General features: G+C 47.5%; 1 protein-coding gene across 4 annotated transcripts; it reads left to right on the forward strand.

Moving 5' to 3' along the window:
* Nucleotides 1–323: 323 nt before the first annotated feature.
* Nucleotides 324–99,986, forward strand: GPR107 (G protein-coupled receptor 107). 4 transcript variants are annotated; one of them, XM_077284762.1, is made up of 18 exons: nt 324–577; nt 3,168–3,278; nt 4,053–4,103; nt 4,373–4,461; nt 4,566–4,714; nt 12,407–12,651; nt 13,550–13,591; nt 13,682–13,783; nt 15,085–15,218; nt 15,676–15,748; nt 15,857–15,930; nt 56,293–56,410; nt 57,183–57,313; nt 73,740–73,783; nt 82,990–83,039; nt 83,798–83,881; nt 84,300–84,427; nt 98,388–99,986. In XM_077284762.1, the coding sequence occupies exons 1-18, from the start codon at nt 506–508 to the stop codon at nt 98,482–98,484; spliced, it is 1,794 nt and encodes a 597-aa protein (XP_077140877.1). In that variant the 5' UTR covers nt 324–505; the 3' UTR covers nt 98,485–99,986. The 4 variants fall into 4 exon arrangements, with proteins under 4 accessions (XP_077140877.1, XP_077140874.1, XP_077140875.1 ...); XM_077284759.1 differs by having other exon boundaries at nt 420–577; nt 3,168–3,293; nt 15,673–15,748; XM_077284760.1 differs by having other exon boundaries at nt 420–577; nt 3,168–3,293.
* The last annotated feature ends 24,031 nt before the right edge of the window (nt 99,987–124,017 follow it).

The following is a 124,017-nucleotide window of genomic DNA, read 5'->3' on the forward strand; positions in this document are numbered from 1 at the left end:
AAGCGTTCCAGAGTTATAACCTCATAAAGGGACAGTGGTCAGAATTGTAAAAATTGGCCCGGTCATTAACGTGCAAACCACCCTTGGGGGTGAAGGGGTTAAGGATGAGCCGCTACGCATGGGCCACTGCTGTGTGCTTGGAAAAAGGAGCGGCACGTGAGGTATGAGAGGCAGTGGACATCTTTCATGCTGTTCTGCTCTCAGGACATCCGCATCTTCTCCTCTGTCCGCGGTCACGCTCACATTGTGCCATATCTGGTCACTGGTGGCTGCGGTTTGCATTCGTCCCCAAGACACATGAGGCGAATGGTGGAGACAGCCTCGCCCCCGAGGACAGCTGTACACCAATCTACACTACAAGTCCCAGCATGCTTTCCGGTTCTGCCTGTCATGGCGCACGAGGCTGACGTCACTTTCCGGATTAGTGTCAGGAGGAAGCGGAGGGACACGTGATAGGGGCGGGGCCAACTCCCGGAAGTGAGAGGATGCTGATGCTGGAATAAACATGGCGCTGCTGGTCCTGTGCCTCCTGCTGCTGCCGCTGTGCTCGGCGCGGGTCCATCACCTCGTCCTCAAGGTACCGAGGGCAACGCCCGGAGCAGTGACCCCGGGGAACAGGGGCGAGGACGGGGTAGGGAGGAGGGCAGAAAGTGAAAGGGGAAGAGAGAGGCAGAGAGTAAGTGAGGAAGGGAGTGACAGGAAGGGGAAGAGAATGACAAGGGGGGAGGAAAGTGACGGGAGGGAGGAGAGAGTGACAGGAGGAAGGAGAGAGTGACAGGAGGGAGGAGAGAGGGACAGGAGGGAGGAGAGAGGGACAGGGAGGAGAGAGGGACAGGAGGGAGGAGAGAGGGACAGGAAGGTGGAGAGAGGGACAGGAAGGAGAGAGTGACAGGAGGGAGGAGAGAGTGACAGGAGGGAGGAGAGAGTGACAGGAGGGAGGAGAGAGTGACAGGAGGGAGGAGAGAGTGACAGGAGGGAGGAGAAAGACAGGAGGGAGGAGAAAGACAGGAGGGAGGAGAGAGTGACAGGAGGGAGGAGAAAGAGACAGGAGGGAGGAGAGAGTGACAGGAGGGAGGAGAGAGTGACAGGAGGGAGGAGAGAGTGACAGGAGGGAGGAGAGAGTGACAGGAGGGAGGAGAGAGTGACAGGAGGGAGGAGAGAGTGACAGGAGGGAGGAGAGAGTGACAGGAGGGAGGAGAGAGTGACAGGAGGGAGGAGAGAGTGACAGGAGGGAGGAGAGAGTGACAGGAGGGAGGAGAGAGTGACAGGAGGGAGGAGAGAGTGACAGGAGGGAGGAGAGAGACAGGAGGGAGGAGAGAGTGACAGGAGGGAGGAGAGAGTGACAGGAGGGAGGAGAGAGTGACAGGAGGGAGGAGAGAGTGACAGGAGGGAGGAGAGAGTGACAGGAGGGAGGAGAGAGTGACAGGAGGGAGGAGAAAGAGACAGGAAGGAGAGTGACGGGAGGGAGGAGAGAGTGACGGGAGGGAGGAGAGAGTGACGGGAGGGAGGAGAGAGTGACGGGAGGGAGGAGAGAGTGACGGGAGGGAGGAGAGAGTGACGGGAGGGAGGAGAGAGTGACGGGAGGGAGGAGAGAGTGACGGGAGGGAGGAGAGAGTGACGGGAGGGAGGAGAGAGTGACGGGAGGGAGGAGAGAGTGACGGGAGGGAGGAGAGAGTGACGGGAGGGAGGAGAGAGTGACGGGAGGGAGGAGAGAGTGACGGGAGGGAGGAGAGAGTGACGGGAGGGAGGAGAGAGTGACGGGAGGGAGGAGAAAGAGACAGGAAGGAGAGGGACGGGAGGGAGGAGAGAGGGACGGGAGGGAGGAGAGAGGGACGGGAGGGAGGAGAGAGGGACGGGAGGGAGGAGAGAGGGACGGGAGGGAGGAGAGAGGGACGGGAGGGAGGAGAGAGGGACGGGAGGGAGGAGAGAGGGACGGGAGGGAGGAGAGAGTGACGGGAGGGAGGAGAGAGGGACGGGAGGGAGGAGAGAGGGACGGGAGGGAGGAGAGAGGGACGGGAGGGAGGAGAGAGGGACGGGAGGGAGGAGAGAGGGACGGGAGGGAGGAGAGAGGGACGGGAGGGAGGAGAGAGGGACGGGAGGGAGGAGAGAGGGACGGGAGGGAGGAGAGAGGGACGGGAGGGAGGAGAGAGGGACAGGGGGGAGGAGAGAGTGACAGGGGGGAGGAGAGAGGGACAGGAAGGAGGAGAGAGTAAAAGGAAGGGGAAGAGAGGCAGAGGGTAAGTGAGAAAAGGAGTGATAGGGGAGTCCTATTTATCCAGCTAATAGGACCGAAACTTTTTTTGCTACTAAGCGTGGATACAATATAACCACTTATAAAGCCAAGTTTGAGTGCCGAGTTTTTTGCTACACTTCATGGTATTGGAACCTACTCTGGCACCTTATATAAGGCTGTGCACGCGCTTATCTTTCTAATAAGGAGGGGGAGGAGAGAGTGTCAGGAGGGTGGAGAGAGGGACAGGTTTGGAAGGAGAGGGACAGTGGATAGAGGAGAGTGATGGTAAGTAGTCGCAGTAGGAGAGTGACAAGTAGGAGGAGGAGAGGGAAGAATGTGATAGGAAGCGGGAGAGAGTGACCGGAGGAAGAAGAGAGGGAGGGTGGGGGGAATGACAGAAGGGAAAAAAGAGAGAGAGCAATAGGAGTAGAGTGACAGGAAGGAGACAAGAGGGTGAGGAGGGACAGGAGGAAGGAGAGAGTGACAGTAGTAGGAGGACAGTGACAGATGGAAGTAGAGAGGGACAGTAGTGGTGGGAGACGAGAAAGACAGGATTGAGAGGAGAGCATCATGTTGGCAATGAAAATAAAACGAAACGTGAGGTGTCAGGTTGTGAGGAAATTGGACAACGGGTGATAAAAAGTGCGATAGAGAAGAGGATGGGTGAGAACAGTGATGGTAGAGTGAGGAGAAGAGATGGAATAAAGGAGGTCACGACAGGAGGGAGGGATGAGCAGGTGAGGGCGAGGGGCTGGAGGAGAGAGGAGCATGTGAAGGGTTCAGGGTGATGTGGGGGCTACACCTGAGGGGTGACGGGAGGTTGAGGAGAGTACGAGGTGGTAACTGGAGTACAGGGGGTGTCTGGTGATGCAGGGCCATGTTGGGGCTCTCTGGTGGCCAGACCCCTGACCCTGTGTTTCTCACCTTTGCACAGGATGACCCGCGGCAGAAGGTTCGTCTGAACACGTTCGGCTTCTTCAGTAATGGCTACATGAATGTGACAGTCTCCAGCCTCTCTATAAAGGGCTTCAGCAACCTCCAAGAAGTGAGCAACTGGGTGGTACGTGACGGGCATGCTGTGTGGGTGTTGTGCTGAACGCTGGGTTACAACTGATGCGGCCACTGTTGGCTTCCTTTGATGGGTAGAGGTTGTTGCCCAGGAATATTAAACTCCAGGTTTATCCTTCTCACATTGCTTTTCTTGCTATCAGTCACAATCTGTTGAATTTTGAAAAAAATGAATCCGGTGACTGATGCGGCCGGATCCGTTTTTTTGTCATAGACTTGTATTAGTGACAGATTGTTACGAATGGCCTTGCGTTTCATCCGTCGTTCTTCGGATCCGATGAAAATTGTTTGTCTGGCGGCCGGAGACAACGGACAAAGTAACGTTTTTTGTGTATGTTGAAAAATCAGGCAGTGGCGGATCCATCACAGTCCGTCGTTTGCTCGAATGGAAGCCTATGGGCGCCAGATCCGTCAAATAATGGAATCCGACGACGGATTCCGTTTTTTTAACTGAGCATGCTCCGATTTATTTAGGATCCAATTAGCCAGATCCACTAGTTGGATCCGTCGAAAAAACGAATCCGTTGAATCAGTTTTTCACAATCCGTCGAGCCAACGGATTGTGACTGATGGCAAAAAACTGATGTGTGAAAGGGGCCTACTGGACCTGTTTTCCAATCCACACTCTGGTAAATCTGGGTTATTGTCCCCGTGGGCTCTTCATTGTTTTCCTGATATATTTTTTTTTCTTTTGGGTGGGGGGGGGGAGCGTCTCGGCCTTTCTTCTCACCTTCATTCTGTTCTTCTGCAGTTCGGATTCAGCTTGGACCGAACCAAAAATGACGGCTTCTCTACATATCTGGTAAGAGGCTCGGCTTATGCCATAATGGACAGGCAGTAACACTCTGCCCCCTTCTCCTTGTACAGTCTGGTTCCCCTGCTGTAGTCCAATCCCTATTTATCTGTTTAGGTTCTGATCTCTTCTTAAAAAGTTCCATATTGGAGCATGAATTCTCCTACCTGGCCCTTTAGTTCTTGTTCTGTCACTTCTCCTGCTTTACACTGCGGCCCTGATCACTTTCTCCAGCTTAGTTACTTTTTATAGATGATTTTGTGCCTTTTCTTGACCAGGACCAGGAAATCCATGACTGCATTCTAAAAAAGATGGACAGTCGCCCCAAAGATGCCGCCCTCCTGCAGCTCAACTTCTCTGATAGAAGGTGTACTTTTTTGCTTTTTTCTGCAATCTTCTGTCATTGTATCTTTTATACAATCATCATCATCTCTGCCGCCTCCCCTCGTCTTCCTCTTCCCTCCCTCGCAGCATTTGTGTGAGCACTGCTGACGACAACCTTCTACCTCACCTCGTCTTCACCATCCCGAAGGAGGGCGACAAAAGTTCTGCCACTCCGAGCTCTGCAGAGAAGACGGAGCCCAAAGCCCCAGCCGGAAAGAAGGAGCGCAGAGATGCAGGTAAACCAAAGCCTGACCTGCCTGCGAAACACTGCTGCCAATCCGTGAGCTCTCAGGCTTCAGATCTGCATGTTCAGGGTCTGTGCGGGGTAAAGGCCGATATGCTGCATTAATAGCGATGTTCTGGATCACTCGTGGTTGTTGTAAACTTTACCTCCATCTCCCACAATGCACCCCGACAGGCAGTGTAATACAGACTACATCTCCCGCAATGCACCCCGACAGGCAGTGTAATACAGACTACATCTCCCACAATGCACCCCGACAGGCAGTGTAATACAGACTACATCTCCCGCAATGCACCCCGACATGCAGTGTAATACAGACTACATCTCTCACAATGCACCCCGATAGGCAGTGGGGTAGTGATCTCTCAGACCACTGGGTGGCACTGGCAGCAGGGTCAGGTGACTGTTCATGTCCTGTTCACCAGCCGTCCAGCCCTTCAGTTGCTCAGTGGTCGGGGTGCTGATTCATGGATGGGATGTCCTTACTTCCAGTTCCGATGGAATGCATCAGAGCAGTGAGGGATTTAAAGGGAATCTGTCACCTCATCACCCCTCCCCCCCCCTATAGCATTACAGAATGCTGTAGATAAGCCCCTAATGGCGGTGGCCGCAGTATATAGCGGCAAAATGAGGTGACAGATTCCCTTTAAAGGGTCTTCAACTAAAACCTTTTTAACTGTTAAATACTACCGTCCCATCCACTCGGTTAAAGACTGTCATGTCTTCAATCCTGGCTCTTTTCTGTCATTTGTTTACATTCCTAAACCCGTCCTTCCGCTGAGCGCAGCAAACATCCCCCTCTCTTTTCACCAGGCGGATAGCGAGCCTGTAGAGGAGAAAGACAAGCGAGGAGATGGCACTATTATGGGCACAGGATACTGTGATGTGCCAACGCTGGGGATGTTCACTAGAGTTGAGCAAATTTGTTAGTTCCCTCTTATTCGGCAAGCTATAGCGCAGAGGGACCCCGGATTCCTGGATCGCGCCGGCTCATAAGCTGATCGACACCGCAGCTGCATGTGTTGTGGCTGTGTCACAGCACATGCATGGAGAACCCAACATGCAGGCTCTCTATGCATGTGCTGTGACTGACACAGCAGCAACATATGCAGCTGCGGTGTCGATCAGCTGATGAGCCGGCGCAATCCAGGAATCCGGGGTCTCTCTGCACTATAGCGTGCCGAATAAGAGGGAACCCGAACAAATTCGCTCAACTCTAGTGTTCTCCACTGTGACACGAGGGACAGGGGTTCTTACTGATGTTACTCTGTCGCCTCATTGGGGGACACAGGACCATGGGTGTTATGCTGCTGTCCACTAGGAGGCGACACTATGCATAATCTGAAAAAGATTAACTGTGGCTCCTCCTGTGCAGTATACACCCCTGGACGGCATCAGCCTTCTCCAGTTTTTGCTTAGTGTCGCAAAGGAGGCACACCTAAAGATTTTTACTCCGTTTCCCGTTTTCCGACGGGATTACAGATGAAGAAAAGAGGGTCTCCTGTGAGACCCCCGGCATGGCTCCTTCCTCGGCCCCCTATTATGGGGTGCCCAGTTGAAGTAGAGATGGCTATTCCCCATGCTGCTCCTTCCCCAACCCCTCGGGTGTTGGTTCGAAGTCGAGACCCCCCTCCTTCCCCAATTCCTTTTGGTTTCTGGGTTGAGGTCGAGGCGAGGATAAAGGCCCCTGACGGTGTAACAACAGCACCCTCCCTAATCCCCCTCTGGGGGTATTAGGTTGAGACACCTCAGGTAAGGCCTGTACAGGCAGCACCCTACAGCTCCCAGCAATGGGCCAGCACACTGCGCCTGCATCCAGGGACCCCAGCCCAGCTGCGGGCTCCTGTTGGGGCCGGGGGGAGTGCAGGCAGGCATGGCACATACAGACACAGGGCTCCCAGCGTCCCTGTCTCTGCGGCAGCACCAGCTCTCTACTGCCTCAGGGGGACCCCTCACCGGGCTCCCCCTTCCGCTTATAGCCCCACCGCCATCCTGCCTTCAAATCCGGAGGGGTCCGGTTCAGATCCGACCCCCTCCCGGACTTTCGCGCCGGCCTGGAGCCCTTCTGGGCCTCAGGCATCTAATTTAGGCCCCGGCTTCGGCCTAGCTGAAGCAGCAGCCTCCTCTCCGCCCCCCCCGGCCCGCCCCCCGGATGACAAATATGACACTCTACAGTGTCATACAAGGGGCGGATCGAGACAGAAAGGGCGGGTTTTTTATAGCCTTGCCGCCTTTTTCCAGCTCTCCGCCCCCTTCTCCTCCTCTCTCCTCTGTCTCTGCAGCCATTTTCGGCTGCAGATTAACCCTGCATCTCCCGGTCTGCAGGACCAGGACCAGGCAGCCAGTCTCCGGGGGGCACAGGACTGTGGATTTTCGGCGCTGGACCTAGGGGTACACTGGTGGGGTAAGATCACAGCTGGGTTATCTTTACTCAGCTGTGAATCCATAGTACCTATAAGGCTCCCCTGTAGGTTCTCTACCCCTGTAAGGTCCATCTGCTGGCAGCACTTCTGCACTCTGTGCACTATGCCGGGCTCAAGGTCTAAGAGAACCAGGCAGAACTGCTATTATGCATTCTGCACAGCCTGCGGGACCGCTCTCCCCAGTAGTAGCACGTACCCGCATTGTCAGAACTGTATACAAACTACTGTGTCACAGCCTCAAGAAGCCCCTGCCAATGCCTCGGTGTCTAATGCCACACCGGAATGGGCTACTCAGATATCGCAATCTATGACGCAGTCTATAGATAACCTAACTTCCACATTGCTTCAGGCTCTGCAGGGTCATGCCCCGGCTATGACCGTTACCCAGCAAAGGGAGAGCTTGATTCAGGAACAAGATGACCCTGGCACATCCACGTCTAAGTCACGACGCAAGCGGATCCATACATCAAGTCCATCTGCGTCATCCCATAGCACACGGTCATCCCCCTTTAGGGAGAGACACCGTTGCTCCAGGTTATCTAGACCGTCCCATTCCAGGGACAGACAATGCAGATCTCCGCAATCCCCAACCAGAGAAGGCCTCCTCCCCAGCTCACCCAGCAGGGGACGCCTCAGTGATACACAGGATTCGGAAGGCATCTGCGACTCTGACTCAGACAGAGAAACGGAGGGGTCCCTGATCCCAATCCCTCCTAGCAATACAGCGCTAGTTGAGGACATAATATCGTCCATCCATCGGGTGCTGGACATTTCTGATCCGCCACCAGAGGCCCCGGAACATCAGACTTCCTTTGAAGGACCTCTGAAGCCGCCTAAGGTTTTCTCTAACCACCAGAGTTTAAGGCGATCCTTAAAAAACAGCTCTCACAGCCTGAGAAAAAATTCGCTAATCGCAAATATCTGGAGGCGAGGTGCCCCTTCCCACAGAAGGACACCAAGGAATGGACAGATCCACCTGAAGTGGATCCCCCAGTCTCTAGGCTGGCAGCGCAGACCCTCCTTACACCGCCAGATAGCTCAACCCTCAGGGACGCAGCAGACTGGCAGGTAGAACGCATGGCTCGTTCAATTTTCAAGGCAGCAAGGGCATCCATGGCTCCTGCGTTCGCCTCAGCTTGGGCTGCCAAGGCCATCCTGGCCTGGGCAAAGAATCTACAAGCCTTCCAAGCATCCGCTCCTCAACTGTTGGACCAAGCGGTTCAATTGCAGTTGTAGCAGATTCCATGCTCCATGCAGCTCTGGTTTCAGCAAGGGGAGTCGCGGGGATAGCATCAAACCCCATCACGATTTGGCGTATCCTCTGGCTGCGGGAATGGAAAGCGGACGCAGCCGCAAAGAAGTCCCTCACGCATCTCCCCTACCTCAGTGGGAGACTTTTCGGTGAACAGTTGGATACTATGATATCCAACGCCACAGGGGGTAAGAGTACTTCTCTTCCCCAACTGAAACCTAAACGCACTTACAAGAAGCGTAACCAAACTCGATTCCGATCCTTTCGGAGTTCCTCCGGCTGGTCCATCTCACGTCCAGTACAAAATCGTAACCGTTCCCCACGCAGGGACAACTCACGATCGACGCAAAGGTCGGACAAGACCTGGCAGTCAAAAGCAGGCCAGTCTAAGCCCAGAGTAGGAAAATCTCAGACTTTCTCTTCCTCATGACTCACGGACTCCGGAAGACACCACACCGGTAGGCGGCCGACTTTTGCTCTTTCATCAAGTATGGCTGCCTATTACAGAAGACAGGTGGGTCATGGAACTAGTGTCTTCCGGATACAAAATAGACTTCACCTCCAACCCACCGGACAGGTTCTTCCTCTCTGTCCCCCCAAAACCGCCAGCCAAGGCTCGAGCCTACCACCAAGCGGTCTCCTCGCTTTATTAATCAGGAGTCATAGTACCGGTACCCACGACCGACCGCTTCCGAGGGTTCTACTCCAATCTGTTTGTAGTTCCCAAGAAAGGAGGCAGCGTACGGCCCATACTAAAACTAAAACAGCTCAACAAATATGTACGGGTCCGTCACTTCCGCATGGAGTCCCTTCGGTCCATCACTGCGTCCATGGAGAAGGGAGAATATCTCGCCTCCATAGACATACAAGACGCATGCCTGCATATACCCATTGCACCTGCCCATCAGAGGTTTCTCAGGTTCGCAATAGGCCAGGACCACTACCAATTCGTGGCTCTCCCCTTTGGACTCGCCACGGCTCCCAGAGTGTCACCAAGGTCATGGCAGCAACCATGGACGTCCTGCATTCCAGAGGCATAGTAGTCGTTCCATACCTGGACGATCTACTCATCAAGGCTCCCACCTTCAAGGTTTGCGAGCTCAGCGTCTCAATCACAACCGATACTCTCAGTCGTATGGGCTGGTTAATCAACCTACAAAGTCATCACCAACTCCGAGTCAGTCCCTGACCTTCCTGGGAATGTTATTCAACACTTCCAGGGGTCTAGTGCTCCTTCCCAAGGACAAGGCACTGGCCCTCCGACTAGCAGATGAAGAAAAGAGGGTCTCTTGTGAGACTCCCGGCATGGCTCCTTCCTCGGCCCCCTATTATGGGGTGCCCAGTTGAAGTTGAGATGGCTATTCCCCATGCTGCTCCTTCCCCAGTCCCTCGGGTGCTGGTTCGAAGTCGAGACTCCCTTCCCCAATTCCTTTTGGTTTCTGGGTTGAGGTCGAGGCGAGGATAAAGGCCCCTGAAGGTGACAATAGCACCTTCCCTATCCCTCTCTGGGGGTATAGGTTGAGACTCCTCAGGTAGGGCCTGTACAGGCAGCATCCTACACCTCCAAGCAATAGGCCAGCACACTGCGCCTGCATCCAGGGACACCGGCTCAGCTGTGGGCTCCTGTTGGGCAAGTGGTCCTCAGCGGAAGCGTCCATGCCCATCAACATCCTGAAAATTCGTGCCATCCTTCTGGCATTGAGGGCTTTTCATCACTTACTGGCAGCCTCTTACATCAGGATACAGTCGGACAATACCACGACTGTGGCATATGTGACTCATCAAGGGGGGGACCCGCAGTACCCAAGCGACGCGGGAAGTGCCATATGTCCTCCGCTGGGCGGAGGACACAGGGTCGGTCCTTCGGCGGTCCACGTTCGGGTGTGGACAACTGGGAAGCAGACTTCCTCAGCCGACAAGGAATAGACTCGGGAGAGTGGTCTCTCCATCCCGAAATTTTTCAACAGATCTGTCTCCGCTGGGGGACCCCGGATGTGGACCTAATGGCATCTCATTTCAATGCCAAGGTCTCCAACTTCATTGCCTGAACTCACGATCCGCGGTCGCTCGGAGCAGTCGCTCTGGTTCAGGACTGGACTCAGTTCCAGCTTCTGTATATTTTTTCCACCTCTCCCCCTGATATTCAGAGGGTGAGGAAGATCAAACAAGGGGGAGTTTCAACTATCCTCATTGCACCGGACTGGCCCAGCCGCACATGGTACGCCGACATCGGTCTCTCCGACCGCCACGATCTTCTATCACAAGGGCCGTTCTACCACCAGAACTCAAGGGCTCTCAACTTGATGGCGTGGCCCTTGAGACCTGGGTTCTAACCCAGGCAGGGTTCTCGACAGAGGTCATTGCAACCATGATCAGAGCACGGAATTCAGCCTCTGCCAAGATGTATTACCGTACCTGAAAAGTTTTCTTTACCTGGTGCGAATCTCGTGGCTAGGTTCCACTCCCTTATTCCCTACCCAAAGCTCTTGGTTTTTCTCCAAGCGGGTCTGGAGGCCAGTCTGTCATTGGGCTCGCCTAAAGCCAGGTGTCAGCCCTCTCAGTGCTTTTTCCAAAAGCGCATTGCTACCAAGCCGCAAGTAAGGCCTTTTCCTTCAGGGGGTTCCCCGATTGGTTCCCCCCTACAGACGACCACTAGAAACGTGGGACCTCATCCTGGTCCTGACAGCATTGCAGGAACCACCCTTCGAACCCCTTAAGGAGGTCCCGCTCCGCCTTCTTTCCCAGAAGGTGTTTTTTTTCCTGGTGGCACTCACCTCGCTACGCAAGGTGTCTGAACCGACAGCACTCTCGTGCAGACGGTCTTTCCTGGCTTGTCACCAGGCCAAGGTAGTTCTTCGTACGGTCCCATCCTTCCTTCCGAAGGTTGTGTCAGACTTCCACCTCCATGAGGAAATTTCACTACCATCCCTTTGTCCGGTTCCGGTTCATAGAGTGGAGAAGGCTCTGCATACGCTTGACCTTGTCAGGCCTTTGCGTATATACGTGTCTAGGACTGCGTCCTTCCGGAGGTCTGATTCTCCTTTCCTCCTTCCGGAAGGCGGCCACAAGGGTAGGCCAGCTTCCAATAGCTACTCTTGCCAGGTGGATCAAATCCACCATACAAGAGGCGTACCGCCTTAAGAATCCTCCTCTTCCAGCCGGTATTACGGCACACTCTACACGGGCGGTAGAGGCCTCCTGGGCCATTCGGCACCAGGCTTCGGCACAACAAGTGTGTAAGGCGGCCACTTGGACTAGCTTACACACATTTACTAAACACTACAGGGTTCATACCCAGTCCTCAGCGAGCCTGGGTAGATGTGTCCTGCAGGCGGCGGTGCCCTAAGTGTACGGGCCTGTCTGCACAATATTCGTCCATTGCTTCCCACCCAGGGACTGCTTTAGGACGTCCCATGGTCCTGTGTCCCCCAATGAGGCGACAGAGTAAAGGAGATTTTTGTGTACTCACCGTAAAATCTCTTTCTCTTAGCCTCTAATTGGGGGACACAGCTCCCACCCTGTTGCCCTTTCCGGGCTGTTGTAACTGTTGAGTTCTCATATTGTTTCTTGAGCTCGTACATAGTTGCCTTCTTACAGGCATAATTATGTTATTCATGTTACGTTCCTCCTACTGCTTTGGCACAAAACTGGAGAAGGCTGATGCCGTCCAGGGGTGTATACTGCACAGGAGGAGCCACAGTTAATCTTTTTCAGATTATGCATAGTGTCGCCTCCTAGTGGACAGCAGCATAACACCCATGGTCCTGTGTCCCCCAATTAGAGGCTAAGAGAAAGAGATTTTACGGTGAGTACACAAAAATCTCCTTTTTTGTGCTTCTGGAGTCGCATGAATAGTCGGGGGCTGAGGAGGAAATAACAGTTTTTTGGGGTAAACCCCTTTAAGTGGTAATCTTTTTATTTTTTGGGGGGATATTGTAACGCTCATCTAGATATTGGTCGGTTCTGGAGAATCCCTCTAATCCAACCACATAAACTTCTTTTGATACAGATGAAAAACAACAAAATAAAAATATGGAGGAAGAGATTGAATCCAAAACCAAGGCGGAGAGCAAGCTGGGAGATGAGGGGGACATGAAGGAGGGCCCCAAGGCCAAGGAGGGCCCCAAGGCCAAGGAGGACCCCAAGGCCAAGGAGGACCCCAAGGCCAAGGAGGACCCCAAGGCCAAGGAGGACCCCAAGGCCAAGGAGGACCCCAAGGCTGTGAAAAATGACAAAGAACAGAAAAAAAACACTGTAAGTTTCTTGTGATAGAAAACTATAGTGACTGTGATATTTCTAAATTTTGCCTTTTAAGGAATCCTTGAAGTTACAGGCCCAGTGCTTGATGTGGCGCTAGTGAGAGATTCACATTCCCTCCTGATCCCTCACAGGTATATTGGTCCTTATTAGTGATGAGCGAGTATGCTCGTTGCTCGAGATTTCCCGAGCATGCTCGGGTGGTCTCCGAGTATTTGTTAGTGCTCAGAGATTTTGTCGACTACAGCTGCATGATTTACGGCTGCTAGCCAGCCTGAATACATGTGGGGGTTGCCTGGTTGCTAGGGAATCCCCACATGTATTCAAGCTGTCTAGCAGCCATAAATCATGCAGCTGCGCTAAAAAAAGCTAAATCTCCAAGCACTCACAAATACTCAAGTGACCACCCGAGTGTGCAACGAGTATACTCGCTCATCACTAGTCCTTATGTTGGTAATTTCTTTGCCCCTCCATCAGTGGTGCTTCTGTTCGCCCCTCCATCAGTCAGGCGCCTGCCAATCTTCACATGGTGTAGTAATGCCAGACTGAATCTGCTTGTAAAACCTGATCTGTCAGCGGCCCAATGTTTATTTTCCTTCTGAAATGTGTAGCTCAGACCAGAATTAGAATCGATACATGATCCATTTCTATAGGAATTGCTTATTCTCCCTTCATTGTATACGAGGCATAGCGCTGCATGTTGGGTTATGGCCGTGCCAGGTACTGCGGCTCCTTCACATTGTCTGGAAACTGTTCTAACAATTATAAATACAAGGCATGATTGGGCTGTAGTCTGGGGAAATGTCAGTGAGGGAAGAAGTAGTCTGTGATTTAGACTGTGATGTATGATGGGGTATAGGACTGTTCCCTTTCCTAATGTCACCTGTCATTGCAGTGTTACAATATGCTGGTGAAGGACGGGGTGGCCTCATTTCAGGTAAGTCATGAATATGATGTGCTCTTACTGCTATTACCTGGCACTGGTCAATATCAGCATCTTCTGTTCATCCATCTCCTCCTTCCTTAGTTCTCATTTAATGTGACCAAGCCAGAGATGGAGGGGCAGTACAGCCTTTATTTCCACAGCTGCATCAGTGACAACCGGCAGCAGAACCCCTTCAGTCTGGATGTAAGTGTACTGTTGTGTCGTCTCTGGACCCTTGTGGTCAGACGTAATGATGTGCCATAATCGTACAGCCGGTCTTTTGCCAAAACCTGCCGCTATCAGCAGCTCCGAATACGGACAGTTGACTACTTAGATGCCATTGACAATTTTTGACAGCCACAAGTAAATTGTTGCGATCAACCTGCAACAAGAACGTGGGTTCCAATGGGTCAGCCCGTTTCACACCAGCATATTTAATGGTCTTTATAGGAGCGGTAATGCCCAAACTGTCCACTTATCTCCCAGGCCGAAATTGCAGCTTCATATGTGTCCTCAAGTTTGGGTCAGGAGACCCATAGTCAGTCTGGGAATTGGAGTCCGTATGCCGACCATGAAATACCCTGGTGTGAACCCACCCGTACCGAAGGGCCCAGTCACTGCTATCTTCATGCTCCCATGAAGCTTAATCATAGATCGTCCTTTTTGCTATATATTGCGATGCTTGGGTATTACAGTATATAGTCCAAGAGATCAAATAATCGCAGGCTCCAGTCCCCTCAGAACTAAGAGAATGTCAGTAAAATAAAAGTAACAAGAAATATAGAAATTATTTAAGATATTGCTGTAGTTCATTCACCACTGATGTAATTTTAAAAATAAGTAAAAAATAATTCCTTTATTAGGTAAAAGTCCAATAAAATTAATAAAGCCATAGTGCCAATGCTGTAAAGAAAGAAAAAAAAGTTGGACTAGACTTAAATGTAATGTTTAGCACATCTCACATCCCCAAGAAATGGAATGAATAACCCAAAATGACGTACATACCCCGAAATGGTACAATAAAAAGCTACAGCTCGACAGATAAAAAAACAAGCCCTCACACAACTGTCTACATAACAGTAAAAAAATGCGGCTTTAAGAAAATAGCAAAACAAATAAACCACTTTTTTTCTACAAAGTTCTGAAATTTTTTACCACTAAAATATGAGAAAAAAAAACAACCACGTTGAATGATGCCTTAATCGCACTGATTGGGGAGAATCATGAAAGTGCCGGGTCATTGCAATTTTCGTTTAATTAGTTCACCCCACTTTGGAATTTATTTATCCGTTTTTTTTTAGCATATTATATGGTTAAAGGGTAAACCGTGAACAGTGATCTCATCCCACAAAAATAGCAAGGCTTCCTACAGCCGTATAGATGGGGGGGAATGGTAACGGCTCTTGCAAAAAGAAGGGAAATATAAAGACAAGCTCAAAAATGATAGTTGACACCGCAAGGGGTTAAAAGTGGCTTCCCGTTACTTCTGTTTGCTCGTCTTCTAGATCTCCATCACCGAGAGAAATCCTGAGAGCTTCTTGTCTGCAGATGAGATCCCTCTGCCTAAACTGTACATCTCCATGGCTCTGTTCTTCTTCCTCTCCGGCCTCATCTGGGTTCACATCCTCCGGAAGCGCAGGTGCAGCATTGCCTCCTTCTTGCATTGATCTTCTTGCAGCGTCCTCTGTGCTTGCGTCCGTCTGACTGTGTGCCGGACACTTTTCTGATAAATCCTTTTCACATAAACATGCGGTGAAATGACTGGTGCATCCAGTAATCCACTGAGACTTCTCAGGCTCCATCTGATTACTGCAGTGTCATTTACCCGATATGGGACATTCTGCTTCCCGTGCACAGGAAATATGGCTGCCACTGCGTAAGCCCCATGATAATGACAGTGTAAGGAGCTGTGTATATCAGAGGGGGCGCATAATGTCCAACTCCTTTCACATCGGGTCCTGCAGTCTCTGCGGTGAGGATCTGACGTTTGGGTTCAATTTTACTTGCTCCTTGCTGGATTTGCCGCTGTTGATAAATGCACAGCAATGGCTCCAGTGTGGAAAAGGTTAATAATCTGTGCCCCTCTTTTCTAGAAGTGATGTATTCAAGATCCACTGGTTGATGGCTGCGCTGCCCTTCACCAAGTCACTTTCATTGGTGTTCCACACGGTAGGTACCTGACTCCCTGGTATACCAGGGCTCGGTGCTGGGTGGCTGCATAGGAGACTCTTAGTACACGAGTCTGCCAGTCACTAATTCTGGCTTTTGTACCTCCAGATCGATTATCACTATATCGCAACTCAGGGTTATCCGATCGAGGGCTGGGCCGTGGTGTACTACATCACCCACCTGTAAGTAACCAGGTATCGCTCTGTCCTCCACCTCTTCACAAAGTGTCCATCACATATCTACATAGAGGGTGATATATGTCCTCGATGGCACGTTATATACGAATGAATGAAAAAGAAAGGTTGTCAGCTCACCGATTAAGTACGGAGCACGGAAAACCAGCAGTGCCGCAGGAGACAAATCTATAGAATAAAAGAGTGGATCCAGCTTCGGAAGTTCCATATAAAACGTGGAAAATTTATTGAAATGGTTTTAAAAAGGAAAATAGAACAGCAGCATTAGAGTCACAACCCCATCGGGGAATGTACTGGGCAGACGTGTCATTGCAAGCTTAATGATTAAAGGCTTGATGGTCTGAAACGCTTCTGCCCAGTACCTTCCCCGATGGAGCTGTGACTCTTATGCTGCTGTTCTATTTTTCCCTTCACTATGACAGCACCGTACGTGAGAGATAACATCCGTCCCCAGGAACAGGAAACCTGCAGCAGAGATAAAAGAATGGGGCGGCCCCTCTCTCCTCAGTTTGGTTTCCTGTTCCTGCAGGTGGATGCCTGTCGCAGAGCTCCTACCTCCGGAGGGATCTCCCTCTGATGATACTGGTCCGGAGGCCGAGGTCCGCGGGGGGGCCAGCCATACTCTGCGACATTGCGTGCGGTGCTGTCCAGGTGAAGAGGCTGATGTGTCTGTGCCTTTTCCCCCTCGCTGGACTCCCCGGCGTCCGCTCTGTGCAGGAGGCTGGTCCGGGGATAAGGGGCGTGTCCTTCACTGATGCTGGCGCCGAAGTGAAGGATGACGACTTCCGGTCGCGCAGAAGTGACGTCACACGCCGAGGGAGCCGGTGTGCTGGACGCTTCCTGGCGGAAGTTTGTTCCAGAGGCGCGCACACCGCTCCTGATATATAATAGAGCAACCAAGGGAATCGCTGGTCCTTTACAGCAAGCAATCTGACTGCTAAGATGACCGAACCAGCGATGGATCTGGACACACCGATGATGCCTGCGCCCAAAATGTCTGAGGAGGCACAAGCTACCGCGGTATCTGGGGTCCTGGAGGGGTGAGTGCCTTTGTAAGGCGAACCACACATACTGATACCCTGTACACTATGTGTTTTTTTAGGGGAAGAAAACCACCTCCAAACAGAAAAATAGAGCCTGTGCACTATGCAAAGACACACTCCCTAGACTATATAGCAAGAAAATCTGCCAGCCTTGTATTGACAAAACGGTTGCAGAAGAATCTTCTTACTTATTACAAAATATTAAAACGATTATACGGGAGGAAGTCAAATCAAAGGTGTTGGAGCAGCTGAAACATCATACAGCAAAGGGAACCCCACCTCCCCCAACAAGTGAACAAGGGTCGGACGTAGATTCAGGGGATGAACCGGGAGTATTAACCCCCTCTGATGCCTCAGACCTAGACTCCTCGGATGAGGAGTATGGCCACCCTTATTTTCAGTCAGAAGATATTGGGAAACTGCTCAAACTCGTTAGAGCGACTATGGGGGTAGAGACCCCTAAGGAGCCGCGGTCAATTCAGGACACCATGTTCAGTAACTTGGAGGGAAAAAAGCGTACATTTTTTCCCTTCCATGATAATATAGTCAATTTAATTAAAAGAGAGTGGAAAAAGCCCAATAAAAAGATATCCATCCCTCAGGCCTTAAAGCGCAAGTACCCCTTTGATGAAGAGATCTGTGAAAAGTGGGAAAAGGCTCCTAAGTTAGATGCTGCCATTGCCAGCACCTCTAAAGGGGTAGCATTGCCATTTGAGGACATGGGAGCCCTAAAAGACCCCCTCGACATGAAAGCAGATGCCTTTCTAAAATCGGCTTGGGAAGCAGCGACATGGTCATTTAAACGGGGTTGCTGCCACTTGCACAGCACGTGCTATGGTCAAGTGGTTAGAGGAGCTAAGTGACCAGATCAAAAACAAGTGCCCGAGAGAAAGACTACTGAAAGCATTACCCTCTCTACAGGGCGCCGCAAGATTCCTGGCAGATGCTTCAATTGATTCTGTCCGAAGTGCCGCACGTGCATGTGCTTTATCCAACTCTGGTCGTAGAGCATTGTGGCTGAAAAATTGGACGGCTGACTTCCAATCGAAGGTCAAACTCTGTGGGGTACCCTGTGAAGGGCAATATCTTTTTGGTATGGCTCTAGACGAGAACCTTGAGAAGGCATCGGACAAGAAGGAGCATTTTCCACCTCCTTCCTTTCCTAGGTGCCGATGGGAAACCTCTCGTTCGTCCTTTCGTGGATCTGGATATAGAGGGACCCGCGGCCGGTCAGATGACAGGTCTGGTCGGGGCAGACCCTGGAAAGATCGAAAAGAAAGGATATTCCTTTCCAATCAGCCTCCCCCCAAGTCTGATCCCAAACATCAATGATGCCAAAATCCCAGTGGGGGGAAGACTCCGATGGTTTGTCCACTACTGGGCAGCACTGCCGGCTTCTCAATGGATAACCAACTTGTTGTCAGAAGGTCTAAGACAAGTTCTCCAGCCTCCCGCCAAATCGTGTAATAATGACCCAAGTGGCCGAAAAAAATCAAGCCACACTAGAAAGAGAAGTTCATCTCCTCATACAAAAGGAAGTGCTAATAAGAGTACCTCATCAAGAGATAGGGAAAGGGTTCTACAGCACCTTGTTTCTAACGCCAAAACCAGACGGCTCGCTGAGAGTGATATTCAACCTGAAGGCTCTAAACCATTATATTCAAGTAGAGAGATTCAAAATGGAGACCCTAAGAACGGCAATAAAAGTACTCGACCCAAACTGTTTCATGGCAGTGATCGATCTTACAGATGCTTACTACCATGTGCCAATCGCTGTCCAACACCAACAATACCTGAGATTAGTGGTAAACTTTGCAAAGACCCCCACCCATCTACAATATCAATATCTTCCCTTCGGGGTGGCTATAGTGCCCTGCGTGTTTACAAAAATCATTTCCGAAGTGGCGTCCTTCATCAGGAAAGAAGACATAATGCTGGTACCTTATTCGGACGATTTTTTGGTAATAGCAAACAACAAAGAAAATTGCGAGAAAACAGTCGCAAGAGTACTGGAGGTGCTGACCAAGTTAGGATGGATTATAAACCTGAAAAAATCAAGACTTATCCCAACACAGACTCAAGAATTCCTCTGGATCCTATTGGTTTCAGTCAAACAGGAGTGTGTCCTCCCACAGAGAAAAATTCAAACTATTCAACAGAAAGTACAACTGTTCCAGCTACAACAGACCATCTCATTAAGGAATGCAATGTCGCTCTTAGGAGTTCTAACGGCAACAATTCTAGCAACACGGTGGGCACAAAGCCATACACGAGAATTACAATGGCAGATACTAACCGAACAAATGAGGAATCCATACAATCTGAATCGGAAAATTCTTCTATCTCCAAGAGTTCAGGACTCACTAGAATGGTGGCTGAGAACAAAAAATGTAAGCATTGCAGTGCCGTGGTCAGTGCAGAATCCAGTAGTCCTTACTACCGATGCGAGCCCATGGGGGTGGGGAGCACACTTGGAGGATCAGGTCCTACAGGGTCAATGGGGGGCCTCAATGACAGCAGCGTCCTCCAATCTAAAAGAATTGTCGGCGGTAAGGCAAGCACTTCTTCATATAGGAGAAGGGATACGAGGAAGACATGTGGTGGTGTTGTCCGACAACAACACAACGATAGCCTATATAAATCGTCAAGGGGGCACAAGATCACCATCCCTTATGGCAGAAGCCAAAGAACTTTTCATATGGGCCGAGAACAACCTTCTTTCCTTAATCGGAACATACTTAAAAGGGTCAGAGAATCAAGTAGCCGACTTCTTAAGCCGTCACATATTACATCAAGGGGAGTGGTCCCTGAACCAGGGAATATTTGGGAAAATATGTGCCAGCTGGGGCGTTCCAGAAATAGACTTGTTCGCCACAAAAGAAAATCGGAAGGTGAGGAAGTTCTATTCTCTGAACCCAAGAGAACACCCGGAGGGAGTGGACGCGTTTCTATACCGATGGAACTTTCATCTAGCGTACGCATTTCCCCCGATACCATTAATCCCAACAGTCCTCAAGAAAATTCGGGAAGACAAGGCACGAGTGATCCTCATAGCCCCCTTTTGGCCGAAAAGGGCATTGTTCACGTGGCTCAGACGCATGTCTATCTCGGACCCGTGGATCCTCCCGGATGCCTCGGATCTCCTACACCAGGGACCAGTTCAACATCCCCAAGTACACAGGCTACATCTCACCACCTGGAACTTGAGAGGGGGCTTCTATTAGCAAAAGGATTCTCGAACCCTTTGGTGACCACGTTGCTCGCTAGCAAAAAAAAGGTCACCCCAGAGAAATACCCAAAAATTTGGCAAAAATTCCTGGAATTCTCGGGGCGACAGTTGTCCGAGACAAGCCAAGAAGTTCCGGTAAAAGAAATTCTAGAATTTCTCCAAAAAGGGTTAGAGAGGGGGCTATGTACTAGCACCTTAAAGGTGCAAGTCTCCGCCCTGGGTGCGCTGTTTGATCAGAAACTTGCTGACCACCCTTGGGTCTATAGGTTCATCCGAGCCTCCTTTACATCTAGACCCTCAAAATTATTACCTAAGGTGGCTCCCTGGGATCTAAATTTAGTTTTAAATGCTCTAACTGTTCCCCCCTTTGGGCCTCTCGATTCCATTTCAATAAAATCCTTAACCCTAAAAACTGTCCTCCTGGTTGCCTTAACTTCAGCCCGTCGTACCTGCGAGCTGCAAGCTATTTCGGTGAACCCCCCTTACACTACCTTCCAGGATGACAAAGTAGTTATCAAAACCGACCCGGCCTTCCTACCAAAGGTCAACTCAAAATTTCATAGGGACCAGGAAATTATTTTGCCCTCGTTTTGTCCTCAACCAAAACCCCAGGGAGAGCAAACCTTCCATTGTCTTGATGTCAGACGCTGCCTGCTTCAATATATATAAACCAAACAATGCTCAGCAAGAGCAAAACTACATTTGGGTACATGTCGTAGTTATGTTGTGCAAAAGTAATGCACCACAGTATAATTATATACTGTCTATCTTAGGATACCCAAAGAAAGCAAGGAGGGGTTAATGTAATGAAACAGTATATTTTTATTAGACATATATCAAAGATAAAACAAGTGTACAAAAAAAGCGGGTATAATTGGTCAAGTACAGCTAAAAGATAATTGACACCATAAAGATGGAAAAATGTGGTGCCAAAAAGAGTGAGAAAAACACAAGTCTCAGTAGACACAGCCACATAAAATATCCAGAGGAATAGACCAAGTAGTCAGCTCCAATTGGAGATCTGGCATTCTATAGTTGTTAACATAGTCAGCTGGATTGTATCTGGGAATGACCCGTTGTATAATGAAAGCAGTAGTTGTAACCTAACAAATATAACGATCTAAAGCTCTTGGACAAGGTAATAAGCTACAATAACATACCTTGGGACATGGTGCTCCTTATGTGCTGCTGTGTCTGTGAGACGCGCTAGCCTCGATGTGCGTTTCACCACCTACGGCTTCGTCAATCAATATATAGAAGCCACAAAACCTTGGCGTCAGTCATCAGCCCTTTTTGTCACCTTCCAGGGAACAAACGGGAAAAAAGGCCTCAAAGGCAACTATTGCACGGTGGTTGTGTACGGCTATTTCACTTTCATATTCCTCTTCTGGCCAAGTTCCCCCACGGTGTTATGGCCCACTCCACGCGTGCTATTGCCACATCCTGGGCGGAAAGGGCAAACGCTTCGGTGGAACAGATTTGTAGAGCGGCAGTATGGTCCTCACCCTCTACCTTCTTCCGACATTATAGGCTAGACTTAGGTCTATCAAACTTGTCTTTCGGGAGAAAGGTACTATCTGCTGTTGTCCCACCCTAGGAGTCTTCTATTTCTTCATGGTGAAGGGAATAAATGATAATTACTTACGGGTAATTTGATTTTTCAGAACCATGACAGCACCGCATTAATTCCCGCCCTATCTTGGTGATGGTTGTGTGATTCACAAAAAAAAAAGTTTTATTATATATAAGTATATATGTATGTGTGTGTGTATGTGTATGTATATATATATGTGTGTGTGTATATATATATATATATATATATATATATATATATATATATATATATATATATATATATATATATATATATATATATATATATATATATATATATACATATATATACATACACCCACCGTATTTTCCGGCGTATAAGTCGACTTTTTAAAAATCTTCTTAAAAGTCGGGGGTCGTCTTATACGCCGGGTACAGACAAATGTGCATATGGTGGGTGGGGGGGGAGTGGTCCCGATGACGAAGAGAGGGGGCGTCTCACAGGAAAGTGTGAGTGGAGTAGCCCCCTGTTACCTCATTGCGGCAGCGTGGGGGTCTCTGTGCTGGGGAGCGGCGGCTCCTCATTGTGGTAGCATAGAGTTCCTGTGCTGGGAGCGGCAGCTCCTCTTCGTGCCGTGGGGGCTCTGTGCTGTGGGGCGGGGCATCTTCTTGCAGCGTCGGGGCTCCTCCGGCATCTCCGCAAGGCCCGGAGGCACCGGCAGCTCCATTGCTCGGATGTGGTGGCCTCTGGGAAAATGGCCGCTGGGGGCGGCGCATGCTCAGATTCAGATCTCGTCTCCCGAGATCTCGGGACGAGATCTGAATCTGAGCATGCGCCGCCCCCAGCGGCCATTTTCCCAGAGGCCACCGCATCCGAGCAATGGAGCTGCCAGTGCCTCCGGGCCTTGCGGAGATGCCGGAGGAGCCCCGACACTGCAAGAAGATGCACTGCCCCACAGCACCCACGGCACGAAGAGGAGCTGCCGCTCCCAGCACAGGAACACTATGCTACCACAATGAGGAGCTGCCGCTCCCCAGCACAGAGACCCCCACGCTGCCGCAATGTGGTAACGGGGCTACTCCACTCACACTTTCCTGTGAGACGCCCCCTCTCTTCGTCATCGGGACCACTCCCCACCCCAAAAGGCACATTAGTCACCGGCCCTATAAGACGACATACGGCATATAAGAAGACCCCCGACTTTTAAGAAGATTTCATATTTTAACTGGAAAAGTTAGGGGGTCGTCTTATACGCCCAGTCGTCTTATATGCCGGAAAATACGGTATATATATATAGATAGAAACTAATAAAGAGCTATACAATGTAAATGTAATATATGAGTGTGTACTAGCAAAGCGGTCATCTTCCATACTCTGAAACAAACTGAGCAGAGAGGGGCCGCCCCATTCTTTTATCTCTGCTGCAGGTTTCCTGTTCCTGGGGGAGGATGCTATCTCTCACGTACGGTGCTGTCATGGTTCTGGAAAATCAAATTACCCCGTAAGTAATTATCATTTTTCCTTTTTAAAACCATTTCAATAAATTTTCTACGTTTTATATGGAACTTTCGAAGCTGGATCCACTCTTTTCTACAATGGATTGTGATATACGAGACTGATGATTGGGCCTAGAAAACATTGTTGACCTCTGTCCTGTGAATATGGGTCCAATCATATAGATAAACACGCTAGGAGCTTTCTAGGTACAATCCACTGGGAAGATAATGTGTCATTAATGTTTTATTTAAAAAAATATATATATATCTTGCGGAATGTTTTTTTTTAACCCCTTTCTGCCCTCTGACGTACTATCCCGTCCAGGTGACCTGGGACTTAATTCCCAGGGACGGGATAGTACGTCATCACCAATCAGCCGCGCTCACGGGGGAGCGCGGCCGGGTGTTAGCTGATTATTACAGCTGACATCCGGCACTATGTGCCAGGAACGCTCCCGGCCCATTAACCCCCGGAACACTGCAATCAAACATGATCGCAGCGTTCCGGCGGCATAGGGAAGCATCGCGCAGGAAGGGGGCTCCCTGCGTGCTTCCCTGAGATGTGATCGCGTTGTTCCGAGCTTGTCCTCCATCCTACTCACTGCAGGCCCCGGATCCAAGATGGCTGCGGGGGTCTTCCGGGTCCTGCAGGGAGGTGGCTTGCAAGCGCCTGCTAAGAGCAGGCACCGGCAAGCCTCCTGCACTGCCTGTCAGATCGCTGATCTGACACTGTGCTTGGCAAAGTGTCAGATCAGCGATCTGACAATATATAGTGATGTCTGCCCCCCGGGGCAATGTTATAAAGTAAAAGAAAAAATATTAACCCCTTCCCGACATTTGACGTACTATCCCGTCGAGGTGGGGTGGGCCCGTATGACCGCCGACGGGATAGTACGTCATCACCGATCAGCGGCGCTCACGGGGGGAGCGCGGCCGATCGCGGCCGGGTGTCAGCTGCATATCGCAGCTGACATCCGGCACTATGTGCCAGGAGCGGTCACGGACCGCCCCCGGCACATTAACCCCCGGCACACCGCGATCAAACATGATCGCAGTGTACCGGCGGTATAGGGAAGCATCGCGCAGGGAGGGGGCTCCCTGCGGGCTTCCCTGAGACCCCCGGAGCAACGCGATGTGATCGCGTTGCTGCGAGGGTCTCCTACCTCCTTCCTGGCTGCAGGTCCCGGATCCAAGATGGCCGCGGCATCCGGGTCCTGCAGGGAAGGAGGTGGCTTACCGAGTGTCTGCTCAGAGCAGACACTTGGTAAGCCTGCAGCCCTGCACAGCAGATCGTCGATCTGGCAGAGTGCTGTGCACACTGCCAGATCAATGATCTGTGATGTCCCCCCCTGGGACAAAGTAAAAAGGTTAAAAAAAATTTTTTCCACATGTGTAAAAAAAAAAAAAAAAAAAATCCTAAATAAATAATAATAAAAAAATATATATTATTCCCATAAATACATTTCTTTATCTAAATAAAAAAAACAAAACAATAAAAGTACACATATTTAGTATCGCCGCGTCCGTAACGACCCAACCTATAAAACTGCCCCACTAGTTAACCCCTTCAGTAAACACCGTAAGAAAAAAAAAAAAAAAACGAGGCAAAAAACAACGCTTTATTACCATACCGCCGAACAAAAAGTGGAATAACACGCGATCAAAAAGACTGATATAAATATCCATGGTACCGCTGAAAACGTCATCTTGTCCCGCAAAAAACAAGCCGCCATACAACATTATCAGCAAAAAAATAAAAAAGTTATAGTCCTGAGAATAAAGCGATACGAAAATAATTATTTTTTCTATATTTTAGTTTTTATCGTATAAAAGCGCCAAAACATAAAAAAATGATATAAATGAGGTATCGCTGTAATCGTACTGACCCGAAGAATAAAACTGCTTTATCAATTTTACCAAACGCGGAACGGTATAAACGCCTCCCCCAAAAGAAATTCATGAATAGCTGGTTTTTGGTCATTCTGCCTCACAAAAATCGGAATAAAAAGCGATCAAAAACGGTCACGTGTCCGAAAATGTTACCAATAAAAACGTCAACTCGTCCCGCAAAAAACAAGACCTCACATGACTCTGTGGAGCAAAATGTGGAAAAATTATAGGTCTCAAAATGTGGAGACGCAAAAACTTTTTTGCTATAAAAAGCGTCGCTGGTTTCACACTTGCGTTTTTGTCTGCAGCGTTTTTTGCACAAAAAACGCATGCATTTTTTCCCTATATTTAACATTGAAAACGCATGCGGTTTTTTTGTACGCGTTTGGTCGCGTTTTCAAACGCATGCGTTTTTTTTCTGCATGCGTTCATTTTCAGAAATACAACCTGCAGTATTTTCTTGCGTTTTTAAGCACATGCGTTTGTTTGCGTTAAAAACGCATGCATTTAAACACACTGAAAAGCCACCCACCACCATCAAGGTGATAAAGGGATCCAAACCCTAACCCTAACTCTACCCCTAACCTCACCCCTAACCGTTTAATGAACATTTTCTGACAGTCATAGTGCCACGTATTTCAGTGCCACGTATTTCAGTGCCACGTATTTCAGTGCCACGTGTTTCAGTGCCACGTATCACATATTTCAGTGCCACGTATCACGTATTTCAGTGCCACGTATCACGTATTTCAGTGCCACATATTTTAGTACCACGTATTTCAGTGCCACGTATTTCAGTGCCACGTATTTCAGTGCCACGTATTTCAGTGCCACGTATTTCAGTGCCACGTATTTCAGTGCCACGTATCACGTATTTCAGTGCCACGTGTTTCAGTGCCACGTATTTAAGTGCCACGTATCACGTATTTCAGTGCCACGTATTTCAGTGCCACGTATTTCAGTGCCACGTGCCACGTATTTCAGTGCCACGTATTTCAGTGCCACGTATTTCAGTGCCACGTATTTCAGTGCCACGTATTTCAGTGCCACGTATCAGTGCCACGTATCAGTGCCACGTATCACATATTTCAGTGCCACGTATTTCAGTGCCACGTATTTCAGTGCCACGTATTTCAGTGCCACGTATTTCAGTGCCACGTATTTCAGTGCCACGTATTTCAGTGCCACGTATCACGTATTTCAGTGCCACGTGTTTCAGTGCCACGTATTTAAGTGCCACGTATCACGTATTTCAGTGCCACGTATTTCAGTGCCACGTATTTCAGTGCCACGTATTTCAGTGCCACGTATTTCAGTGCCACGTATTTCAGTCACGTTTAGGGTTAGGGTTAGGGGTAGGGTTAGGGTTAGGGCTAGGGTTGGAGGTAAAGTTAGGGTTGGGGCTAAAGTTAGGGTTGGGGCTAAAGTTAGGGTTAGGGTTTGGATTACATTTACGTTTGGATTAGGGTTGGGATTAGAATTATGGGTGTGTCAGGGCTAGGGGTGTGGTTAGGGTTACCGTTGGGATTAGGGTTAGGGGTGTGTTTGGGTTAGGGTTTCAGGTAGAATTGGGGAGTTTCCACTGTCCAGGCACATCAGGGGCTCTACAAGCGCGACATGGCGTCCAATCTCAATTCCAGCCAATTCTGTGTTGAAAAAGTAAAACAGTGCTCCTTCCCTTCCGAGCTCTCCCGTGCGCCCAAAAAGGGGTTTACCCCAACATATGTGTTATCAGCGTACTCGGGACAAATTGAACAACAACTTCTGGGGTCCAAGTTCTCTTGTTATCCTTAGGAAAATAAAAATTTGGGGGGCTAAAAATCATTTTTGTGGGAAAAAAAAGATGTTTTATTTTCACGGCTCTGCGTTATAAACTGTAGTGAAACACTTGGGGGTTCAAAGTTCTCACAACACATCTAGATAAGTTCCTTGGGAGGTCTAGTTTCCAATATGGGGTCACTTGTGGGGGGTTTGTACTGTTTGGGTACATCAGGGGCTCTGCAAATGCAACGTGACGGCTGCTGACCAATCCATTTAAGTCTGCATTCCAAATGGCGCTCCTTCCCTTCCGAGCTCTGTCATGCGCCCAAACAGTGGTTCCCCCCCACATATGGGGTATCAGCGTACTCAGGACAAATTGGAAAACAAATTTTGGGGTCCAATTTATTCTGTTACCCTTGTAAAAATACAAAGCTGGGTGCTAAAAAATCATTTTTGAGAAAAAAAATAAAAATTATTTTCACGGCTCTGCGTTATAATCTGTAGTGAAACACTTGGGGGTTCAAAGCTCTCAAAACACATCTAGATAAGTTCCTTAGGGGGTCTACTTTCCAAAATGGTGTCACTTGTAGGGAGTTTCAATGTTTAGGCACATCAGGGGCTCTCCAAACGCAACATGGCGTCCCATCTCAATTCCAGTCAATTTTGCATTGAAAAGTCAAATGGCGCTCCTTCCCTTCCAAGCTCTGCCATGCGCCCAAACAATGGTTTACACCCACATATGGGGTATCAGCGTACTCAGGACAAATTGCACAACATTTTTTGGGGTCCAATTTCTTCTCTTACCCTTGGGAAAATAAAAAATTGGGGGCGAAAAGATCATTTTTGTGAAAAAATATGATTTTTTATTTTTACGGCTCTGCATTATAAACTTCTGTGAAGCACTTGGTGGGTCAAAGTGCTCACCACACATCAAGATAAGTTCCTTAGGGGGTCTACTTTCCAAAATGGTGTCACTTGTAGGGGGTTTCAGTGTTTAGGCACATCAGGGGCTCTCCAAACGCAACATGGCGTCCCATCTCAATTCCAGTCAATTTTGCATTGAAAAGTCAAATGGCGCTCCTTCCCTTCCAAGCTCTGCCATGCGCCCAAACAATGGTTTACACCCACATATGGGGTATCAGCGTACTCAGGACAAATTGCACAACATTTTTTGGGGTCCAATTTCTTCTCTTACCCTTGGGAAAATAAAAAATTGGGGGCAAAAAGATCATTTTTGTGAAAAAATATGATTTTTTATTTTTACGGCTCTGCATTATAAACTTCTGTGAAGCACTTGGTGGGTCAAAGTGCTCACCACACATCTAGATAAGTTCCTTAGGGGGTCTACTTTCCAAAATGGTGTCACTTGTAGGGAGTTTCAATGTTTAGGCACATCAGGGGCTCTCCAAACGCAACATGGCGTCCCATCTCAATTCCAGTCAATTTTGCATTGAAAAGTCAAATGGCGCTCCTTCCCTTCCAAGCTCTGCCATGCGCCCAAACAATGGTTTACACCCACATATGGGGTATCAGCGTACTCAGGACAAATTGCACAACATTTTTTGGGGTCCAATTTCTTCTCTTACCCTTGGGAAAATAAAAAATTGGGGGCGAAAAGATCATTTTTGTGAAAAAATATGATTTTTTATTTTTACGGCTCTGCATTATAAACTTCTGTGAAGCACTTGGTGGGTCAAAGTGCTCACCACACATCTAGATAAGTTCCTTAGGGGGTCTACTTTCCAAAATGGTGTCACTTGTAGGGAGTTTCAATGTTTAGGCACATCAGGGGCTCTCCAAACGCAACATGGCGTCCCATCTCAATTCCAGTCAATTTTGCATTGAAAAGTCAAATGGCGCTCCTTCCCTTCCAAGCTCTGCCATGCGCCCAAACAATGGTTTACACCCACATATGGGGTATCAGCGTACTCAGGACAAATTGCACAACATTTTTTGGGGTCCAATTTCTTCTCTTACCCTTGGGAAAATAAAAAATTGGGGGCGAAAAGATCATTTTTGTGAAAAAATATGATTTTTTATTTTTACGGCTCTGCATTATAAACTTCTGTGAAGCACTTGGTGGGTCAAAGTGCTCACCACACATCAAGATAAGTTCCTTAGGGGGTCTACTTTCCAAAATGGTGTCACTTGTAGGGGGTTTCAGTGTTTAGGCACATCAGGGGCTCTCCAAACGCAACATGGCGTCCCATCTCAATTCCAGTCAATTTTGCATTGAAAAGTCAAATGGCGCTCCTTCCCTTCCAAGCTCTGCCATGCGCCCAAACAATGGTTTACACCCACATATGGGGTATCAGCGTACTCAGGACAAATTGCACAACATTTTTTGGGGTCCAATTTCTTCTCTTACCCTTGGGAAAATAAAAAATTGGGGGCGAAAAGATCATTTTTGTGAAAAAATATGATTTTTTATTTTTACGGCTCTGCATTATAAACTTCTGTGAAGCACTTGGTGGGTCAAAGTGCTCACCACACATCTAGATAAGTTCCTTAGGGGGTCTACTTTCCAAAATGGTGTCACTTGTAGGGAGTTTCAATGTTTAGGCACATCAGGGGCTCTCCAAACGCAACATGGCGTCCCATCTCAATTCCAGTCAATTTTGCATTGAAAAGTCAAATGGCGCTCCTTCCCTTCCAAGCTCTGCCATGCGCCCAAACAATGGTTTACACCCACATATGGGGTATCATCGTACTCAGGACAAATTGCACAACATTTTTTGGGGTCCAATTTCTTCTCTTACCCTTGGGAAAATAAAAAATTGGGGGCAAAAAGATCATTTTTGTGAAAAAATATGATTTTTTATTTTTACGGCTCTGCATTATAAACTTCTGTGAAGCACTTGGTGGGTCAAAGTGCTCACCACACATCAAGATAAGTTCCTTAGGGGGTCTACTTTCCAAAATGGTGTCACTTGTAGGGGGTTTCAGTGTTTAGGCACATCAGGGGCTCTCCAAACGCAACATGGCGTCCCATCTCAATTCCAGTCAATTTTGCATTGAAAAGTCAAATGGCGCTCCTTTCCTTCCGAGCTCTGCCATACGCCCAAACAGTGGTTTACCCTCACATATGGGGTATCAGCGTACTCAGGACAAATTGTACAACAACTTTGGGGGTCCATTTTCTCCTGTTACCCTTGGTAAAATAAAACAAATTGGAGCTGAAATAAATTGTGTGTGAAAAAAAGTTAAATGCTCATTTTTATTTAAACATTCAAAAAATTCCTGTGAAACACCTGAAGGGTTAATAAACTTCTTGAATGTGGTTTTGAGCACCTTGAGGGGTGCAGTTTTTAGAATGGTGTCACACTTGAGTATTTTCTATCATATAGACCCCTCAAAATGACTTCAAATGAGATGTGGTCCCTAAAAAAAATGGTGTTGTAAAAATGAGAAATTGCTGGTCAACTTTTAACCCTTATAACTCCGTCACAAAAAAAAATTTTGGTTCCAAAATTGTACTGATGTAAAGTAGACATGTGGGAAATGTTACTTATTAAGTATTTTGCGTGACATATGTCTGTGATTTAAGGGCATAAAAATTCAAAGTTGGAAAATTGCGAAATTTTCAAAATTTTCGCCAAATATTCGTTTTTTTCACAAATAAATGCAAGTTATATCGAATAAATTTTACCACTAACATGAAGTACAATATGTCACGAGAAAACAATGTCAGAATCGCCAAGATCCGTCAAAGCGTTCCAGAGTTATAGCCTCATAAAGGGACAGTGGTCAGAATTGTAAAAATTGGCCCGGTCATTAACGTGCAAACCACCCTTGGGGGTGAAGGGGTTAACGTGTAAAAAAAAAAAAAATAAAAAAAAAAATTCCTAAATAAAGAAAAAAATATATATATTGTTCCAATAAATACATTTCTTTATGTAAATAAAAAAGCAATAAAAGGCCACATATTTAGTATCGCCGTGTCCGTAACAACCCGACCTATAAAACTGTCCCACTAGTTAACCCCTTCAGTGAACACTGTAAAAAAATTAAAAAAACGAGGCAAAAACAATGCTTTATCATACCGCCGAACAAAAAGTGGAATAACGCGATCAAAAAGATGGATATAAATAAACATGGTACCGCTGAAAGTCATCTTGTCCCACAAAAATTGAGCCGCCATACAGCATCAACAGCGAAAAAATAGTTATAGCCCTCAGAATAAAGCGATGCCAAACTAATTATTTTTTTCTATAAAAGAGTTTTTATTGTATAAAATCGCCAAAACATAAAAAAATGATATAAGTAAGGTATCGCTGTAATCGTACTGAGCCGAAGAATAAAAATAGTTTTTGCGTTACCACATTTTGAGAGCTATAATTTTTCCATATTTTGGTCCACAGAGTCATGTGAGGTCTTGTTTTTTGCTGGACGAGTTGACGTTTTTATTGGTACCACTTTTGGGCGCATAAAATTTTTTGATCAATTTTTATTTCGATTTTTTGTTTGGCAGAATAAACAAAAACCAGCAATTTATGAATTTCTTTGGAGGGGGGGGGGGCGTTTATACCGTTCCTCTTTTGGTAAAATTGATAAAGCAGTTTTTGCAATAAAAAGCGTCTTTTAGTGTGTGACAGCTGCCAAATATAAAAACCCACTATAAATAGTAAATCAAACCCCCCTTTATCATCGCCTTAGGGAAAAATAATGAAAGAAAAAAAAATGTATTTCTATTTTTCCATTAGGGTTAGGGCTTAAGTTAGGGTTTGGATTGCATTTACGGTTGGGATTAGGGTTAGGGGTGTTTCAGGGTTAGGGGTGTGGTTAGGGTTATGGTTGAGATTAGGGTTGTAGGTGTGTTGGAGTTAGGGCTGTGTAGGGGTTAGGAGTGTGGTTAGGGTTGGGATTAGGTTTAGGGGCGTGTTTGGGTTATGGTTATGGTTAGGGTTGGGATTAGGGTTAGGGGTGTGTTGGGGTTAGGGTTGGAGTTAGAATTGGGGGTTTCCATTGTTTACGCACATCAGGGGCTCTCCAAACGCGACATGGCGTCCGATCTCAATTCCAGCCAATTCTGCTTTGAAAAAGTGAAACAGTTCTCGTTCCCTTCCGAGCTCTGCCATGTGCCCCAACATATGGAGTATCAGCGTACTCAGGACAAATTGGACAACAACTTTTGGGGTCCAATTTCTCCTGTTACCCTTGGGAAAATACAAAACTGGGGGCTAAAAAAAATCATTTTTTGTGGGGAAAAAAAAGATTTTCTATTTTCACGGCTCTGCGTTATAAACTGTAGTGAAACACTTTGGGGTTCAAAGTTTTCACAACACATCTAGATAAGTTCCTTAGGGGATCTAGTTTCCAATATGGTGTCACTTGTGGGGGGTTTCTACTGTTTAGGCACATCAGGGGCTCTGCAAACGCGACATGGCGTCCCGATCTCAATTCCAGTCAATGTTGCATTGGAAAGTTAAACGGCGCTCTTTGCCTTCCGAGCTCTGCCATGCACCCAAACAGTGGTTTACCCCCACATATGGAGTATCAGCGTACTCAGGACAAATTGCACAACAACTTTTGGTGTCCAATTTCTCCTGTTACTCTTGGTAAAATAAAACAAATTGGATCTGAAGTCAATTTTTTGTGAAAAAAAGTTAAATGTTTTTTTTTGTTTTTTTTTTAAACATTCCAAAAATTCCTGTGACACACCTGAAGGGTTAATAAACTTCTTGAATGGGGTTTTGAGCACCTTGAGGGGTGCAGTTTTTAGAATGGTGTCACACTTGGGTATTTTCTATCATATAGACCCCTCAAAATGACTTCAAATGTGATGTGGTCCCTAGAAAAAAATGTTGTAAAAATGAGAAATCACTGGTCAACTTTTAACCCTTATAACTCCCTAACAAAAAAAAATGTTGGTTCCAAAATTGTGCTGATGTAAAGTAGACATGTGGGAAATGTTACGTACCGTATATACTCGAGTATAAGCCGACCCCCCTAATTTTGCCACAAAAAACTGGGAAAACTTATTGACTCGAGTATAAGCCTAGGGTGGAAAATACAGCAGCTACCGGTGAATTTCAAAAATAAAAATAGATGCTCCATACCGTTCATTATTGCCCCAAAGGAGGTTCCATATAAAGCTGTGCCATATATAATGCTCCATACCGTTGATTATTGCCCCATAGATGCTCCATATATAGCTGTGCCATATAGAATGCTCTGCACCGTTCATTATGGCCCCATAGATGCTCCTTATAAAGCTGTGCCATTGCTCTGCACCATTCATTATGGCCCCATAGATGCCCCATATACAATGCTCTGCACCGTTCATTATGGCCCCATAGATGCTCCTTATTAAGCTGTGCCTTATATGCTCTGCACTGTTCATTATGGCCCCATAGATGCTCCTTATTAAGCTGTGCCATTGCTCTGCACCATTCATTATGGCCCCATAGATGCCCCATATACAATGCTCTGCACCGTTCATTATGGCCCCATAGATGCTCCTTATTAAGCTGTGCCTTATATGCTCTGCACTGTTCATTATGGCCCCATAGATGCTCCTTATAAAGCAGTGCCATATATGCTCTGCACTGTTCATTATTGCCCCATAGATGCTCCTTATAAAGCAGTGCCATATATAGTGCTCTGCACTGTTCATTGTTGCCCCATAGATGTGCCATATAAATCTGTGCCATATATAATGCTCTGCACCGTTGCCCCATAGATGTGCCATATAAATCTGTGCCATATATAACGCTGGTGCTGCTGCTGCAATAAAAAAAAAAAACACATACTCACCTCTCTTGCTTGCAGCTCCTCAGCGTCCCATCCCGGCGTCTCTCCGCACTGACTGTTCAGGCAGAGGGCGGCGCGCACACTATATGCGTCATCGCGCCCTCTGACCTGAACAGTCAGAGCCAGAGGACGGGAAGACTGAGCGGCGCCCAGCGTGTGGAACGTGGACAGGTGAATATAAAATACTCACCTAGTCCCGGCGCTCCTGGCGCTCCCCCTGCCTGTCACACTGTCTTCGGTGCCGCAGCCTCTTCCTCTGTCAGCGGTCACCGGCACCGCTGATTAGAGAAATGAATTTGCGGCTCCACCCCTATGGGAGTGGAGTCCATATTAATTTCTCTAATGAGCGGTCCCACGTGACCGCTGAACAGGGGAAGAGCTGCGGCACCGAAGACAGTGTGACAGGCAGGGGGAGCGCCAGGAGCGCCGGGACTAGGTGAGTATGCGACCCGCTCTCTCCCCCGCACCCGCCGACCCCACCGCCGACTGTGACTCGAGTATAAGCCGAGAGGGGCACTTTCAGCCCAAAAATTTGGGCTGAAAATCTCGGCTTATACTCGAGTATAATACGGTATTAAGTATTTTGTGTGACATATCTCTGTGATTTAAGGGCATAAAAGTTCAAAGTTGGAAAATTGCGAAATGTTCAAAATTTTCGCCAAATTTCCATTTTTTTCACAAATAAATGCAAGTAATGTGAAGGAAATTTTACCACTAACATGAAGTACAATATGTCACGAGAAAACAATGTCAGAATCACCGGGATCCATGCAAGCATTCCAGAGTTGTAACCTCATAAAGGGACAGTGGTCAGAATTGTAAAAATTGGTCCGGTCATTAACGTGCAAACCACCCTCGGGGGTAAAGGGGTTAATGGTATAAAATATGAAAAATAATTTAAAAATGTTTTTCCACTTTTAAACACTAGGGGGAGCATCTGCTGAAATTTGCCATGAAAACCTAGTGAAGTGCTAGCCTGCATTATGACTGTAGTAAAAGTGGGCGGAGTCTGCTCACGTGTGTGTCGTCACTTTTCTCCTCACCTTCTGGGCGCTTGCAAAAGGATAAGGGGGGGATGACGTTTAGGATCACAGTACGGAGAGATTACTGGAGGCTGCAAAGTGAGAGTGAGATGTGGATAGTTTCACCGAGGACGGCTGGAAGCTCCAATTCCATTAGTTGGTGCTGCTCACTGTCACATGCTGGGGTTTAACTATACTGAGCCCTGTATCTATCACACATGATGGTTTTAGATACGTGGCACTGCAGGCTGTATCACACATGATGGTATTAGATACTTGGTGCTGCAGGCAGTCTCACATGATGGTATTAGATTCGTGGTGCTGCAGGCAGTATCACACATGATGGTATTAGATACGTGGTACTGCAGGCTGTATCACACATGATGGTATTAGATACGTGGTACTGCAGGCTGTCTCACATGATGGTGATAGATACGTGGTGCTGCAGGCTGTCTCACATGATGGTATTAGATACGTGGTACTGCAGGCTGTCTCACATGATGGTATTAGATACGTGGTACTGCAGGCTGTCTCACATGATGGTATTTAGATACGTGGTGCTTCAGGCTGTCTCACATGATGGTATTAGATACGTGGTGCTTCAGGCTGTATCACACATGATGGTATTAGATACCTGGTGCTGCAGGCTGTCTCACATGATGGTATTAGATACGTGGTGCTGCAGGCTGTATCGCATGATGGTATTAGATACGTGGTGCTGCAGGCTGTCTCACATGATGGTGTTAGATACACAGGCTGTCTCACATGATGGTATTAGATACGTGGTACTGCAGGCTGTCTCACATGATGGTATTAGATGCGTGGTACTGCAGGCTGTCTCACATGATGGTATTAGATACGTGGTACTGCAGGCTGTCTCACATGATGATATTAGATACGTGGTGCTGCAGGCTGTCTCACATGATGGTATTAGATACGTGGTGCTGCAGGCTGTCTCACATGATGATATTAGATACGTGGTGCTGCAGGCTGTCTCACATGATGGTATTAGATACGTGGTGCTGCAGGCTGTCTCACATGATGGTATTAGATACGTGGTGCTGCAGGCTGTCTCTCATGATGGGATTAGATACGTGGTGCTGCAGGCTGTCTCACATGATGGTATTAGATACGTGGTACTGCAGGCTCTCACATGATGGTATTAGATATGTGGTGCTGCAGGCTGTCTCTCATGATGGGATTAGATACGTGGTGCTGCAGGCTGTCACATGATGGTATTAGATACGTGGTACTGCAGGCTGTCTCACACGATGGTATTGGATATGTGGTGCTGCAGGCTGTCTCTCATGATGGGATTAGATACGTGGTGCTGCAGGCTGTCTCACATGATGGTATTAGATACATGGTACTGCAGGCTGTCTCACGTGATGGTATTAGATATGTGGTGCTGCAGGCTGTCTCTCATGATGGGATTAGATACGTGGTGCTGCAGGCTGTCTCACATGATGGTATTAGATATGTGGTGCTGCAGGCTGTCTCTCATGATGGGATTAGATACGTGGTACTGCAGGCTGTCTCACATGATGGTATTAGATACGTGGTGCTGCAGGCTGTCTCTCATGATGGTATTAGATATGTGGTGCTGCAGGCTGTCTCACATGATGGTATTAGATACATGGTACTGCAGGCTGTCCCACATGATGGTATTAGATACGTGGTGCTGCAGGCTGTCTCTCATGATGGTATTAGATACGTGGTGCTGCAGGCTGTCTCACATGATGGTATTAGATACATGGTACTGCAGGCTGTCTCACGTGATGGTATTAGATATGTGGTGCTGCAGGCTGTCTCTCATGATGGGATTAGATACGTGGTGCTGCAGGCTGTCTCACATGATGGTATTAGATATGTGGTGCTGCAGGCTGTCTCTCATGATGGGATTAGATACGTGGTACTGCAGGCTGTCTCACATGATGGTATTAGATACGTGGTGCTGCAGGCTGTCTCTCATGATGGTATTAGATACGTGGTGCTGCAGGCTGTCTCACATGATGGTATTAGATACATGGTACTGCAGGCTGTCCCACATGATGGTATTAGATACGTGGTGCTGCAGGCTGTCTCTCATGATGGTATTAGATACGTGGTGCTGCAGGCTGTCTCACATGATGGTATTAGATACATGGTACTGCAGGCTGTCCCACATGATGGTATTAGATACGTGGTGCTGCAGGCTGTCTCTCATGATGGGATTAGATACGTGGTGCTGCAGGCTGTCTCACATGATGGTATTAGATATGTGGTGCTGCAGGCTCTCTCATATGATGGGATTAGATACGTGGTACTGCAGGCTGTCTCACATGATGGTATTAGATACGTGGTGCTGCAGGCTGTCTCTCATGATGGTATTAGATACGTGGTGCTGCAGGCTGTCTCACATGATGGTATTAGATACATGGTACTGCAGGCTGTCCCACATGATGGTATTAGATACGTGGTGCTGCAGGCTGTCTCTCATGATGGTATTAGATACGTGGTGCTGCAGGCTGTCTCTCATGATGGTATTAGATACGTGGTGCTTCAGGCTGTATCACACATGATGGTATTAGATACCTGGTGCTGCAGGCTGTCTCACATGATGGTATTAGATACGTGGTGCTGCAGGCTGTATCGCATGATGGTATTAGATACGTGGTGCTGCAGGCTGTCTCACATGATGGTGTTAGATACACAGGCTGTCTCACATGATGGTATTAGATACGTGGTACTGCAGGCTGTCTCACATGATGGTATTAGATGCGTGGTACTGCAGGCTGTCTCACATGATGGTATTAGATACGTGGTACTGCAGGCTGTCTCACATGATGATATTAGATACGTGGTGCTGCAGGCTGTCTCACATGATGGTATTAGATACGTGGTGCTGCAGGCTGTCTCACATGATGATATTAGATACGTGGTGCTGCAGGCTGTCTCACATGATGGTATTAGATACGTGGTGCTGCAGGCTGTCTCACATGATGGTATTAGATACGTGGTGCTGCAGGCTGTCTCTCATGATGGGATTAGATACGTGGTGCTGCAGGCTGTCTCACATGATGGTATTAGATACGTGGTACTGCAGGCTGTCTCACATGATGGTATTAGATGCGTGGTACTGCAGGCTGTCTCACATGATGGTATTAGATACGTGGTACTGCAGGCTGTCTCACATGATGATATTAGATACGTGGTGCTGCAGGCTGTCTCACATGATGGTATTAGATACGTGGTGCTGCAGGCTGTATCACACATGATGGTATTAGATACGTGGTGCTGCAGGCTGTATCGCATGATGGAATTAGATACGTGGTGCTGCAGGCTGTCTCACATGATGGTATTAGATACGTGATGCTGCAGGCTGTATCGCATGATGGAATTAGATACGTGGTACTGCAGGCTGTATTATCACACATGATGGTATTAGATACGTGGTGCTGCAGGCTGTATCACACATGATGGTATTAGATACGTGGTGCTGCAGGCTGTATCGCATGATGGAATTAGATACGTGGTGCTGCAGGCAGTCTCACATGATGGTATTAGATTTGTGGTGCTGCAGGCTGTATCGCATGATGGTATTAGATACGTGGTACTGCAAGCTGTCTCACATGATGGCATTAGATACGTGGTGCTGCAGGCTGTTTCACATGATGGTATTAGTTACGTGGTACTGCAGGCTGTCTCACATGATGGTATTAGATACATGGTGCTGCAGGCTGTCTCATGATGGGATTAGATACGTGGTACTGCAGGCTGTCTCACACAATGGTATTAGATACGTGGTGCTGCAGGCTGTCTCACATGATGGTATTAGATACGTGGTGCTGCAGGCTGTCTCACATGATGGTATTAGATACGTGGTGCTGCAGGCTGTCTCATGATGGTATTAGATACGTGGTGCTGCAGGCTGTCTCTCATGATGGGATTAGATACGTGGTGCTGCAGGCTGTCTCATGATGGGATTAGATACGTGGTGCTGCAGGCTGTCTCACATGGTATTAGATACGTGGTGCTGCAGGCTGTCTCTCATGATGGGATTAGATACGTGGTGCTGCAGGCTGTCTCACATGATGGTATTAGATACGTGGTGCTGCAGGCTGTATCTCATGATGGGATTAGATACGTGGTGCTGCAGGCTGTCTCACATGATGGTATTAGATACGTGGTACTGCAGGCTCTCACATGATGGTATTAGATACGTGGTGCTGCAGGCTGTCTCTCATGATGGGATTAGATACGTGGTGCTGCAGGCTGTCTCACATGATGGTATTAGATACATGGTACTGCAGGCTGTCTCACATGATGGTATTAGATATGTGGTGCTGCAGGCTGTCTCTCATGATGGGATTAGATACGTGGTGCTGCAGGCAGTCTCATGATGGTATTAGATACGTGGTGCTGCAGGCTGTCTCTCATGATGGGATTAGATACGTGGTGCTGCAGGCTGTCTCACATGATGGTATTAGATACGTGGTGCTGCAGGCTGTCTCTCATGATGGGATTAGATACGTGGTGCTGCAGGCTGTCTCACATGATGGTATTAGATACGTGGTACTGCAGGCTGTCTCACATGATGGTATTAGATATGTGGTGCTGCAGGCTGTCTCATGATGGGATTAGATACGTGGTGCTGCAGGCTGTCTCACATGATGGTATTAGATACATGGTACTGCAGGCTATCTCACATGATGGTATTAGATATGTGGTGCTGCAGGCTGTCTCACATGATGGTATTAGATACGTGGTGCTGCAGGCTGTCTCACATGATGGTATTAGATACGTGGTGCTGCAGGCTGTCTCACATGATGGTATTAGATACGTGGTGCTGCAGGCTGTCTCACATGATGGTATTAGATATGTGGTACTGCAGGCTGTCTCACATGATGGTATTAGATACGTGGTGCTGCAGGCTGTCTCACATGATGGTATTAGATACGTGGTGCTGCAGGCTGTCTCTCATGATGGGATTAGATACGTGGTGCTGCAGGCTGTCTCACATGATGGTATTAGATACGTGGTACTGCAGGCTCTCACATGATGGTATTAGATATGTGGTGCTGCAGGCTGTCTCTCATGATGGGATTAGATACGTGGTGCTGCAGGCTGTCACATGATGGTATTAGATACGTGGTACTGCAGGCTGTCTCACACGATGGTATTGGATATGTGGTGCTGCAGGCTGTCTCTCATGATGGGATTAGATACGTGGTGCTGCAGGCTGTCTCACATGATGGTATTAGATACATGGTACTGCAGGCTGTCTCACGTGATGGTATTAGATATGTGGTGCTGCAGGCTGTCTCTCATGATGGGATTAGATACGTGGTGCTGCAGGCTGTCTCACATGATGGTATTAGATATGTGGTGCTGCAGGCTGTCTCTCATGATGGGATTAGATACGTGGTACTGCAGGCTGTCTCACATGATGGTATTAGATACGTGGTGCTGCAGGCTGTCTCTCATGATGGTATTAGATATGTGGTGCTGCAGGCTGTCTCACATGATGGTATTAGATACATGGTACTGCAGGCTGTCCCACATGATGGTATTAGATACGTGGTGCTGCAGGCTGTCTCTCATGATGGTATTAGATACGTGGTGCTGCAGGCTGTCTCACATGATGGTATTAGATACATGGTACTGCAGGCTGTCTCACGTGATGGTATTAGATATGTGGTGCTGCAGGCTGTCTCTCATGATGGGATTAGATACGTGGTGCTGCAGGCTGTCTCACATGATGGTATTAGATATGTGGTGCTGCAGGCTGTCTCTCATGATGGGATTAGATACGTGGTACTGCAGGCTGTCTCACATGATGGTATTAGATACGTGGTGCTGCAGGCTGTCTCTCATGATGGTATTAGATACGTGGTGCTGCAGGCTGTCTCACATGATGGTATTAGATACATGGTACTGCAGGCTGTCCCACATGATGGTATTAGATACGTGGTGCTGCAGGCTGTCTCTCATGATGGTATTAGATACGTGGTGCTGCAGGCTGTCTCACATGATGGTATTAGATACATGGTACTGCAGGCTGTCCCACATGATGGTATTAGATACGTGGTGCTGCAGGCTGTCTCTCATGATGGGATTAGATACGTGGTGCTGCAGGCTGTCTCACATGATGGTATTAGATATGTGGTGCTGCAGGCTCTCTCATATGATGGGATTAGATACGTGGTACTGCAGGCTGTCTCACATGATGGTATTAGATACGTGGTGCTGCAGGCTGTCTCTCATGATGGTATTAGATACGTGGTGCTGCAGGCTGTCTCACATGATGGTATTAGATACATGGTACTGCAGGCTGTCCCACATGATGGTATTAGATACGTGGTGCTGCAGGCTGTCTCTCATGATGGTATTAGATACGTGGTGCTGCAGGCTGTCTCTCATGATGGTATTAGATACGTGGTGCTTCAGGCTGTATCACACATGATGGTATTAGATACCTGGTGCTGCAGGCTGTCTCACATGATGGTATTAGATACGTGGTGCTGCAGGCTGTATCGCATGATGGTATTAGATACGTGGTGCTGCAGGCTGTCTCACATGATGGTGTTAGATACACAGGCTGTCTCACATGATGGTATTAGATACGTGGTACTGCAGGCTGTCTCACATGATGGTATTAGATGCGTGGTACTGCAGGCTGTCTCACATGATGGTATTAGATACGTGGTACTGCAGGCTGTCTCACATGATGATATTAGATACGTGGTGCTGCAGGCTGTCTCACATGATGGTATTAGATACGTGGTGCTGCAGGCTGTCTCACATGATGATATTAGATACGTGGTGCTGCAGGCTGTCTCACATGATGGTATTAGATACGTGGTGCTGCAGGCTGTCTCACATGATGGTATTAGATACGTGGTGCTGCAGGCTGTCTCTCATGATGGGATTAGATACGTGGTGCTGCAGGCTGTCTCACATGATGGTATTAGATACGTGGTACTGCAGGCTGTCTCACATGATGGTATTAGATGCGTGGTACTGCAGGCTGTCTCACATGATGGTATTAGATACGTGGTACTGCAGGCTGTCTCACATGATGATATTAGATACGTGGTGCTGCAGGCTGTCTCACATGATGGTATTAGATACGTGGTGCTGCAGGCTGTATCACACATGATGGTATTAGATACGTGGTGCTGCAGGCTGTATCGCATGATGGAATTAGATACGTGGTGCTGCAGGCTGTCTCACATGATGGTATTAGATACGTGATGCTGCAGGCTGTATCGCATGATGGAATTAGATACGTGGTACTGCAGGCTGTATTATCACACATGATGGTATTAGATACGTGGTGCTGCAGGCTGTATCACACATGATGGTATTAGATACGTGGTGCTGCAGGCTGTATCGCATGATGGAATTAGATACGTGGTGCTGCAGGCAGTCTCACATGATGGTATTAGATTTGTGGTGCTGCAGGCTGTATCGCATGATGGTATTAGATACGTGGTACTGCAAGCTGTCTCACATGATGGCATTAGATACGTGGTGCTGCAGGCTGTTTCACATGATGGTATTAGTTACGTGGTACTGCAGGCTGTCTCACATGATGGTATTAGATACATGGTGCTGCAGGCTGTCTCATGATGGGATTAGATACGTGGTACTGCAGGCTGTCTCACACAATGGTATTAGATACGTGGTGCTGCAGGCTGTCTCACATGATGGTATTAGATACGTGGTGCTGCAGGCTGTCTCACATGATGGTATTAGATACGTGGTGCTGCAGGCTGTCTCATGATGGTATTAGATACGTGGTGCTGCAGGCTGTCTCTCATGATGGGATTAGATACGTGGTGCTGCAGGCTGTCTCATGATGGGATTAGATACGTGGTGCTGCAGGCTGTCTCACATGGTATTAGATACGTGGTGCTGCAGGCTGTCTCTCATGATGGGATTAGATACGTGGTGCTGCAGGCTGTCTCACATGATGGTATTAGATACGTGGTGCTGCAGGCTGTCTCTCATGATGGGATTAGATACGTGGTGCTGCAGGCTGTCTCACATGATGGTATTAGATACGTGGTACTGCAGGCTCTCACATGATGGTATTAGATACGTGGTGCTGCAGGCTGTCTCTCATGATGGGATTAGATACGTGGTGCTGCAGGCTGTCTCACATGATGGTATTAGATACATGGTACTGCAGGCTGTCTCACATGATGGTATTAGATATGTGGTGCTGCAGGCTGTCTCTCATGATGGGATTAGATACGTGGTGCTGCAGGCAGTCTCATGATGGTATTAGATACGTGGTGCTGCAGGCTGTCTCTCATGATGGGATTAGATACGTGGTGCTGCAGGCTGTCTCACATGATGGTATTAGATACGTGGTGCTGCAGGCTGTCTCTCATGATGGGATTAGATACGTGGTGCTGCAGGCTGTCTCACATGATGGTATTAGATACGTGGTACTGCAGGCTGTCTCACATGATGGTATTAGATATGTGGTGCTGCAGGCTGTCTCATGATGGGATTAGATACGTGGTGCTGCAGGCTGTCTCACATGATGGTATTAGATACATGGTACTGCAGGCTATCTCACATGATGGTATTAGATATGTGGTGCTGCAGGCTGTCTCACATGATGGTATTAGATACGTGGTGCTGCAGGCTGTCTCACATGATGGTATTAGATACGTGGTGCTGCAGGCTGTCTCACATGATGGTATTAGATACGTGGTGCTGCAGGCTGTCTCACATGATGGTATTAGATATGTGGTACTGCAGGCTGTCTCACATGATGGTATTAGATACGTGGTGCTGCAGGCTGTCTCACATGATGGTATTAGATACGTGGTGCTGCAGGCTGTCTCTCATGATGGGATTAGATACGTGGTGCTGCAGGCTGTCTCACATGATGGTATTAGATACGTGGTACTGCAGGCTCTCACATGATGGTATTAGATATGTGGTGCTGCAGGCTGTCTCTCATGATGGGATTAGATACGTGGTGCTGCAGGCTGTCACATGATGGTATTAGATACGTGGTACTGCAGGCTGTCTCACACGATGGTATTGGATATGTGGTGCTGCAGGCTGTCTCTCATGATGGGATTAGATACGTGGTGCTGCAGGCTGTCTCACATGATGGTATTAGATACATGGTACTGCAGGCTGTCTCACGTGATGGTATTAGATATGTGGTGCTGCAGGCTGTCTCTCATGATGGGATTAGATACGTGGTGCTGCAGGCTGTCTCACATGATGGTATTAGATATGTGGTGCTGCAGGCTGTCTCTCATGATGGGATTAGATACGTGGTACTGCAGGCTGTCTCACATGATGGTATTAGATACGTGGTGCTGCAGGCTGTCTCTCATGATGGTATTAGATATGTGGTGCTGCAGGCTGTCTCACATGATGGTATTAGATACATGGTACTGCAGGCTGTCCCACATGATGGTATTAGATACGTGGTGCTGCAGGCTGTCTCTCATGATGGTATTAGATACGTGGTGCTGCAGGCTGTCTCACATGATGGTATTAGATACATGGTACTGCAGGCTGTCTCACGTGATGGTATTAGATATGTGGTGCTGCAGGCTGTCTCTCATGATGGGATTAGATACGTGGTGCTGCAGGCTGTCTCACATGATGGTATTAGATATGTGGTGCTGCAGGCTGTCTCTCATGATGGGATTAGATACGTGGTACTGCAGGCTGTCTCACATGATGGTATTAGATACGTGGTGCTGCAGGCTGTCTCTCATGATGGTATTAGATACGTGGTGCTGCAGGCTGTCTCACATGATGGTATTAGATACATGGTACTGCAGGCTGTCCCACATGATGGTATTAGATACGTGGTGCTGCAGGCTGTCTCTCATGATGGTATTAGATACGTGGTGCTGCAGGCTGTCTCACATGATGGTATTAGATACATGGTACTGCAGGCTGTCCCACATGATGGTATTAGATACGTGGTGCTGCAGGCTGTCTCTCATGATGGGATTAGATACGTGGTGCTGCAGGCTGTCTCACATGATGGTATTAGATATGTGGTGCTGCAGGCTGTCTCTCATGATGGGATTAGATACGTGGTACTGCAGGCTGTCTCACATGATGGTATTAGATACGTGGTGCTGCAGGCTGTCTCTCATGATGGTATTAGATACGTGGTGCTGCAGGCTGTCTCACATGATGGTATTAGATACATGGTACTGCAGGCTGTCCCACATGATGGTATTAGATACGTGGTGCTGCAGGCTGTCTCTCATGATGGTATTAGATACGTGGTGCTGCAGGCTGTCTCTCATGATGGTATTAGATACGTGGTGCTTCAGGCTGTATCACACATGATGGTATTAGATACCTGGTGCTGCAGGCTGTCTCACATGATGGTATTAGATACGTGGTGCTGCAGGCTGTATCGCATGATGGTATTAGTTACGTGGTACTGCAGGCTGTCTCACATGATGGTATTAGATACATGGTGCTGCAGGCTGTCTCATGATGGGATTAGATACGTGGTACTGCAGGCTGTCTCACACAATGGTATTAGATACGTGGTGCTGCAGGCTGTCTCACATGATGGTATTAGATACGTGGTACTGCAGGCTGTCTCACATGATGATATTAGATACGTGGTGCTGCAGGCTGTCTCACATGATGGTATTAGATACGTGGTGCTGCAGGCTGTCTCACATGATGATATTAGATACGTGGTGCTGCAGGCTGTCTCACATGATGGTATTAGATACGTGGTGCTGCAGGCTGTCTCACATGATGGTATTAGATACGTGGTGCTGCAGGCTGTCTCTCATGATGGGATTAGATACGTGGTGCTGCAGGCTGTCTCACATGATGGTATTAGATACGTGGTACTGCAGGCTGTCTCACATGATGGTATTAGATGCGTGGTACTGCAGGCTGTCTCACATGATGGTATTAGATACGTGGTACTGCAGGCTGTCTCACATGATGATATTAGATACGTGGTGCTGCAGGCTGTCTCACATGATGGTATTAGATACGTGGTGCTGCAGGCTGTATCACACATGATGGTATTAGATACGTGGTGCTGCAGGCTGTATCGCATGATGGAATTAGATACGTGGTGCTGCAGGCTGTCTCACATGATGGTATTAGATACGTGATGCTGCAGGCTGTATCGCATGATGGAATTAGATACGTGGTACTGCAGGCTGTATTATCACACATGATGGTATTAGATACGTGGTGCTGCAGGCTGTATCACACATGATGGTATTAGATACGTGGTGCTGCAGGCTGTATCGCATGATGGAATTAGATACGTGGTGCTGCAGGCAGTCTCACATGATGGTATTAGATTTGTGGTGCTGCAGGCTGTATCGCATGATGGTATTAGATACGTGGTACTGCAAGCTGTCTCACATGATGGCATTAGATACGTGGTGCTGCAGGCTGTTTCACATGATGGTATTAGTTACGTGGTACTGCAGGCTGTCTCACATGATGGTATTAGATACATGGTGCTGCAGGCTGTCTCATGATGGGATTAGATACGTGGTACTGCAGGCTGTCTCACACAATGGTATTAGATACGTGGTGCTGCAGGCTGTCTCACATGATGGTATTAGATACGTGGTGCTGCAGGCTGTCTCACATGATGGTATTAGATACGTGGTGCTGCAGGCTGTCTCATGATGGTATTAGATACGTGGTGCTGCAGGCTGTCTCTCATGATGGGATTAGATACGTGGTGCTGCAGGCTGTCTCATGATGGGATTAGATACGTGGTGCTGCAGGCTGTCTCACATGGTATTAGATACGTGGTGCTGCAGGCTGTCTCTCATGATGGGATTAGATACGTGGTGCTGCAGGCTGTCTCACATGATGGTATTAGATACGTGGTGCTGCAGGCTGTCTCTCATGATGGGATTAGATACGTGGTGCTGCAGGCTGTCTCACATGATGGTATTAGATACGTGGTACTGCAGGCTCTCACATGATGGTATTAGATACGTGGTGCTGCAGGCTGTCTCTCATGATGGGATTAGATACGTGGTGCTGCAGGCTGTCTCACATGATGGTATTAGATACATGGTACTGCAGGCTGTCTCACATGATGGTATTAGATATGTGGTGCTGCAGGCTGTCTCTCATGATGGGATTAGATACGTGGTGCTGCAGGCAGTCTCATGATGGTATTAGATACGTGGTGCTGCAGGCTGTCTCTCATGATGGGATTAGATACGTGGTGCTGCAGGCTGTCTCACATGATGGTATTAGATACGTGGTGCTGCAGGCTGTCTCTCATGATGGGATTAGATACGTGGTGCTGCAGGCTGTCTCACATGATGGTATTAGATACGTGGTACTGCAGGCTGTCTCACATGATGGTATTAGATATGTGGTACTGCAGGCTGTCTCATGATGGGATTAGATACGTGGTGCTGCAGGCTGTCTCACATGATGGTATTAGATACATGGTACTGCAGGCTATCTCACATGATGGTATTAGATATGTGGTGCTGCAGGCTGTCTCACATGATGGTATTAGATACGTGGTGCTGCAGGCTGTCTCACATGATGGTATTAGATACGTGGTGCTGCAGGCTGTCTCACATGATGGTATTAGATACGTGGTGCTGCAGGCTGTCTCACATGATGGTATTAGATATGTGGTACTGCAGGCTGTCTCACATGATGGTATTAGATACGTGGTGCTGCAGGCTGTCTCACATGATGGTATTAGATACGTGGTGCTGCAGGCTGTCTCTCATGATGGGATTAGATACGTGGTGCTGCAGGCTGTCTCACATGATGGTATTAGATACGTGGTACTGCAGGCTCTCACATGATGGTATTAGATATGTGGTGCTGCAGGCTGTCTCTCATGATGGGATTAGATACGTGGTGCTGCAGGCTGTCACATGATGGTATTAGATACGTGGTACTGCAGGCTGTCTCACACGATGGTATTGGATATGTGGTGCTGCAGGCTGTCTCTCATGATGGGATTAGATACGTGGTGCTGCAGGCTGTCTCACATGATGGTATTAGATACATGGTACTGCAGGCTGTCTCACGTGATGGTATTAGATATGTGGTGCTGCAGGCTGTCTCTCATGATGGGATTAGATACGTGGTGCTGCAGGCTGTCTCACATGATGGTATTAGATATGTGGTGCTGCAGGCTGTCTCTCATGATGGGATTAGATACGTGGTACTGCAGGCTGTCTCACATGATGGTATTAGATACGTGGTGCTGCAGGCTGTCTCTCATGATGGTATTAGATACGTGGTGCTGCAGGCTGTCTCACATGATGGTATTAGATACATGGTACTGCAGGCTGTCCCACATGATGGTATTAGATACGTGGTGCTGCAGGCTGTCTCTCATGATGGTATTAGATACGTGGTGCTGCAGGCTGTCTCACATGATGGTATTAGATACATGGTACTGCAGGCTGTCTCACGTGATGGTATTAGATATGTGGTGCTGCAGGCTGTCTCTCATGATGGGATTAGATACGTGGTGCTGCAGGCTGTCTCACATGATGGTATTAGATATGTGGTGCTGCAGGCTGTCTCTCATGATGGGATTAGATACGTGGTACTGCAGGCTGTCTCACATGATGGTATTAGATACGTGGTGCTGCAGGCTGTCTCTCATGATGGTATTAGATACGTGGTGCTGCAGGCTGTCTCACATGATGGTATTAGATACATGGTACTGCAGGCTGTCCCACATGATGGTATTAGATACGTGGTGCTGCAGGCTGTCTCTCATGATGGTATTAGATACGTGGTGCTGCAGGCTGTCTCACATGATGGTATTAGATACATGGTACTGCAGGCTGTCCCACATGATGGTATTAGATACGTGGTGCTGCAGGCTGTCTCTCATGATGGGATTAGATACGTGGTGCTGCAGGCTGTCTCACATGATGGTATTAGATATGTGGTGCTGCAGGCTGTCTCTCATGATGGGATTAGATACGTGGTACTGCAGGCTGTCTCACATGATGGTATTAGATACGTGGTGCTGCAGGCTGTCTCTCATGATGGTATTAGATACGTGGTGCTGCAGGCTGTCTCACATGATGGTATTAGATACATGGTACTGCAGGCTGTCCCACATGATGGTATTAGATACGTGGTGCTGCAGGCTGTCTCTCATGATGGTATTAGATACGTGGTGCTGCAGGCTGTCTCTCATGATGGTATTAGATACGTGGTGCTGCAGGCTGTCTCACATGATGGTATTAGATACATGGTACTGCAGGCTGTCCCACATGATGGTATTAGATACGTGGTGCTGCAGGCTGTCTCTCATGATGGGATTAGATACGTGGTGCTGCAGGCTGTCTCACATGATGGTATTAGATATGTGGTGCTGCAGGCTGTCTCTCATGATGGGATTAGATACGTGGTACTGCAGGCTGTCTCACATGATGGTATTAGATACGTGGTGCTGCAGGCTGTCTCTCATGATGGTATTAGATACGTGGTGCTGCAGGCTGTCTCACATGATGGTATTAGATACATGGTACTGCAGGCTGTCCCACATGATGGTATTAGATACGTGGTGCTGCAGGCTGTCTCACATGCAAACAAAACACTCAGTTGCATTTTATATGCCAATGGGGGTACCACACAGTGGTGGTTCACCCCAAATTAACGAACACCAACTGTAGCAGAATGCACAATATACAGGAGGACACATAGTATATAGGTGCATAAAAAATATATAATCTTTATTCATCTACTTCATAAAATATGAATGTATAGTACAAGAGGCACTTTCAGGAATCGACAGAAACATAGGGGTCACTGCTTGAAAATATACCAACATTGCACGTATCCCACAATATCCAAATCTTGTAAACTAAATGCTGTAATACAAATGCTTATATCCAGGTAAGGGATCACTGGGTGAAGAAGTATTCCAGCAATGTAGCCCTATTTAAACGGCGTACTGTCCTGAACCTGGTACAGATTGTCATCGCATAATGGTCTACACAGTGTTAAAGTCAATACTCCTAAACAGAATTATATATGCCCCACATTATACCTAAGGAAAGTGCGATCGTGCAATATAACAAAGGAAGGTACCGTTCAGTAATATACCATCATGGTATTGGGGAAGCAATCATTATACCCCTATCTAGCAGGTGCTTACCGAAGGCAAAACAGTGACAGCCCAAGTCAGGTGAAGCAATCCCGACGTATGTTTCATAGGTTTCTCAAGGGAATGTGCTCTATTGTGCTGACAGGACCTTGTTAAGCCCCAGACTGCTGGTCACATGACCAGAAATCACCAATCATCGTGGCGCATGCGCAGTGCGCCTGAAAGGTCCCGGTAAGTGCTGCATAGATGTCCAGCCCCCCCGGTGGCCACTATTGTTATTGCAGTGCATTGCTGCTGGGTCAGCTGATGTTGGTGGTGCGGTAGCACTAACGTTCTATATTACACTACGTATGGGTGCCCTAAGATCTATATTGGCCTCACCTCCAGAGAGTTGAGGGTGAGAGTGCGGGACATTTGCGCGGCCAAGAGAGTGGCCGATCCCTCTGACCAGAAGACTTCCTTGTTGCTTTTTACAATATCATAATGGTGATGCTAGGACCTTTAGGGTCAGGGGGATTGATGTATTACACTTAGGTATCGGGGGTGCAATAATAATAAGATCCTGGCCAAAATGGGTAGTGACCACTTACATTCGCCTCCTTTTAATGAGGAGGTGCTTTATATATAATAATTAACTGTGTGCACTCATTGCTGTGTCATTACACCCTACTAGTCTGGCTTTCTATTTTTTGTTTTTATATTATGTTTTTAGTTATATATTGCTTGTTGTTTTTTGTTTTTCAGTTTACATGATCTTCTATATTGTGTATCTATTGGATTTTATCGTCACATACTATATAATGGACTCTCCTCTAGATGTTACCCTGGATAGATTCTTTGTACAGAAAACCCACTATTTTGTCATCTAATGTTCTCACCTTAAAGGGAATCTGTCACCCCAATTTTCGCCTATAAGATACGGCCATCACCATTAGGGGCTTATCTACAGGATTCTGTAATGCTGTAGATAAGCCCAAGATGTAACCTGCAAGATAAAAACAGGTTAGATTATACTCACCCAGGGGCGGTCCCGGTTCGGTACGGTCCGATGAGCGTCGCGGTCCGGGGCCTCTCATCTTCATACGATGACGTCCTCTTCTTTGCTTCCTGCCGCTGCTCCTGCTCCGGCGTACTTTATCTGCCCTGTTGAGGGCAGAGCAAAGTACTGCAGAGCGCAGGCGCTGAGCCTCTCTGACCTTTCCCGGCGCCTGCGCACTGCAGTACTTAACACTGCCCTCAACAGGGCAGACAAAGTACGCCTGTGCCGGAGCCGCAGCAGGAAGCAAAGAGGAGGACATCATCGTATGAAGTTGATTGGCCCCATCCCGTTCCTGGTATGATTGATTGGCCCCATCCCGTTCCTGGTATGATTGATTGGCCCCATCCAGTTCCTGGTATGATTGATTGGCCCCATCCAGTTCCTGGTATGATTCACTGGCCCCATCCAGTTCCTGGTATGATTGGCCTCATCCCAGTCCTGGTATCCATGGCCCCATCAGAAAAGATGAAAAAAAACAAAAAACAAACCCTTTACTCTTACTTTCCTCCGCTCTCTCGCAGTCGCAGCGTCCTTCTCCGGTGCCAGCAGTTGCAGCGTCCTTCTCCGGTGCCAGCAGTTGCTTACTGCTTGTAAGCAGCACATGGCAGGGACATCATGCGCTGCTCACAAGCAGAGCACAGCTGCCAGAATACTCACCGGGTGTTCATCGGAGATCGCAGTGAGTATCCATTCCTCTTCAGTAGTGCGCACTGTCAGCCACCTGCTTCCTGCTACTGCCGGCGGTCACGTGTGCCGATACTTAAGAGAAAATGAATATTCATTTCTCTTAAGTATCGACACACGTGACCGCTGGCAGCTAACCGTACGCACTACTGAAGAGGAATGGATACTCGCCGCGATCTCCGATGAACACCCGGTGAGTATTCTGGCAGCTGTGCTCTGCTTGTGAGCAGCGCGTGATGTCCCTGCCATGTGCTGCTTACAAGCATTAAGCAGGTGCTGGCAGCGGAGAAGGACGCTGCGACTGCGAGAGAGCGGAGGAAGGTAAGAGTAAAGGGTTTTTTTTTTAATCTTTTCTGATGGGGCCTTGGATACCAGGTCTGGGATGGGGCCAATCATACCAACAAGGGGATGGGGCCAATCAATCATACCAGGATGCAATGAATATTCATTGCCCTCCACGCCCATGGGTGTGGAATGCAGTGCATATTCATTTCTCTTTAGCAGTGGGCAAAGGAGTCAGCTGGAGCCGCCGGCTCCTGCCACTGTGACCCGCTGCTCCTGACCTAGCAGACCTTGAGTCAGTGATCAGAATACTGGCGTGTGACTGCTGTGCTCTCAACACTGCGGTGACAGTGGTGCTGGTTGGCAACATGATATTGTACTACTAATCCCAGGCCACTGAGCTGTTCTCACCGCTGTAAGATGTCACCTCTGCAATCCTTGTCTTACCGCTCAGAGCAGCCCTGCGGCGGGAACTTCTCCAGCCATGAGAACAGCTCCATAGCCTGACTGTAGAACAATGTCAGGCTGCTGATCACAGCCCCGATCTTCACCGCATCCCACGACCTCATCTCAGTGTTTGCTTTATCCCTGAACCTCCTGTCATCGATCGCTCTGAACACTGAGAGCGATGACATGGGGACATAGTTAAGAGAGTACTGCTGTGGACTACAATAAAATGGCACCTCGCCCCCTTCCTCACAGCTGTGACCTGGACAGCCCAAGGGAAGTGCGCAGTTCACGGCTGGAGGCAGCTGCAGTGTAGGAGATGTGGTCAGACAACAGCTGCAATCTCTGATGCAGGCTCCCATATTTGAGTTTTTTTGGTTTTAAATCATGTATTTTTTATTAAAGCATATGACACGCCATTAACACAGTCCGATACAATTTCCAGACAAATACCGTACATTAGATACATGACCTGATATATTTTTATTTTACTAAACAACACCCTTACCCCCCAACCAACCCCCCTCTCCCTCCCCCCAATCTCTTGCCCATTATCCAATAAAACCATCTGACAGCATCACCTCTTGAGAAAAGATAACAAGCTTTACAAAAACACGCCTGTACATGTAGGAGTCCCCCCAGAATCAACTACACGACACCCATTCTACTTTGCAGTAACTCAGCAGACGCCACACCTGGGTAATCCATCCATCCACCCCACACATTTTCAAATTTTGTATTCTGATCTCTCTTACTGTATATATTTCTTTCCATAAGGACAATAAAATTTATCTTGTTGATAAATTCCTTTTTCCCTGGTGGTTTTTCATCCAACCAGTGCATTGCGATAAACTTTCTCGCAGCATACAACAATCTTGCGATAGTCAGCCTTCCACATTCATCCGTAGCCCATATTTGAGGTTTAGAAGTCTCGTGGTCAGACACTTCCACACCAGCAAATAAAAATGGCAGCCACCATCTTTGAAAACATGACATTTCATTTTGCATTAAAAATAATTGATTATATAATCAATATTTATCAATATAAAAATGGTGGCACATTCCCTTTAGTCGTATGACCGGGTGAGAATGCTCGGACCAGAGGGGACGACACAGCAGAAAAGAACAGCAAGTGGATTAGTGAAGATCAGTACAACAGGGTATGCAGGACACAGATGGGAAGCGAAGCTATAAGAACTAAGTGCAGCTGGGAGAGAAGTCGCATACAGGAACAGCAGAGAATGATGTGCACTCCAGAAGTATGGTTAATAGCGGAGCATACAGTACTGCACAAGGTTTTAGGCAGGTGTGGAAAGAATGCTGCGTAGTAAGAGACTACCAAAAATAGGAGTGTTAATAGATAACTGCATCAGGTCTTCTCGTCACTTGCACACTGGTTTTGAAGGAAGGAGGTTGTTCCAAACTTCTTGGAGAATTGACCCCAGATCTTCTGTGTATGAGGCTTGTGTAGATCCTTCTGTCTCTTCATGTGACCCCAGACTCGCTTCCATGGCTTCTGGAAATGCAGTGTGTCCTGGAAGAGATGCTATTGCCCCACAGAGCCCTGATCTCGCATCATCCGGCCTGTCTGGGATCACATGAAGACACCGAAGGATCTGTACAAGCCTCATACACAGAAGATCTGGGGTCAGTTCTCCAAGATGTTTGGAACAACCTGCTGAGTTCCTTCATAACCTGTGTGCAAGTGACGAGAAGAAGTGACGCAGTTATTTTTCACTGACTGAAAAATGTATTTATAATTTTTGGAGAAATTACAAATATTAATTTTCTGTGAATTTTTTTTTTGAAGCGATGCAGTTATCTATTAACACTTCTATATATGAAAGCTTCTAACTCTGCATCATTTTTTCCACACCTGCCTACAGCTTTTTCACAGTACGATATATGCAATCAAGAACTTGCAGCAGAGATGATGTTAATAGCAGAGACGGGAGTTGGTTCAAATCGATTCGTATGACCGGTCCAGGGGCCACGTCAGTAACCTGAGGGCCCTGGCCTCCGCAGCTCTTTTTTATTAGTCTGTCTGGTATGACGTTGTGACGCACATGTGGTGTCGTGCCAGTGTGACAGCTCAGAAGAAGAGCCTTAGATGCCAGGAGGTAGGGGGCGGCTCTCAAGGCTTCAGTACAGCAGCCAGAGATTACTGCCCTGTGAATTGATTCACATTAATTCTATCCATTTATGTAATCACTAGATGGTGGCCCGATTCTAACGCATCGGGTATTCTATTACGTAGTATATGGCTCAGTTACGTAGTATATGGCCCAGTTACGTAGTATATGGCCCAGTTACGTAGTATATGGCCCAGTTACGTAGTATATGGCCCAGTTACGTAGTATATGGCCCAGTTACGTAGTATATGGCCCAGTGACGTTGTATATGGCCCAGTGACGTAGTATATGGCCCAGTGACGTAGTATATGGCCCAGTGACGTAGTATATGGCCCAGTGACGTAGTATATGGCCCAGTGACGTAGTATATGGCCCAGTGACGTAGTATATGGCCCAGTGACGTAGTATATGGCCCAGTGACGTAGTATATGGCCCAGTGACGTAGTATATGGCCCAGTGACGTAGTATATGGCCCAGTGACGTAGTATATGGCCCAGTGACGTAGTATATTGCCCAGCCACGTAGTATATTGCCCCGTGACGTAGTATACAGCACAGAGCCACGTAGTATATTGCCCAGCCACGTATGTCACAGGTTAAAAAATAAACATATACTCACCTTCCGAGGGGCCCCTTGTAGTTCTGTCGCCTGTGTTGGGTTCAGGCGGCAGCTTCCGGTCCGAGGGTGTGATGACGTCGCAGTCACATGACCGTGACGTCATGGCAGGTCCTTCTCGTGCAGGGCCTGCGATGATGTCGCGGTCACATGACTGTGACGTCATGGCAGGTCCTTGTCGCACACCAACCTTAGCACCGGAACCTGCCGCTTGCATGGACCGGTCACCGGAGCGTCGGAAAGGCAGCGGACGGTGAGTATATAATGATTTGGGGTTTTTTTTATTATTATTTTTAACATTAGATGTTTTTACTATAGAGGCTGCATAGGCAGCCTCAATAGTAAAACTTGGTCACACAGGGTTAATAGCGGCGATAACCGAGTGAGTTCCCCGCGGCATAACGCGGTCCGTTACCGCTGGCATTAACTCTGTGAGCCGTGACTGCAGGGAGTGGTTGCGGCAGCCATGACAGGTAGCTGGTGAGACCAATCAGCGAATGAATATCCATGACGGAAGTTGCCGACAGAAAGACGGAAGTACCCCTTAGACAAATATATATATGTATGTATGTATATATATATATGTATATGTATATATATATATATATATATATATATATATATATATATATATATATATATATATATATATATAACTTTCAGCAGGGATGAGGTTAATAGCAGAGACATGTATGCAGTCAGTACCGTGGTAGCAGCAGTGAGCTTGTTACTTGTCGTTTGACTCAGCAAAGCTGAGAGGGAATTTATGGGTCGGGGAATTGGAGGTAGAAGTAGATGCTGGGGAGCAGAGTTGTAGGGAGGATAATTATCCATATGGCTGGAGCAGAGTTTGGAGGAAGAAACATGTGTTAGCTAGGTGCTATACTCCTGAATACTCAGGCAACTCATAGCTGCCTGAGCCAGCCTTAAAAGGTTTTGGGTGATGAAATCTGAGATGCTTTTTGGGTTACCAGAGTCACCTAGGACAGCCTAGTACAGAAAGAGCCGGCCACAGGAGAAGGAGCCGTGGCCCAGCACTGGAGCCAGGTCAGGCTAGTAATGGACAATTCGGTGCTCAGATATAAAGTCTATTCGTACAGTTTCCAGAGCGGTGTTCACCATTCTTCTCTGGCTGATACAGACAGTGATAATACATTACTATCCCTGACATTTGCACAGGACTTCTCTTCCTGGTGTCTGTGTCCGCCAGTGATTTGCAGCTGACGGATGTGGAGTGGATGGCTTGCTGCTGGATAGTGTGTGATAACATTTCCTGCCCAATCTGGTACTAACCCTGGGATTGTTACCTGACAGGCTGAAAGGTGCGCTGCTTTTCATTACCATCGCTCTGATCGGAACCGGCTGGGCCTTCGTCAAGCACATTCTGTCTGATAAGGATAAGAAGATCTTCATGATTGTGATCCCGCTGCAGGTAGGGATAGGACGCAGTGCACATTTGTGCCGCCTTCACCCTTGGGTCATACACATCCGTGCCTTTTATATGGAGGATGTCCATACATAACTCCTGTAGTGATTGCAGCTCGCTCTAGTTGTAGGTTTTCAGGTTTCCAGCAATATAACCGTATGAGTCGCCATCTACATACCTAGTTGTGATGGGCTGCAGCATCTAAGTGGTGGGACAACGGCTCATAAAGCATTATCATTGGGAAAGTGGAAAAGGTATTGTGCCCCGTAACATTACATAAATGCTGAACCCATAACTGTAGTGTCCAGACCTCTCTGATATTACCATCAGCACAAACATTGCATCCCCGCCGGGAGCTTTTTGGGTGAGCAGCTGCATGCAGCCATACATCACCAAGCACAGTGCCAAGTGTCTGATTTAGTGGTGTAAAGCTGCCCGCCACTGGTTTCCAGAGGAGACGTGTTCTGTGCAGTGATGGATCGCACTTCTCTATCTTACGTCTGGTGGATGAGTCTGGGTTTAGTGAATGCCAGGAGAACATCATCCTCCTGATTGCATTGTGCTCACTCTACAGTTTGGTGGAGGAGGTTAATGCCATGGCCTTATCAGGGCTCAGCTTCGGCCTTTTAGTTCCAGTGATGGAGAATCTTAATCTTCAGCACAAGACATTGTGAACAATTGTATCTTCAGCTTTGTGGGAACCTGTTTGCGCATACTTTTCTCCATATAGTGTGTCTTCTGTGTGATTTAGGGGTTAACATCTCGCTTTTACTCTTAGGTTTTGGCCAATGTGGCTTATATCATCATAGAGTCGACAGAGGAGGGCACCACGGATTCCGGGCTGTGGAAAGAGATCCTGTTCCTTGTGGACCTCATGTGTTGTGGCGCCATCTTGTTCCCTGTTATATGGTAATATATGGCAGCAGTCACCCTATTATTTTATGTAACAAGCCACTGTTGAATATGAATCTGTGGGTCTCCTCCTATTTACTTCACGTTTTGGGCCTACACCTAACAGAACATTTGCAGCATTGGTTATAGCAATGCTCATTCATCTGCTCTATGGGGGGATGGTTTGTGGATTAGGAAGATTTGCTTTGCCGTCATATCTGGTTCTGTACAGGAGTGACGTATACATGGAGGTCAGTGGTGGTCACATCGCCTGCATCTACTGTATGTATTCTTTCTCCTCCCAGGAGACCAACAGCAGTATACTGTATATACAGTGGTGCGAAAAAGTGTTTGCCTCCTTCCTGATTTCCTTTTCTTTTGCATGTTTGCAACACTTAAATGTCTCAGATCACCAAACAAATGTAAATATTAGACAAAGATAACACAAGTAATCACAAAATGCAGTTTATAAATGAAGGTCTTTATTATTAAGGGAAAAAGAAATCCAAACCTACAGTGCCCTGTGTAAAAAAGTGATTGCCACTAAACCTAATAACTGGTTGGGCTGCCGTTAGCAGCAACAACTGCAATCAAGCGTTTGTAATAAGTGGCAATGAGTCTTTTACAAAGCTCTGGAGGAATATTGGCCCACTCATCTTTGCAGAATTATTGTAACTTGCCCACATTGGAGGGTTTCCGAGCATGAGCGCCCTTTTTAAGGTCATGCCACAGCATCTCAATCGGATTAAGGTCAGGACTTTGACTAGGTCACTCCAAAGTCTTAATTTAGTTTTTCTGAAGCCATTCAGAGGTGGACTTGCTGGTGTGTTTTGGATCATTGTCCTGCTGCATAACCCAAGTGCAGTTCAGCTTGAGGTCCCGAATAGTGATGAGCGGGTGTACTCGTTGCTCGGGTGGTCTCCGAGTATTTGTGACTGCTCGGAGATTTAGTTTTTGTTGACACAGCTGCATGATTTACAGCTGCTAGCCTGTCTGAGTACATGTGGGGGTTGCCTGGTTGCTAGGGAATCCCCACATGTAATCAATCTGTCTAGTAGCCGCAAATCATGCAGCTGCTGCAAGGAAAACTAAATCTCCGAGCAGTCACAAATACTCGGAGACCACCCGAGCGTGCTCGGGAAAACCGGAGCAACGAGTATACTCGCTCATCACTAGTCCCGAATAGACGTCCGGATATTCTCCTTCAGGATTTTTAGGCAAACAGCAGAATTCATGGTTCCATTTACCACAGCAAGTCTTCCAGGTCCTGAAGCTGGAAAACATCCCCAGACCATCACACTACCACCACCACCATATTTTACTGTTGGTATAATGTTCCTTTTCTGAAGTGTTACTTCTACGCCAGATGTAATGAGACATACAACTTCCAAAAATTTTAACTGTTGTCTCGTCAGTCCACAGAGTATTCTCCCAAAAGTCTTTGGTATTATCAAGTAGTTTTCTGGCAAAATCGAGATGAGTCTTTATGTTCTTAATGCTCAGAAGTGGTTTTTGTCTTGCCACTCAGTCATGCAGACCATTTTTGCCCCGTCTCTTTCTTATGGTGAAGTCATGAACACTGACCTTAACTGAGGCAAGTGAGGCCTGCAGTTCTTTGGATGTTGTTGTGGCGTCTTGTGTGATCTCTTGGACTTGTCGTTGCTGCGCTCTTGGGGTAATTTTGGTTGGCCGGCCACTCCTGGGAAGGTTCACCACTATTCCATGTTTTTGCCATTTGTGGTTAATGGCTTTCACTATGGTTTGCTGGAGTCCCAAAGCTTCAGAAATGGCTTTATAACCTTTTCCTGACTGGTAGATCTCAATTACTTTTTCTCATTTGTTCCAGAATTTCTTGGATCGCTGCATGATGTCTAGCTTTTGAGGTTCTTTTGGTCTACCTCTCTTTGTCAGGCAGGTCCTATTTAAACGATTTCTTGATTAAGAACAGATGTAGCAGTAATCAGGGCTGGGTGTGGGTGGGGGTGGGGGGGGGTGTGTGTCACTTTTTCATACAGGATCCTCTAGGTTTGGATTTCTTTTTCCCTTCATAATAAAGACTTTAATTTAAAAACGGCATCTTGTGTTTCTTGTGCTATCTTTGTTTAATATTTAAATTTGTTTGGTGATTTGAAACATTTAAGTGTGACAAACATGCAAAAGAATAGAGAATAAGGAAGGAGGGAAATACTTTTTCACACCACTGTATATATAATATTGTGGGGATAACAGCCAGAGAGATTATGCAGATCCCACTGCTTCCACTAGTTTGTCAGGGAGACGTAACTCCGCTCCCTCCAATCGTCAGAATTATGTAGTTGACTGACGGGTAATGGACGAGGCCGCAGCTGCTTCTGCTACTAGGCCGGTTATTGGGGAACTCACAGGGAGCGTATGTATATATGCACTAGTCACAAAATGTTAAGGATATTTGGCTTTTGTGTGAAATTTATGGAAAATGTAAAAAGTTCATGCTACAGTGATATTTCCTCATGAGAGTTCGGCATTTAAATAGAAGCCGCAATGGTGATTTCCTCATCTCAAACAGTTTATTGAAACTAAAGCCAACAACAGTGGTGGTATACACCCCAAGAAATGTCAGTGTCTCAGTAACTTGTCGTGTGGCCTTGAGCATCCATTATATCTTGACAACGATGTCTCCTGCTCCTCACAAGTGCAGTGATTGTCTGCTGAGGCATCCCAGTCTTCTTGAAGGTCGGCCCTCAGATCATTGAGGTTGTGGGGTACAGAGTCATGAGCCTCTACATGGCGACTCAGCTGATCCCATAGGTTTTCTATGGTTTCAGGTCTGGAGAAAGTGCAGGCTGCTGTATTTGAGGTCCCCCGTTTCCAGAAGCCATTCCCTAGTGATTCGACCTCTGTGAACTGGAGCATTGTCGTCCATGAAGATGTATTTAGGCCTGTGCTGTTCATGCAGAGGCACAATGACTGGATTAATGATGTTATTCAAGTAGTAGGGACTTGTCACTGTACCATTCACAGTGTAGGGCAGTCCTGTACTGACCATTATTTTATTATTATTATTATTATTATTATTATTATACATTTTTATAGCGCCATTTATTCCATGGCACTTTACATGTGAAAAAGGGGGCAAATATAGACAAATACATTAAACATGAGCAAAAAACAAGGCACACAGGTACATAAGGAGGGAGGACCCTGCCTGCGAGGGCTCACAGTCTGCAGGGGATGGGTGATGATACACTAGGAGAGGGTAGAGCTGCTTATGCGGCGGTTCAGTAGGTTGAGGATCACTACAGGCTGTAGGCTTGTCGGAAGAGGTGAGTCTTCAGGTTCTTTTTGAAGGTTTCAATGGTTGGCGAGAGTCTGATGTTTTGGGGTAGAGAGTTCCAGAGTATGGAGGAAGCACGGGAGAAGTCTTGGATGCGGTTGTGTGATGAAGATGAGAGAGGAGTAGAGAAGGAGATCTTGAGAGGATCGGAGGTTGCGTGTAGGTAAGTACTGGGAGACCATGTCACAGATGTATGGAGGAGACAGGTTGTGGATGGCTTTGTATGTCATTGTAAGGGTTTTGAACTGGAGTCTCTGGGCGATAGGAAGCCAGTGAAGGGCTTGGCATAGGGGAGAGGCTGGGGAATAGCGGGGAGACAGGTAGATTAGTCGGGCAGCAGAGTGTAGGATGGATTGGAGTGGTGCCAGAGTGCTAGAGGGGAGGCCCGAGAGTAGGAGGTTGCAGTAGTCAAGGCGGGAGATAAGGGCATGTACTAGTGTTTTTGTGGTATCGCGGTCAAGGTATGCGCGGATCCGGGAAATATTTTTGAGTTTGAGACGGCAGGAGGAGGCAAGGGCTTGGATACGTGGCTTGAAAGAGAGGGCAGAGTCGAGGATCACCCCGAGGCACCGGGCGTGTGGGACTGGGGAAAGTGAGCAGCCATTGACATTGATGGATAGGTCTGGTGGAGGGGTAGAGTGAGATGGGGGAAACATGATGAATTCTATTTTGTCCATGTTCAGTTTTAGAAAGTGAGCAGAAAAGAAGGTCGAGATAGCAGACAGACAGTGTGGGATTTTGTTAAGTAAGGAGGTGAGGTCAGGTCCGGATAGGTAGATCTGCGTGTCATCGGCGTAGAAATGATATTGCATACCGTGGGATTCTATGAGCTGTCCCAGGCCGAAGGTGTAGATGGAGAAGAGTAGGGGTCCTAGAACAGAGGCTTGAGGAACACCGACAGACAAGGGGTGAAGTGAGTAGGTGGCGTGGGGGAGAGAGACACTGAATGTTCGGTCTGTCAGATATGATGAGATCCAGGATAGAGCCAAGTCTGTAATGCCAAGAGATGAGAGGTCCAGGAGAAGGAGGACAGAGTAGTGTCCCTTGCTCTTGGCAGTTAGTAGGTCATTGGTGACTTTAGTTAGGGCAGTTTCAGTTGTGATGGGGTCGGAAGATAGATTGTAACCGGTCAAAGAGGGAGCAGGAGGAGAGTTGGGAGGACAGTTCAAGATGGACGTGTTGTTCCAGTAATTTTGAGGTATAAGGGAGAAGAGATATTGGGCGATAGCTAGACACAGATGATCGGTCGAGGGAGGGCTTTTTGAGGATGGGTGTGATCTTGGCATGTTTGAAGGATGAGGGGAAGACACCTGTTGTGAGTAAGAGGTTGAAGAGGTGTGTTAGGGTTGGGATGAAGACCCTGGCAAGGTTAGGGATGAGGTGGGACAGGAGAGGGTCAAGCGTGCAGGTTGTTAGGTGTGATCTTGACAGGAGGGTGGAGAGCTGATCTTCTGCCATGGTGGAGAAGCTGGTTTTGGAGGAACAGGGTTGAGCAGCTAAGAGGGGCGTTGGGCGCTGTGGGCCAAAGCTTTCTCTGATCGTATCGATCTTTTCTTTAAAGAAGGAGGCAAAGTCTTCAGCAGAAATTAGGGGAGAGGGAGGGGGTGCAGGGGGACGGAGTAGAGAATTGAAAGTGTTGAAAAGCTGTTTAGGGTTGTGAGACAGGGAGGATATGAGAGATGAGAAGCAAGTTTGTTTTGCAGCAGTGAGCGTGGACTTCAAGATGGCGAGGGACTGCTTGTATGCAGTGAAGTGGTCGGCGGAGCGGGATCGCTCCCATCTCCGCTCAGCGATCCTGGAAGCCTGTCTGTTCTTTGGTCTGGCTGGTCAGCCAGGGCTGCCTGTTGAGTGTACGAGTTTTGCTATGCATGTGCGGGGCGGCCAAATCGAGTGTTGCTGTTATTGTGGTGTTATAAAAAGTGGCAGCAGCATCTCTGTCATGGAAGGATGACTGTAAGAGGGAGAAGGGACTCAGAGAGGGATTGTAAGTTGAGGTGTTTGAGATTTCTGTGAGGGTAAGTGAGTTTGTGGAGTGGGGGTTGCACACTAGGAGAGGAGAGGGAAGAGAATTTCAGTAGGTTGTGGTCAGACGGGGAGGGGAGAGTTAGTGAGATTAGTAAGGGAGCAGAGGCGGGTGAAGATGAGGTCCAGCGTGTGGCCATCTTTGTGAGTGGCCTTAGAGGACCATTGAGTGAGTCCAAAGGAGGCAGTCAGTGATTGAAATTTAGAGGCAGCTGAGGTGGAAGTGTCAATGGGGATTTTGAAATCACCCATGATGATCGTGGGGATGTCAGCAGAGAGGAAATGAAGTAGCCAGGTGGTGAAGTGGTCGAGAAAGGTGGAGATGGCTAGTTCTGGGGGGCGGTAGATGACAGCCAGCTGGAGGTTGGAGGGGGAATAGATGCGGACGGAGTGCACCTCAAACGAGGGAAGAGTAGCGGAGGGTTGTTGTGGGATTGGAGTAAAGGAGCAGGTGTCGGACAGGAGCAAGCCAACCCCTCTACCGCATTTGTTGCTGGGGCGAGGGGTGTAAGAAAAGTGGAATCAGCCATAGGAAAGCGCAGCTGGAGAGGCTGAGTCAGAGGGGGTGAGCCAGGTTTCAGTGATGCTGAGGAAGGAGAGTTTGTTGGTGATGAAGAGGTCTTGGAGAAATGGCAGTTTGTTTGTTGCAGACGGAGCATGCGTTCCATAGTGCTCCAGGTAGGGGGGCTGGGGGAGTGGGGCCTGGATGAATGGGTATGAGGTTATCATGGTTGGGAAAACATGCAAAGGATCGTGGCAGGGGTTAGAAATGAGTGTGGGGATGTGGTGAAGAGGGCCAGGATTTGGGGATACGTCACCAGAGATGAGGAGTAGCAGACAGAGCGTTAGAAGGTGGGAGCATGATAGGACATGATGTGGCCATGTGTGTCTGGAGAAAAAGGATTGTATGTGGAGGAACAGTTCTGAGGAGAAGGTGAGATGACTGGGGAGGATGGAGGAAGAAATGAGTAGTTCTTTACTAGGTGGAGGGATTGCAGTAGATTGTAAGAAGGAAAATAGTATGGGGGTGAAGAGAAAAGAAACCGAAACACTGTAGTGGTTTGGTATTCTGCTACCTTCCAGTCAATTCCAGTCCAATTCAATCTGTAATTTGAAAGATGGAATGGGAAAGATGCATGGTTCAGACTACGTCTGGGTCAGACTCCTGGGTCTGAATATATCCCCAGCTAAGGGCAATCAGGGGTGAATGAGGAGGTGGCTCAGTATGGGAGACCAGATGTAGAGAGTTAAGCAAAGGTCATAAAGAGAGGGAGGGGTAAGACTGACCACTCAAAGATATGCCAGAATAACATAATGAGAGACATGAAACAGGTCATGGAAACAAGATGATGGGTAAGAAAGCATACCAGATAAAGATTATATGCGCTGTACATAGACACACATGCCAAGGAAAGCATAGAAAATCAATGCAATATACAGAGACATTCAGGATCCAGGGAGAGCTGGGAACATTCAGTGCATACCTGTGGGAAGAGGAGAACAGCTCGGTATGATGATGATGATAATATTGTAGCAGTGATGAGTGGCCAAATACATTCTAGAATTCAGTCTAATTCAAAGTAATTAAAAATCTGTTATTTGAAAGATGGAATGTGAAAGATGCATGGTTCAGACTAGACAGAGTTTCCTTTGCTGTGGGTTTCGGATCAATGCCTTGCTGAAATGTCCACCCTCTTTTCATCTTCATCATCCTGGTGGATGGCAGCAGATACTTATCAAGAATGTCTCTCTATATTTATCCATTCATGCTTCCTTCAATTACATGGTTTGCCAGTGCCGTATGCTGAAAAACAGCCCCACACCATGATGTATCCCCCTCCAAACTTCACTGTTGGTATGCTGTTCTTGGGGTGATATGCAGTGCCTTTTGGCCTCCAAACATGGTGTGTATTATGGCATCCAAAGAGTTCGATTTTGGTTTGGTCTCATCTGACCAGACTATATTCTCCCAGTATTTCACAGACTTGTCTAAATGTTGTTGAGGAAACTATAAACTCTATTGAATATGCTTTGTGTTCAGCAATGGAGTCTTTTGATGGTGAGCGTGCATACAGGCCATGGAGGTTGAGTGCATTACTTATAGTTTTCTTTTAAACCATTGTACCTGCTGATTCCAGGAGGTATGTTGCTCTCCACAGGTGGTCCTTGGCTCTTGAGCAACTCTTGTGATAATTTTTTGCACTCTGAAATCTTGTCGGAGTCACCTAGTAGTGGGGGTCACCTAGTAGTGGCCAGTAGGGTTGAGCGGATCGGACAAATTAAAAAATCACTGACTTTCGGCAAAGTCGGGTTTCATGAAACCCGACCTGATCCTAGTGTGGGATCGACCATGCGGTCAGCGATCTTCGCGCCAAAGTCGCGTTTCGTATGACGCTTTCAGCGCCATTTCTCAGCCAATGAAGGAGGACGCAGAGTGTGGGCAGCGTGATGACATAGGTTTCGGTCCCCACCATCTTAGAGAAGGGCATGACACTTCTTGGCTTGCTTTCTGCGGCGTCACAGGGGGTATAAAGGGGCGTGCACGCTGACCGCCATCTTACTTCTGCCGATCTTAGCATAGGAAGAGGTTGCTGCAGCTTCACCAGAAGAAGGGATATTGTTAGGGAGGGAAGATTAACCCCCAAACCGCTTGTGCTGTAGCGATTTCCACTGTTGCTCCTTTCTGCACAGGTATCTTGTTTATTTGTCCACACTTTTGTGTGCAGCAGTCCTTTTTATTGCTGCCATATTTGTCCTGAGATCATTGTAGGGAGATTGAAATTGTACTACAGTCCTTGTATTTTTTCATATATCTTCCAGCCACTTGCTGCCACTCACATTGCATTGTTTTATACTCTGTGCCTGAGTTTGGGTTCAGTCTCCCCCCCAAAAAAGTGAGATTCAAATTCTCACAAAGTGGATATACTCTCTTAGTTTGTCCTCTTAGTTTGTCGTATATCAGCCAGCCACTTGCTGCCACTCACATTGCGTTGTAAAATACACTGGGCCTGAGTTTGGGTTCAGTCTCCCCCCTAAAAGAAGTGAGATTCAAATTCGCACAAAGTGGATATACCTCAGTCCTCTTAGTTTCTCGTGTATCAGCCAGCCACTTGCTGCCACTCACATTGCATTGTAAAATACACTGGGCCTGAGTTTGGGTTCAGTCTCCCCCCCAAAAAAAAGTGAGATTCAAATTCTCACAAAGTGGATATACCTCAGTCCTCTTAGTTTCTCGTGTATCAGCCAGCCACTTGCTGCCACTCACATTGCGTTGTAAAATACACTGGGCCTAAGTTGTGGTTCAGTCTCCCCAAAATAAAAAGGGAGATTTAAATTCTCAACAAGTTTATATACACCTTCTACCTTGTTTTACAGTACCATATAACGGTTGTTATTTTGGTTACATTTTCCCAAAAATGAGGAAGTCTGGTGGAAGAGGCCGTGGGCGGTCGCTGCCAGCTGGTACTGATGGTGGTGGTGGAGCATCTGGTGGTAGTGGGAAAAGCACAATAGCACCTAAGGCTGGAGGTGTTGAGCCAGCGTCATCGTCTGGCTACACAAGGCCTCGAAGGCTCCTTTTATCTGGGAGTAGGAAAACAGCTTTTAAAGCCGGAGCAGCAGGAAAAAGTTTTGGTTTTCATTGCTGACTCTGCCTCTAGCTCTTTCGCCTCCTCTTCAGAAAGTTCCAAATATAAAAGCAGCGAGTCGTCAGTGGATGCTCCCGGTCAGGAACAAGACGTTTCCTTGTGTCCTTCACCCAAACCAAAAGTGAAGGATGCGTCAGGCGACACTACAGGTTACTCCATGGAGCTCTTTATACATACCGTGCCTGGGTTATAAAGGGAAATTGTTAACTGCCCATTACAAGATGAATCGGACATGGAGTGCACTGATGCACAGCCACAGCTAGATTATTATGCTGTTCTATTGACTCAGATCACTACATTGCCCTCGCAGTGTACTGAGCCAGAATCTGACCCTGATGAGACTATGGTGCCCCGTCCCGAACGCTATAGCACCTTACATGGTGACACATAGGAAAGTGCACATGACATTGAAGAGGAGGTGATGGATAACCCAGTTGTTGACCCAGATTGGCAGCCATTGGGGGAAGAGGGTGCCGCTGCCAGTAGCTCAGAAGCGGAGGAGGATGATCCGCAGCAGCCATCTACATCACAACAGCTGTCATCTGGCAGGCCCGTATCAGGCCAAAAACGTGTGTCAAAACCAAAAACAGTTTTAGGACAGCGTGGCCATCCGGTGAAAGTAGCACAGCGTGCAATGTCTGAAAAGGTATTCGATAGTAGGAAGAGTGCAGTATGGCAATTTTTTAACCAAGATCCGAATGATCAGTGCAAAGTTATCTGTAAGAAATGCTCAAAGACCTTTAGCAGAGGGAAGAATCTTTAAAATTTAAATACAACGGGCATGCTTAGACATTTAACCCGCATGCACTTGCAAGCCTGGACATACCACCAAACGTCACGTACTGTTGGTGCACCTGCTCAGAATGAAGGTAGTCAGCAACGCTACATTACTTCCCTCACTGTAAGCCCACCGGTTAGGACACCACTGGCAGCAAATGTGGAGGTATCGTTGCAAGGCCAAAGCAGTCAGGGAATCACAAGGTTATTGGTAGGAAACACTGTATGTAGGCCAACATCAAGAATACCATCACCAACCCTCTCTCAATTCACCATGTCCACTACCACCACCACCGCTAGTTCCACCATATGCAGCTCTCCAGTCCAGCTCACCCTACAAGAGACTCTCGTTAGGAAAAGAAAGTACTCATCCTCTCATCTGCGCACACAGGGTTTGAACGCCCACATTGCTAGACTAATCTCGTTAGAGATGATGCCCTACCGGTTGGTTGAAAGCGAAGCTTTCAAAGACCTGATGGCCTACGCAGTACCACGCTATGACCTACCCAGTCGGCACTTCTTTGCGAGAAAAGCCATCCCAGCTCTCCACCAGCATGTCAAAGACTGCATTGTCCATGCACTGAGGCAATCAGTCAGTGGAAAGGTGCACCTCACAACAGATGCATGGAGCAGTAGGCATGGCCAGGGACGTTACATGTCCATCACGGCACACTGGGTCAATGTGGTGGATGCAGGGTCCACAGGGGACAGCCATAGTGGGACAGTTATGCCTAGCCCACGGTCTAGGAAACAGTTGGCTGTAGGCGTTTGCCATCCCTCCTCCTCCTCCTCCAGAACCGAAAGCTCGTCCACAGAGCGCAGTCGCACGACTACTCCATCCGCAGCTGCCAGTGTTGCACACGAGGTGTCCCATTATCGAACAGCTAGTGGTAAGCGTCAGCAGGCTGTGTTGGAAATTAAGTGTTTGAATGACAACAGACACACCGCGGAAGTACTGGCCGAGTACTTGCAGCAAGAAACTCAGTCATGGCTGGGCAGTGTACTGTCATGATTCCCAATGGCAGGGACATAGGCAAAAACAGGACTAGCTCTAGGAAGATGGAATCTAAGCTGACCGCGATGCTGAACCTAACGCACAACTACCAGTGGCCGGGGAACGTACCTGCGTTTTATCCCTAGACGTCTCGCACCAGCCGGAGATCTAGCTACCCCTACTAGAGGAAACACAGACCTGGCTTGCCTCCAGAGAAAACCCCAAAGTAATAGTAGCCCCCAACATATAATGACGGTTAGTTAAGAAGAAAACACATACGCAGTATGAATACAGGTTCAGCAAAGAGAGGCCCACTAACTAGATAGCAGAAAATACAAAAGTGGACTTCGCGGTCAACTCAAAACCCTACAAAATACCATCCTGAAATGACTTTAAACTCCGGTATCAACTCATGACAACGGAGTGGTCATTTCAGTTCACTAGAGCTTCCAGCAGCAAGATAAATATAAATGCACGCTGGACAAAAGGTACAAATGATCAAACTTATTTGACTCAGCAGACTTGGAGCAGGTAGCAAGTAACAGAGGAGCTCTGGTAACATTGATAGCCGGCAAATAAATGAGTGAGAAGCCAGACTATATAGGAAACTCCCATTTCCTGATGGGAACAGGTGCACTGGAGATAGAAGACAGAAGTCAACCAGTACCACCAGTAGCCACCAGAGGTAGCCCACAAACAGAATTCACAACAGTGTACATCTTGAGGCAGGCAAGGTAGTCAGTGATAACGGAAGGAATTTTATGGCTGCCATAGCCCTTTCAGAACTGAAACACATACCTTGCCTGGCTCACACCTTGAACCTGGTGGTGCAGTGCTTCCTGAAAAATTATCCGGGGTTACCAACCCTGCTCCTGAAGGTGCGAAGACTTTGCTCGCACATCCGCTGGTCGCCCGTACACTCCAGCCGTATGCTGAACCATCAGCGATCGCTGAATCTTCCCCAGCACTGCCTAATAATCGACGTTGCAACAAGCTGAAACTCCACACTGCACATGCTTCAGAGGCTGTGCGAACAGAGGCGTGCTGTAATTTATTTGTGGGAGGATACACATACACGGGCAGGCACTTGGATGGCGGACATGGAGTTGACTGGTGTGCAGTGGTCGAAGCTACAAGACCTCTGTCAAGTCCTTCAGTGTTTTGAGGAATGCACACAGCTGGCAAGTGCAGACGACACCATCATAAGCATGAGCATCCCACTAATGCGTCTGCTGATGCAAAGTTTGACGCACGTTAAGGAGCAGGCGTCTGCAGCCGAAGATGAGGGAAACCTTGATGACAGTCAGCCATTGTCAGCTCAGGGAACTCTCCTGGACGAGGTGGCGGATGAAGAGGAGGAGGAGGAGGATGATGATGGGGATGAATATTTATGGGAGGAGGATGCTTCTCAGGGGGCAATAGAAACTGGTGGCGTTGCAAGGTTAGATACAGGGTTTTTGCGGGACACAAGTGATGTTGATTTGCAAGAAAGTGCTCCTCAACCCAGCACAAGCAGTGAATTGACACCTGGAACATTGGCCCACATGGCTGAGTATGCCTTGCGTATCCTAAAAAGGGACCCCCGCATTATCAAAATGATGACCGATGATGATTACTGGTTGGCCTGCCTCCTGGATCCACGATATAAAGGAAAATTACAAAATATCATGCCACATGAGAACCTTGAGCAAATATTGGCTACCACACAAGCAACTCTTGTAGACCGCTTGGTTCAGGAATTCCCAGTACACAGCGGCGGTGATGGTTCTCACACAAGCCGTAGTGGGCAACATGGCAGAGGTGTTAGAGGTGCACAAATCCGAAGTGGCGTTTGACAGAGGGGTTTTATGACCAGGTTGTGGAGTGATTTCGCAACAACCGCTGACACGACAGGTACTGCTGCATCGATTCAAAGTGACAGGAGACAGCATTTGTCCAGTATGGTTACGAACTACTTTTCCTCCCTTATCGATGTTCTCCCTCACAGGTCATTCCCCTTTGATTACTGGGCATCTAAAATAGACACCTGGCCTGAATTGGCAGAATATGCATTACAGGAGCTCGCTTGCCCTGCTGCTAGTGTGCTATCAGAAAGAGTCTTCAGTGCTGCTGGTTCAATACTGACCGAAAAAAGGACACGTCTGGCTACCCAAAATGTTGATGATCTAACCTTCATTAAAATGAACCAATCATGGATTTCAAATTATTTGGCCCCACCTTCCCCTGCTGACACGTAGCTTGCCTGAAAAATGTCTTGCTTTTGGCCGCCTCTTACTGACTTCTCCAATTCCTCCATTTGCAGCTGCTGAATGTCCACCATAGGCCATTTATATACCTCCCTAAATGGGCTGACTCACCCCACAGGGCCGTGGTCACCACCTGGTGCAAGCACCCGTGCGAGTGCCGTTTGCCTGGACAGGTGGGTGTGCCCACTCTTGGTCTTGGGCGACGGCACTGGCACAGGGTCCCTCATAGTACAATGAAGTGTCTCTGACGGTGGTGGTACACAACCAACGTCAGACACACCATCGGGGCCCTGTGCCAGTACTGCAGCCCACGAGAGAGTGTTCCCCCCCCAGCACGAACTGTGCTCTACCACTTGCAATACTTACCTCTCCCTGCTCCACCACTGTGTAGTCTGTGCTGTTAAATCCTTCAATGGCACTGCCAATACAAATTTGTTGAAATGATAGATGATAGTTAAAATATACAGGGGCCCTGGCCTCCATTTAGACCAGTTAATACGTTGCGCCTACTACCACTGTCTGCTACTCCGCAGAGGAGCCCACCCCTGTACCTAGCTATGCCACCTGGTTATTTCTGAAAAAAATTGTGGCAGACATGTAGCCTACTTTATTATTAGGGCCTACTCACTGTGTCAGCCACTCCTTACAATTGTCCTCCGCTGAACAAAGCAATGCCGCCTGGTTATTCCTGTTACCAATTTTGAACTGCATTTAGCCTACTTACCTGTATATACTCGAGTATAAGCCGACCCCCCCTAATTTTGCCACAAAAAACTGGGAAAACTTATTGACTCGAGTATAAGCCTAGGGTGGAAAATGCAGCAGCTACCGGTAAATGTCAAAAATAAAAATAGATACCAATAAAAGAAAAATTGAGACATCAGTAGGTTAAGTGTTTTTGAATATCCATATTGAATCAGGAGCCCCATATAATGCTCTATACAGTTCATGATGGGCCCCATAAGATGCTCCATACAAAATGCACCCCATATAATGCTCCATATTAAAATGCGCCCCATATAATGCTGCATTAAGGTTGATGGTCCCATAAGATGCTCCACACATTATACCCCAAGAGATACTCCACACATTATGCCCCATAAGATGCTCCATACATTGTGGCCCCATAAGATTCTCCATACATTGTGGCACCATACGATGCTCCATACATTGTGGCACCATACAATTCTCCATACATTGTGGCACCATACAATGCTCCATACATTGTGGCACCATACGTTGTGGCACCATACGATGCTCCATATATTGTGGCCCCATACAATGCTCCATATGTTGTGGCTCCATACATTGTGGCCCCATAAGATGCTCCACACATTTGCCCCATTTGCTGTTGCTGCGATTAAAATAAAAAAAATCACATACTCACCTCTCTTCGCTCAGGCCCCCGGCACTTGCGATAGTCACTTTCCTCGTTCCATCGCTGCGCGCTGCTCTGTCTTCCATCCTCTGCACTGACTGTTCAGGCAGAGGGCGGCGCGCACACTAATCGCATCATCGCGCCCTCTGACCTGAACAGTCACAGCCAGAGCACGGAATACAGAGCGCGCACAGCGATGGAATGAGGAAGGTGACTATCGCTCAATGCTCACCTCTCCGTCATACTCACCTGCTCCCGGCGCGGTCCCTGGCAGCGTCTCACTGTCAGATGGTCTCTGGAAGCCGGCGGCATCTTCCTGTGTTCAGCGGTCACGTGGTACCGCTCATTAAAGTAATGAATATGGACGCATATTCGTTACTTTAATGAGCGGTGTGTGACAGCTGAACACAGGAAGATGCCGCCGGCTCCCGGAGACCATCTGACAGTGAGACGCTGCCAGGGACCGTGCCGGGAGCAGGTGAGTATATCACTGCGCCTCTCCCCCAACCCCCCCCCCCCTCTGCGCTGACAATGACTCGAGTATAAGCCGAGAGGGTCACTTTCAGCCCAAAAAAGTGGGCTGAAAATCTCGGCTTCTACTCGAGTATATACGGTACTTATTTTGGCCTACTCACTGTGTCAGCCTCTCATTACAGTTGTCCTCCGCTGAACAAAGCAATGCCGCCTGGTTAGTCCTGTTAACAATTTTGAACTGCATTTAGCCCACTTTATTATTTGGGCCTATATCTGTGTTTCCTCCTCATCCTGCCCATTGCCCAGCCACTGCTAGATGAGTCTGCTGGTACATTGACCCAGACAACTACATTCCCCTTGCACTCTACACAGCCAGAATCTGACCCTGCTGAAAGTCAGGTTCCCCTTCCCGCATACTATACCACCTTACACGGGGACAAAGAGGAAGGTGCAGATGAAAGTGCAGGTTCCTTCATCAGGTAGGGGGGCATACTCGTTGGCGACGTCACTGGCACAGGGCCCCTCATAGTACACAAGTGTCTCTGCTGGTGGGAGGCGCCACCCGCCGTCAAACACACCGCCGTACTATGAGGGGTCCTGTGCCAATGCCAACGAGTGGGCCCCCACTGCTTGCTCAGGATCACAGCACTTGCAAAGTTGAAATACTTACCTCTCCCTGCTCCACCGCTGTGACGTATGCCGCGTTTCCTGGGCCCACGAAAATCTTGAGCCAGCCCTACCCCCCCACAACTTTAGCCAAATGACCCCCAGTTTTCAATGCCTAACTATTATAATAAAGTAAATTAAGATTGACAAGCTTGAGTAATAAGAATTGATGTTTTTGGCATTAAAATGGGCACTGTAGGTGTTTACCTGTCCTCCACTCACTGCCGATTTTGATTCCCCATTGACTTGCATTGGGTTTCGTGTTTCAGTCGGCCCCCGACTTTTCGCAATAATCGGCTGATTTCACCCGACCTGACTTTTGACAAAGTCAGGTTTCGCGAAACCCGACTCAATCCTAAAAAAGTAAAAGTCGCTCAACTCTAGTGGCCAGTTTATGGTGAAATTTTGTTCTTTCCACTTCTGGATTATGGCCACAACAGTGCTCACTGGATCCTTCAATAATTTAGAATTTCTTCTGTAACCAATGCCATCAGCAATATGTTTTGCAACAATAAGGTTGTGAAGGACTTGAGACAGCTCACTGGTTTCATGAGATGTTTCTTGTGTGGCACCTTGGTTATGAGTCACCTTTTTATAGGCAATCAGTTGAACCATCTGAAATTCTTTTTAAGTAAGTGACAGGATTGCTTTGCTTAGAAAATTGGTGACGTGTTAGGTACTTATTTCACCCTCTATTTTATCCTGCATCCGTCTGGGAACTACAGGGGTAATCTTCTGCTGTTGATCGTTCTTGCAGGTAACGAGGTGGATTTTGGAGCCATCCATCTTCTTCCTCATCTTCTAAACTATGTTATACCAGTCCGGTCGTACGGCTGTACTTTAGAGTTAGTGATTTCATCCTGTCGCATTACACGCCTTGTGTGCTGACCATCTCCATGAGCTCTTATATTCTCTGTTTCCACCCAGGTCCATCCGACATCTTCAGGAAGCATCAGCGACGGATGGAAAAGGTAAATCTGTTTGTTTTTTTTTGGTTTTTTTGCATATTCTTAGTGTTGAGTAACACGCTCAATTATTGTAGTCGAAGCTGGTGCCCTTAAATCACATCCGCCTCTGATCTTGGAGGCACCGCGCTGGGCTGTTCCATTGCCAATGTAAAGCCATTCTTCTCCAGCAGGTGGCGATATAAGTCTTCGCGCTGCCACTTTATCGCAGCACGTCACACACAGGGACAGTCTTTCTGCTCAGCAGCTTGTATAAAACATGGTATATAGCATGTGTAGTAAGCGCTCGCAGAATACGTCATCACTGCAGGGTCCATGTCTGGAGAAGGCAAACACGATGGCACCTTTTTCTCCAGTGTTTGGCTTTGGTTAGAAATGATGGGAATTGCCTTCATGACCAGGCATCATCGTTGGTAGTAAATCTCCCAGCGTGTGTGATTTGTATCGCAGCACTTATTGTTATTATTATTACGCCATTTATTCCATGGCGCTTTACATGTGAAAAGGGGGTATACATAATAATAAGTAGAATGATGATTAACTATCTGAGTCACGGACTGGTACAGGAGAAGGGACCCTGTCCGCGAGGGCTCACAGTCTACAAATATGCATAGAAATGTTTGCAATCATCGCATCGTTCAGGATAATCCGTTCTTGAGACTTCTGAAGCCCCCTGACAGTTCAGATGCCCATCTCAGCCCAGCTCTAAGAAAAAAATCACCTTCATCTTGTATGTAGCAGTCAGGCAGATCTGTTAGTAGCTCTGCAACCATGGGCACACATACATCCGCATAGAAACTGTGTACATGTAACGGCAGGGTATTTGTACACTGGATTATTTGCATGCCTTTATTTATTTTAGCAGCATTATAATAATAGAAAGTTTCCATCGGTGTTCACATACACTAACATAGGCAGCTGCACATAGTGTCCCTGTAGTCTGCGCCACCCGGTCAACTCTCGTGGAGTATAGGAAGCCATGTTCCTACTCTTGGCTGCAGATCGTTCTCTGATACTCCGCCATGATGGGTGGTTTATACCCATTTCCAGCTGTGCCCAATATATAGCCATGCATATTAAGTGCTTCTATTGCTTTTTACAAGGCGCCAATCTAGCTTCCATATGACCCTGCATCTCTTCTGCTCCTCAGAGCCTCTCCTGTATGGACCCTTCCTGTGCCCAAAAACCCATCACCTGCGGCCAACATCCTGCATTATCTACCCCACCCTTCCCCTGCCGGCCGCCAGCTATTGATCCCTGATTTAATGGTCTTTGCCATTAGTTAATGGCACCCCAGATAATTGTGGAGGGCGTGGGTGGGAGTGTAGACGATTTCCGGGGGGTGAAGTCAGACATGTTTACTCTTCACAAAGTGATGGGTTTGATGATGTGCCAAGAACGCATCGAAGGGAGGAAATAGTGGAGACCGATTACAGCAGCATCATAGCTTGCAGGAAGGTCGGCTTCTGCTAAAAATGAGTAGACTCCTTATTGATCTCACTGAAAGCAAGGAAAGAGCTTGAATTTGGGGGGTCCTGACCAATGAGTCTGATTGGCTGTTGTAGAACTACATCTTCCAGCAGTGCCTAAGGTTGGAGTCAACTCATTTTTAGCAGAAGCCGACCTCCCCGCAAGCGTGAGATCTGTGCAGTGTGAACTACATGCAATGTGAGACGAGCTGGCCTAGCATGTCTCCCATTGTATGTAGTCCACACTGCCCAGATCTCCTGCTAGCTAGCTGCAATGTATCAGGCTGAATACGACTTGTAGAAAATTCTTATTTGTTAGATGTCTTAGTTTAATACATAAGAATTTTATTATTCACAGGCAGCAAGCAGAGATGTTGAATTTTGGGTAAAATTGATAGATTTAGCCGGGGTGGGTGCAGTTTATAGTTAGTGATTGTCCCGTTTCCCTGCGGCCCCATGAATGGTCAGCCGGTCCAGCAGCTGTAGGGTTGGGAATGGTGTGGATGAGCGATGTGTGCGGGTCCCCATCCTCCCTCGTCGCCCTTCTTCACCACGTACAGCCTGTGTTAGTAATTAATTATCTGGGTTTAGGTAGCGGATCTCCTCCGTCACATACCTCTCCTCTGACCTGTCTATATATGGCTGCTTTCTGTGCCTCCGCATGATGCTGTGACCCCGGGAGCCCAGCATGGTTACACATGTAAACATAACCTCCATTACTGACATTGGCCCGCAGTGATCGGCTGCTGCGTTTTATTTGCTGTCATCTGGCAGCGCGTCATACAACAAAGTTTTCCAACAGTGCAGGTTAGTTAAGAAGGACGCAGTGGCTGGATGTGCGCCCGCCTCACGTCACTTACAGCCAGGTTTTAGCAGTGATGGGTGTAATGATCTTTTCTGGGGCCTCTGTATTGGCCCCGTCCGGTGCACAATGAGGGTTCGGTCTCAGAGCGTTTTAGATGGGGGATATCTGGGCACTTTCCACTTGTGCAACGGCTGATGGTGGGTCAGGATACCTGCCTTTACCTGTCACTGCAGCATCATCGGCCTTTTCCTTCCGGGCATCGTAGATTGGGGTCCCCAACGCCTATTTTCCAGTGTACACAGATTATACTGATGGGGGAGGATCGGAGAAGCCTGTAACCACATATGAAGGAGGATGCAATTGGGGTTATCAGTAGTGACCAGATATCCCTCAGCCACATGTTTATTTTCTGGAGACGGGTGCTGGTAGGGTCCACCGCCACAGATAGAGATTAGCACTATTTCTAGCATTCCCTCCTCCCTATAAATACTGCTGCCCGCTCCTCAGTGCTAGTGATTATGCTGCTGCAGCTGCCATGATTGTATGGAGATATTGAGGGTATATGTATAGACGTAGTGACTAGTGATGAGCGAATATACTCGTTACTCGAGATTTCTCGAGCACGCTCGGGTCCTCTGAGTATTTTTTAGTGCTCGTAGATTTAGTTTTTCTTGCCACAGCTGAATGATTTACATCAGTTAGCCATTATAAGTACATGTGGGGATTCCCTAGCAACGAGGCAACCCCCACATGTACTTATGCTGGCTAACAGATGTAAATTAATGATAAAACCAGTGATGCAAAACAAAGAGTTAAAAACATTAAAAAGCCAATGTGCCATACATATATAGAGATGTGAGACTATGATAAGCCTAACACCTATGCTCATTTGTCAATCAATCAATGAATATATATATTATATTATTGATATAAAATATAATATATATTTTAGAACCATTCAGGAAAAGCAATGTATGAGAGGGGAAAGTCCAATAGTAAGCAATGTTTGTCTGCCTCTTTCACTCTTACTCTAGTGATCCTACTTCAGCTTAACATTGGACATTCCTCTCCCATACATTGCTTTTCCTGAGGGTTATACTTCTATATTCTATATCATGGATGTTGCTCACTTATCAGGTTTGGCTTGTATGCTTGATTTCTCCATTTATCATAGTATATGGCCTAACATTGGACATTCCTTCCAATTCTGTCCTTTTTGTATATATTCCTCTTTATGAGCGTTGTTCATCTCCGCATGTTATGCATTTATTATTGTGTTTTCTATTCCTAAAGGTACCGTTACACTAAACGATTTACCAACGATCACGACCAGCGATACGACCTGGCCGTGATCGTTGGTAAGTCGTTGTGTGGTCGCTGGAGAGCTGTCACACAGACAGCTCTCCAGCGACCAACGATGCCGAAGTCCCCGAGTAACCAGGGTAAACATCGGGTTACTAAGCGCAGGGCCGCACTTAGTAACCCGATGTTTACCCTGGTTACCATTATAAATGTAAAAAAAAAAAAAACACTACATACTTACATTCCGGTGTCTGTCACGACCCTCGCCATCAGCTTCCCACACTGACTGTGAGCGCCGGCCGTAAAGTAAAAGCAGAGCACAGCGGTGACGTCACCGCTGTGCTCTGCTTTACGGCCAGCGCTCACAATCAGTGCGGGAAGCTGACGGCGAGGGTCGTGACAGACACCGGAATGTAAGTATGTAGTTTTTTGGTTTTTTTTTACATTTACAATGGTAACCAGGGGTAAACATCGGGTTACTAAGTGCGGCCCTGCGCTTAGTAACCCAATGTTTACCCTGGTTACAAGCGAACACATCGCTGCATCGGTGTCACACACACCGATCCAGCGATGACAGCGGGTGATCCAGCGACGAAATAAAGTTCTGGACTTCTAGCTCCGACCAGTGATGTCACAGCAGGATCCTGATCGCTGCTGCGTGTCAAACACCACGAGATCGCTATCCAGGACGCTGCAACGTCACGGATCGTTCTCGTTGGAAAGTTGCTCAGTGTGAAGGTACCTTTACTGTTCTTGGATACCTTGGCTGTTATTATCTGATTGGCATCTGATAGGTGTTGGCCTTATCAGAGTCTCTCATCTCTATATGGTGATCCCATGGCTTTTGCATACTTTTTTTCCTCCTTCCCGTATCATCTGACTTCTTATGAACACATAAGAACCTTGACAGTCCTCCCATAAAATCTGGAGTTCCTGCTGGTGGCTGCTAATGAGGACCGGCACAATAAATCATCTGTCTCTGGCTGTTATGTTCTGAAGTGCAATACTCTGTAGGAAAGGTTTGGAGCACTGGGACATCACCAGGAGACGATCTCCACATGGCCCCGAGGCCGGAGATCTCCCAGCTGCCCCTTCTCAGCTCACTGTTTTCCTAAACCAATTCTTGGCGACGTTTACTATGAGCCATTCAATTAGCGGAGCAGAATGTGCCAGGTTTGGATGATCAGTTCCATGGAGAATTCACATCATTTCTGCTCATAGACAGAATGGTTAAAGGAGATATCCGCCTTACAAGGAGCTGCATCACCAGTCCTGTGTTCACATATTGAATTTTGGGATCTATTTGCTCCAATCTCATCCAGACCAGATAGTAATCTGCTGTACTAAGAAAATCAGTCCCCACTAATGAGTGACACAGACCTTTATCAATGACCCTTCATCCATATTAGGGGGAACCTCCATTTTTCCATTAATGGGGAACGCATCCCTCGTATCTCAGTCATATAAAACTCGTATAACATTATAGATGCTAAGAACCAACTTCTCCACCATTACAGAAGATCGACTCTCCACTCTACTCTCAAGATCGCATCTCACCACCTGTGCACTTGACCCGATCCCGTCCCACTTCATCCCAAACCTCGCCACAGTCTTCATCCCAACCCTAACCCTTCTCTTCAACCTATCACTAACAACTGGTGTTTTCCCTTCAAGCTTTAAACATACCTCAATCACACCTATCCTCAAAATGCCCTTTCTTGACCCATCCTCTGTACCGAGCTATCGCCCTATATCACTTCTCCCCTATGCCTCAAAACTACTGGAACAACACGTCCATCTTGAACTGTCCTCCCATCTATCTTCTTGCTCCCTCTTTGACCGCTTACAATCAGGCTTCCGGTCACACCACTCCACTGAAACTGCCCTAACTAAGGTCACCAATGACCTATTAACCACCAAGAGCAAGGGACACTTCTCTATCCTCCTCCTCCTGGACCTGTCCTTTGCCTGTGACACAGTGGACCATTCCCTATTATTACAAACCCTCTCATCCCTTGGCATCACAGACTTGGCCCTATCCTGGATCTCGTCATACCTAACAGACCGGACATTCAGTGTCTCCCATTCACACACCACCTCCTCACCTCGTCCCCTATCTGTCGGAGTCCCGCAAGGTTCAGTCCTAGGGCCCCTGCTCTTCTCCATTTACACCTTTGGCCTGGGACAGCTCATAGAATCTCACGGTTTTCAGTATCATCTCTGTGCCGACGACACACAGATCTACATCTCTGGACCAGATATCACCTCCCTACTAACCAAAATCCCTCAATGTCTATCCGCTATTTCATCCTTCTCCGCTAGATTTCTAAAACTTAATATGGACAAAAGAGAATTCATCATCTTTCCCCCATCTCACGCGACCCCCCCCCAACAAACCTATCCATTACAGTAAACGTCTGCCCACTCTCCCCAGTCCCACAAGCTCGCTGCCTCGGGGTAATCCTTGACACTGATCTCTCCTTCAAACCACATATCCAAGCCCTTTCCACTTCCTGCCGACTTCAACTCAAAAATATTTCACGAATCCGTACATTCCTAAAACAAGAATCTGCAAAAACCCTAGTCCATGCCCTCATCAACTCCCGCCTTGACTACTGCAGCCTCCTGCTCTGTGGCCTCCCCTCTAACACTCTCGCACCCCTCCAATCTATCCTAAACTCTGCTGCCCAATTAATCCACCTGTCCCCCCGCTATTCCCTGGCCTCTCCCCTCTGTAAATCCCTTCACTGGCTCCCCATTGCCCAGAGACTCCAGTACAAAACCCTAACCATGACATAATGCCATCCACAACCTGTCTCCTCCATACATCTGCGACCTCGTCTCCCGGTACTTACCTGCACGCAACCTCCGATCCTCACAAGATCGCCTTCTATACTCCCCTCTTATCTCCTGTTCCCACAATCGCATACAAGATTTCTCTCGTGTATCACCCCTACTCTGGAACTCTCTACCACAACATTTCAGACTCTCGCCTACCATCGAAACCTTCAAAAAGAATCTGAAGACCTACCTCTTCCGGCAAGCCTACAACCTGCAGTAACCACCGATCAACCAAACCACTGCATGACCAGCTCTATCCTCACCTACTGTATCCTCACCCATCCCTTGTAGATTGTGAGCCCTCGTGGGAAGAGTCCTCTCTCCTCATGTACCAGTCGTGACTTGTATTGTTCAAGATTATTGTACCTGTTTTTATTATGTATACCCCTCCTCACATGTAAAGTGCCATGGAATAAATGGCGCTATAATAATAATCTAATATATAATTGCCTAGAATACTACTTCCTGCAATTTGTGCCAACTTCCGTGGCTTTGTCCGGAGCTAATGTCCGGAGCTCATGTCCGGAGCTAATGTCCGGAGATAAGTGACGTCACCAGTGTCCTACACCCAGGCAGAGCACAGGGGCCCCAGGCAGCATATGGGGCCCCAGGCAGAGCACAGTGGCCCCAGGCAGACCACAGGGGCCCCAGGCAGCATATGGGGCCCCAGGCAGAGCACAGTGGTCCCAGGCAGAGCACAGGGGCCCCAGGCAGCCTATGGGGCCCCAGGCAGAGCACAGTGGCCCCAGGCAGAGCACAGGGGCCCCAGGCAGCATATGGGGCCCCAGGCAGAGCACAGGGGTCCCAGGCAGCATATGGGGCCCCAGGCAGAGCACAGTGGCCCCAGGCAGAGCACAGGGGCCCCAGGCAGAACATGGGGCCCCAGGCAGAGCACAGGGGCCCCAGGCAGAGCACAGGGGCCCCAGGCAGCATATGGGGCCCCAGGCAGAGCACAGGTGCCCCAGGCAGAGCACAGGGGCCCCAGGCAGCCTATGGGGCCCCAGGCAGAGCACAGGGGCCCCAGGCAGCATATGGGGCCGCAGGCAGAGCACAGTGGCCCCAGGCAGAGCATATGGGGCCCCAGGCAGAGCACAGTGGCCCCAGGCAGAGCACAGGGGCCCCAGGCAGAACATGGGGCCCCAGGCAGAGCACAGGGGCCCCAGGCAGAGCACAGGGGCCCCAGGCAGCATATGGGGCCCCAGGCAAAGCACAGTGGCCCCAGGCAGAGCACAGGGGCCCCAGGCAGAACATGGGGCCCCAGGCAGAGCACAGGGGCCCCAGGCAGAGCACAGGGGCCCCAGGCAGCATATGGGGCCCCAGGCAAAGCACAGGGGCCCCAGGCAGCATATGGGGCCCCAGGCAGAGCACAGGGGCCCCAGGCAACATATGGGGCCCCAGGCAGAGCACAGTGGCCCCAGGCAGAGCACAGGGGCCCCAGGCAGCATATGGGGCCCCAGGCAGAGCACAGTGGTCCCAGGCAGAGCACAGGGGCCCCAGGCAGCTTATGGGGCCCGAGGCAGAGCACAGTGGCCCCAGGCAGAACATGGGGCCCCAGGCAGAGCACAGTGGCCCCAGGCAGAGCACAGGGGCCCCAGGCAGAACATGGGGCCCCAGGCAGAGCACAGGGGCCCCAGGCAGAGCACAGGGGCCCCAGGCAGCATATGGGGCCCCAGGCAAAGCACAGGGGCCCCAGGCAGCATATGGGGCCCCAGGCAGAGCACAGGGGCCCCAGGCAGCATATGGGGCCCCAGGCAGAGCACAGTGGCCCCAGGCAGAACATGGGGCCCCAGGCAGAGCACAGGGGCCCCAGGCAGCATATGGGGCCCCAGGCAGAGCACAGGGGCCCCAGGCAGCATATGGGGCCCCAGGCAGAGCACAGCGATATTTTGGACCACTGTGCGGTGTTTCAGACCCCCTGTGTGATGTCTGGGGCCCTGTTCTTAAGTATATTAAAGATTAAAGTAACGTATATTAAAGTATATTATAGATCAAATTTGACACGTTTATGAGCACCATTGAGTGATATACTCAAGAATTACATAATTTTTCAACATTTTATGGTTTCAAACTGTAAACACTCAGAGTTTTTTTTACTTCAACCAGAAAACCTTAACGGTTCATAAAAAACTTGACTTCAGGATATGATAAAAGTCATAGTATTCTGAATCTTTAACTTATAAAGATACCTTTACATGGGGTGATTATTGGTTCCAGAGAGGCTTTCGGCCGATAATCGTACACATGGCTGGTGACAGGACAATACAATATAAACGTTCAAAGGTAAACACTGATAACATTAAAATCTAATATATAATTGCCTAGAATACTACTTCCGGCAATTTGTGCCAACTTCCGTGGCTTTGTCCGGAGATAATGTCCGGAGATAAGTGACGTCACCAGCGTCCTACACCCGCTCAGGGTGGACAAAGATATATGCCTTCGTGGTGCGCGGCACTTTTCTGATTGGTCACATTCAGAAATGTGCCGTACTGTCAAGAATTGTCAAGAGCTGGTGAGTGCAGCCATTTTTTGTTCTTTCTTACTATTATTTATTAATTGTATTATTCTTACATTTGAATAAATAAAGTATATATGGATTCTAGACTCCCGATTCTTTAGAATCGGGCTGCCATCTAGTAATAAATAAGGAGCGATGCGCAGATCCACCATACCGCAGGACCAGAGACTGCTCAAGAAAGTCTGTAGTTGTCTGTTTCTAGTAGATTGTGAGGAGTGACCGAGCACTGATATTTCCTCACACTCATTAATCTTATTTATTCTTTTTTTTGTGTCAGCTGCAATCAACTTGGCGAAACTGAAGCTTTTCAGACATTACTACGTCATGGTGAGTAAGGAAGAAAGGAGGACACGGAAGTGATGTATCTGACAAGGAAACATACAGCGTCTTATCTGCCCCTATGTACATGAATATAACTGCTATAATACTGCTCCCTATGTACAAGAATATAACTATTGTAATACAGCCCCTATGTACAAGAATATAACTACTATAATATTGCTCCTATGTACAAGAATATAACTACTATAATACTGCTCCCTATGTAGAAGAATATAACTACTATAACACTGCTCCTATGTACAAGAATATAACTACTATAATACTGCTCCCTATGTAGAAGAATATAACTACTATAAAACTGCTCCTATGTACAAGAATATAACTACTATAATACTGCCCCTATGTACAGGAATATAACTACTATAATGCTCCTCATATTGTTAGTATGTCCTTTCATACCCGGATTGCCCCATTTTCCGTCTTCTTCCCGTGGCCCTTTGTGGCACTGACATTGAGGTTACTGGATGGGCTGATAGTCGGCTCCTGCAGTAATTGCATTAAGTGATCTCTCGGTGCCTGAGATACAGACATAATAACTTGCAGCACCAGGAGCAATCTATTAAGTGGGTGCCATAAATTCCTCTTAGCGAGATTAATCCCAGATCTGCAGCCTGACTTGTGCTTCTCAGCAATATCAGCGCAGACTAGTGGGGGGCACAGGCTAGGCTCTGCGGGGATGGTGGGATCATCACCACAGAGGAAGACTTTTACATGTCTTAGTTTTAACTCTTGTTTTTCCGTAGATCGTGTGCTTCATATACTTCACCCGGATTATCGCCTTTCTCATCAAGCTGGCAGTGCCATTCCAGTGGAAGTGGATGTACCAGGTAGGTAGGTGCCCTCCACTGGTGCCCAGTCCATGCTGCATATCCAAACATGAGTACCTGGGTTGATATCTACACTCCAAAAATCTTTTGCATGCATTCTGCATATTCCTAGTGTAAGACGTAGTGGAATTCATCGCCTTTTTCTAGATCTCTGAGAGTGAACATAAACCATCTTCTCTACAACCAGATGTTCCAAACCCATTGGGACGTTCTCACAGCTGAGGGTTGGTTACAATTGTATCTAATCTGCACTGATACACTGTACCGAACCCTGAGCTGCGAGATGTTTTAGGACAGGTTTTGAGATTCTGAATGTAAACAAAAATGTTCACTGATGGTAAGCCAAAATATTGAAAATGGAGACGGGTTTAATAAGCACCATGGTGGTCCGTTCTAGATATCTTCTGACTTTCCACAGCTTCTGGATGAACTCGCCACCTTCATCTTCTTCGTGTTGACCGGGTACAAGTTCCGGCCGGCATCGGACAACCCGTACCTGCAGCTTCCCCAGGACGAGGACACGGATGATCTGGAGATGGAGGCAGTGTGAGTACAGGAGGGATAAGCAGCTGCCAGACTCCCTGTGACACTTATCCCTGGGGGAGACTCTCTATTACGCCATGAAGTCGTCGTTGGGCGGGGGTCACAAACTTAGAACAGGAGTCTCAGCAGCACAGAATATTACAGGGGAGGGTGCGCTTTCAGTGAGTAAACCATTGCATGCATCCTGGGGCGGACATGATGTGAAGAGAGGGAACGAGCATAAATGAGAGGATCAGGAATGTCTAGCTGCATAGAGTACTGAGTGTTTCCGTACAGGATTGTACCCCTCTTGCTGGAGCTCAGGAAGTTAAGTAGTATATCAGTCTCCAGTAGCACAGAATATTTCAGCATGCCTTCAGAGCATTCTGGTGATGAGGGAAATAGGTGACTCTCATCTTCAGGGTGTCACCTCTCTCATGTCTATGGATGGAGATTTTCTCCTCTCGGGCGCCCCACCCCTCTCCTGGCGTCTGTTTAGTGTCCCCCCTGGTCAGATGTCCTAGTTTAGGCAGCTGGGTCCTGTTCCTTCTAACATCAAAGAGTCATATAAGCCTGGATGTCTGCAGCCATCTGCATACATATATACACGCACTGTGGCTGCAGACCAAGTTCCTCCTGAGGTGACACCCTGCATAGTTGTTCAGTCTTCCTGCAGTCATGAGCCGGGGTCAAGGAACATATCTGCTTGCTGTTTGTGAATATGAGCATTATTGCTTATATCCAGAGGCTAAACACCCATCCTGACCTTATGCTTCTCTTAGCTGAGGGTCTTTTACAGGTGCACCTGGGTCTGGTCTTCACATTCCTCTGCAGGAAACGTTAAGTGTGGACATGCAAGATTTACCTTGCACAAGATTGGCCACACTGGATACGATTGACACAAACCCTCAGCTGCAAGGTCGGGTGCGGTTTTCAGTCTTGTTTGCACAGTTAATGTGTTCGTCTCTGAGGCGAATATATAGAGGGATGTTCCAATTCGCTTACAGCAAGCAATTACAGGTTTAAAAACGTGGTGCAATGAACTTGTTAGCTTTTCAGTTCTGATTCTGACAGCAAACAGATCTTGAATTGAGATTTACAGTTGTGTGAAAAATAGCAGTCTAACATCAATAATGTGGGTTTTTGACAGAAAAGATCATACAACATGGGAAAAAAATGAATAACTAGATGTAGGCGAGTAATGGGCAGAATCAACAGTCATGACATGCATGCTGCTAATTGGGTGTAATTGACTCCTTTAATGAAAGGGGGATGCTCTGATTAAAAGCAGTGCAGAGTTCAATTAGTGCGGTCATTCATTCTGTGAAGAAGCAGGTGTCAATTATGGCCCTTATTTAGTGTAGGAGGGCAGCAGATGTAACCGCTGGTTTTAGCCCTTGCTCAGTGAATAAGATTGGTCGTTCCAGACATTGTACCGAATTAGAAAGAACTCTTTTTATTGAAAGATTCCACAGGATAGAAGTTACAAACCTATATTATCATAGTATAAGGTAAGAATGATTCAGACATTTACCTTTATCCATTCAATACAATAACATGGATGTAACATCACACTCTCAATAATAGAGTAAACAAAGAAAAGCAAACAGATTGGAACGTAGTGTATTAGGCAGGTTCCGTTATGAAGCATTGCACTCTCAACTAAATTAGCTGGTTTCTTATCAAAATTCAGAACAGTACCAATTCGGGCCATATCAGAAGTACACTCTTTTAGTCTATGCAATATCATATATCACAGTCCATGTGTTTAACCCCTTCACCCCCAAGGGTGGTTTGCACGTTAATGACCGGGCCAATTTTTACAATTCTGACCACTGTCCCTTTATGAGGTTAGAACTCTGGAACGCTTCAATGGATCTTGGCGATTCTGACATTGTTTTCTCGTGACATATTGTACTTCATGATAGTGGTAAAATTTCTTTGATATTACCTGCGTTTATTTGCAAAAAAAATGGAAATTTGGCGAAAATTTTGCAATTTTCCAACTTTTAATTTTTATGCCCTTAAATCACAGAGATATGTCACACAAAATACTTAATAAGTAACATTTCCCACATGTCTACTTTACATCAGCACAATTTTGGAACCAAAATTTTTTTTTGTTAGGGAGTTATAAGGGTTAAAAGTTGACCAGCAATTTCTCATTTTTACAACACCATTTTTTTTAGGGACCACATCTCATTTGAAGTCATTTTGAGGGGTCTATATGATAGAAAATACCCAAGTGTGACACCATTCTAAAAACTGCACCCCTCAAGGTGCTCAAAACCATATTCAAGAAGTTTATTAACCCTTCTGGTGCTTCACAGGAATTTTTGGAATGTTTAAATAAAAATGAACATTTAACTTTTTTTCACAAAAAATTTACTTCAGCTCCAATTTGTTTTATTTTACCAAGGGTAACAGGAGAAAATGGACCCCAAAAGTTGTTGTACAATTTGTCCTGAATACGCCGATACCCCATATGTGGGGGTAAACCACTGTTTGTGCGCATGACCGAGCTCGGAAGCGAAGGAGCGCCATTTGACTTTTCAATGCAAAATTGACTGGAATTGAGATGGGACGCCATGTTGCGTTTGGGAAGCCCCTGATGTGCCTAAACATTGAAACCCCCCACAAATGACACCATTTTGGAAAGTAGACCCCCAAGTGCTTCACAGAAGTTTATAATGCAGAACCGTAAAAATAAAAAATCACATTTTTTCACAAAAAATATTTTTCGCCCCCAATTTTTTATTTTCCCAAGGGTAACAGAAGAAATTGGACCCCATAGGTTGTTGGACAATTCGTCCTGAGTACGCTGATACCCCATATGTGGGGATAAACCACTGTTTGGGCGCATGGGAGACCTCGGAAGGGAAGGAGCGCCGTTTGACTTTTCAATGCAAAATTGACAGGAATTGAGATGGGACGTCATGTTGCGTTTGGAGAGCCACTGATGTGCCTAAACATTGAAACCCCCCACAAGTGACACCATTTTGGAAAGTAGACCCCCTAAGGAACTTATCTAGATGTGTTTTGAGCGCTTTGACCCACCAAGGGCTTCACAGAAGTAATGCAGAGCCGTAAAAATAAAACAAAAATTTTTTCCCACAAAAATTATTTTTTTAGCCCCCAGTTTTGTATTTTCCCGAGGGTAGCAGGAGAAATTGGACCCCAAAATTTGTTGTCCAAGTTGTCCTGAGTGCGATGATACACCATATGTGGGGAGAACCACTGTTTGGGCGCATGGGAGGGCTCGGAAAGGAAGGAGTGCCATTTGGAATGCAGGCTTAGATGGAATGGTCTGCAGGCGTCACATTGCGTTTGCAGAGCCCCTAATGTACCTAAACAGTAGAAACCCCCTACAAGTGACACCATGTTGGAAAGTAGACCCCCTAAGGAACTTATCTAGATGTGTGGTGAGCGCTTTGACCCACCAAGGGCTTCACAGAAGTTTATAATGCAGAGCCGTAAAAATAAAACTAAAATTTTTTCCCACAAAAATTATTTTTCAGCCCCCAGTTTTGTATTTTCCCGAGGGTAACAGGAGAAATTGGACCCCAAAAGTTGTTGTCCAATTTGTCCTGAGTGCGCTGATACCCCATATGTGGGGGGGAACCACCGTTTGGACGCATGGAAGGGCTCGGAAGTGAAGGAGCGCCATTTGGAATGCAGACTTAGATGGAATGGTCTGCAGGCGTCACATTGCGTTTGCAGAGCCCCTAATGTACCTAAACAGTAGAAGCCCCACACAAGTGACCCCATTTTGGAAACTAGACCCCCCAAGGAACTTATCTAGATGTGTTATAAGAACTTTGAACCCCCAAGTGTTTCACTACAGTTTATAACGCAGAGCCGTGAAAATAAAAAATATTTTTTTTTCCCACAAAAATTATTTTTTAGCCCCCAGTTTTGTATTTTCCCAGGGGTAACAGGAGAAATTGGACCCCAAAGGTTGTTGTCCTATTTGTCCCGAGTACGCTGCTACCCCATATGTTGGGGTAAACCCCTGTTTGGGCACACGGGAAAGCTCGGAAGGGAAGGAGCACTGTTTTACTTTTTCAACGCAGAATTGGCTGGAATTGAGATCGGACGCCATGTCGCGTTTGGAGAGCCCCTGATGTGCCGAAACAGTGGAAACCCCCCAATTATAACTGAAACCCTAATCCAAACACACCCCTAACCCTAATCCCAACAGTAACCCTAACCACACCTCTAACCCTGACACACCCCTAACCCTAATCCCAACCCTATTCCCAACCGTAAATGTAATCTAAACCCTAACCGTAACTTTAGCCCCAACCCTAACCCTAACTTTAGCCCCAACCCTAACTGTAGCCTTAACCCTAGCTCCAACCCTAGCCCTAATGGGAAAATGGAAATAAATACTTTTTTTTTTTTTTCCCTAACTAAGGGGGTGATGAAGGGGGGGTTTGATTTACTTTTATAGCGAGTTTTTTAGCGGATTTTTATGATTGGCAGCCGTCACACACTGAAAGACGCTTTTCATTGCAAAAAATATTTTTTGCGTTACCACATTTTGAGAGCTATAAATTTTCCATATTTTGGTCCACAGAGTCATGTGAGGTCTTGTTTTTTGCGGGACGAGTTGACGTTTTTATTGGTAACATTTTCGGGCATGTGACATTTTTTGATCGCTTTTTATTCCGATTTTTGTGAGGCAGAATGACCAAAAACCAGCTATTCATGAATTTCTTTTGGGGGAGGCGTTTATACCGTTCCGCGTTTGGTAAAATTGATAAGCAGTTTTATTCTTCGGGTCAGTACGATTACAGTGATACCTCATTTATATTATTTTTTTATGTTTTGGCGCTTTTACATGATAAAAACTATTTTATGGAAAAAATAATTATTTTTGCATCGCTTTATTCTCAGGACTATAACTTTTTTATTTTTTTGCTGATCATGCTGTATGGCGGCTCGTTATTTGCGGGACAAGATGACGCTTTCAGCGGTACCATGGTTATTTATATCTGTCTTTTTGATCGCGTGTTATTCCACTTTTTGTTCAGCGGTATGATAATAAAGCGTTGTTTTTTGCCTCGTTTTTTTTTTTTTTTTTCTTACGGTGTTTACTGAAGGGGTTAACTAGTGGGCCAGTTTTATAGGTCGGGTCGTTACGGACGCGGCGATACTAAATATGTGTACTTTTATTGTTTTTTTATTTTATTTAGATAAAGAAATGTATTTATGGGAATAATATTTTTTTTTTTTTCATTATTTTGGAATATTTTTTTTTTTTTTACACATTTGGAAATTTTTTTTTTTACTTTTTTACTTTGCCCCAGGGGGGGACAATACAGATCGGTGATCTGCCAGTTTGCATAGCACTCTGACAGATCACCGATCTGAGAGAAGTGCAGGCTGCTTCACAGTGCCTGCTCTGAGCAGGCTTCTGTGAAGCCACCTCCCTCCCTGCAGGACCCGGATCCGCGGCCATCTTGGATCCGGGTCTGGAGCAGGCAGGGAGGGAGGTAAGACCCTCGCAGCAACGCGATCACATCGCGTTGCTGCGGGGGGCTCAGGGAAGCCCGCAGGGAGCCCCCTCCCTGCGCGATGCTTCCCTGCACCGCCGGCACATCGCGATCATGTTTGATCGCGGTGTGCCGGGGGTTAATGTGCCGGGAGCGGTCCGTGACCGCTCCTGGCACATAGTGCCGGATGTCAGCTGCGATAGGCAGCTGACACTCGGCCGCGCTCCCCCCGTGAGCGCCGCCGATCGCGCTGGACGTACTATCCCGTCCGTGGTCATGGGGGCCCACCCCACCTCGACGGGATAGTACGTCCGATGTCAGGAAGGGGTTAAAGGAACACACAGCCCGACAATATTAGGAGAAATCTAAATATTATACATTCAGCAAACAACCCCTGCTACTATTAGCTTTAGACATAGAGAAAGCTTTCGACTCGGTCTCATGGTCCTACCTATTTGAAGTCCTATCCAGATTTGGCATCCCTCGCACCCTTACTTCATGCCTCCAACTACTGTATGACAGCCCTACAGCTTATTTGAAACTCCCGTCAACTAGACCTACTCCTATCAACATTCAAAGGGGGACGAGGCAGGGCTGCCCACTTTCTCCAGCCCTGTTTGCCATGGCCATGGAGCCACTAGCTGAGGCAATAAGGCTTAACCCAAACATACTCGGGCCTGTAGGACTTGGCGCACAATATAAGGCAAGCTTATTTGCAGATGATTTATTGCTGACTTTGTCCAGTCCACTTACCACTCTCCCAAATTTGTTTTCAGTCCTACGTAGATTTGAGTCGATCTCGGGACTCAAAATTAATGTTGACAAATCCGAAGCTCTATTTCTTAACACCACTAAGGACATGCAAACAAATATTATTTCCCAGTTCAAATTTACAAAAAATGAACATTATATAACTTACCTCGGAGTCAATCTCACCTTTCATAAGTCGACCTTATTCAAGTGAAACTATCTCCCGTTAATAAAAAACCTCCGAGCTGACTTAACTAGATGGTCTGCCATGAAGTTGACCTGGTTGGGCAGATTGCAAGCAATTAAAATGGTCTCCCTGCCCAGATTTCTGTACTTATTCCGCTCTCTCCCCATTCCGTTGCCCCATAAGACTTTTTACACGAGATTCACTCTATGATTTCAAAATTTATTTGGCAAGGAAAAAAACCCAGAATCCGTCAAAAAACTATGTTCATACACAGAAGGTTAGGGGGGCTTTCCATGCCCAACTTCACACTGTATTACAAGTCGGCTCAGTTGGCCCAATTGACTAATGCCTGCGCTGCCAACCATGCTCCGAGATGGGTTGGCCTGGAATCGTCCCTCTTACTTCCGTTTTCCTTGCCTGGCCTTATGTGGTCCACACAAAAACTACCAAAAGGCCTACACATTACAGCACCTTTCACAGCACATTCCCTGATCCTTTGGAGGAAGGAAAGGTTTAAATTTGATCTCCAATCTAAGTCCTCCCCACTGACCCCCCTCTTCTGTAACCCCATGTTCCCACCAGGACTTGACCCACGTTCTTTTGCTTGGTGTAAAGTTAATGGAATTACCACTCTAAAACACACCTGCTCACCCTTTAACCCCTTCACCCCCGGAGCTTTTTCCGTTTTAGTTTTTCGCTCCCCTCCTTCCCAGAGCCATAACTTTTTTATTTTTCCGTCAATTTGGCCATGTGAGGGCTTTTTTTTTGCGGGACGAGTTGTACTTTTGAACGACATCATTGGTTTTACCATGTCGTGTACTAGAAAACGGGAAAAAAATTCCAAGTGCAGTGAAATTGCAAAAAAAAGTGCAATCCCACACTTGTTTTTTGCTTGCCTATTTTGCTAGGTTCACTAAATGCTAAAACTGACCTGCCATTATGATTCTCCAGGTCAGTACGAGTTCATAGACACCTAACATGACTAGGTTATTTTTCACCTAAGTGGTGAAAAAAAATTCCAAACTTTGCAAAAAACAAAACAAAACAAAATTGCGCCATTTTCCGATACTCGTAGCGACTCCATTTTTCGTGATCTGGGGTCAGGTGAGGGCTTATTTTTTGCGTGCCGAGCTGGCATTTTTAATGATAGCATTTTGGTGCAGATACGTTCTTTTGATCGCCCGTTATTGCATTTTAATGCAATGTCGTGGCGACCAAAAAAACGTAAATCTGGCGTTTCGATTTTTTTTCTCATTACGCCGTTTAGCGATCAGGTTAATGCTTTTTTTTTATTGATAGATCGGGCGATTCTGAACGCGGCGATACCAAATATGTGTAGGTTGGGTTTTTTTTTTATTGATTTATTTTGATTGGGGCGATAGGGGGGTGATTTAAACTTTTATTTATTTATTTTTTTTTTCACATTTTTTTTTACTTTTTTTTTTTAACTTTTGCCATGCTTCTATAGCCTCCATGGGAGGCTAGAAGCAGGCACAGCCCGATCGGCTCTGCTACATAACAGCGATCATCAGATCGCTGCTATATAGCAGAATTGCAGGTGTGCTGTGAGCGCCGACCACAGGGTGGCGCTCACAGCCACCGGCGATCAGTAACCATAGAGGTCTCCAGGACCTCTATGATTACAATGTACAAGCATCGCCGACCCCCGATCATGTGACGGGTGTCGGCGATGCGCTCATATCCGGCCGCATGGCCGGATGCGGTAGTTAAATGCCGCTGTCTGCGTTTGACAGCAGCATTTAACTAGTTAATAGCGGCGGGTGATCGCGATTTCACCCGCCGCTATTGCGCGCACATGTCAGCTGTAAAAAACAGCTGACATGTCGCGACTTTGATGTGCGCTCACCGCCGGAGCGCACATCAAAGCAGGGGACCCGACATCTGACGTACTATTACGTCAGATGTCGGGAAGGGGTTAATATAATTTTATCTAGACAAGAATTCCTCCATAAATACAATCCATCCATTAACGAAACCTTTCGTATCTATCAGGTTTTCCATTTTGCGGAACAGTTTCTACAACATAAAATCCCTTTTCACGCGACTAGCTTTGTTTGAACAGAGGTGTATGGATGACCCACTGGGAAGGGGAACTATTTCTCTGCTATACAAATCTCAATGCGGCACATGGAGTCGACAAATTACATTACATGAAACAGTGGGAGGAAGACCTGGGTATTCAATTAACTTTGGAAAATTGGAGGCGATGCTGTGACACAGTTTCCAAGGGTAGTCATCAAGCCTCCCTGGCAGAGACATCCATTAAAGTCCTACACAGAACATACCAAGTCCCAAGTAAACTCCACACTATATACCCCAACATTTCAGATAAATGCTTTAGAGGATGTGGCGCAGTGGGAGATATGAAGCATATTTGGTGGGAGTGTCCGATAGCCTCGGCTATGTGGCGGGAAGTAGGATTAATAACACAGGCCAACAAAAAACAACTTTTTTTATGTTTCTTTGATGAAAATAGGCAAATATTACTAATTTTGGGTCGAGAAACTCAAATATACCCACAGAATTGTTTAATTAGCTCTCGTTTTTTAGATACACGCCATGGAAGTATGTGCTGTAGGTAGCGAGAAGAATTCATTACAAGAGTATAAATTGCACAGTACAGTACACATATTTAGTATCGCCGCGTCCGTAACGACCCAACCTATAAAACTGTCCCACTAGTTAACCCCTTCAGTAAACACCGTAAGAAAAAAAAAAAAAAAACGAGGCAAAAAACGCTTTATTACCATACCGCCGAACAAAAAGTGGAATAACACGCGATCAAAAAGATGGATATAAATAACCATGGTACCGCTGAAAACGTCATCTTGTCCCGCAAAAAACAAGCCGCCATACAGCATCATCAGCAAAAAAATAAAAAAGTTATAGTCCTCAGAATAAAGCGATGCCAAAATAATTATTTTTTCTATAAAATAGTTTTTATCGTATAAAAGCGCCAAAACATTAAAAAATGATATAAATGAGGTATCGCTGTAATCGTACTGACCCGACGAATAAAACTGCTTTATCAATTTTACCAAACGCAGAACGGTATAAAGAAATTCATGAATAGCTGGTTTTTGGTTATTCTGCCTCACAAAAAACGGAATAAAAAGTGATAAAAAATGGTCACGTGTCCGAAAATGTTACCAATAAAAACGTCAACTCGTCCCGCAAAAAACAAGACCTCACATGACTCTGTGGACCAAAATGTGGAAAAATTATAGGTCTCAAAATGCCACGTATATAAGTGCCACGTATTTAAGTGCCACGTATAAGTGCCACGTATTTAAGTGCCACGTATAAGCAAAGTAATGATGGTAAGCAGTCTTCACAAGTGGAGTAATTGGTCTTCTTTGGTTGGCAAATGTCACATAACCACACACGTAACAAAAATTGTTAACAATATTTGCACATTTACGAGGCATTTTCAAAGTGTAAATTCTCTCCACAAAATTACTGCAACAAGAGAAAGAGACTTCAATTAGTACAAACTATGCAGACACAATTTATAAAATGGCTGACATTGGTTCAACAGGTCTGTAATCAGGTTTACCAATACACATTTGTTGAAAATTCAAAATTTCCCTATTTTCCTGCATAATAATCTTAAATGACCTGTATCTCAGCAACAAGAGCTAATAATGATTTTTAAGTAACATATTCGTTTTTAGGATGCTAAAATTATTACAAACCAGCTATTTTCATTTCAGAAACATTTTCACTGTTGGCCAGTGTAATTGAAAAAATGTATGGCGGGGCAATACAACCTGACCCGGCCACATTCCTTTTGGGAGCCAAGTACCCAGGCTTTTCTAACAAATTCCACAGGTTGATAGGCCAGCTGCTTATGGCCGCTAAGCTACATATAGCTACCAACTGGAGGTCGCCATTTCTCTCTGTCCAATCAGTTAGAGATAAAATGAATTCAATCCTTTTATATGAACGTATACATGCGACTAGGGAAGATTTGTGGGAGGCCTTCTACCAAATTTGGAAACCGTGGATGGATCTTAACATGAACTTGAATCTTGAACAAACCTTGACTTTATCTATTTGAGGCTTCATTATCCTGTGAGAGATTCTGATGACACTGGGGTTGAGCCTACATTGGGTGGGGTGCGGGGAGGTGGGAGGCGGAGCTCATAAAACGGAGCAAAGTATAATCTTGTCTTGTAAATATACTGCAGCTTACCATAAAGTAAAGTGCAGAATCTCATTTCCCTCCCCATTTTCCCTCTTTTATGTCTCCCCATGTTCTCGTCTCGTAATATCTGTATTTTCGAATTTGAGTTAATATATGTATGGTTTTTCCTCTTTGTTTAGATTTAAGCTTATTGAACTCCCTTGTAAGGGAATCTGTTGTTCAATTGCTATGTTATTGAAAATATAAAGTTATTGAAACTAAAGGAACACACAGCAGGGCTTGCATCGTGAAATTGACGAAGTCATGGCATTAGGGGATAAATGTGTTAAGGGTGAGTCACACCATCTCTCCCAAATCCTGTGGAACTTCTGGGGACATCTACAATATATTCTCATATTGTTATTATTTTATTAACTAATTTTTTGCCCTGGTTGATAGTGGGAGGCTTCTCCCCATCCACTATAGGCTGTTGTTTTCCTAGCAATAACTGTAACCACCCGGAGAAGTATCCTATCATAGTGCGACCACAATTCTTCATCCATAATACCCAAGATACGTATCTCTGGGACACGCTCAGTAGGTATCCCAATTATCCGTTCTAATGTAGTTATCACTTCACTCCAGTATCTTCGTATTATCCCACAACTCCAAATAAGATGCCAGAACTCCGCTCCCGATTCCTCACACCTATGGCATTCATCAGACGCTAGTCTGCCAAATCTATGTTGTCTGATTGGAGTAGGGTAAGATTGATGTAGGATATATAGTTGAATTAATTTATTATTTATGGCTGGCGACACCATCGTATGTACCTATAGGGCATCATTCCACTGATCATCAGCGATAGAAGGGATTAATTGCCACCATTTACTCTCTACAGCAAGTTGAGTGGAAACATTTCTGAAGTTTAGTAAAAGGGTATATAGGGAGGATATTACGCCTGTGGGTCCTTGAGTTGTTAACACTCCCATCAATGGATATCTGGATATTCGCATCATAGGATAAAAGGAGAAAGAACTTTGATCAAGAAATCGATTAGAGGGAAAACAAAGAATTGCAGAAAATAATTTTTCTGCTCAGCTAAAAAGATTTCCAATGCTTTAAAATGGCAAACTAAATACGTGGTAGGAAAATAAATGCTACCATCCGTATGGATCATAAAATCACGAGAATGGCAAAGAAGCATCCAGTGATCAGCTCCAGGGAGATCAAAGAAGATCTACAGTTACCTGTGAGTCCTGCAACTATCAGAAGACGCCTATCTGAAGCCAAAGTATTTGCAAGAAACCCTCGTAAAGTACCATTACTGAAAAAAAGGTTACAGTTTGCCAAAGAACACAATGACTGGCCTAAAGAGAAGAGGCGCAACATTCTGTAGCCATATGAGAGAAAGATGGTTCTTATTGGGTCTGAAGGCCTCATCTCCTGAGATCTTGGTGCCGAGATCTCCATCCGCGCATGTGCCGCCCTGGCAGCCATTTTCCTGAAGAATAGTAAACCATGTAAGTGCGGGGGCTCTGGGCTTTCACAAAATGTCGGCGGAGCCCCTGCACCACCGAACACCCGCAGCAGCGCACATCCGAACACCCTCTCATCCCAGCCTGCAGCAACGCTCCACTCTTGCCTCCTCCAGCAGCGACCCTGGGACCCTGCTCCACTGCGGCCGGTAAGGTATATCATTATAAGACGCACCCCCATTTTCCCCCCCAAAAAAAATTGGGGAAAATGTGCGTCATATAATCTTAAAAATACAGTAAAGGTACCGTCACATTAAGCGACGCTGCAGCGATATCGACAACGATGCCGATCGCTGCAGCGTCGCTGTGTGGTCGCTGGAGAGCTGTCACACAGACAGCTCTCCAGCGACCAACGATGCCGAAGTCCCCGGGTAACCAGGGTAAACATCGGGTTACTAAGCGCAGGGCCGCGCTTAGTAACCCGATGTTTACCCTGGTTACCATTGTAAATGTAAAAAAAACAGTACATACTCACCTTCTGATGTCCGTCAGGTCCCTGGCCGTCTGCTTCCTGCACTGACTGTGAGCGCCGGCTGGCCGTAAAGTAAAAACAGAGCACAGCGGTGACGTCACCGCTGTGCTGTGCTTTACGGCCGGCGCTCACAGTCAGTGCAGGAAGCAGACGGCCAGGGACCTGACGGACATCAGAAGGTGAGTATGTACTGTTTTTTTTACATTTACAATGGTAACCAGGGTAAATATCGGGTTACTAAGCGCGGCCCTGGTTACCATTGTAAAACATTGCTGGCATCGTTGCTTTTGATGTCAAACACGACGATACACGCTGATCTGACGACCAAATAAAGTTCTGGACTTTCAGCAACAACCAGCGATATCACAGCAGGATCCAGATCGCTGCTGCGTGTCAAACACAACGATATCGCTATCCAGGACGCTGCAACGTCACGGATCGCTATCGTTATCGTTGCAAAGTCGCTTAGTGTGAAGGTACCTTAACTGCGCAGCTCCCAGAGCCTGTGTGTATATGAAATAAATGCTGCTATGAAGATTGGGCTTTATCTCAGTTGTTTCAAACACACCGCTGTTATTTTGCACATAACTGTATTTGTGGCTTTGCATCAATTATCTGGTGAAAAAGGTGACAAATTATTTTTTCACTTTCCTCCATGATCTTCCTCCAAAGACTGTTTAACACCTTTAGGGGTCACATATGACTTTAAGAAACTATCATCATCTCTTAAGGATGTGTTTATCAGTGGAGTCTAAGCAATCACAAAAAAAGGCACATACTTCGTTCAGTTGAGTGCTAGGCCTCGGAGCGCCGGGCCTCACCGCCTTTACTTTAGGAGCCCCGGGCCTCACACCCTCTCCACTCGAAGCAGCGGACCTCGCCATCTCTCTCTGTGGTGTGGAGTGTGGATTCGTAGATTTTCTATGGAGGCTTTATCAAAAATAAGGAGACTGCGCTTCTACCCCTTTGTTTTAGTGAACGGTGGAGGTCGCCGCATGTGGACTTGTCAAAAGGCTTCTTAAAGGTGACCAGCTCCCCTTATAGGTAAGGGTAGCAGCAGATGACTGTGTGCTCCTCGCAGGGGCGTCTGCTGCTGTAGAGTGACGATATAATGGGTGCCTCTGGTCTATCGGGGGAGCCACATACTATCCAGCTCATGCTACTAGACAGCGCTCCTCTGTCATTAGGTCAGTGAGCGCAGAGTTAAGGAGACAATGCGACCTGCTAATAAAGAGAGAAAGCCATCCAAGAGCTCAAACAGAAACTGCAGATCAGTGAACTGGTTTCTTTTCAATAGAAGCAAGCAGAGATCTTAGAGATGTTGAATTATGTTTTTTGGGTTGTTGTTACTCTGCCCGAACTAATGAGCAGCTGCTTTTGTGCCTCTTTCAGAGTGACGACCACAGGATCCACGGAGGGTATCAAGAAAGTGAAAAAAGTCGTGAACGGGTCGTCGGACCCTCGCTCAGAGTGGGAGAACTCTGCCTGAATGGACAGCTGAGCACCTGGAATTTAATTTATTATTTACTCCTATGATACCCGGTTCACTGAGAAACTCTGCACCTCCATCCTCTCTGCTGCACCTATTACCCCCATCATCCCCCAATACAGGACCAGCACCACTCATTCAGCTTCCACTCCAAAAATTAGCCCTGGTGTTTGGAGACCCCAGTACTAGACTGCTCTGATGCCAAGTGATGAGAAAGTCAACAAATCCAGGATTTATTAATTTACAAGTGTAAAAAAAACAATAAATCTGCCTAGTTTTGCCTCTGGTGGTCCAGGACGCTGTGGGCCAGCAAGTAACGGTACATAGGAGCCCGGCTGCTGTGTGAGAATCTTCCTTTCCAGGTCGCGCCCCTCCTCCCCTGTGGCAGATTTGTGCCTGTAAATATAATTTTCATTTTTTAGCAGATCTCTAGGGTTTCTAGAGGGAGTGATGCTCTGTGTCCCCGAGGCGCAGGCAGGGCTGTATATCGTGCTTCCAGGGCCCTGCGGCCTCTTTCAGTACTGGGGTGAGATCCAGGAGAATGACCCCTTTCCAGTGTCACCTGTTGTGAGACTTTTCTGTGTCTGGGAAAGCTGGGTGATCAGTACCAGCTGTAGCTGAACAAGAGCCATGTGTCTGGTGGCTATCACCCGCCGTGCCACCTTACCCACAGGTCGGGTGTGTCCCAGCCTCTCCCTCGCTCTGACACCTCCTGTAGCACATTTTTCTATGGCGGGATATGTAGATTTCCGTTTTCCACCTGTTCTGGGGCTGCGCAGTCTTGGTGCTCATAAATATTCATGAGTTAGTTTCATGGCCTGGGGCGTTTGGTGGGGGCGCAGATACGGTGTCAATTTGACCCTTTCCATGCTGCGTTATGGCAAATATTGATTACTGAATGAATCACTTATGTAGTAGTCCAGGGGGCGCAAGGGTTAGACATCGGCTCACTATATAAGAGGGGTTCAGATGCTGCAGAACTTCTTCTCTTTACTCTTTATCTCGGGTCACCTGTTTGCTGTAAATTAAGCTGACAGTCGTACAACTTTCTAATACGCTTTATAATTCAATTACTGTACGTTTTCAGGATCTCTGCTTGCAGTCAGGGAAATGAAACATTGAAAAGCTGCAAGACTCCATCCACTGACAGCAAGCAGAGGTTCAAACACGTTGAGGAATTGAGACCCAGATGGCTAGAAAATCGCAAAACTTATCATTAATCAAAAATACAACTTTATTTATAAAAATAAATGGAATTAAGTGGTGACAACAATGGACCAAAGGGTTAAGCATTCTTGGCTGGTTGGGTTCTTTGGTATGAGGGTGTAAATCAGGTGGGATTTGGGTGTGGGTTGTGATGGGTTTTGTTTATTTTCCTTTCTTTGCAGATGTGGAAGGGTTAAAGCCGCAGGTCTGAGGCCCCCCCGCTGAACGCTGAGTGTTTTAATTGATGCATTTATTCTTTTTTTTTGTGAATAAAATCTAAAGTTTTGTTTTATTAACCCTTGCCCCCCTGTTGTTCGTGTAGCCAAGGGCCCGGCCCGTGATGTCTGTGGGAGGATTGTGGAATGAGGGTCTTTATATTTTACCATCTATGCAAGTGAAATAAAAGGGGAGCGACAGAAAAGCAGCTTCTCATGTCCTTGTCCAGTTTATGATCAGATACAACTCTGTATAATATCGATGCTCTGTTCTTGGGATGAACCTCATAGTCCGCCTCATAGTCACATTGAAAAAAGCACGATGCTGTGACATGAAATAGGCTTCTGGGGGGCTGCAGGAAGGTTTCCAACTCCTTGTCCCTAATCCTGCTGTAAAATACTGATGGCAGATGTGGCTGATAGCAGGAGAATATATCCCACTAAACTGTCCGTAGAGATAGTCATTGATGGCCATTGTGTCCCCTGCACCATATACACCGTAGATAAGGATATACACCGTAGATAAGGAAGGCCAGCGAAGCCAATGATTGTGGCGGGACGCACTGATCATCTAATGGGTGTGGGGGCTCCGGGGTCAGGAATGCTGTATTTCTATGTCTATTTCTCCCAGGACATGAGGCGCATTGTGTGTGGGGGGGGGAGTCGGGAGGGATGACGGAGGGTAAAGTTTGTTTAGGCGTTATGGGCACATTTACAGGACTACTGTTGATCTCCATGGGGATTGCAGGGTTCTGACTGAGGGGATCCTGACTAATCTGTGAATGGAACTTTAAGATGGTCCCCTTTGGCTGAGTACAGAGCTCGGATATTTCTGGGGGTCCCATAGACTGACTAGGACTGTGTTCTTGCATGGCCGCCGGTCCATTCCAACAAGGTGTTTCAGAGCCCTTCTGTCTGCTTCAGTAAGGGTCTCTGGAGTTGGACCCCCAGCGGACAGCAAGTCCCTGTAGTAGGCAGGGCTGTGGAATCAGTGTCTATTTCTCCTTCGCCACATTGGGGGACACAGGACCATGGGTCCAAAACAAAAAAATGGCGGCTGACAGCACAGCTGACAAAAGCAGATGCCCGTCCTATTTCCACTGGACCCAAGTGGAAGAGTACATACCATGAAGTGAAGGACAGCATCCAATCCAGGTGAAAAAATTCCTCTTTATTGTGCCATAAATGCGACGTTTCAACCTCAAGGGTGCTTGAGAAAGACCCTTGAGGTTGAAACGTCGCATTTATGGCACAATAAAGAGGAATTTTTTCACCTGGATTGGATGCTGTCCTTCACTTCAACTCACAGGACCATGGGTGTCTGCTGCTGCCACTAGGAGGCTGACACTTAAAGGGCCACTGTCACCCCCTCCAGCCGTTATAAACTAAAAGAGCCACCTTGTGCAGCAGTAATGCTGCAGTCTAAGGCTACGTTCACATTTGCGTTGTGCGCCGCAGCGTCGGCGCCACAACGCAAACAAAAACGCAGCAAAACGCATGCACAACGCTGCGTTTTGCGCCGCATGCGTCCTTTTTTTCATTGATTTTGGACGCAGCAAAAATGCAACTTGCTGCGTCCTCTGCGCCCGGACGCGGGCGGCGCAAAACGCAAGTGCGACGCATGTCCATGCGCCCCCATGTTAAATATAGGGGCGCATGACGCATGCGGCGACGCTGCGGCACCGACCGCAAATGTGAACGTAGCCTATCAAGGTGGCTCTTTTAGTTTTTGATTCATTTATTACCTCAATAAAGCGTTTTAAAAATTGGCCACACATACCAGATATTGTACCAGGAGGCGGTCCGAAGCGTCCTGTATGAATCCCCCAACTGCCGTCACTCTTCTCTTCAGGGCCGATGGTACCCGCCCCCTGAGCGCTGTTTCTTCTTAAATCCTGCGCTGTGCGTGCCTGCCTGGGGCCTGCGCAGTGTTCTTTGTCAGTCACATCTCAGATGCCGGGTGCCTGACTGCGCCCTGTTACTGAATCCCCGCCCCGCACTGTTATTCATTATGCACAGTGCGGGGCTGGGGTTCCTGGGAAGGCGGGGGAGCGTCAGAGATGGGAGAGCGTCCGAGATGGGGGAGCGCCTGAACAGCGCAGTGCGCATGCCCAGGAATGCCAGCCCCGCACTGTGCATAATGAATAACACAGTGCGGGGCGGGGATTCAGTAACAGGGCAGCCGCACTGCCCGCACAGGCGCAGTCAGGCACCCGGCATCTGAGATGTGACTGACAAAGAACATTGCGCAGGCCCCAGGCAGGCACGCACAGCGCAGGCGCCGGATTTAAGAAGCAACAACGCGAAGGGGGCGGGTACCATCGGCCCTGAAGAGAAGAGTGACGGCAGTTGGGGGATTCATACAGGACGCTTCGGACCACCTCCTGGTACAATATCTGGTATGTGTGGCCAATTTTTAAAACGCTTTAATGAGGTAATAAATGAATCAAAAACTAAAAGAGCCACCTTGTTAGACTGCAGCATTATTGCTGCACAAGGTGGCTCTTTTAGTTTATAACGGCTGGAGGGGGTGACAGTGGCCCTTTAAGTGAATATAAAAAAGGGTTAGCTCCAGTTCATGCTTAGTGTCCGTAGGAGGCACACTGGGGTCTGCTATTATTATTATTTATTATAGCGCCATTTATTCCATGGCGCTTTACATGTGAGGAGTGGTATACATAATAAAAACAGTACAATAATCTTATACAATACAAGTCCCGACTGGTACATGAGGAGAGGACCCTGCCCGCGAGGTCTCACAATCTACAACTATTCAGACCATAGTAACATAGTAAGGCCGAAAAAAGACATTTGTCCATCCAGTTCAGCCTATATTCCATCATAATAAATCCCCAGATCTACGTCCTTCTACAGAACCTAATAATTGTATGATACCATACATTTTTTTTTTTTTCAACTTTTTGTTTTTAAACCTTTATTCCACGAGAAAGACTGGGGCGACTGACCCTTTCAAGGGGCCGATCTCCCCCCAACCAACAACAGGTGAGCACGGTGAGTAACAGTTATTAAGGTTGAAGGAAGACTTTAAGTTCATCTAGTTCAACCCATAGCCTAACCTAACATGCCCTAACATGTTGATCCAGAGGAAGGCATAAAAAAACCCATGTGGCAAAGAGTAAGCTCCACATTGGGGAAAAAAATTCCTTCCCGACTCCACATACGGCAATCAAACTAGTTCCCTGGATCAACACCCTAAGGCTGCCGTCACACTAGCAGTATTTGGTCAGTATTTTACATCAGTATTTGTAGCCAAAACCAGGAGTGGGTGATAAATGCAGAAGAGGAGACATGTTTCTATTATACTATTCCTCTGATTGTTTCACTCCTGGTTTTGGCTTACAAATACTGATGTAAAATACTGACCAAATACTGCTAGTGTGACGGCAGCCTTACAAGGAATCTAGTATATAAACCCTGTAACATTATACTTTTCAAGAGTGTTGCCTCCCAGTATCCTCTCCTGCGATGTGGGATGCCAGGCCTGAGCTACTCTAGGGGCGACGGTTCCCTTCAGGGCACCATCCTCCCCGCAACAGACGGGAACATGGAGTGTCCCCTCCATGTACCCCCTTCTGAGCCAGGCTTACAGCCAGACACAGCCCTGTGAAATCCTAGGGCAGCGAACCCTTAGGATACACCAAGACCCCCATGGCGTCCATGCTGCTCCCACTGATGGAACAGTGGTGCTGCAGAGAGATAGACGGTCCCTCTCCACCTCCCCCTCAAAATGGGACGGTGAATTGAGGGTTCCTACACTGTCCCTGTCGCAGCCCTGACCTGCTTGCAGAGTGGCAGCTCTGCTCTTCATCTCCTCCGGTGAGTTTTCTATCGGGGGGGCTCCTGAGCACATCGCGGGCCCGGTCGCATTTTCCAGCTGGGCACCGCTAATTTTCTCCCTGGCTTCGGGCCTTGCTAGGCCGCAAGCCGGTAATCCCGCCCACAACCGCGTGTCATTCTGGCGGTACCGCCCACCTTCCTGGTGCTTCTCGCACGCTGCGAGAAGCACCTTCCTGATCTCGGCGGCCATATTTTGCCACCCACATACGGAACGGGCTCCCAGGACCGCTCTGCCTTTTAAAGATTGGTGCTGGGGCTCAGGCTTCTCTGGGAAACAGGACCTGGGTAAGTGCTCTTCCACACTGCCCTCAGGCTTCCTCTTCATTTGCCATCCTCTCCCTCAAAGTGCTCTGCTGACCTTCAGCTGCACAAATTAGCCTTCCCTGCAGTATTTTGGGGAATAACAGGGATACAGCATGTCTCTACCTAAAACCTAAAAAAGCCCTCTAAAACAGTGTTTTTCTCTTACACCTCATGTCAGGCTGCGTTACCAAGGGGGCATACTACTCCGCTCTGTCATGCTTGCGACCCTAAATGCGCTCAGTAGTCACCGAACCCACGGTGACCAGTCCCCCTGAGTGGGCTTTGTCACTATCGCAATCTATGGCTTCTTTAACTAAGGTGATTGAGTCCCTTCAGGATCCCTCCAGGAGCAGGACCACTATTCCGTCTGTCTCAGAGAATTCCCCTACATCAGTGGAACCATTGGCCTGCAGGGGCCGTTCTCATTTAAGACACAAACGGGCATCTAGGAAATGAGTACAGAGCTTGTCCCCCAGGCCCTCTGGTGTCTGTTAGCTCTGCTTCTCGCTCTCCCTTTCCGGGGGCGTATAGCGAACATCACTCTGAATCTGAGTGTTGGGCCCCTTGACCTAGAGTTGCCAGGTTATCAGGCTACAGTGGATAGTCTTATTGAGGCCGTCAACCAGTCACTGCAGGTCGACGAGGAGCCCACTACCTCCCATATGGTATAACGCAGTGTCCTTCAAAAGGAACAAACATCCTCATATAGTGTTTTGCCAATCACCCTGAGTTCCAGGACATAGTTCGGCGACATAGAGAGCGTCTGGACAAACGCTTTGCAGGTCAGAGATCTCTGGAGTCCAGATATCTCTTCTCTCCTGACCTCCGCAAACAATGGACAGAATCCCCTCCAGTGGATCCTCCCGTATCCGGTTTGTCCTCCAAGACCCTTCTGTCCCTGCTTTATGGATCCTCCATTAAAGATCCCACAGATCGCCTGATTGACAGTCTCGGCCATTTGGTTTTCGAGGCATCAGGCGCGGCACTTTTTCCCTCCTTTGCAGCTACCTGGGTAGCCAAAGCCATGGCTTACTCGGCAGATTCCCTGCATAAGGCCATACAGAAGAGTGATCTCTCCTCTGTGATAGTGGAGTTGGCCAATCAAATTTCTTTGGCTGGTGACTATTTAGTAAATGTTTCCCTGGTCGCGGCTAATTGCTCTGCACTTACAGCTTCAAACACAGTAGCGATTAGAAGGGCGCTATGCCTGAGGAACTAGCGAGCGGACTTTGCATCTAAAAAGTCCTTAACGTCCCTTCCCTATCTCGGTCGCTTATTCGGAGAAAAGCTGGACTAACTGATTTCGGATGCTACAGGCGGAAAGAGTAAATCCCTTCACCAGAGAATTAGGCGACCAATCCACCGACAGCTGCAGACTCCTTTTCGGTCCTTTCACAACAATTTCGGGTGGTCCTCTACGGCCATTTCTCCCGGTTTGGGGCCCCCTGCTGACAGGGACAAGAGTCCACAGACCTCGTACAAAGCCAACCACTCGTGGAAGGGCCGCCCCAAGCAGTCCAGATCTAGGGGATCCAGACCCCAAAGATCCTCGACTAAATGACTTGCAAAACTGGACGACGCCAGCAGGTTAGGCGCGCCGTCTACTCCTGTTTCGCCATGTCTGGCTCTCAGTCGTTTACGACGAGTGGGTCAGGGATCTGGTGTCCTCCGGATATAAAATTAGAATTTTCTCCCCTCCCCTCCAACCTGATTTTTTGCCTCCCATCCCTCCGAAGCAGGAACGCGGGCTCGGGCCTTTTACCAGGCCATCGAGTCACTCCGCCGAGACTGGGTTATTACCCCAGTCCCAGAGAACAATAGGTTCCAAGGATTTTATTCAAATCTAAAACAAAGAAAAAATCAAAACATGTGCAGGTACACTGGGAGAACTTGGAACAGAAGGACTTCTCCCAGTGTACCTGCACTTGTTTTGATTAAAGGACTGTTTGCATTTTGGACCGGTGAGTGCACTCCATTTTTTTTCTTTGTTTTGGATGATCATGGACTGACAGGCGTGCACCCAAGTGTCCAGCAGCAGGCATACAGGCACAACAGCTTGGAATTTCTGTGGTGGTATTAGAAACAGTTAGTAGCAGTGCCATGCATCACTTTTTTTCTTTTTATCTATTTTATTCAAATCTGTTCACGTCCCAAAGAAGGATGGGACAGTCAGACCCATCCTGGATCTAAAACTTCTAAACAGATTTGTCAGAGTCCGGCATTTCAGGATGGAGTCCCTTAGCTCCGTCATCGCCTCGATGGAACAAGGCAAGTTCTTAGCCTCCATCGACATTCGGGATGCGTATCTTCACGTTTCAATCTTCCCTCCTCATCAAAGGTTTCTTTGATTTCGCTGTTCACGGAGAACATTTTCAGTTCACTGCCTTGCCCTTTGGCCTCGCCACCACCCCCAGAGTTCACAAAGGTCATGGCGGCTGTCATGGACATCCAACACTCTCGTGGCCTAGTCGTCTGCCCCTACCTAGACGACCTACTGATCAAAGGGCCATCTTTCCAAGCCTGCGAGGAGTGCATCCGCATTTCTTTGGATACTCTTTCTCGGCTGGTTATTCAACCTGAACAAGTCTTCTCCCGTTCCAGCTCATCAGATCTCCTTCCTGGGCATGATTCTGGATTCTCCCTCTGGACAAGGTCCTAGCCCTTCAACAGGCGGTTCAGACGCTCTGTCAACCGTCTCATTGTTCCATCCGTTTTGGCATGAGGATTCTCGGGAAGATGGTAGCCACAATGGAAGCAATTACGTTTTCACAACTGCATCTTTGTCCCCTACAACACACACTCTTGGACGCATTAGACGAGTCCTTTTTCCCTCGATCGACCGTGTCGACTGACCCCTCGGGTCAAACAGGCACTCCAGTGGTGGATGCTCCAGTCCTCCCTCCTCCAAGGGAAGTCTTTTCTCCTGGTCCATTGGCCGGTGGTCACTACCGATGCCAGCCTCCTCGGCTGAGTAGCTGTTTTTCATTAACACACTGCCAAGGGGAGTTGGTCTCAGGAGTCTTGTCTTCCCATCAATGTCCTTGAGATCCGTGCAATTCGGCTGTCCTTGCGGAGGTTCCATCATCTAGCAGGCCACCCGATCCGTATCCAGTCGGACAATGCCATGGCTATGGCCTATATCAATCATCAGGTGGACACTCGATGCAGTGGGCGAGGTGGAACACATTGTTCGCTGGGCCAAAAGGAACTACTCTGTCATATCGGCCGTTCACATCCCAGGATTGGAAAACTGGGCCACGGATTTCCTAAGCAGTGAAGGCCTTGCCTCGGGAGAGTGGTCTCCCCATCCAGACATTTTCCAGTAGACCTGCCTTCGTTGGGGTACTCTGGACGTAGACCTGATGGCTTTCTGGTTTAGTGCCAAGGTACCCGACTTTGTGGCCCGGTGCCGAGACCCAAGAGCAATTGGGGTGGACGCGCTGGTCCTTCCCTGGAGTCACTTCCATCTTCCTTACCTGTTTCCTCCCTTGCCCTTCTGTAGGTCATCAGGAAGATCAAGGCAGAGGGAGTGCCGATGTTCCTCATTGCTCCGGATTGGCCACGCCAAGCATGGCACGCGGAGCTCGTCCAACTGATCGCAGATGTTCCATGGCGACTACCAGATTGGCGGCATCTGCTTTCTCAGGATCCGATTTACCACCAGAACTCAGGGGCCCTGTGCTTGGCCATTGAATCCTGGGTTCTGACCCAAGCGGGTTTTTCCAGCGAGGTAGTTTCCACCTTGATCAATGCTCGAAAGCCAGTGCCAGTGCGCATCTATCTTGGTGCAGAAGCAGAAGTCGGCCTCCTCTGGTTTTCAACATTTCCAGCATCTTGGAATTTCTTCAGTCCAGTCTGGATTTGGGACTAGTGCCGAGCTCCCTCAAGGGACAGGTTCCAGCGGAAGATCGCTTCCAAACCCCAGGTGAGAACGTTCTTTTAGGGAATCTCCCATGTGGTACCTCCCTTTAGAAAGCCTCTAGACGCCTGGGACCTAAATCTAGTCCTACGTGTCCTGCAAGAATCTCCCTTCGAGCCGTTGCAGGACATCTCTCTATCTCTCCTCTCATGGATGGTGGCCTTCCTTGTCGCGATTACTTCGATCAGAAGGGTCTTGGAGTTGGCTACTCTTTCCTGTCGAGCTCCTTTTCTGACATTTCACCTAGACAAAGTGGTCCTCAGGCCGTCCCCGCCCTTCCATCCAAAGGTGGTGTCTTCCTTCCACCTTAACAATGATATTGTGCTTCCCTCGTTTTGCCCTGCCCCAGCGCACTGTGTGGAGAAGGCTCTTCACTCCTTGGTTCTTGTGAGGGCTCAGAAAGTATGTGTCTAGGTCGGCATCCTTTCGCCAGACGGATGCCCTGTTCGTGCTCCTGAAAGGACACCGGAAAGGATTGGCCTCTAAGTCGACAGTAGCTAGATGGATTTGGTCGGCTATTCAAGAAGCTTACCGTGTCAGAGTAAAACCTATTCCAGCGGGGATCAAGGCACACTTATCTCGGTTGGTGGGTGCTTCGTGTGCCATTCGGCATCAAGCATCTGCGGAGCATGTTTGCAAAGCGGTAACCTGGTCTAGCCTGCACACTTTCTCAAACTATTATAATGTCCATATTCGGGCATCTGCAGATGCAAGCCTGGGTAGACTAATTTTGCAGTCAGCGGTAGCACACCTTTAGACAGCAGGCTCTGGGAGTCTACTCTGTTATGTTATTTCCCACCCAGGGACTGCTTTGGGACATCCCACTGTCCTGTGTCCCCCATTGTGGCGAAGGAGAAACAGCGATTTTTGTGAACTCACCGTAAAATTCTTTTCTCCTAGCCACTCATTGGGAATACAGCACCCACCCTTTTTAGCCTGTTGCCTATGATGGTTTTACAGTTTTGACATGTATCTTCCGTTAATTTTTTGTTGTTAATCTCCTGCTTGGCCACTGAACTGGTTTGATCCGGGGCCAGTGGGTGATGTATACTGCAGAGGAGGAGCTAACCCTTTTTTATATTCACTTAGCGTCAGCCTCCTAGTGGCAGCAGCATACACCCACGGTCCTGTGTCCCCCAATGAGTGGCTCGGAGAAAAGGATTTTATGGTGAGTACAAAAAAATCCCTGCTTTGGTGGAGTCGGTATAAAATTGACCGACTCCTAAAATATATAATACATTGGGTACAGTAGTACAATGCAGGATGTGCTGTATATGTTTTCATAATAATATGGGAAAGTTATGAAATGTCCTATAAATGTCTGTTCTGTTCCTGATCTAACGATCTCTGCTTCTAGATGAGATGAATCTATGCTGCATTTTCTGCACATGCTCAGTAGTGACCAGTGCTGTGGGGTCGGAGTTGGGGTTTGGCTTGCCGACTCCACTGCCCTGGTCGCAGGTGATAACTTGCTGTGATATCATGTTAAAGGAATTTTCCTCATGTTTTATTAGAACATATGCACATTGTCGGGTTTCTCATCCTCACGTTAAACAAGGTGTTTTACGGCAATAGTTGTAGGCCACCATACAACTAACAGAAATGTGTAAGTCCGTGCGCCCCTTATAGGACACAGATGGGGGGCTTTACTCTTGTAGGAGAATAAAGGGTGGCCCTGTAGGAGGGGGTGACTAATTTAACTCTTTATGTAGCAGTTTATCTTTGTGTACCTGAGTGGCTAGCCAGAGATGAGTATAGATAGTGATCTGCTGACTTCTTGTCTGTGCAGTGTTTCCATAGTTTTTTTTTCAGGCACATGAAGGGTTAGCATGTCTCTCCAGAACCCTGACTATTGTATGGTGCACGGTGACGGTGAAGACGCTGGCTGCATCGTGTGTCACAGCTCAGCATGGAGCGAGGAGGGTGCTGCATTGCAGTAGTAAAATGTCTGAAGAAAATACTAATCCCAGAAACAGGAATGATCATGGTTCTCAACACTGACATAACGGAGACGTGTCAGAGCCACATCACCAACTTCAATCTGCTCTACACTCTTGTTCCTAACAGTTTCGCAGACCCTTAGGGCAAGGCAGAGGTACAACTTCATACTACACCCAGAATCATGGACAGAGCACAGCGGTGTCACTGTGTACATATATTACTGATCCTGTGTTACATCCTGTAGATCTTTTATTATAAAAATGAAAAACATAATAACAGAAACAAAGCAGAAATATCAGCCAGAAAATAATTAGTATAATGAACACTGGTCCAGCCGCTCATCCTCTCCTCTCACACATATTAAATATACAGAATAATAACTAACATTAAGTACTCACACCTGGTACGGTCACCAAACTAAATGCTAACAAATAAACAATAGCAAACAAACTATATACATAAACATTATATATATATATATATACAGTATATGTTTTAATTATTTAAAAAAAAAAATTTAAATGTTAAATAAAATAACCACAAACTATACAAATATATAAAATACTAGGCTAACTACCACCCCACACTCAAGCCCACCATTCCCAACCCCCGCACTGACCTGAGCTGGTCCTGCGCCTCATGCCTCAGTCCATGTCCAACATCCATAGGCCAGATCAGGCAGTGCCAGTTTTCCTCCAAATTCCCCATAGTCCCACAAGATAAACCCATCTCCCCCTTTTCCCACCACCCAACCTAACGCCTACACCCAAATCTATATACCTATATACAGCAGCACACACAATAACCACAAATCACGAAGCCCAAGTTCGGCTCCTGCAGCCCTACATCATTGTATACCGATCAAACAAAACCAAAATCTACAGTGTCAGCAGCAGCCCACCACCAGGAAAGGAGATGACAGACTAGGGCACACTAAAAGAAAAGCTCCTCCACAGGAGAGCAGCCCTCCTTGTGCCCAGTCTCCCATACTCCAGAGAGCGCACCTTCACCAGGTCACCGAGTATTGTCCTAAACACATCGTCCACTGGGAGGATTTTCCATTGCGTCGATACTAAGCACCGTGCGTTCCACGTGTGATACCTAACCACTGCGCTAACTAGAAATAAGGTGCAGCGATCCCGAACACCAAGGTCTCCGAATGCTCCATAGGCCCATTCCACATAAGAGAGACCGGCCAGCCGAGACCAGCCAATGGAGGCGCCCACACGGTTGTAAACCTCTGTGTTGAAGGGACAATGAAGCAGGAAGTGGTCCATGCTTTCCAGCACGGTACCACAATGCTCCCGAGGACAGTTCCTCTCCTCAGAGCTCCTACACTTCAGATTGTCCCTCACACACACCGTTTCCCATGGAAGCAGCGCCAAGCCAAGTCCCAAAACTTCGAGGGGATCCTGATAGAATTCAAAAGATGCAAACCCACCCCAAGATCCCAACTTGGGCAATTCCTGAGCTCCAGAGGCCTCTGGAAACGGGTCAACAGAACCCTATTGTCAAGGAGTTTCCTTGGCAGAGTCCTGATCTCCCACATTCGCAGACCCCACCGCCGAATTACCTTCAGAACCAAGGTGGCATAAGCCAGAAGATGTCCATGCGGTGTGCGAAGATCCTTCACTTCCCCTCCTGTCTCCCATTCCTGGATGAAAGGCTGAAACCATCCCCTACAGGAGGATACCCACGGAGGAGCCCTCTCTTTCCAGAGGTTTGCAATATTGATCTTAATGACCATACCCAACCCTCCTAGTCTCCTCCTACGGTAAGTAACCTCCCTCTTGACCAGGTACAGTCTATTCCCCCATAACAGTTGGAAGAACAAACTAGACCCGAGTCCAGAGAGATTTCGGCAAGATGCACACACTGCCCAGATAAATCAGTAAAGGGAGCAGGTAAGTTTTGATCAGGTTTACCCTTTCCCTTAGGGTCAAAGACCATTGGTTCACCTTCTGAGTGGCGATCTCTAGCCTGCTGTCCCAATTTTGTTTGGGGTAATCCCCCTGGCCAAATTTGATGCCAAGGATTTTTGCAGAGACTTTGGGTCCTAGAAGGGTATCCGATAGATCAAAACCAGGATCTCCTCCTCCCAGCCAGAGACACACTTATCCCGGTTGATCTTGGACCCGGATGCTTCCGAGTAGCGATCTACCTCTGACATCAGCCACCCTGCCTCCTCGTCAGAGGAAACAAAAACAGTGACATCATCGGCATATGCCACCACCCTCAGAGTGGCTTCCGGTGCTGCCCGGTCCATCCCGATCCCGGCCAACAATCCACGATCCACCCTCCTAAGAAGTGGGTCAATCGCAAACACGTACAGCAGCGGGCTCAAGGGACAACCCTGGCGAACACCAGACCCAACCATAGAAGAGCTGCCAATCCAACCGTTCACAAGCGGGAAACTCTGCCCCACTATACAAGGTCTTAAGCCAATCAACACCCCCCCCCCCCCCCCCCGGCTGGCCATATCTCCATATCTCAGAAGGATGGACCAGAGGTACTCGTGATTAACCCAATCAAGCACTTTTGCCTGGTCGAGAGACAGCATGTACCCCTTCCAATGACCAGCTTTACTCTGCTCCACCGCCTCTCGGATACAGAGCACAGCACTAAATGTGCTGCGGCCTGGAACAGAGAATGCTGGGCCTCCGAAAGGAGTCGGGGTGCAAATTTCACCAGCTGATTAAACAGCACCTTTGCCAGAACCTTCCTGTCTGCATTGAGAAGCGGAATGGGACGCCAATTCTGAATGCAAGATGGGTCCTTACCCTTTGACAAGATGATCAGGGCAGACCTCCTCATTGACTTTGGTAGCGTGCCCGAGGAAAGACACTCATTGAACACCTCAATCAACAGGGGAACCAAAGCATCCTTAAAGGTCTTATAGAATTCAGATGTTAAGAAGTGATGAGCGAATATACTCATTGTTCGGGTTTTCCCGAGCACGCTCGGGTGGTCTCTGAGTATTTGTGACTGCTCGGAGATTTAGTTTTTCTTGCTGCAGCTGCATGATTTGCAGCTATTAGACAGCTTGATTACATGTGGGGATTCCCTAGCAACCAGACAACCCCCACATGTACTCAGGCTGGCTAGCAGCTGTAAATCATGCAGCTGCGTCAACAAAAGCTAAATCTCCGAGCAGTCACAAATACTCGGAGACCACCCGAGCAACCAGTATACTCGCTCACCACTAATGTTAAGCCATCTGGACCAGGTGATTTTTTTTTTTCGGGCAAGCCCTTCAATCGCCAACTTCCTCTCCCTGATCATCTCTCTCAAAACGTAAAGAGAGGGGTCTACCCCTGGTTCAGGGATGGCTTCAGCCAGGAAAGCAAACATCTCATCCCAATCAACATCCCTCTTCCCCAAGAGGTGCGAGTAGAAGGATCTGACAACCTCCAGGATCCCTGATCTGGATCGCCTCAGTGTTGACCAATCCTGTAACTACTATTCATTGACATCTTGCAGTTTCTGTAAGGGTCAGGTGAGCGGTACTTCCTGTAATCCCTCTCAAAAACCAAAGATGTGTGTCTATCATTCTGACACCTCATAAGCAAAGATTTCACTCTGGAGATCTCGTGGCTACCTCCAGTTGAGACAAGATGCTCGAGTTTCCTCCTCAGACCCTGATACAGGCAGTACCTGCTCAAACTCCTGAGTCTCGAGAGCTGGTGGAAGAATCTCGCCACCCTTTCCTTGAACATCTCCCACCACTCTGACTTACTACTACAAAGATCCAGTAAGGGTACCTGGCTCTGAAGAAAATCCTCAAAGGACTATCTTATCTCCGCTTCTTCCAAGAGAGATGAATTGAGCCTCCAAAAGCCTCTTCCCATCCAGAGGGTCTCTGTGACATTCAGAGAAAACAAAATTAAACAGTGGTCGGAGAACTCCACCTCAACAACAGACTCTGCTGAAGTGACTGCTTCCTCCATTAAATAAAACCTATATATCTTGGACCTACAGTTACCTTTATGATAGGTGAACCCCTCGTGGCCTGGTGTGTGCTGAATGTGGACATCCACCAGGCGAGCCTCGCTAGCTATTTTATTAAGGGCGACGCTATCATAAGTCAGCTTGTCTCTGGAACCACCTCAATCTCGGGGCCTCATGACAGTATTGCAGTCCCCTCCGAGGATAACCTGCCGAATTGTAAAAAGGTAGGTCTTGATCCTCATAAAAAGACTTCCGATGCAAATTAGATTGGGGACAATAGATGTTAATGAGCCGGAGCTCTTGTCCCTTCTTAAGGACATCTAAGATCATGCACCTCCCCATTTCTAACTCAATAACCCCTCGGCATTCCACCGGAGCGGTAAAAAGGACCGCCACTCCACTATATCACTCGGCCGCAGGAGACCAATAGGAGGGCCCAAGTCTCCACTCCCTCTTAGCTTTAAACACGTTTGGCAGCCTGATCTCTTGCAAGAAGAAAATGTCAGCTTCAACCTGGCTGAGAAAATCAAAGGCCGCAAATCTAGCTGTATTTCACTTTATGCTGGCGACATTAATGGACGCCAGCGTCAATGGAGTGGGTACCGCCATCATTGGTGATTGAGTTAGATGGCTTTCTTCCCACTCCCCTTATCCTTTGCCTCAGAGGAGGAATCCTTCCCCCTTTTTAATGACATAGAGGTGTCCATTCCCACGTGTTTTTTCTTTTTATCGTCCTCGTCTCTGGACTCTGGGTCAGTCCCTCCTTCCAAGGACCTTACATTCCCAAAAGAAGGAGACTCTGCACCCCCTGTAAGCCCCGCCGAAGCCGGAACCTCACCCTCAGCTTCCTCAGAGGAAGAGATGTTCTCAAGGGCTTGGAACCGGTTAGAAAGACCAACCAAAGGGGAGTCAGTTTTTCCTTCCTTAGGCCAGGTTCACATTGCGTTAACAGCAGCCTGTTCAACACATGCGTTAACGGGCTGCTGTTAATGCAAGTGCCGATGTGTCATCGCGCTAGCGCAGATAGAGCTAGCAGATGCTCTATCTGCGCTAGCATTGATGGACCCAGAAACGCTGCAGCCTGCATCCCAAGGTCCGTCACTCAATGACGGCACATCGCTAGCGCACGCCCATTGTGCGTCCGACATTGGACTCTGGCGGCGTTAACACACTGCGTTACACCGCGTTATGCCACGGTGTAACGTAGTTCGTCTAACGGATGCCAGTAACATAATGTGAACCCAGCCTTAGGTACCTTGGTCAGAGCGGGAGAAGATGTTTTATCTCCCTTCTTTCTCTTCTTTTTGGTGCCGAGCTTACCCTTGTCCTCTAGCCACTGCCAATTATCCTCATCCATACTTTCATAATGGGAGGATTCGGAGAAAGTGGTGCTTTCCTCCCTGTGGATCCTCCTGCCCTCCTCATCCAATTCATCATCCCTCGGGGCCTCAGCAGCAAGACTGGTGTCCAGGACAGGGGCCGCCCCAGTAGCCCAGGTCTCGCCCAGCTCCCTATCCTGTCTGCACTTGTCTAGATGCCTCACCTGGGCAGGTGTCTTTTTATTGGTTATCCTCCTTCGCCCCTCAGCTCCCTCACCCCTGCTAGTCCATTCCTGAGCAGAATCAGCCTCACGGTTTTCTCCCACCGGGGTCACGACTGCATTAGCGATGGAGCGAGGACAATGGCTGAATGGATGACCTAACTCAACACACAGGTGGCACCTAATCTCCAAACAAGATGCAGAAAGATGGCCGACATCCCGACAATGCACATTTCTGCACAGTGCAGTTTGCACTGAAGTGTGTGGGGTGGCCACACTTGTGACAGAGCTTCAGTTGCCCCTGGTAGAAGACCAGGATACAATCTCTACCCAAGAAGGCAGATGATGGCATGTGGGAAACCGTACCACCTGAACGCTTAAGTTTTACCATAAACGTCCAGGCTCCTGACCAGATATCAAACTCGTCATCGTTTTTCTTTGGCATTTCCACCACCTCTCCATACCAGCCAAACCATGTCATGATGTCATAACAAGAAAGCAACTCGTCACTTTCTTGACTTGGTTTTCGTGAGACACCACCTGAACGGCAAAATCTCACCAGCCGGGCTCATTTTTTGCCAACTCATAGTTCGACCAGAAGAGCTTAAGCTCCTCCGGCTGAACAAAGCTGACATCCACTCAGGCGTGGAATAGGGATGTATCAAGACGTAGATGTCAATTGCCTTGAAGCCCATCCTCAGCAGGAGCTCCACAACCTTAGACCTTGGAGGACATGCATCACTGCCCCTCCACCAAAGACGGACCACATTCCTACGCACACTACCCGACTTGGCTTTTAGGAGGGACCACACTGTATCCCCCCCTCTTTGCTCTCAGAAGGCAGCGAGGCCATGCCTCTCTATCCAGAAGGATAGATCAACCTCTCGACCCTCTACCATTAGCGATCTCTCCCCCTTCTTTAAAGCCTCCAGGAGATGCCGCTGCAACACGCCGTCCCCAGAGCCCGGAGACAAGGAGGACGCCCTACTTCCCCGAGGTGACAGCGGCATAAATCCTGATGGATGCTGCCACAACTGGGGGGGGGGCAAGCGGACCAGTGACCACATCCACACCAACAGTATCGCTATTACCCGCCTCCATATCCCCATCACTCTCCACCAAACCAGCAACCACACCACTAGACAAAGAATTTTCCTCATCCATACCCACCACCGCATTCACTCCTGCTGGACCAGTGACAACAGGGGGTGGCATTTTGATCTCCGCATCATCAGGCACAAGGGGCTGAGTCTCCTCCACAGAACTAGAGGCGACCTCACCCCTGGCCTTACATGTGCCCTCGGCATCATCAGTTGGCAATTTCCGCTGTTTCACAGTTGATGCCAAAAGCCGCTTATCTTTCACCGCTGTGATGTGCCGCTGATCCTTTATCCTGTTGACCAGCGGTGCCAACACAAAATAGGACTTTGGAGGGAGGACAGGAACTCCCAGCCCCGGCAACCCCCTCACATTGCCGCTTCTCAACTAAGTGATGCCCTAAAAACTAATTTGTTCAGATTGGCCTACCGCCTCAACGCATTAACCTAACTATCCCTGTGTGGCCCATTAAAAAAAAAAAAAACTTAAACCATATTCAGGTTCTTCGCATCATGTTCTCATACACTTTATACAGTTAATAGCCCTCTGTGTCTATACTGTTACATACTTAGACAGTTAACTGGTTCATGCAGCTTTACATGAACACCCGAGCCTTACACTATGGCTGGTCCGAATAACTAAAGCAATTGTTACCATCCACCTCTCGTGTCTCCCCTTTTCCTCATAGTTTGTAAGCTTGCGAGCAGGGCCCTCATTCCTCTTGGTATCTATTTTGAACTGTGAGTTCTGTTATGCTGTAATGTCTATTGTCTGTACAAGTCCCATCTATAATTTGTAAAGCGCTGCGGAATATGTTGGCGCTATATAAATAAAAATTATTATTATTATAAGTGATCAGCGGCATCAGCATTCAGGGGCACAGAGGCCACCGGAGCTGCCCCAGACACTGGGCCACTCCCCCCTCCCACTAAGGAACGCACCACAGTATCGTGGCCTGACCATACGCCCGCCGCCGGGCTGCCCTCACTGTCCAGCCTCTCGGCTGATGCACCTGCTGCTATATCCCTGCTACTACAAGCAGAGACGGAGCTATGCACCTCACTACTTTGCTTTGTAATCTCCCCGCACCTTCACACTGGACCCCCAGCAGAGGCTGGGCTGGGCAACAGGGCTTATACAGTGAGCTGACTCAGGGGGTACAGGGAGAGGGGCATATACATAGCTTGCCGCTTCTTGCAGCTTTGGCTTAGTGGTCTTCTTTACCTTTTTCTTGTGTCTCTGGTGCCTCCTGGTAAATCATTACCAAGATGGAAGTTCTGAAGGCACACTGGGGACTCCAGGAGCTTTATTTCCACCATTACCGCCCCTCCCTGGCCGCTGTTGTCACTGTCCTCCCCAGAGCAAGCAGAACTGCACCCAGATGTTAGTCGCCTGTCCTGCAGGGAGCTTGCTGCACGTGGCCTGTGGGTGACTTTGCAGGCTGCCAGGTGGAGCTTTCTGCTGGTCATCCTCATCATCCACCTGGCTCTCAGGCTGCAACCCCATCTGCCTTTGCTCTCTGGTGTCAGCCATTTCTCTGAATCTGTCCTCATTCAAAAGCTTACCCTTAAACAGTCCACTTTTTTCTCTGATGAAAGCTTTTCTGACTTCAAGCTCACTGATTTCAACTTTCAGTTTCATTACCTCCGCCTGGAGCTGATTCTTCCTTGGTTTGGAGGCACCTGCAGCTTTAGCGCTTGTGCGGCGCAGCTCCTCTCGGAGCCTCCTCAGGGTCTTGCCTGCGTCTTCATACTCACAGAGGTGGTCCTTGACCCGGGAGGCATAGGTGGACACAGACTCCCGGGGTCTCTGCAGCCCCCAACCTTCCCCATTGAGGTCGGCCTCCCCTCCGTGAGCACTCAGCTTTCCCCTGGGAGGATCACCATCATGCACGGTAGAAGGCTTCTCCTCCATGTTGGAAGCCTTGCGGCTTCTCTGGGTCTCTGCAGACCTGGGGGGAGTAGGAGCCACATTGCTGCGACTCCTGGTGGACCGTCTCACCCGAGTCCTCTGATGTGCAGGCCGGTTGCTGGTTTCTTCCAGCCCCACCGGCCTGGTCCGGGAAACAAGCCTGGCACTTGGCTCCATTGCTCATCCAAGGAAACCCACTCCCTCCAAGGGTAGAAGAGAGCAGCTCCCTGGGTGGAGAGCCTGTGGTTTCTCAGGAGCACACTGCAGAATCAGTGGCGACCACACCCACAATGAGCAGCAGCTGAGCAGAGCTGCACTCACTACTCTGCCGGTGCAGTCACTGTGTACATACATTACTGATCCTGAGTTACATCCTGTATTATAATCCAGAGCTGCACTCACTATTCTGCTGGTGCAGTCACTGTGTACATACATTACTTATCCTGTACTGATCCTGAATTACATCCTGTATTACACTCCCTGACAGAAGTTATGTCGCTTATCCATGTTATGTAATTAAAAGCTTATAACCTGACGTTAAGTTCATCCATTGGTTGTATAAATTATTCTTTTGAAAGCTGAAACCCTCCGAAATGTGGTTTAGGTTAAGAAAATAAATTGGCATCAATGCAGAAATATTGATCAGTTAATGGACACAGAATGATCAGATTTTGGCAAGACAAACGTTTTGTCGCCTGGTCATATAATGCACCCAATCCTAGTTTACATCCTCACCTGTGCTCAGTAAATGATCGGTTAATTAGTGTGTGTGTGTGGGTGTATTAAAAGAAACCCAGCACCCCAGACCTTCACTTGAAAAGCAACTTGAGCTCTGATAACATGCCAAAAATCCACCCTGCGACCAAAGCCTGGATTAGCAAGAGGCTGAAGACCAGATCCACTGCAGAGGTGGCTGGCATCTTTAATGTGTCTCAGCGTCAAGTGCAAAGAATTAAAAAAAAGATTTAAAGAGACTGGAGATGTGTTTGACAAGCCCAGGTCCGGCAGACCCCGCAAGACAACTGCTCAGGAGACACGGTTAGAAAATCCAATGCAAGCCCTCTTCCACTGCAGCAGAGCTCCAACAGGCCTGGTCACCTCAAGTTCCTGTGTTAACTAGAACAGTTTGTAGGATTCTGTCTCGAAATGGCCTTGAATCAGTGCCCAGAAGCCAGCACTAAACAAAAGGCAAATAAAAAAACATGTGGCATTTGCAAAGTCCCACAGCCTGCTAAACAGATGGACGCTGGAAAAGTGGCAGAAGGTGGATTTCTGTGATGAATCTTCAGTAGAATTACACCACAGCTACAGCAAATACTGCAGGAGACCTACTGGAGCCCGTATGGATCCAAAATACACCCAGAAAACAGTTACATTTGGTGGTGGAAAGATCATGGTCTGTGGTTACATTCAGTATGGGGGTGTGCGAAACATTTGCAAGGTGGAAGGCAATATCAATAGCCTAAAATATCAATAAGTATTAGCTACCTTTTATATTCCAAATCATAAAAGGGGTCAAATTCTGCAGCAGGATGGTGCTCCATCTCATACATCCATCTCTACAACAAAGTTCCTCCAGGCAAAAAAGATCAAGGTGCTCAAGGACTGGCCAGCCCAGTCACCAGACATGAACATCATTGAGCATGTTTGGGGTAGGATGAAAGACGAAGCTTGGAAGACAAAACCAAAGACTCTAGATGAACTCTGGGAGGCATGTAAGACAGCATTCTTTGCTATTCCTGATGACTTCATTAAAGGGAACCTGTCACCCCCCCATCCTTCCCCCAGTCGTTTCAAACTAAAAGAGCCACCTTGTGCAGCAGTAATGCTGCATTCTGACAAGGTGGCTCTTTTAGTTCTGGGTGCTGTAACTAGAGAAATAATCAGTTTTATAATTTGTCCGAAATACCTGGTTGTTGTGAAATTGGATTTTGGGCTCCCCCGGTGGCCACTGGTGGAATTGAACTGGTGTGCATCTTCCCCTCTGTTCACCTGTTTCCATCAGGATGTGGGAGTCGCTATTTAACCTTGCTCCTCTGTCACTTCCATGCCGGTCAACATTGTAATCAGAAGCCTTTCTGTGCATGTTCCTGCTACTAGACTACTCCCAGCTAAGTTGGACTTTTGTCCTCGTTTGTTTTTGCATTTTGTTCCAGTTCACAGCTGTAGTTTCGTTTCTGTGTCTGGAAAGCTCTTGTGATCTGAAATTGCCACTCTGATGTTATGAGTTAATACTAGAGGCTTAAAGTAATTTCAGGATGGTATTTTGATAGGGTTTTCAGCTGACCATGAAAGTGCCCTTTCTGTCTTCCTGCTATCTAGTAAGCGGGCCTCAATTTTGCTAAACCTATTTTCATACTACGTTTGTCATTTCATCTAAAATCACCGCCAATATATGTGGGGGCCTCTGTCAGCCTATTGGGGAAATTTCTCTAGAGGTGAGCCAGGACTATATTTTCCTCTGCCAGGATTAGTTAGTCCTCCGGCCGGCGCTGGGCGTCTAGGGATAAAAACGTAGGCAACGCTACCCGGCTACTGTTAGTTGTGCGGCAGGTTTAGTTCATGGTCAGTTTAGTTTCCATCCTTCCAAGAGCTAGTACTCATGTTTGCTGGGCTATGTTCTCTTGCCATTGAGAACCATAACAGTTTGACCGGCCTGAAAAGGGTTAAATTAATTGACAGAGAAAGGAGAGAAAAGAGAAGTCTGCTGAAGATTTTTTTTTTTTTTTTTTTTTCCTTCCCTTCAGTTCTGAGTGTGCTTGTAATTGAATCTCTTGCAAGTCTGCCTATATTGCAGCCTTTCTCTCTCTCTCTCTCCTTCTAATCCTGGAATGGCTCTGTGTTCACCTGTTTAAAATGGATATTCAGAGTTTAGCTGCAGGTTTGAATAATCTCACCACGAAAGTTCAAAATTTACAAGATTTTGTTGTTCATGTTCCTATATCTGAACCTAGAATTCCTTTGCCTGAATTTTTCTCGGGGAATAGATCTTGCTTTCAAAATTTCAAAAATAATTGCAAGTTGTTTTTGTCCCTGAAATCTCGCTCTGCTGGAGATCCTGCTCAGCAGGTCAGGATTGTGATTTCCTTGCTCCGGGGCGACCCTCAGGATTGGGCTTTTGCATTGGCTCCAGGGGATCCTGCGTTGCTCAATGTGGATGCGTTTTTTCTGGCCTTGGGGTTGCTTTATGAGGAACCTCAGTTAGAGCTTCAGGCGGAAAAGGCCTTGATGTCCCTATCTCAGGGGCAAGACGAAGCTGAAATATACTGCCAGAAATTCCGTAAATGGGCTGTGCTTACTCAGTGGAATGAGTGCGCCCTGGCGGCGAATTTCAGAGAGGGTCTCTCTGATGCCATTAAGGATGTTATGGTGGGGTTCCCTGTGCCTGCGGGTCTGAATGAGTCCATGACAATGGCTATCCAGATCGATAGGCGTCTGCGGGAGCGCAAACCTGTGCACCATTTGGCGGTGTCTACTGAGAAGACGCCAGAGAATATGCAATGTGATAGAATTCTGTCCAGAAGTGAACGGCAGAATTTAAGACGAAAAAATGGGTTGTGCTTCTATTGCGGTGATTCAACTCATGTTATATCAGCATGCTCTAAGCGTACTAAGAAGCTTGATAAGTCTGTTTCAATTGGCACTTTACAGTCTAAGTTTATTCTATCTGTGACCCTGATTTGTTCTTTATCATCTATTACCGCGGATGCCTATGTCGACTCTGGCGCCGCTTTGAGTCTTATGGATTGGTCCTTTGCCAAACGCTGTGGGTATAATTTGGAGCCTCTTGAAACTCCTATACCCCTGAAGGGGATTGACTCCACCCCATTGGCAAGTAATAAACCACAATACTGGACACAAGTAACTATGCGGATTAATCCGGATCATCAGGAGATTATTCGCTTTCTTGTGCTGTATAACCTACATGATGTGTTGGTGCTTGGATTGCCATGGCTGCAATCTCATAACCCAGTCCTTGACTGGAAAGCTATGTCTGTGTTAAGCTGGGGATGTAAGGGGACGCATGGGGACGTACCTGTGGTTTCCATTTCATCATCTATTTCCTCTGAGATTCCTGAATTCTTGACTGAATATCGTGACGTTTTTGAAGAACCTAAGCTTGGTTCATTACCTCCGCACCGGGAGTGCGATTGTGCCATAGATTTGATTCCGGGTAGTAAATACCCTAAGGGTCGTTTATTTAATCTGTCTGTGCCTGAACATGCTGCTATGCGAGAATATATAAAGGAGTCCCTGGAAAAGGGACATATTCGTCCTTCGTCATCTCCCTTAGGAGCCGGTTTTTTCTTTGTGGCTAAGAAAGATGGCTCTTTGAGACCGTGTATTGATTATCGGCTTTTGAATAAAATCACGGTTAAATATCAATATCCGTTGCCACTGCTGACTGATTTGTTTGCTCGCATAAAGGGGGCCAAGTGGTTCTCTAAGATAGATCTCCGTGGGGCGTATAATTTGGTGCGAATTAAGCAGGGGGATGAGTGGAAGACCGCATTTAATACGCCCGAGGGCCACTTTGAGTATTTGGTGATGCCTTTTGGTCTTTCAAATGCCCCTTCAGTCTTTCAGTCCTTTATGCATGACATTTTCCGTGATTATTTGGATAAATTTATGATTGTGTATCTGGATGATATTTTGATTTTTTCGGATGACTGGGACTCTCATGTCCAGCAGGTCAGGAGGGTTTTTCAGGTTTTGCGGTCTAATTCCTTGTGTGTGAAGGGTTCTAAGTGCGTTTTTGGGGTTCAAAAGATTTCCTTTTTGGGATATATTTTTTCCCCCTCTTCCATCGAGATGGATCCTGTCAAGGTTCAGGCTATTTGTGATTGGACGCAACCCTCTTCTCTTAAGAGTCTTCAGAAATTTTTGGGCTTTGCTAACTTTTATCGTCGATTTATTGCTGGTTTTTCTGATGTTGTTAAACCATTGACTGATTTGACTAAGAAGGGTGCTGATGTTGCTGATTGGTCCCCTGCTGCTGTGGAGGCCTTTCGGGAGCTTAAGCGCCGCTTTTCTTCCGCCCCTGTGTTGCGTCAGCCTGATGTTGCTCTTCCTTTTCAGGTTGAGGTCGACGCTTCTGAAATCGGAGCTGGGGCAGTTTTGTCGCAGAGAAGTTCCGATTGTTCCGTGATGAGACCTTGTGCCTTTTTCTCGCGTAAATTTTCGCCCGCCGAGCGGAATTATGATGTTGGGAATCGGGAGCTTTTGGCCATGAAGTGGGCTTTTGAGGAGTGGCGTCATTGGCTTGAGGGGGCTAGACATCAGGTGGTGGTATTGACTGACCACAAAAATCTAATTTATCTTGAGTCCGCCAGACGCCTGAATCCTAGACAGGCGCGCTGGTCGTTGTTTTTCTCTCGGTTTAATTTTGTGGTGTCCTACCTGCCGGGTTCTAAGAATGTTAAGGCGGATGCCCTTTCTAGGAGTTTTGAGCCTGACTCCCCTGGTAACTCTGAACCTACAGGTATCCTTAAGGATGGAGTGATATTGTCTGCCGTTTCTCCAGACCTGCGGCGGGCCTTGCAGGAGTTTCAGGCGGATAGACCTGATCGTTGCCCACCTGGTAGACTGTTTGT

This window comes from Ranitomeya variabilis, chromosome 2 (genome assembly GCF_051348905.1).
Source record: "Ranitomeya variabilis isolate aRanVar5 chromosome 2, aRanVar5.hap1, whole genome shotgun sequence".
Lineage (NCBI taxonomy): Eukaryota > Metazoa > Chordata > Amphibia > Anura > Dendrobatidae > Ranitomeya > Ranitomeya variabilis.

What these genes read in the sequence shown, in the direction of transcription:
- GPR107 (XM_077284759.1), top strand. Translation starts at nt 506, where the DNA reads ATGGCGCTGCTGGTCCTGTGCCTCCTGCTGCTGCCGCTGTGCTCGGCG. An exon ending in GAAGGAGCGCAGAGATGCAG is followed by an intron (nt 4,715 to 12,406) that starts GTAAACCAAAGC and finishes CTTTTGATACAG; the next exon opens with ATGAAAAACAACAAAATAAA. An exon ending in TGATTGTGATCCCGCTGCAG is followed by an intron (nt 56,411 to 57,182) that starts GTAGGGATAGGA and finishes TTTTACTCTTAG; the next exon opens with GTTTTGGCCAATGTGGCTTA.